General features: G+C 37.0%; 5 protein-coding genes, 4 long non-coding RNA genes and 3 pseudogenes across 24 annotated transcripts; 5 read left to right on the forward strand and 7 right to left on the reverse strand.

Moving 5' to 3' along the window:
• Positions 1–4,033: 4,033 nt before the first annotated feature.
• Positions 4,034–29,582, reverse strand: LOC149500677 (uncharacterized). 6 transcript variants are annotated; one of them, XR_016324811.1, is made up of 3 exons: positions 27,924–29,385; positions 7,797–13,804; positions 4,034–4,703 (listed from the first exon to the last, which is right to left on the reverse strand). It is a non-coding gene; the product is annotated as an uncharacterized LOC149500677 (long non-coding RNA). The 6 variants fall into 6 exon arrangements; XR_016324808.1 differs by having other exon boundaries at positions 4,034–7,387; XR_016324807.1 differs by lacking the exon at positions 4,034–4,703 and having other exon boundaries at positions 10,574–13,804; positions 27,924–27,998; positions 28,580–29,405.
• A 2,735-nt stretch (positions 29,583–32,317) lies between these two features.
• LOC149500678 (uncharacterized) lies at positions 32,318–36,279 on the reverse strand (annotated as a pseudogene). The gene has a single exon (XR_016324799.1). The product of XR_016324799.1 is annotated as an uncharacterized LOC149500678 (transcript).
• Positions 36,280–45,050: 8,771 nt separating this feature from the next.
• On the forward strand, positions 45,051–50,104 carry LOC149500679 (uncharacterized). The gene is made up of 2 exons (XR_016324820.1): positions 45,051–45,177; positions 45,796–50,104. It is a non-coding gene; the product is annotated as an uncharacterized LOC149500679 (long non-coding RNA).
• A 3,447-nt stretch (positions 50,105–53,551) lies between these two features.
• LOC149500680 (uncharacterized) lies at positions 53,552–54,638 on the forward strand (annotated as a pseudogene).
• Positions 54,639–59,994: 5,356 nt separating this feature from the next.
• LOC149500681 (uncharacterized) lies at positions 59,995–61,386 on the reverse strand (annotated as a pseudogene).
• Positions 61,387–67,682: 6,296 nt separating this feature from the next.
• Positions 67,683–77,290, forward strand: LOC114251469 (uncharacterized). 3 transcript variants are annotated; one of them, XR_016324804.1, is made up of 4 exons: positions 67,683–67,886; positions 75,166–75,351; positions 76,281–76,527; positions 76,632–77,290. It is a non-coding gene; the product is annotated as an uncharacterized LOC114251469 (long non-coding RNA). The 3 variants fall into 3 exon arrangements; XR_016324805.1 differs by lacking the exon at positions 75,166–75,351; XR_016324806.1 differs by lacking the exon at positions 75,166–75,351 and having other exon boundaries at positions 67,683–67,877.
• Positions 69,480–74,840, forward strand: LOC149500682 (uncharacterized). Of its 2 annotated transcripts, XM_089735923.1 has the most exons (3): positions 73,159–73,858; positions 74,028–74,326; positions 74,664–74,840. In XM_089735923.1, exons 1-3 carry the CDS (start codon positions 73,830–73,832, stop codon positions 74,717–74,719), a joined length of 384 nt encoding a protein of 127 aa, XP_089592049.1. In that variant the 5' UTR covers positions 73,159–73,829; the 3' UTR covers positions 74,720–74,840. The 2 variants fall into 2 exon arrangements, 1 of the variants encoding a protein (XP_089592049.1); XR_016324798.1 differs by lacking the exons at positions 73,159–73,858; positions 74,028–74,326 and adding an exon at positions 69,480–73,144.
• Positions 76,959–78,610, reverse strand: LOC149500683 (uncharacterized). The gene is made up of 2 exons (XM_089735746.1): positions 78,548–78,610; positions 76,959–77,930 (listed from the first exon to the last, which is right to left on the reverse strand). Exons 1-2 carry the CDS (start codon positions 78,608–78,610, stop codon positions 76,959–76,961), a joined length of 1,035 nt encoding a protein of 344 aa, XP_089591872.1.
• A 570-nt stretch (positions 78,611–79,180) lies between these two features.
• LOC149500684 (uncharacterized) lies at positions 79,181–83,692 on the forward strand. 7 transcript variants are annotated; one of them, XR_016324816.1, is made up of 4 exons: positions 79,181–79,965; positions 80,354–81,777; positions 82,347–82,525; positions 83,036–83,692. It is a non-coding gene; the product is annotated as an uncharacterized LOC149500684 (long non-coding RNA). The 7 variants fall into 7 exon arrangements; XR_016324814.1 differs by having other exon boundaries at positions 79,181–79,868; XR_016324818.1 differs by having other exon boundaries at positions 79,181–79,535.
• An 8,139-nt stretch (positions 83,693–91,831) lies between these two features.
• LOC149500685 (uncharacterized) lies at positions 91,832–93,510 on the reverse strand. Its single transcript, XM_089735928.1, has one exon. It carries the CDS (start codon positions 93,508–93,510, stop codon positions 92,842–92,844), a length of 669 nt encoding a protein of 222 aa, XP_089592054.1. The 3' UTR covers positions 91,832–92,841.
• Positions 93,511–97,259: 3,749 nt separating this feature from the next.
• LOC149500686 (uncharacterized) lies at positions 97,260–99,146 on the reverse strand. The gene has a single exon (XM_089735922.1). The coding sequence runs from the start codon at positions 99,144–99,146 to the stop codon at positions 97,278–97,280; it is 1,869 nt and encodes a 622-aa protein (XP_089592048.1). The 3' UTR covers positions 97,260–97,277.
• A 1,737-nt stretch (positions 99,147–100,883) lies between these two features.
• LOC149500687 (uncharacterized) lies at positions 100,884–102,813 on the reverse strand. Its single transcript, XM_089735747.1, has 2 exons — positions 102,552–102,813; positions 100,884–101,595 (listed from the first exon to the last, which is right to left on the reverse strand). The coding sequence occupies exons 1-2, from the start codon at positions 102,811–102,813 to the stop codon at positions 100,955–100,957; spliced, it is 903 nt and encodes a 300-aa protein (XP_089591873.1). The 3' UTR covers positions 100,884–100,954.
• Positions 102,814–120,875: the final 18,062 nt, after the last annotated feature.

Genomic DNA, 120,875 nt, shown 5'->3' on the forward strand with positions numbered 1-120,875 from the left:
AGTTAAAAATGTCCTAGGTTGTATAGGAATTGAAATTCAATTATGAGTATGAAGGCGTATAACGCATTAATTCTCATTATTGTTCTTTACAACCATTCAGCGTAACAGCACCTGTAATATACTACCTCAAAATAATTATAAATATTTCCTGAAGTTTAGGGTGTAAAGCACATTATTCTATTATTCCAGACTCAAAACGCATCAAGCTGATTTTGGGGTTCATTGAGTTCATAATCATTGTATTCAGTTTTTCATTCTTTATCGACTAGTAAGTATAATAAATACACAAAGTTTCGAAATTCGAACAAAAATGCTGTATACATTCCATGTATTTTATCGCTAAACCAAAATAAAACAGAAAATCGGGCTATATCGGCTGCGCAAGTCAAAAACCACCTAGGTTGTTATACACATTAAGACATAATAATGTAACACATTAATTCTCAAAATGTTATTGTCCCTAACATCATTCATTCAACATAATCAACAACTATACCATACTACCTCAAAACAAATTATGTAAATGCATAAAGTATTTTCTGATTTTAGGGTGTAAAGCACATTGTATTTGACAACTGTTCTTCACGCTCTGAATAATAAAATAATTAAACATAATTTTTTGTTAGCCTCATTTGTTCTTTACTTCCTCAAACTAAAGTTTACTTGCTCTTGTACTATCTAATACAACATTTTTAGCCCTTATTTTCATGTAGTTATGGAATATATTTAAAAAAAATTACAAATGTTTACTCAACACTATCACAAGGACAAATAAGATATTGCTTTCTCTTTCAACATAGCGATTAATCGGCCCCTCTTCTTAATGTTCCGTTTAATCAAAAAAAAAAAATTATTGCAACTTTGTCAAAGCTCAGTCTGCTTTGAACATTCGTTCAAACAAATTGTATTGTTTTATCGTCGTCCGGCTTTAGTTGTAAACAAAACTGCTAAGCTGTGACATTAATCTAAGTTTTGCGGAAATATTAATTATAGTTTTGTCAGGATGCCCAATTGTGATAAAAACAAAAACATGAATGCCCTGGATGCTTTACGAAGACGTCGCGAAGCACTTGAAGCAATAGTTAAATATCACAAACAATCATTTTAAAAGGTGAGTGATTGATTTATGTTAATTAAACGTTTAGTATTCAATCGTATTATTATTATTGTCTGTCTTTGTTTTTAGTAATAAAAAACTACTAATTTCGATTTAATTTCTTCGAATTCGCGTTCGAATCAATAATAATGTAATGAGTATCAGTTGTACGAGTAAGTATCCAGTGTGTTTAAGCGTTTAAGACTGTGGTTTGCGATCTTACTATAGTAAATAATCTTACGTTATTGTCCTTTACCATTTAATATTTTTAGTTTGGTCATACAGTTTCAAGTAATAGTTTTCATAATTATCATTCAGGTTAGATAATATTTAACCTCCGACCGAAGATGATTCTTATAGTATGCACTTACCTCTTCAGCAGTCACCGATGTCTCCTGTAATTGCATATGACACCGTAATGATGCCTTTAACTCTTGAAACTTACAGAAAAAACTTTAATAGTTCGGATATTAATACTTGCCTCAATCAAAATGAAATTCAAAATGAAACTAAAGGCAGAAAACGGCGTAAAACTGAAGTAAAATCTTATATGGATTTCCTGTCAAATGAGGACAAGTCAGACTCTTCAGGAAGCTCCAACAATTGGTCTAGAAAAGAATTAGAAAGTAGTAGTGAAGAAGAAATGAATGTAAGGGAGGTAAAAGTTAAGAAAGTTAAGAAAAACTTTCATGTACAAATTAAAATCAAAGAAAACCCAGAAAATAAACGTAATATCATCAAGGAATTAAAGGTAGAGGGAAAGTGCATAAAGGGCAATGCAGCAGAGGATGTTATGATATACCAGAAGAGAGACGTCGTTCGTTATTTGCACACTTCTGGAGGTTAGATTCTCAACGGAGGCGCGATTGATTAGTACGATGTTGTCACACAGTTCCAATAAAAAGAAGGAAGAAAACCGATAGCTCTTCCTTGCGAAGAAAGGCATCTTATGAATATTACTTTAACGATAACGAAGATCATTAAAAAGTTTGTCAAAAGTTTTTGTTAGATACCTTAAATATTACTCAAAAATACTTGACTTATACAATGTCACGTGCTATCGAGAATACGGCTCAAATAAATAAGTGCAAACCTAATGCTCCTTTAACAGAGTTGAAGTTGTGCAAACTATAGTTTTTACACAAGCCAATGAAGAAGCTATTACTACAATAAAGAAAATTAAGGGCAGATCAAGAAAAGAAAGCAAAAACAAACAGGAAACTGGAAACAGCTATATTACAGAAAAGGGTACAGTAGTCGCTCAGAAAAAAGTAAAGATTTAGGAATATGGAGGTTAAAATGTGCTGAAAGAATCATAGTGGCTGAAAGAAAACAGAGTTTTGAAGATTATTGGCAATTAGGGCAGAGAGATAGAAGAGCAGCGTTTAAATCAGTAACGACACTGCCAAAAAAATCTCAAACAACTGGTTGCAGAGAAAAGAAATGGGATTGCTAGTGTGTGTATAAACTCTTGATTTCTAATGAAGAGGAACCGATTTGCAAAGAGTGTTTTTGCAGACTTCTTGGTAAAACTAAAGGATTTGTAAATGTGATAGTCGAAAAAAAACTAGGGGCATCATAAACAGTTATCAGAGAGGTTGTAAGTCGCCAAAAAATAAAAAAAATCCCCGAAGGAAATAACGTCTGTCCGAAAACACATTTCCAGTTTTCGGAGCTACGCAAGTAACTATTGCAGGAAATTCACTGGCAAGAAATACCTTGCTACCGATTTATCGATTGCAAAAATGTATCGGAGAATATAAAAAATCTACGTTAAATCCTGTTACTTTGAAACTATATGCCAAAGGCTTCCATGACCTAAATCTCTCGTTTAAACAACACTCAAAAGACACCTGCAATACATGCGATGCCTTCAATGCCAAAATTAAAATAGCAGACGCCGATAGGAAATAACCATTTCACCTCAGCAGCTCAAACATGCCGCTTTTGCTGTGAGACAACAGTGAACAAAACGCGATTTCTCAATCTTCAGTGCCACGAATTGACATTGTTCAGCCATAATTTTCAAACATTCGAATTTTACTGTGCTCTGTGTCTTTCACATGCATATAAAAAAGTGAGTGATAAAAACAAACCCCTTCGAAATTCGATTTTGGAATTCGACCTCAAAGAAGCAAGTTGGCGGGAGATTTCAAAATGTAAACCCCAAAATCGAACAGGTGGGATAATTAAAATCATAAATAAAAATAAATTTTATTATTATATATATTAAAATAAATTTTATTATATTTTTATATTTTATTATTGGATTTTATTTATTAAAAGCCTAATTATTAGTATAAAATTAGTATTTAACGAATCCATTTTTATTTGGAATTTCAACAATGATACATTTGAAAAATAAACATCAGGGACGCGGTATTAAAACGCGATTTCAAAAAAATAGCGGGAATAAAAATTTCGCTGATGCTGATAGCGTATCGTATTAAATTATATTAATATATAAAATAATCTGAAAAGATGAGCGAAACTAGCGATGATGACTGTACTTTAACACCAGAAGAGTTAAAACAACACAAATTAACGCAGAATTAAGTTTCCTTCCTGAGAAGTCTCGCGAAAAATATAAGAAAGAACAGCAAACGTCACATACGTTTACTGAATGATACACTTTTAAACTTGCATAAAGTTTTTCAAAACGAAACAGGCATGAAAATCTCATAACAAACATTTCGAAGATACCGTCTTAGATTTTGGATTCTGTTTCCTAAATAACATGTCTCTGTGCATTATATGAAAATAGCGATAGTTAGACATAGGTCGATCAGTTTATAAAGCAAAAATTGCGCGTATATCTTATGAATCAGCTTCTGATGTGTCTAAAGTAATGTGTTGTAATAAATAAGCTGAATCGACATAGAGCGAAGATGCAAAGATTGCCAAAACAAGAAAATCGCATTTAATTTTTTTAATAGAGACGATTTTATTACTTATGAAGTTATGATAGATGGGTTATTAAAAACGTTAGTATAATTGTAAAAGAAAAAATAATGTAAAAAATGCATTAAAGAACATTAACAACATTTGACAGGGACAGAATGACGATTAAAATAAGTTTAGCGATAAATCGGTTTAGTGATTGGTCGGCCTTAAGGTACCGTTACACATGCTCATTTCAAGCATGAAAGCATGCTTCTATTGAGCAGTTCCTACTTAGTAGCATGTATGTCGGAATGTTGCTCAAAATGACCATACTCATTACGAATTTGCTTAAAAATCAACAGGCGTGCGATTTTTGTGCACGCTACCTGCGACGCGGTCGGTCGTGGGGTCGTCGCGTCCCCTTGCGGGGGCGCGGAGCGGGCCTCTGCGTAACCCCTCTGCCCGGACTGGATCTCCCTACCTATTGAGGCAGGGGTGATGCACTGCGGAATGGTGTGTAGCAGGCTCGAGGTGTGTGATGGGACGACTTCTTTCTTCTCTTCCCTCTTCTCTCCATCATTTCTTCTTTCTTCTCTTCTTCTTTCTTCTCTTCTTCGTTCTTCGGGGGCGGCTGCTACTCTCCTCCAAATATTTTTTTTGCTTGATGTTAGTATGCTGAATGGAAAATGCAGAATAGACTCGGGATATGCTCAGGACTCTCTGCCTGAAGATTTAAATATTCCAGAAAATTAATATCAATATTTAACAAACATCGGAAACACTACAACAGCAACTGGTAAAGAAATAAAATTTAACATTCCCGACGTAGCTATACCAGGAATGTCAGATGACGAAGTCGGAATACCGTCAGACACGTTTGGAATTGTAGATGCCCAGACACATAACGCTTACGAGTGCTACATATGTCCAATAGTCACGATGAACAGAGTACTTGACTCACGGGCTGGTGGAGAAGGCCCTCGCGTCCCACCACTTCCAGCGGCTATGGTACCAGCCGGATCAACAACAACACCTAACCTACTTGGATATGGACCTGCGACGCGGGTGGAAGGGGGCGTGCTTTAAGCGCGCCTAAACGGGTTTGCTTATTGAGCATGCTAGTATCGATCGGAAACGCGACCCACTGAGAATATCCGGCGAGAAAATCAGTGGGCTGTGTCTAGGAGTTAATTTACTCGTCGAGCCCTTCGTCGCGAGCGACGGGTTCGGTGAGGACGGTGACTGGGGATGGCTGCTACTGCCGATGGAACCATATTGCCCCCTTATGTAGTCTATAAATCTCCACACAACTACGACACATGGAGGCAGAATGGGCCAGTGGGCTGTCGGTATAATTGTACTAGCTCTGGCTGGTTTAACACAATGACATTTGATGATTGGGTAAGGACAATCATGTTTCCGTATTTTAAAGACAAAACTGGTTCGAAGATCTTGATATGAGACAACCTTTCTTTTATTATTAATATTTATCTATTGATTTAATTCGTGAATGCAAGAAACATGATATCCGTTTTATTTTTTATTCTTACCGGCTAACTCTACCTACTTGACCCAGCCATTATGTCAGGCCAGATGTAGCGGTATTCAGACCGTTGAAATGCGCGTGGAGGAACATTTTGCATAACTGGAAAAGACAGACGGCAGAACGCAAGCCACTATTCCAAAAAGTATATTTCCATCATTGTTAAAAATATTGATGAACCGAATAGAACTCAATATGTCCGATACCATGCCAGTGCCATTGCCGCCAGTATTTAAAAAATGTGGGATTAGTTCCATAGATAGAAATAAAGTAGGTTGCCAGCTCATATTAAAGCGACAGAAAACGACCTTAGGAATGCAATTGATGTGATAGTACTATCAATGTTGAAAGAAATGAGGTATGGTTATGCAACTACTCGACAATCAAATAAAAAGAAAAAAAATTGAGGTAGTGCCTGGAAGGAGCGAAGAAAATAAGATAGAAGAAACCAGCCAACATGAATGTGATATGGAACAGGCTGGTGCAAATGAAAGTAATACTGAACAAATACCGACTACATCGACTTCAAAAGCCTTAAATATAGCAAGACTAAAGAGAAAAAAAGACTGATAAAATATCATTGATAAAAAATACTAAATATACCAAGAAATCTGATTCTCAAGAAATAAGTAATGGCTTAGCAAACACTCGACAATCGAAACAGAAGAAGCAAGATGAGACCGTATCTGGCAAGAGTATAGAAATTATGACAGAGGAATTTAAAAAACATGATTTAGCACGGAAGGCAAGTAAAAATTAAAATAGCAGTGAAGAAATCCTATATAATTATTGTGGTGCATCGACTTTAGAATCTGCAGACATAGTTAGAATGAAAAGAGGAAAAAAGACAAATAATGTAACTTTGATTAAGAAAACAAAGTACAACAAGAAATGTTGATAGTGAAGAACGCAAATAAAGAAGAATGGCATTTTTAACTGAATGTTTTAAAAGGTTACTTAGACTAAGATATAAACGAAACTTAATTATTTTATTTGCTCAGTTTTCATATGGTGTTATGACAGTACAGCTTACGTGGCAAGGCCACGACAAAATTTACTTACCTTGCTAGCTTATCCTTTGTTACAATGGGTACATAATAAAATAACTAAATAATTGGGTTTGTCGTATATATATATATACGACAAACAATAAAATAATAATATTATTAATGTATTTTGTTGTACGCTGTTATCACACGATTGACCTAATTCATCTTAAGTTTTGATCTTGGCTTTGCCCACGGACTTGATTCGCTGTCCCCATACGACTTGTGCCATTTGTGCATTCTCACGGACGATCAGTGGTATTTATCTGACAAATAGTGCTTTTTTCTAACGGACTCCGATTGTGCCTTGGTGCTTGAATATTGTGCGCTTTTATCATGGATAGCAGTCACATATTGTGCGTGAATTGCAATACATATCTGCATAAATACTCTTTCCCGATATCGGATTTTGGATCAAAACACGAGAGTGTGTACCATGGTCTGCAACTGGATTGGTCCACAAATCGTAAGTCCTAAAAACGCTATTGCCCGTTTGTCTCTAAACGATGTGGAATTTATTAATCTAACGTGTTATGTATACCTTGGAACACGGTTTATTTGTTATATACATGGTAAATTGTAATATAATGCGTTAAAACTTAATATTACTTTCAGATAACTGATGACGATTATGTTTGCGAAGCATGTTGGGAACTTTCGACAACTACAGTAAACCAGAATCTTCAGCAAAATACTGGTAATGAACCATGAGCTGGAACTAGTCAGCGTGGTCATAGCAATGTTTCTATTTTCTGTGGCTGTTTCCTTGTGCGAAGGCAAAGTGACAAAATATTAAGAGAAAATCCCACTGAACTGCAACTACAAAAGATAGAAATAATTAAGCGCCTTAAGAAACCAGGTGGTAAAATAAGATTTAAACCACACATCTTGGTTTAAATCTTATTTTATATTATTAGTTCCATAGATATTGGACTAAAAGACCTTTATTTAATATTAATGTTAATATCAATTAATCTTTGTACAATTAATCTGATTGTAAGATTTAACATATATTATTTGATCAATTTAACCTGTATTATTTTCATCCTAGATAAATGTTACACCATTATATGCTAAAATCATAAGCATATCTTATACTACTTCCAAGTATACCATGTCTGTTGGTTGCGAACCAAAACGGAGGTTCTGCGTATGAATCATGCTGATGAATTAAGAGTGGAATGAGCCATTCAACATGGAGATGATAATGCCTCACATACTAACCCACCTAATGAGCCTACTGTTGCAGTTGCATATTTCTATGCCTAAAGCAGGTATATCTTTGGACGACCACCAATCCCATGGAGATCCACATGAACAAGTTATTGTCAGGCCATCAGGCACTCCAAATATAGTCTGGATCTATGGTATTACCAGAATACAGCGGCCAATATTGGTGTAGAATAGGGATCGCAGCGCATAAAATAAAACTTCCACTGTTCCAAAATCTTCTGTAATAATAATAATAATTTAAAAATTAATTTACACTTTTGTTACGCCTTGCTCATTTTTTAACCGTTTTCGCCATCTTCTTTTTCTCTGTCATTCTGTCTGTTATTCTCTTTTTCCCTTTCTTTCCGTTTCCTTTCACTCACATCTTAATGCTCCGTTCCACTCTTTTTATACGTTCCGTTCTTATCAATCCCACATTGGTAATCATTGCCTCTTTCCTGACTGCAGTAACATTGGTAGTTTACATAGTGTCTGAGACAAATTAAGATCTTTAATATTAAGTAACCATAAATATTACGTCCTAACACGGGTACGAGTCTGTGGCATTGATTTATTTAGAAATTAATGGAATATTCTGTATGAATCAGAGAAAAGCATTAACATGTTTAATGTTGAGCATGTTCAACATATATTTTCATTTGTAAATGCATTCAAACCTACACTAAACTTTGAAAATTTACAAGTAATGGATGACCAAATATTTGAATATTGAGTGGGCTATCTAAACAAAAGTTTTATTTAATATTAGAGGAAGTACCAAGGATTTTAAAAATGAAAAGGGGGAGTCTAGGTCTTGTGACTTTGCTTCTAAAACTGCAAACAACAATCTGGCAAATATGATAGAAGCAGAAAATATAAATCGGAGATCAGCCAACTTCCAGAGTCTCACAGCTCACCGCAACAATGTGCTATTATTTTCTCGACTTGTATATAGAGATCTCATATTAATTCGTCAAGCTTACTCCTATTATGGGGATCACATACGTTTCCATGGGGGGTACAGAATTGAATTCTATAGCGACTCTATTGATACCTCTGAATATAACTTAAGGGGAACTGGAGACAACTGGAGAGAACTGGAGGAAAATAATAATTCAAGCAGATCGAGTATCGTCGAATACTGTTGCAATTGTTTAGTTGGTCGGCGTACTGTAGGTTGTTGCACACACGTCATGACGATCATGTGGTACCTTGGATGGACCAGGCATGATACACGTATCTGCACCAGCATATTTTCTCGATGAGATAGTCGTTATAGTCGATAGACCTAGATGATGAGGAATGTAGGAATGTTATGTATTTAAAATTCTTTTTTGTATTATACTATAAGTACCTATATATGTATAGAAGATTGCCTTTGGTTAAAACAGTTCATATTGTTAATACCTACTTAACCTTTTGACCACCAGAGCAAAAATCATCGGCGTGCCCTCCTCGCCAAGCCCCAAATTCTATAAAAATATAATATCGTGAAATAATCTATTAAATCATTATTTAATTCATCAAATAAACAATGCTTGAAAATAATCTTTGAACACATCCTCTATTGTGTTGCTCTATAGAGATGCAAAAATGGCACGCAACTCAAATGAAAAAAAAAAATATTGTGAAGAAGATGAAATAATCTATTAAATCATTATTTAATTATTTATGTATTTTTTTTCAATTTTTTATAGTGGGTACCTACAAAAATCAGTGACAGCTATAGATAACCTCAAATTATAAAGTAAAAACGTTAATATATTTTTTTTGTGACTTTCTATTACAAAAAATATTTCTGATTAAGCTTATGCTATGTTATCCCTATCGTTTTAGCATTTTTTTTATTTTAAGACGCCTCAAATGGATATGTCTGGTGTAACGTTCTATAGAAAGATGCCATTGTTCTTTACGAGATAATGTAGTATTAAAAAAAAGCTTTTGCTAAATTACAATCACCATTAAAAACTTTCGTTGATGTTGACACTAACGGAGCTGGTGGTAGAAATGTTAGAAAATTGTAGCAAAAAACGAAGGAAAAAGAACAGACATTTTAAATATACCAGTAGTTTATGAACATTTTTTTTACAGTAAATGAAAACGTAGAGGTTTACATTTACATTTACGTATACACTTAATTGGTGACAATATAACAATACAGTGTTGACAAACCCGTGAAAAATTATTATCGTATCAGGGCCGTAAAGTTAGAGTACTTTCAATAAAATTTTTGTACATTTAAAAATTAGATTTGTCTTCTGAAAGCTTTAATTTAAAGGAGAATCACTGAAATAATTTTATTTAAACGATATTCCGGCAATTATTAATCTTTTTTTTTAAATGAAGTTTTTCAGTCAAATATCTTATACATACTTGAGAGCTCACTTAGTAATTGGTAAGGCGGCAAATTTGAATCAAACATTTCGATAAGATCTTAATAAAGAATAACGATTTCAACGAGTTTATTTTTGTTATTAAGCATTCAATGATATTTATTTATTCCTAAAATTATATACATAATACTTATATTACTGTTCAACATTTAATAACATTCATTTTATATTAAAATAACTAATCAAATATATTATTACTATTTAAAACATTCAATACCTACTTTATATTTGTGTCTTGTATTATATTGCGTTATAATAAACGTAATTATAGAATATTTCACTTTTTATAATCTGGCAATCTGACATTATCAATATTTTCAGAATGAGAATTGTCAGATTCCGATTCATCAATTAAATATAGAAGCATTCTCTCTAAGTCGGTGCTTCTTTAGATTTTACATTTTTCTTTTTGATACCCTTTGGATAAAGTACATTACTCGTCATTCTACTGTATTCCTCAAGCATGGCTCAAAAGATACACAATCTTTGTTGACACCTTGTCTTGCAAGAAGCAAACTGTTGACAGTTGATGTAACTAATTTATTTCTTGTCCGAGTTTTAATCAAATTTATCGCACTAAAACTCTTTCACATTCAGCATTACAATGAAGTAATGATAGTGCACCTAAAGCAAATCTCGGTAAATTATTAAAACCATAAAATATTTGATCATCTCCTTCGCGATTATTTAAATTGTGCCAAAAAACATCAATGCCGTCGGATGTATTAATGTGGGAAGTTAATTCATAGGCAGGTAACTTTCTCGATTCTCATCAATAATTTGATATTCATTTTGATTGACTAGACGTGGTAACGATTGCATTAAAGTGAGCGAAAGTGAGCACGGTACAAGATCTCTATAATTTTCACTCATTGCGTCTACTGCTTTTAAAGCAGACATTCTTTGTAATGTAGCATCGTCGAAATCAAACTTTTTTTAATTCAAGACATCCATTTAACTGTACTGACTGTACGCAGAGATCGCTCATAACTACGACAATGGGAGGTAGAAAATATAACTCACGATATTCCAAAATTTGGAAAGCATTTCAAGCTCGTGTTTACTGACACACATAAAACTTCGCCTATAACTATATTTGACAGATTTTTTACTGATATATTGATATTAATAATTAGCCAGACAAACCAATAAATACGCCAGCTAGAGAAACAGCGCTCAATGGAAACCAGTTAGGGCCAAGCCCCATTGGTGCGTTGCGTCGATGCACGCGACGTTTTACCGGATCGACGGACAAGAGACGAAGCGGGAGGGAGAGTGATGTACTGCGCTGGCGGAGCTCCGGTGCGGCGACGCTACGACGGACAGTGTTCCGCTGCTTGAGGGGTAAACTACACGTGCGTAACATTTTTGAACTTAGCATGAGTGTGAACGATATCGATATAGATTTTCTCATCTCCCTGGTACAAGGAAGCCCGATGTTATGGGATAAAGGCAGGCATTCCCGATCCTGCAGACAGAATGGAAAGCAGTCGACGTCGCCCAAAAGACGTCATTTCAGATCCTCCCGATCCACTAACGGTGCTTTTAGGTACCTCAAGGACCGGTCATCATTCTCGTCGAACCTGTCGTTTGCGACTAAGGGCTCGATGAGTAAATTAACCCATAGACACCACTGCAACAGCCCACTGAGTTTCTTGCCGGATCTTCTCAGTGGGTCACTTTTCCGATCCGGTAATAGATTCTGCGAAGCACGGTTCTACGGTCTTGCTAGGGTTCGTGGTTCGCGCCCCTTTTGCGCGGGGACCTCGTAGGAGGTTCGGCCCTCTACCCGAGAAAAAAAAAAAAAAAAAAAAAGGTTCGTGGTAAAGGATAGGCAGCGGCTTGGCTGTCCCTGGCATTGCTGACGTCTATGAGCGACGGTAACCACTCACCATCAGGTGGGACGTATGCTCGAAAATCGCCACTTATCATTTTTTAAAAGAATTTTGCCTTTGAACGAGTTTACGGAATTACAAAGGTTGACATTCCAAATCAAACTTATAAATATCATTACCAAAATGAAGTTCGGGGAACAGTCATCAAACACTACCATTAATAACTTTACTGATGATAGTCAAGAAGAATATAACTTTGATGTGCTCTCCAATTCTAATGCTTAAATAAATACTAAAAAAAACTAATATGTGTTTCTAATGCTTCCCTCAATGTAATACCAATCTTTTCGATTGGTTCTACGGGGTTCATGAAATTGGTATACTGCTTCTTTAAATATAGTTCTAAGGTTATCACCAAACACCTAAAGCGGGCCACACTCATTCTAAATTTTATTGTCATCTGGCAACAACTCTCTATATTCCTGAGCATAAAAAAAACTGACCATCACTATTTCTAATGCAAACAAGGGAGACATCAAAAATCTGTTTCTACGTTTGTTTCAGCGGTGGCGTAATAAAAGCAACAAAAGAATACGTTTGTAACGATCCATTGTGAAGGTTGAACTGAAACGTTTTGGCTGGCGACTGCGACGGCGTGCGTCGCTCTCTTGCGTTGCGATGTCGTGCGTCGACGTAACGCAGGTGTGGCTTACAACGCGTTGATCCGTTGCGACAACGCAACGCACTAATGTGAACGCAAAACTTAGTGAGCAAGATATAAGGAGCCTATTTAGGAGTTTTAATTCTGATGGAATTGAACCCTCTTCCAGATATGGAACTCTATTGGTCGACCGATACATTTTACCACAACAAAGATCGGGTAAGTTTTTTCACTCACTAGATTTGAAAAAATCACCGAAAATCTACATTTGAATGATAACCAAACCCAACCATCAAGATTCTCCTGATTATGATAAACTACACAACGTGAGACCTCTAATAATAGACTTAAACAAAATATATCAGAATGAAGCTTGCAATTCCTAAAATCCAATCAGTTGACGAATGTATGGTCAAATTTAAAGGACGCAGCTCCTTAAAACACTATATGTCCAAAAAACCCATTAAAAGGGGTTTTAAAGTCTGGGCGAGATGCGACGCAAAAACCGGCTATTTATATTATTAATAAAGTAAAGTTCTGTGAGCAACTTCTCTATGATTATCTGTGCGAATTAATATGTCGCGAGTCCTTAGTTACGCTGTCAAGGTATAATGTTAATTTAAAATTATAAAATATATAGGCTAAACTGTTTCTAATTATGCACGTCCTAACAGGTTATGGGCCCAGGAATTTATAAAGAAACGATGTAGCGATTAATAGTCTTAGTAGGCGTAATCAATTGTATAAATTGTTACCTGTTTTATTGAAGTTGAGGAACTTCGAAATGGCTGCTTCTATCAAGATTGATCAACTTACTGGCGATAATTTTGAATGGAAGATACATACGAGAGCAATTTTGAAGAAAAAATGATTTGTGGGGTTATGTAGCGGAGACGTTACCACGGCCATCTTGTTCGGATGCAAAGTACGCGGAATGATGTAAAATGGACGTTAAGGCTGAGTCGGATATATCATTGGCAGTCAGTCCAAGTGAGTTAGTTGCCTTGGATATCTTGGGAACCTCCAAAACTATCTGGGATAAATTTAAGTCTACTTATCAGTCAAGTGGGCCAGCCAGGAAAGCCTCGTTGTTGAAGAAACTTCTTTTATCTCGTATGCAGGAAAAGAAGATGACCTGTGTAGCAATGTTAAAAATTATTTGTTGCGTAATATTATTATTATTACATTTACATTATTACATTATACAAATAGATTTAAATTTTAATAAATAATTGTATGTTGAACGGACAAACGATCCGAATTTTTATATAGTGACTGCAAATACAAAATAAATGTACATCTAGACACACTTGGTACCGGTCCTCGCCAAGTCAGTCAGCTGGTCGATTTAAGGCGAGACGCTTGCGCTTTTTGAGTGACTTTGGCTTACAACAGTGATTATAAAATACTTATTAGTTTGTAATAGTATATGCAGCTCGACCAAGCTAAGTTTGCACCTCGCATCGATTACGTCACACTGCCGCTTAGGTATGGTCTGAAAAAAGGATTCGCTATGACTAAAAATGTAAACAAATGTTTGTTAGATTTTACTTTGCATTTATATAATAATATATTATACTGTAGCGTGCAACATTCGGTTGCACTCGGGCGTCATCGGTCGCGATCGGAGTTCCCGAACGCGCAGGTGTCCCGTGACGTCACACTGCGAGTTTCGCGCGCGTCGATTTAAGTTGATTGTAAAACGTATTATAATTTTAGTTTTAATTTGTGCCTTGTAGTGCCTAGCGACTTGTTTACTCTTTTTACTTTATAATAGAACATTGTACACATATTATATTTGGTTGCGCTGGTTTAAAACTGTTAGTTTTAAGTTTCGAAAATTAGCAACATTTTAATTTGATTTTGCAAATCCTGTCCCATCCCTCTCCGGCACTTTACCTACGGACGCGTGCGAGCGAGATCGTGTGGTGACATCGAGACGAAAAAAGATGGCTGAACAACCGCGCGCGCGCTTCGTGTCTTTGTTATGTTAAATACGTAAATAAGTGAAATCGTTGGTGTTTCTCATCGCGAAGTGGTACGAGTCTGCAGTAAGGACTACATAAAGGTATTGTGCATCCTTCCTTTAACGCAGAACTGCCGCTTCTTATCGTTTCTTCCCGCAGTCTGTGTCCTTTATTTGCAACGACCAAATTTCAAATATTTTTGTAGTTTGCTTATCTCGCGTCTACAATATTATTATATTGTTGAATTGGTGTATTTGACTTTTATGTGTTCGGAGCATAATATCCCGAGAATACAAATAACAAACCACAGTGGTGAACCCGACGTGATTCAGTGTACAAGTTATAAATATATTAAATCGTGCATTAACAGGTGATGACTTCAAATAGCGGCAAGATGGACAGTACGAGTGAGGTTTGTCGTGTTGGTGTAAAAGTCCCGCCATTTTGGCCTAATGAGCCCGCGTTCGTACAATTAGCAGGACAATTCGCGCTTTCAAATATCACGGTTGATGCGACAAAATTTTACCACGTCTTAGCAAATCTAGATTATAAATACGTGTGTGAAGTTAAAGACATTATAATTAATCCGCCAACTGAAAACAAATATGAGAAGATAAAAACGGAGTTGATTTCGCGGTTATCTGCGTCCCAAGAACAACGAGTGAGACAGCTTCTTACACATGAAGAGTTGGGTGACAGAAAACCGTCACAATTCCTGCGACACTTGCGAATTCTAGCTGGATCGGATGTACCCGACGAGTTCATTCGGTCACTGTGGACGAGTCGTTTACCTAGTCACGTACAAGCGATTATAGCAGCGCAAGTCGACCTTCCTCTAGACTCAGTGGCTCAAATTGTTGATAAAATTCATGAGATTACGCTTCAACCTCACAATCAAGTGGCTTCAACGTCTACGGCAGTTCCCACAACCGAAGTTTCTTCTTCTACGTTCACTATGGAACAATTGACACGCCGCATTGATGATCTCGCAAAGAAGATGGACGAGCTGTCGGCTATTTCCCATTCGCGCTCGAGAACTCGAGCACAGTCCCCGCGCTGGCGTCAACGATCCCGAAGCCCTCCAGCGTAGATACAAGGCACTGCTGGTACCATCGACGTTTTGGTAACAAATCTACGAAGTGCCGGGAGCCGTGTTCCTTCAGGGAGGGAAACGAAACAAGCAGTCAGTGAAGACGGCGACTCCTGACTGCGGTAGTGTGACAGCTGGCCGTGTTTTTGTAACCGATCGTAAGACAAAAGTGCAATATTTAGTTGACACCGGTTCAGACTTATCTGTTTACCCGTATAAGTGCGTACAAAATCGACAATGTGTGAAAACAGACTATAAACTGTATGCAGCAAACGGTTCAACCATAAACACGTTCGGTTGGATAAACATTTCTTTAGATTTTGGACGTAGACGTGCATTCTTTTGGCGTTTCGTTATAGCGGACGTCGGCAAGCCTATTATAGGCATAGATTTTTTGTCACATTATAACTTATTAGTGGATGCTAGACATCACCGTTTGATAGACAATATAACGTCGCTCAGTGCTCACGCTCAGCCTGCGTCAACCGATTTATATCAAATTAAGTCTGTTACAGGTACTTCACGCTATCGTGATTTGCTTTCTCAGTTCCCGGAAATCACTCGTCCGGCTGGGGACCTGTCTAAGCGTAAAATTAAACATAAAACGTTCCACCACATCCGTACCACTCCAGGGCCACCAGTATTCGGTCGTCCTCGTCGCATAGCACCGGATCGACTCCGAATAGCCACCCGTGAGTTCGAGGATATGGTAAGAGCAGGTATTGCAGTAAGATCAGACAGTCCATGGTCATCGTCATTACACTTAGTTCCGAAGAAAAACCATGAGTGGCGCGTGTGTGGCGACTATCGGGCATTAAATGCACGTACAATACCTGACCGATACCCGGTCCGACATATAGGTGACTTTTCACATAACCTTTTTGGATGTACCGTCTTCAGCAAAATCGATTTAATCCGAGCTTATAATCAATTACCAGTAAACCCAGCAGATATAGCGAAAACAGCTGTTACGACTCCTTTCGGATTATTTGAATTTCCGTTTATGAGCTTCGGTCTTTGCAACGCAGCTCAAACAATTCAACGCTTCATGGATGAAATCTTGAGAGACCTTAACTTTTGTTATCCTTATACCGATGATATTTTAATAGGGAGCCAGAACGAGACATTGCACCTGGAACATCTGAAGAAAGTGTTTCAACGTCTCCAGGACCACGGCGTTGTTATTAATGTTTCGAAATGCGTGTTTGGTGAGCCTCTGGTAGATTTTTTAGGCTACGCCGTATCATCTTCGGGCACCAGACCGCTTCTTCAGAAAGTGGAGGCGATCCAGAACTTCCCGCAGCCGAAAACTATTAAAGAATTACGAAGATTTCTGGGTATGGTTAATTTCTATAGACGTTTCATGCCTAAAGCTGCAAATATCCAAGCTCCGCTCCACAATGTTTTGTCCGGCCCAGCTTTAAAACCCCGTATGCCTATTACCTGGTCAGCTGAACTGCTGGAAGCCTTTATCGCTTGTAAGAAAAGTTTAGCTGAAGCGACATTGCTAGCTCATCCTAACCCATCGGCAGCTTTGATACTCTGTACGGATGCTTCTGATAATGCAATCGGTGCCGTACTACAGCAAAAGACAGATGAAGGACAGCAACCAACCGGATTCTTTAAAAAAAAATTGAATAAAGCTCAAAGAAAGTATAGCCCATTCGATAGAGAGTTGTTAGCAATCTATGAAGCAGTGAAGCACTTTAGACATATGGTGGAAGGCAGAGTTTTCACTGTGCTTACAGATCATAAGCCAATAGTCTCAGCATTCCAAAAAGCATCAGAAAACTGTTCTCCGCGGCAATTTCGCTATTTTGATTTTGTGTCACAATTTACAACCGATGTACGACATATTTCAGGAGACGATAACGTAGTGGCAGACGCGCTTTCCCGCACAGAAGCAATTACGAGTGAGCTTGATATGCATGCTTTAGCATCTTCGCAAAAAGACGACCTAGAACTTCAAAAACTGCTAGAATGTGGCTCTTCACTTGACCTACAGAAAATCAACATTTCTGGTTCGGGTGAGAGCTTATATTGTGATACTCGCAGCGCATCTCCTCGACTTTATCTGACGTCACAGTTTAGTAAACAAGCGTTCGATAATATTCACGGGTTGAGTCATCCAGGAGTAAAAGCTACTGTAAGATTGATGACACAGAAATATGTCTGGCCTAGCATTAAGAAGGACTGCAGCAACTGGGTACGCACTTGTCTCCCGTGCCAGCGCGCAAAAATCACACGGCATATACAGTCTCCGGTACATGCGTTTATTCCTCCATCTAATAGATTTAGTCACGTACATATAGATCTCGTTGGCCCTCTGCCAGCTTCACACGATTTCAAATACTGTCTTACAGTAGTGGACAGATTTACACGTTGGCCAGAGGTTATGCCGCTCTATGATATCAAAGCTGAGACAGTGGCAAGAGCTTTCGTTACGGGCTGGATATCACGTTTTGGCTGCCCAGAGAAAATTACGACGGACAGAGGTAAACAGTTCGATGCACATTTGTTTAAAGAACTTTCTAGATTGACAGGAACCCATCATATTCAGACAACAGCGTATCATCCAGCCGCAAATGGTATGGTCGAAAGATTCCATCGCCAGCTCAAATCGGCAATTATGTGCCACGAGAACGATGAATGGTATGAGGTTCTACCTTGGGTACTTCTTGGAATACGTTCGGCATGGAAGGAAGATGTTCGTTCGTGATCTGCAGAGTTGGTGTATGGAGAGCCCCTACGATTACCGGGTACATTTTTCAACACCTCGCTCACGGAAGTCGTAGACAACAATGATTTTCTTTCCCGTCTAAGAGCCTACATCCGAAAGACCAAACTAACGCCTGTGATACATCATGGTACTTCTCCAGTTTTCATAAGTAAGCAGTTATCATCTTCAAATCAAGTTTTTCTCCGCCAAGACGCTATTAGAAAACCTCTGCAGCCGCCATACACAGGACCCTATACGGTACTAGAACGTCGAGATAAATATTACAAAATAGATATCAAAGGAAAGCCTGCCACGGTGTCATTAGACAGATTGAAGCCGGCGTACATCTTAAGCGACTCGGAATCTCACTTTGCTGATTCATTTCCAAGCATTTCACGTTCAGTGCAAAGAACGAAATCTGGACGTCAAGTACGCTTTCCCGATTTTTATCGACCGTAACGGTCACCGGGGGGGCTGATGTAGCGTGCAACATTCGGTTGCACTCGGGTGTCATCGGTCGCGATCGGAGTTCCCGAACGCGCAGGTGTCCCGTGACGTCACACTGCGAGTCGATTTAAGTTGATTGTAAAACGTATTATAATTTTAGTTTTAATTTGTGCCTTGTAGTGCCTAGCGACTTGTTTACTCTTTTTACTTTATAATAGAACATCGTACACATATTATATTATTATATTGTTGAATTGGTGTGTTTGACTTTTATGTGTTCGGAGCATAATATCCCGAGAATACAAATAACAAACCACAATACATAGGAACATTAGAATATAGCGATATCGGGTTTTTGTATTAAGACCACCCGGGCGTTCTTGCACTTTTTAAAGGACAATGACCACATATGTATGGAATTCCATCTTAAGTTGTTGCACAATAAATCTTTATTTATTATAGACTACGGTTTATATATTATCGAATAAAGGTATTCGCTTCCCCATAATTAACCGGGTTTTCAAGTAATTAGATCAAAACGGACATAACCTATAAATAATGTTAAGCCCACAAACAAAACATAAATCATACACTCGGGTGCAATGAAATCGCACATCTGTACATTTTTTGAAAAATATTATTTACTTCTTTTTATTAAAAAAAATTGAAGCTCATGGGTGATGGTGGTCACGACCCTCAGACATGAGGAGCACGACTCGAGGAGGAGGATTTAAAAAAATACATATATTTTTTAACATAAGGTTAAAGGATAGTTCAATACCTATTCAATGATACCACATAAGACATGATAAGTTTACCTGCCTGCTGAAACAAAACGACAACAGCAAACTCCAAAAATTGCTCCCTCAACTCACTGCAGTTTGCAAGACCAACTGTAGGTATAAAAAGGCATGTTTTGTGTAAAACGTCATCAGTTGCAAGCCAACGCTTAACCTGATAAGACCTCTAGTGACTCTAATTGCATTTGTCTGAAAAAGATGGAGTGCTGTAGCTCGACAACTGAATATCAGCCAATATTCAGTTCGTCGTGTGTACCAGCGCTATCGGGAGACTGGTGGCTTTGAAAGGCGACGAGGATCTGGTCGAGCAAGAGCTACAACACAGCGCGACAACAGATTTCTTGTAACGACAGCGTTGCGAAATCGTCGTTTGACTGCCGTTGAACTTGCACAGCAGCTTCAACAGGTGCGTGAAGTGGTAGTCAGCAGGTGGACAGTCAGAAGGAGACTTGCCGAAGGTGGTTTGACTGCGCATAGGCCAGCAAATGGCCCTAAATTGACGCCAGCTCACCGCCGGGCTCGTTTTCGATTTGCACAAGAACACGTCAACTGGACAGCCGACCAGTGGAAAGCCAGAGCCTCCATACAGAGGAGGGCCGTTCGGATTGTCGATAATCCCGGTCTCACGGATCGTTTGGAACCTCTGGGTCTGCGGAGGGACTTCGGTTCCCTCTGTATTTTGTACCGTATGTTCCATGGGGAGTGCTCTGAGGAATTGTTCGAGATGATACCGGCATCTCGTTTTTACCATCGCACCTCCCGCCACCGGAGTAGAGTTCATCCATACTACCTGGAGCCACTGCGGTCATCCACAGTGCGTTTCCAGAGGTCTTTTTTGCCACGTGCCATCCGGCTATGGAATGAGCTCCCCTCCACGGTGTTTCCCGAGCGCTATGACATGTCCTTCTTCAAACGAGGCTTGTGGAGAGTATTAAGCGGTAGGCAGCGGCTTGGCTCTGCCCCTGGCATTGCTGAAGTCCATGGGCAACGGTAACCACTCACCATCAGGTGGGCCGTATGCTCGTCTGCCTACAAGGGCAATAAAAAAAAAAAAAAAAAAAAAAAAAAAAAAAAAAAAAAAAAAAAAAAAAAAAAAAAAAAAAAAGCAGTCCTGTTCTCAGACGAGTCCAGAATGTGTCTTCATGATAATGATGGACGTAGAAGGGTCTACAGAAGGCGCTCAGAGCGATTTTCCCAATGTTGCATCACAGAACGTGTAGCATACGGCGGTGGTTCGTGTATGTTCTGGGGAGGTATCTCACTCGAACGAAAAACAGAGCTTGTCTTCATCGTTGGGGCCAATATTTGGCGACAAACAAGAGGTCTAACATCTCAACGATACATAGAGGAAGTTCTACAAGAACATGTCGTACCATTTCGCCGTTTAATTGGAAGTAACTTCCTTTTTATGCATGACAATGCAAGACCTCATACCGCTGCGATAGTGAGACAGAACTTACAAGAAGTAAATGTACCCGTGATGGATCGGAGCCCGGACCTTAATCCGATTGAACACTTGTGGGACGAATTAAAAAAAAAATTAGAGGTTAATGGTAATGGAGGTTAGAGGTAAAAGAAATAGTGCTCCAGCTAATCTCCAGGAGCTACAAAATGCGCTCAAAGAGGAATGGGACGCCATGCCACAAGACTTTATCAGAAACTTGATAGAGTCGATGAGGAATCGGTGTGAAGCTGTAATTCGGGCAAGAGGGGGCAATACTTGTTACCAATAAATGATTTTTCAGTATTTTTTGGTTTTTTTTTTCTTATTAATCCCCAAATTTTAAACGGTTTAGTTGAGTAATCATTTTGTAATAAAGATTAAATTGTTGTTGTATTTTATTTTCCTCAAGAAAGTAACCTTATCTCCACTTATATGGTATCATTGAATAGGTATTGAACTAACCTTTAACCCTATGTTAAAAAATATGTGTTTTTTTAAATTAATAGAAGTAAATAATATTTTTCAAAAAATGTACAGATGTGCGATTTCATTGCACCCGAGTGTAGTTTTCACACACCGACTTTTCCTCATTATCAGGGGCCAAGCATCAACATGATTACAGAATTACAGAAGACTCAAGAGTTCATAAACAAAACATATAAACGCTCTGGCGTAATAAAACACTTTTAGGTACATAAAAACGTATGGCCGCTTGCTGGGTCGCAGCCGCCGGCTCGTCTGACGTATATCGACAATATCCTAATAATATAGCTTGACAGTTGCGTTTGCGTGAAACGGAACACAGAAAAAATAATTAATTTAACTTAATGATAAAATCATAATTCAATACGTTGTAAACTATAATATAATAAGATAATAATATACCAAGTTATTTAACTGTACAAGATTTTGATATCATGTTTGTGATAATTGACACTAAAAACTCATGCATGAGTAATTTGTCTAAAAAGAGAGAACGAAACGTCATGTCATGACTTTAATACGGAAATGAGGCGAACAATTGTTGATTTACTATTAATCTTAAAATCATAATTCCGGTCCTGTACAAAACATTTCTGAAGTAAATTGATTGTAAAAAATGAGAAAACTATTTCGATGTTATTTTGATTCTGCAACATGTAACTTTGCTAGACGACTTTTGGTCATTCTCCTTTGTATCCCAATTGCTCAGTAATAATTTTCCTTTACGTTTCTTTTTCAGGATGATGTTTCTCCCTTCACTGTGTATCAGCTTTCCTTTCATTTTGTTGCCCACAAGAATCCTCTCGAAGTAAAAAAAATGAACGTTAAGCGTTCAGTAACAACAGTTCAACAAAAACTTAATCAAAATAGTTCATTAATATAACTAAACTTCAACAAAAAACCTAACAAGAACAGTTAAAAAATTTAAAATTCAACGGATAAGGAGACGAAAACTCGTATGACGCGTGTCGGCGACAAAGATGCTAACCGTATTGACGCGACAGGGCGATCGCGGGAAGGTGAGCGGGGATGCGGGCGGGGCGCCGCATTCCAGCGAGGTGCAAACTTAGTTTGGTCGAGTTGTACTGTCGCTTCATGTTATCGTTTCTCATATCTCCACTCTTTTCTCCTTCTTTGTGTTTGTGCTTTCTTTTGACATTAAACTGATAGTGTTTTAAACGCTGCGGGTGGTTTAATTTTACAACACTTTACCTGCGGGAATGTCACAATGAACTTCCTGTAAACTATACAAGAAGTGCAATGTTCATGTCACCACGATCACATATAATTTAAAGGAAGGGAACCCCTGTCGCTTGCTCGATTCTGATGCAACCGGCTTTCCTATTGTCAGACATGTGGTTTGTATCCCAAAATGAACGCCAAGACTACGGGGCGGGTGCTGGCTGGGGATCGAAGAACACCCACGGTTTCGATCTCACATGCACGTGACGGGAAAGACAGACGGTCTAGAAAGTTCGACTCTGTTATTGAACATCGCAGTGGAAGATCCCACGGTAAAGCAGAAGGTCTGTCTAGAAGACAGTAATCACTGCTCTAGACCGCAGACTAAGGAGGTTGTGCCCTCGCGGACGCTGAGAACGAATCTTAGTGAAGAATGGAAGGAAATATTGAAGCAAGCTCAGGAAAATGATGTGGAAATCAAACCAATCCTCGAGTGGCTTAGAAGTAGTGCATCTAAGCCGAAGTGGAGTGATGTTGCAGCTTGGTTGTCCAAGAAAGAGTCTTGTGTCGAATATGGAAAAACGCCCGGGGAGACCAATGTCATTTGCAAATGATAGTCCCAAAGTCGAAGGTACCAGATATCCTATCTTACAGCTGTACAACACAGGATTCTCGGGTGGGCATTTGGGGGTAAAAAGGACACTTTTGAAATTCCGAGAGCGTTTTTACTGGATCCATTGCCGAGATGATGTTGAGGACTGGTGTCGTAAATGTACCAGTTGTGCTGCAGCTAAAGGTACACACGTAGCAACGGTGTGCTGAAATTGTACAACGTAGGAGCGCCATGGGAAAGAATTGCATTAGATGTCGCCGGTCCGTTCCCGGAAAGCGACAGTGGAAACAAGTACTTTATGTGGTGGTGGATTATTTCACCAAGTGGACCGAAGTCTTTGCCATTCCTAATCAAGAAGCCTCAACGATCGCCGATAAATTAGTACACGAAGTATTCTGTCGCTTTGGAGTACCCCTAGAAATACACACAGTGACCAGGGAAGGAATTTCGAGTCCCAGGTATTTCAAGAGACTTGCAAAGTCTTGGGTATCCACAAAACCAGAACCACATCTTATTACCCGCAATCCGATGGAATGGTGGAACGGTTTGACCAAACATTGGAGAGATATCTGGCGAAAGTCGTAGAGAATAAGCAAAGGGAATTCTCCTAAGTTACAGGCAAAATGGGACGGACCGTATAGGATTGTGACTAAAATTAATGACGTCACATATCGAATTCAAAAAGGTCTGCGAGGTGGGGCCTAAAGTTCTATTGGCGAAATATCACGGGCCTAACGATGCTCGGGACGAGCATGTCTAAGAAGGGGGCATTGTTACGCCGGTAAGAGTAACGTCATCTATCGCCGAATAGTCGAACGAATATCGAAGGATCTAGCAGCACCTAGAACGCTCGAGAAGTACAACACCATCTATTGTCAGATAGCGGAAACACACAATACTCGACTTTTGTGGAATGTTCTTGACGATTCTAGGATTTTCTTCTCTACTATAAAAGCGTTGCAGAGATGGCATGCAGTCAGTTAGTAATCGGAACTACTTGAAGCGAAACAGCGAACGGATTACCTGAAGCGAATTGTGAATTTTAAAGTGTTTGTGAAATGTTTTAAGTTTTCTAAATGTTGAACACAGTTTCTAATTTGTACTTCGGTAGAATTTTATTTATTCCGAACCCCGGCGCGTAACGGTTTTAAAGTGCGTTAGTAAAATCTGGAGTTATCGTTATAAACAACTACTGCGTTCTCGCTTTGTGCTCGCACATATTTTTTTGGTCGTTCGAGTCGGATCTTACGTGGTGTGTGATCTTATATATCATTTGAGCGAGTTATTGAGCTGAACAGTCATTAAACGATGTGTTTTAGCGAAGTGTGAGGTACGCAGTACTAGGAATTAGTGTGCACAGCAGTAGAGTCGAGGAGCAACACTCACGTAAGTAATACTTTTCCTTATATTATTCCACAACAATATAAACAAACAACACCAAAGAAGAAACAAGAATTACCTCATAGAGGATTTGTTGCTATCGCATAATTCATTTGGGAAAAATAGTACGCATTCTAGCTTGGATACTTAGGGCATTGACACCCACTTTGCGACGTCAACATTTACCGTGCCACTACTTAACATTATTAGAATTACTTAAGGCTAAATTAGCTATTATAAAATACGTGCAAAAAAAAAGACGATATTGAAAAATTGACTCGGGATGGACACGTTGGTCAACACAGTAAACTATTAAATTTAAATTGTTTCATTGACAAGGACGGCTAATTGAGAGTGGGAGGACGCTTAAGACACGCGAACATAAGCGTCGAAATGAAGCACCCAAAGGTAATTCCTAATAAAAGCCGGTTAGCTGAACTTCTGATATTAGAATCTCATTGGTTAACATTTCACGGGGATCCGAGACTAAATTTGGCGACACTCAGGATACCGAGTTGCTCAGACGAAATAAAAAACGTATTGTTGACTTATGGAGGAATCAAACTTCTATTGTTGAATCAGAGTATAACCTACTCAAACGACCACCATTTATACCATTACTGTACAAGCTATATCATAAGCATAATTTCCCAAGATCAAAATCAATTGGAGCGGCTATCTAAAGCGGGAATCGTGTACTTGACACCTGGTTGCTTATTTCTAACGTTTTAAAATTGGTGATGGTTGCTTAGACGTCGACGCTGAAGGTTATATATCACTATCAAGAGATTTTTGTAATTTAGTAGAAAATGATGGGGATCTTATTGCTCATGTTTTTCCGGAAATGAAACAAAATTTGAGTAGTGATCAGTGGTTGTGCGCAAGAGCAATATTAGCACCAACAAATGAAATAGTTAATAGAATCAACACCGACATTTTAATAGAGGTGCAAGGAGAAATGAAGGAATATTTATCAATGGATACAATTATGGATACGAAACTAAGTACTCCATATCCTGTGGAGTTTTTGAATTCACTTGAACTGTCAGGTGTACCGTCGCAAAAACTTCAATTGAAACTAAATGTACCAGTAATGCTTATGCGAAATCTAGATGCTCCTCGCGTATGCAATGGAACAAGGCTTCGGATAACAAAATTGGGGTAGAATATACTTGGTGCTACTATTTTAACAGGTGTCGGTAAGGGAGAAAGTGTTATCATACCTCGGATTCTAATTATTCCCTCTGACCTTCCGTTCAAATTCAAAAGGGTTCAGTTTCCCGTCAAGCTTAGCTTTGCTATTACTATAAACAAACCACAAGGGCAGACATTACAGGTAGCGGGAGTGCATTTAGAAAAGCCATGCTTCTCTCATGGTCAACTATGTATGTAGCCTGTTCACGTGTGTCTAATGCCCGGAATTTACATATATTTGCACCCGACGGAAAAAACTTATAATATAGTCTACAAAAATATCCTACATTAATACTCTGCATTTATATCTTATAAAATTGTTAAAGTCCAAAATTATTTATTTTTGTTGCAGAGAAATGTATTATACCTTTTTTTTTTCCTACCTAAGCTGGTAGCCTAGAGAGGCTATTCCAGCGTAACCGTTAACTAGTAGGTGAGCTCACGGGGCTCAAACTTGACGACGATGCTAACACGAACCCTAGCAAGAGCCGTGCTTCGCAGAATCTACCACCGGATCGGAAACGCGACCCACTGAGAAGATCCGGCAAGAAACTCAGTGGGCTGTGTCTGAGAGTTATATTTTACCGTTTGTTGTTGCATTTCAATAAAGTATTTTGTAAGTTTTAAACGTAATTGTATGTTGTAATTTTAAAAATTGATTTTCCCAGCTAAGCAATAAAATAGAGTTATCATATTGGTTCATTTCTAAGGTTAACGATCTTTTATACTTATTTAACAGCTTCAATGCGAGTGAAGCCGCGGGCAAAAGCTAGTTATTATTATAAATTTAAAAATATCATTTTATGCAAAATTTCCATAAGATAGTTTAGTGGGTTTTGAAAGTATACCCCTCATATCAATAATTTGATTGATTCTTTCCCAAAGCTATTGGCGGATGATTTTAACGCTCATCATACGATGTGGAGTTGCACTTCTTGTGATGGTCGTGGTACAACACTACATAATATTATTGAAGATAATGATCTATGTATACTCAATGATAGAAAGGCCAACACTGTGGGTTCCCACAAATGGCGTGTCAATGCGTTAGATCTCACAATTGTTTCACCATCGCTATCACTCTGTTGCAACTGGTCTGATCACAATGATCCAAGGGGCAGCTATCACTTGCCAACTGTCAATAGCATCTTGTTCAGCAAGTTAAGGTAATTTTTCAAAACCAAGTTACTAAATATTGACTGGTTCAAGATAAACAAATTGTTGACTCCAGAATTTTACATTACACTTTTAATTTTTCTGATCCCATTCTATCATACACAAATTATTGGAAAATGTCAATGATGCTAACATGAAACAAAAAAACACAACCTTATCACTCAAAACAAATCACAAAAAAAAGCTTTTTTTTATTGCTTAGGTGGGTGGATGAGCTCACAGCCCACCTGGTGTTAAGTGGTTACTGGAGCCCAGAGACATCCGCAACGTAAATGCGCCACCCACCTTGAGAATAAGTTCTAAGGTCTCAAGTATAGATACAAAGGCTGCCCCACCCTTTAAACCGAAACGCGTTACTGCTTCACGGCAGTAATAGGCAGAGTGGTGGTACTCATCCGCGCTGACTCACAAGAGGTCCTACCACTAGTAATTACGCAAATTATAATTTTGCAGGTTTCATTTTTATTACACTATGTTATTCCTTCACTGTGGAAGTCAATCGTGAACATTTGTTGAGTATGTATTTCATTAGAAAAATTGGTACCCGCCTGAGATTCATACACCAGTGCATCACTCAACACAAGTGCATTGGACGTCTTATCCGTTAGGCCACAACTTCAAAAGGTTATGTCTACCTTGGTAGAATCAGACCTCTACTACTGTAGAAAAGTGTCGCAAGGCTTATTTGCAATGCAAATCAGATCCTTCTATGGAAAACTATATTTTATTTAAAAAACAACAAGTACTTAAAAATCTTACACTTAATAAAGAAAGAGAAGCTTCTTGGACAGATTTTTGTGAGTTACTCAATAGACAAACATCTTTATCGATCATCTGGAAAACAATAATAAAAGTTAACAAACTTATCACAACAGTAATGTTAAAAGCTACTAACATTAGTTGGATACAAGATTTTTTAAAATAAATTTACTTCAAACCCCCAGTCACAGGTCAATTTCAATATTAATGTATCAAATACACATAATGAATTTGTTACTAAAACATTTACTTTACTTGAACTTCACAGTGCTTTCAACTCTAAGCTTTTGGTTTTGATAATCTATATATATAAAAATGAATTGCTGTTTGTTAGTCTCGCTAAAACTCGAAAACGACTTGACCGATTTTGCTAATTTTGGTCCTGAATTACTTGTAGAAGTCCAGAGAAAGTTTAAAAGGTAGATAAATATGAAAATACTCAGAATTAAATGAAAATAACAATTTTGTTTTTTCTTTGATGTGTTCCCCGTCGGACAGATTCCTTTTGTTTATTTTAAGTTTATTTTATACAAAACTTTAGGTCTTTTATTTATCGATTGAGGCAATACGAAGTCTGCCGGGTCAGCTAGTATTTCATAAAAAATGCTGAAGAATCTCTTAGTTGACATTAAAAATATTTCTCATATTAAACCTACTTTGGAATGCATCTCTGGTCCCGGAGTGGAAAACTGATTGTCTTGTACCAATATTAAAACCAGGTAAAGATAGCACAAATCACAATATCTATACCTCTGACATCTTGGTTTGGTAAACTTTTTGAGAAAATGTTAAAACAATCATTAGAGTTTTAAATAGAATCAAATAAATAATTACTTTCAAATCAATGTGGCTTCCGTAGAGGTTTTTCTGCCGCTGAAAGTATGAATAATCAATACTTAGACATTCATCGTTCACTTGCATATAACAAATTCCTGGTTTGTGTTTTTCTTGATTTTGTAGGAGCAATTAATAAGCATGGCGATCATCAATATGCAAGTAGAATGTAACATCCCACCATTACATCTAAGATTCAAATATATAAAGTTTAAATTTATTCTTAAGCTCTTCTCTATTTCACATCATGCACTACTGCGAAAAATTCAGCATTCCCAAACAATTGCTATTTCCATTAATTTTTCAAAATACCCTTTCATTCTTCTTCACTTCTCGAATTTTAAGGCGTTCGTTGAGCAACATAACATTTATAAAGCAGTTGATATATGGGCTTGTTATGAAGATATATTTGAGAGTAACTTCTTGGTCAACACCTTACGGAATGGCCTGATTTTCACTGTATGTATACTGCGCCTCAAAATCAGATCAAGGAGTATAGAACTTTAGACGGATTTGCTTATTCAAAATATCACTGTTGAATTCACATGGACTCCAGCACATCGCGCCTTGTGGATTGTGTTGTGGAGTTGGTGGGAAAAATCATATTTTATCATATATTAAGGGTATAATCTATGGGAAAAATATTAAGTGTATAACCTATGGTGGTGTGCACTGTGCACAGGGCAATAGGGATGTGCGATACGATAAAAAATTAATGAAGATCGATTTAATTGAATATGATCAAGCGATTTTTTGAATCGATTCACTTCAATACGATATATTTACATTACGATATATTTACATTACATTTGAATCGATTCACAAGTTAAGGGAATCGAATCCTTTAGATCGCAGGTATTATAAAAACACTGTTATGAAGAAAGATAGGTTATAAACGAATGCCGACACTATAATTATTCACATTATTAGTTTGCAATGCTTATGATAGTATATAGCGGAGCAAGTCCAAAGGCAAAAATAATGAAACTTAATGCAGGTAGTTCTAAAAACTCCTCGTTGATTTTATTTTGCTTTGGTCGTTGTGCCGTACGTATGATCGTGTTTTAATAATTGTGCCTATTGTGATTTTTGTCGATGACTCCACCTATTAAATCCAGTGTGTGTTCCAATTTCGTAGACTCATATTGGAGGACAATGCAAAATATATCATTGTATCGTTAAAACAAAAGGTAGCACCACAAACCTTTCTAACCATACGAAAAGACATCATCCTTTGTTTTCGCAAAGTAATGAAATGAAAAATCAAGATGAAAATGCATTGGATATTTTGGATACGGTACTACATTAACGGATCATGTATATTATTGCAAATGTAAGTAACTTATGTTTTATTATAGAAAAAGCCTAACTTGATGTCTTTATCATCGTCCTATAGATTGAAAAAAAATTGTATGTAAGTTTGATTTCTTTTGGCTATAATGTCATTGTTTTTAGATTCACTGGCAAGAATAAAACTTATATAAATAAATCTAATATATAAAATTCTCGTGTCACGGTGTGCGTGATTGAACTCCTCCGAAACGGCTCGACCGATTTTCGTGAATCTTAACGTTCATATCGGCCAAGGTGAAGAATCAGACATCTATTTTTCATCCTCCTAAATCTTAACTCCCAAACTTTTTTTTTTTTGACAAAATTATTTGTTTTTTCTTATTTTATTTTATCATTATGTCATATTTAGTTCCTGTCACAATCTGTTCTTTTCTGCATTTTACTTTTACAAAATAATGTCGATGTTTCACATCTGCCAGGCGTCCCGTGACGGCTCACATTTCTTTTTATTAAAAACTTAATTTTTTTTTAACACCGGTACATCGCTCGATACGACTGCACCGGACGTCTTATCCTTTAGGCCACGACGACTTAAAAAACATGTTTTTTTGGTTATATTTGTGTATCAGTCGTAGCTTTCCAGCCATGTTTTTTTGGTTTTATTTGTGTATCAATTGTATGTTCAGTAGGTCTAAGAATCGGATACTATCTATTTTTCATACCCCTAAGTGATAAGGGTTGTCCACCCCAAACATTTGTTTTTTATTTTTATTTTTTGGATAATTATTTTTTTTGGTTATAATGAGGTATTATGTGGTTGAATGAGGTTTTTTTTTACACTAGAATTTCCCTAGAAATCTTATTTAAGGCAACACAACGTTTGCCGGGTCAGCTAGTAGTAATATAAAATTTATGTACAATACGATCAGATCCAAGAATCGATTCAGAGCCCTACGATCCATTACGCTCCAAAAAATCGATTCAAAAAGAAAACCGTGCATCCCTATTGGGCAATGAAAAAACTGATAATTTTGCAAAATCAAAATCAAAAATCAAAACAAAAAGTAAATGGTACGCAGAAATAGTTAATGAAATTGGTATTAAACCTTGATACGCTAGAAGCAAATCTTTCCATAAAAGGAAATTCTACACACAGATTTGTAGACTGAGATTTGGTCATTACAAATTTAACGCTGGTCTATACCGAATGAAAAAAAACTTCAGCACCAAATTGCAATGAATGCTCCCTAAATGAAGAACAAACTTTACATTTTTTTTTCACATGTCCGGCTTTTAATATTCATCGCATCCATCGATCAACTGCAAGAGGTTTATAAGGATAGCATCCCGCCATCTCTTCAAGAATTGCTTAAGTGCCCTGCAAGTTTTAGACCAGTAGGTATATTAATTTTTTTTTTATTATTGCTTATATCTATGGACGAGCTCACAGTCCACCTGGTGTTAAGCGGTTACTAGAACCCATAGACATCTACAACGTAAATGCACCACACACCTTGAGATATAGTTCTAAGGTCTCAGTATAGTTACAACGGCTGCTTCACCCTTCAAACCGAAACGCATTACTGCTTCACGGCAGAAATAGGCGGGGCGGTGGTACCTACCCGTGCGGACTCACAAGAGGTCCTACCACCAGTAATTACGCAAATTATAATTTTGCGGGTTTGATTTTTATTACACGATGTTATTCCTTCACCGTGGAAGTCAATCGTGAACAATTGTTAAATACGTATTTCACGATTGCGACAACTGAAACTATAGAGAAAAAAAATCTGACTAGACATTTACACGGATAAATGAATAATACTAAAGAATTGGCTTTTTTGCCTTGAAATATAAAACTACATTTGAAAATGTAAAACTTAAGAATTAACTGTATGTATGGCTTAGTTCAATTGCCTTTCTCTTCTACTACTAATAAACCATTTATTTTTATTATAAAATTAGCCGGATACAAGTCCATCGGCCGTCTACATATGATACAATAATAAAGTTAATATTTACGAAGTGTCATACAGTATACAAAATTATTAAATTCCCGGTTTTTTTCAGGTTTTTCATGTTATTTTTTCAGGTCAAACTTTTCGTACATTCGCTGTAATAAAGTCATATAAGCTCGGGAAAAGTCTTGCATTGCTCAAAAGTTCTTGAACGCGGCGGGTTAAGTCCTCTGACACTGACACATAAGTGTCTGACACTGACGACTGACAGTGACATTCGTAAGTCATCATCTTCAAGGGCTGTTCTTGTTTTCGTTATTTCTAGTTTTTCTTCCAGTTTTTCTTTTATTTCGGTTACTAAGGTCACTCTTTGTGTGGAAAAGTTGAAGCATTTCAATACTATGTGCGTCAGGTCTGCATTTTCATCATTACAGAATTGGCAGTGGCTGCTATAATTTGTTATTTTCATTCGGTGCAAATGTCAGGCAGGTGTCAGGCAATGACCAAATCTCATTCTGTTTAAAATTGTTATGAATTTTCTTTCCTTAAATAATTTGATATTGCAATACCATGGCTCTCATGGAATCTTCTTTTGAATTTCCTTATACCATTTGCCTTTATTCTCTGAACAAAATTGCGAGTAACTCTCCCATAGCTGTCTTTTTTCTACTTTAAGTAAAGTTACATAATAGTCCGTTAATGGGACCTTCAACACTTGCGAGTGGTCCTCGTCATGTTCAGCATTTGCCGCCCTATCTACTGTCTCATTCCCACAAATACCGCTATGAGGTGGAACTTAGTTAAATGTTGCAGTTTTACCACTATCAAAATAATTTTTCTTATTAAATATATTAGATAATTGAGCTTATAACTTAACTTATAATTATCTAAAGAGAGAAGAACACTCATGGAATCTGAAATAATAAGTACATTCTTTTTCACCTTTTCCATATCACATATGTACAATAAACATTGATACTCATTTAATAGAGGTATCTGTTTATTATTATAAAGAACTTTAACTGATGTGATGTCATTCCCTAAAACCATAACTGAACTCTTTTCACTGTTAATGTTAAGTTTTAAATTTAAGGAATAAAATAGATTTAGTTGTTGTAGTGCTAAGTTTATATTTGTTTCAGCTGATTTTATATTTCTGTTTATACTATATAATAATATCAGGACATCATCAGCAAACTGTAGGATTGAAGTATTATGAGGAATAAAATTAATAATTTGTGAAGTATATAAATTAAATAATAGTGGTGACATGCAAGCTCCTTGCATTAGGCCTTGCCATGTTTTTTTGGTCCATGTAATTAATAGTTATATTTGACATATAGAGTTCGATCAGATGAAAAATTAAAAATCCATTTCAACAACTTTCCAGGTAAACCAAGATCATGTAAAATTTTAATCAGCTGTATAAAATCAACATTGTCGTAGGCTCATTGGACATCCAAAAAGACACACACTGCAGTGGATTTAGATAGCTGGCAACTCTTCATATCATTAAGGAATGTTATCAAACTTTCAGCTGTACTCCTACCTTTACGGAAACCAAATTGACAAGGGGGTAATAGTTTATTTGTCTCTACAAAAAAATCTAATCTTACTTTGATCATGTGTTCTAGTAATTTACCAATGCATGATCTTAAGAAATTGGCCTATAAGACTTATAATCATCTGGTGGTTTATCAGGTTTTAAAATAGGTACTACACACTGAGTTTTCCATGATTCAGGTATTTGTTGACTAAGCCAGAGAGAATTGAGAATATCAAGTAATTTGTTTTTCACTGAAATATGCAATTTCTGTAACATGATATATGGGATGTCATCTAAACCAGGCGCTGTGGATTTTTTTATGTCAGAGCTATATCTAGTTCATGAAACATAAATGGTTTCAATAAAAATTACTGTTTAAGTTATTATTGTTGTTAAAATACATCTGAATATTATCTAGTTCGGGTATGTCAGCCTGGGATAGTTTATTAATAAAATCATTTATCCATTCGTCATTTCGATATACGTTTCCATTATTTACATAATAATATATTCTTTTAAATTTTCTGATATAATTCCAAAATTTAGTCAATGGAGTGTGTCTATTAAATGAATGACAGAGATTTTTCCAGCCATTCAATTTTGCCTGTTTGATAATTATTTTTTATGTGCATCAGCTTTTTTGTATTCAATATACTTTTCTAAGGACATGCAGTTTCTATATTTTAATAAAGCTTCTCTAGATTTCCTTACAGATATAGCGCAGTCATCACTCCACCATGCAGCATGGATATAATTTTTATGTACAAGAATACAATTAACTTTAAGATTGTTTAAAATTGAACAAAATTCTTTATAACTTTTTAGAGGATCATGACAAGTAGTTGTTTAATAGTTATCAAACATTATTTTAGATGTTTCCATATATACATCCCAATTTGTTCTTTTGAATAAAAACTTTTGTGAGCTATCCTTAATTTGATACTTTTTAGGGGAGGTAATCAGATCAATAAATGTTGGATAATGGTAGCTACCATGAGGGTCATCACTGACTTTCCACTCAGATAGTGGAGCGAGGACTGGGCTGAAACAAGTGACATCTATGGCTGAAGAATTGAAGCCTGGTCTCTGTATAGTAGTGGCTGATCCTGTATTCAAGATGCATAAATCCAATTCATCAAAAATATCTATTAATTCTCTACCTCTTGTATTTGTAGTGCTACAGCCCAAAGCAATATGGTGGGCATTAAAATCGCCAGAAACTATACATGGCTTTGGTATTTTACTAATAATATTTTTTAATTTATTCAGTCTAATCGAATTAGGACTATTATTGTTTTTAGGTGGACAATATACACCCAGAATGGACACTGGTCCTGAAACTGTCGACACTACAATAGCGACACTTTGAATATCCTGATAAAATGCTGTTTTGATAGTTTTGTATTGAAGGGTATTTTTTCTTATCAATATACCTACATCACCATGCTCGTTTTGTGCATTTTTTTCAATGTAATTGTACCCGGTTATATTAACAGAAGGACTAGATTTTTAAAGCCAAGTTTCATTGAGTAGACACAAATCTATGGAATTATCTTTTAGTTTTCAGTAACCATTTTTTATTGTTTACGCTTTGAATGTTAAATTGCATGAATTTAAGTGGATCTATTAGAGATTTAAATTTGTTTAAGTATATCCTTAATGTGTGTCATATTTTTTGCAGAATTTGAATTGGCTATCATTACTATAGTTTTAACAATTATTTCTAGGAACTGATTATCATTTAATAAATTTTCATAACATACATTATTAGGTGAGTTTAATTTAGTAGGTTGTTTTTTAACAGAATTAGGATTATCTATTAAGGCCTGTGATTTAATTTGATTCTTTTGTGTTGAATGGTCTGGTCTGTTCTGAAGTCTTTGCAAAGGTGGAAATTCTTTAGATACAACTGTAGCATATTGTTTTGCTAAATAAACATTTTTATGTTTTTCATAAAGGGCTTGTTTCACTGGACAAAACCTTGAGATGATCGCCTTGGCAATTACAACATTTCAGAATTTCAGTTCAACAATCCTTGTATGAATGATTGCCTGAACATTTAGAACAGACCAGTGAAACACTGCATCAAAGGTGGTATCTACATATTGGAATACCTCATATCTCCAATTATCTAAATATATAAAATCTGGAAGAACGGTACTCGAGAAGGTCACACTTATTATGGACATTGGGACTATATTTCCGCCTACTTTTTTTGTGAAACGTCTAACAGCAATGATTTCTGAATCTGATATTAATTTGTCAAAGAGTTCAGTGTTACTCGTTTTTGTAGGAATGAATCATAGCTCCCCTACACGCTCCACTGAAGATGCTGGAATGTAAGCTTTCATGTTGTTTTCTTTAAGGCAACTAAATCATTGGCAGCCACTGCCTGTTTAAATATAAGCTTTATTTTATTAGCATTAATGCGCCTGTTCTATTTGATGCCCTTCACCGACTTGAAATTTTTTGATAAAAGCAAAGGATTTTTCTTACCAATTTTATCTTCTCTGCTGATACCTTCGATGTAGACAGGAAACTCGTCGTTAAGAGAGTTATCAGGATAACTACGACGGTACCCGGGTTTGAGAAAAGGTTTATATCTGCAGTCCGAATGTGATTGTCCGTCTTCCCCTTGATATCTGCGTTTTTTCGCCTCGTTTCTTTTTCCCTCATCATCGTCGTCACTTTCTGATGACATTTTATAATTTTTTAATATTTACAATATTTTACAACTATTAAATATTAAATTTTTGTAAAAAAAAATCCAATTTGCCGCCTTCCTATTTCGCGCCAAAAAAGGAAGTCGACTACTATAGTATTGTCAGCAGCAGGGCTGTCAGATGTAAAATTAAGATAATAGTATACCATCAATAAAAAAGTAGTACATTTCGTAGTTTTGAATAAAAACAATAGTACACATCAAAAATATTTTTTATTATACATAATTACATATGCTTTTTATACAATACATTGATTGACATTTTAGCCATCATTTCTTTATTTGATTTAAAATTAGCACCATTACCTGCTTCATTTAAAACATGTTGTTTGGCCAGCAAGGTACCATTGATACTTTCATTGGATAAACTACTTCTAATTTTAGTGAAAATTGGGATATCGACTTATACTCTTCAAAATGTCTATTAACATCGTCCCAAAACTTATCAGGGCTTGTTGTCAAATTAATCTTTTTATTTATTATATTTGGCAGATTTCGCCATTCATTATCAATTTTTTGCATCTCATTAACTTATAAATTAAATAATTTACAGATGCACTAATACATTTATTTTTAAGAGCTTGCAAGGCGCTCATTGAATCAGATAGAATTAAAATTTTGTCCCCTGCAGAGTAATTTACTCGAATGTGCTCTAAAGCATATATAATACCTAGTACTTCAGCCGAAAAAACAGAGAAAAAATTGCTACATTTATAAACGGATCCTATGTTCATGGAAGAATCAAAAAATGCAAAACTAGTTCTATCTTTAGTTTTAGAGCCATCTGTATACACTTTAACAAAATCAGTCTTATCTTCAAGGAACTTCAGAAAATCATTTTTAGATTTAAACTTGATCAGATCAACAGCCACATCTCTCAACATGTCATGAAAGTTATATTCGAAACAAGGCAATAGGGTAGACCAAAATACCACATCCTGAAATTCAAAATTCAAGTACGTTATGGCACTGGATATGGATGAAGAATTAGGAAGCGGAATTAAATTATAATTTGGAATATTTGCATACTTCAAATACCTGTAAGTTACTTGATTATCACGGCTAATAAGCTTAAGGCAATAATTATCTATTATAAAACTTCTTCGTATGAATAGAGGAACAATACCAGCCTCAACTTCCAAGGAATTAATTGGAGACGACATCATAGCACCAGTAATTATTCGTAATGCTCTATTTTGCACAATATCTAATTTCCTAAGAATAGAAAAATTCGCGTCCGAAAAGAACATACTGCCATAATCGAAATGGCTTCGGATTGTTGCAATGTAAATAGTTTTTAAAACTTTGGGATCAGCTCCCCATTTTACTCCAGTTAGCGATTTTAATATATTCAAACCTAATTCAGCTCTTTTACAAATAACATCAATATGAGTTTTCCACGAAAGATCAAAATCTAGAGAAAGACCAACATATTTTACGAAAGATTGAGCAGGAATAATATCATAATTGTATAAAACTTTAGGGTAATGCAATCCATTTTGGGAAAATAAAATTGCAGAACTTTTGGAAATATTGACCTCAAGCTTTAGGGAATTAGTAAGTAAATCGTAAATATTACGCAAACAACTATTCATAACCGATTCACCACTTATAATATAATTACAGTTTACATAGAGAACAAGATCGTCAGCAAAAAATAAATGTTTAACAGAATTTGGAATTTTCTTTATGAAACGTACTAAACTAAGTATGAATATGAGAGGTGATAAAACGCAACCTTGAGGAGTACCTTTAGTAGAAATTTTAGGACCAAATAAACTAGATTTAATTTTCAAAAACATAGAGCGCTTGTTCAGAAAATTGTACAGCCAGAACAGAACATGTCCTGGAAAGCCTGAAGAATGTAGACTTTCAATAAGGTAGGAATGATCTATAATATCAAAAGCCCCTTTAATATCTAAAAATACCGCTAATGTAAATTGATTATTATGTAAGTATTTTTAATATCGCCAATCAAACAGCTTAAGTTATCTATCGTACTTTTACCTTTACGAAATCCGTATTGAGTACTTGGTATTAAGTTGTTCTTTTCAGTAAACCACTCTAACCTGTTTTTTAACATAGTTTCGAAATTTTTCGAAAAACAAGAAGTTAAAGAAATGGGTCTGTGAGAATTGATACAGTTGGGATCCTTGTAAAGCTTTAAAATCGGTACTACATGTTGAGTTTTCCAAATCGGAGGAATACAGTTGTTTTGCCAAAGATCATTAAATATTTGCCATAAAATTTCCTTGGCATACTGGGGAAGATTTTTGATTACTTTATAAGGGATGAAATCAGGACCAGGGGAGGTTTCCTTTTTATTTTCTAACGCAGTCGCAAATTCGCCCATAGAGAATGGGTCTACCATCCATTGAGCCTCCGGTTTTCCGTGGCTGTTAAAAAAATCTTGTAACTTAGATTCAGAAATTTCATTCTCAGAACCAGTTATCGGGGTGAATGAAGTTAGCCCCTCAAAAAAATTTTTCTTTCCTATTTTCTACTTATTTTCTATTAATTCGTTTGTTCATCATTTGTTCATGATTGTTCACTATCAATAATTGTTTGTTCCTCATTTATTTATTTAAAAATAATTATTAAAAATATACCTACAAGTTAGCCCCTCAGTTGCAATTTTTAATATTTTTTCGTCCTTAATGACTCGGACATATTCATTTTCGATTGTTCTTATATAAAATACGTTTGTTCTCTTTCGAAATAACTCATTTTTTGTTTAATTAACTATTTGTATTAGTATGCAAAATATGTGTACTGCGCATGTGTCAACTATAATGCCTAAACCTTCTATGCGGTTTTAATTGTGAAAAAAAAAACAATTATAAATCCTGAAGGATCAATTAATTGGTACATATACAGTTTAATTAAAAATAAATAAAAATAAAAAATGAAATAATGTGCATTCGCGTAAAGTTAGACCAAATGCATTTTTTCCATACTCCTATTATACCTATCGTTATAAAGGTATAAAAAAAAGATAGGTTAAGAGTTCACATAGGTAATATAAACAAATAAGTAAATATGTTCATTATTTCTCTTTTAAGAGATAATGTAGGTATACATTATAATAACTTTTTTACACAGTCGAAATTATATTCATAACATTAGTAAAATAACATTTTAATATTTTTTTTATAGGTTATGTATTGAAATTGTTGGAAAATTATTTCATGTTTTAGCTGGAAAACGACATGGAGAATTATATGCAATACAAGATAATGAGCTCCATCAAATGAATTCGAATGAAACCAAACTGTTTACCATCCAAATTCGATTATCGGGCAGATAGAAAACGAAAATTCACTCATAGTGAACCTCGGCCTGCATTTGTGAAACGGCAAAGACTCACTATTATCAAGGAAATTGAAGAGACGACTAAAAATGAGATGTGTCGTATTATTATACCTTTGCCATATTGTAGTCAAGGTAGGTGTAACTGTCAATAATTAGTTACACTCACAGATCTCATAATCAAATAACAATATCAGAAAAAAGGAGAATAGTTTGTTAGTTAGTGGAAGTAGCCAGAATGGGTAAGTGGACCTCAGTTCCTATTACATAAGGTTCTAGGAAGTTTGTGATAATGAAAATTTATCACAGTGTAATATAACTTACTTACTTTAACAGCAAAGGAAAACATTGTGATGAAACCTGCACAGGTCCTAATAACATTTAGGTAAATGTTATTAGGATTTTCTTAGGTGTGTAATCCACCAACCAGCACTAGGCCAGCGTGGTGGACTAAGGCCTAAAAACCCTCTCAATGGTAGTGGAGGCCAGTGTCCAGCAAGGGGAGATTTATATGGGCTGATGATGATGACTAGGAAGTTACATACTACTACTACTACCACAGTACACATATAATCCTATATATTTACAAACTATAAGTTTGTTGGGTACCTAGAAATTGCTAACATTATTTTGTATTTCCAGATGTTCAGTCACTTGAAAATAGGTGTAGTAATGACAAAGCTATCCAAGTAGCTCCAGCACAGGAACACAAAGGCAAGGCAAGTGTGTATTGCCCCATCACCCCTTAATATATCTGAAGCAAGTACAAGTAAACAATCAGAACAGTGATGAGTCAAATGCACCAGCAACAGAAGGATCAGCTGTTGACTATGAGTTATCTCTCTATATCTCCACTCCATCAAAGACTTGTGCACTTCAGAGTATAGCTCTCAAGAAGACTACAAAAGTTGAAAAAATGAATCTGTTAACAACTTCATCTAAAGTGAAAAATAAACCACATTTATTTATTGGACTTCCACAAGAATTATATTTTTTTTTTTTTTTTTTTTTTTTTTTTTTTTTTTTTTTTTTTTTTTTTTTTTTTTTTATTGCTTAGATGTTTGGACGAGCTCACAGCCCACCTGGTGTTAAGTGGTTACTGGAGCCCATATACATCTACAACGTAAATGCGCCACACACCTTGAGATATAGTTCTAAGGTCTCAGTATAGTCACAACGGCTGCCCCACCCTTCAAACCGAAACGCATTACTGCTTCACGGCAGAAATAGGCGGGGCGGTGGTACCTACCCGTGCGGACTCACAAGAGGTCCTACCACCAGTAATTACGCAAATTATAATTTTGCGGGTTTGATTTTTACTGCACGATGTTATTCCTTCACCGTGGAAGTCAATCGTGAACATTTGTTGAGTACGTATTTCATTAGAAAAATTGGTACCCGCCAGCGAGATTCGAACACCAGTGCATCGCTCGATACGAATGCACCGGACGTCTTATCCTTTAGGCCACGACGACTTCTAAATTCATATTTCATAATAGGCTTGATTGAGAAACATACAAATGTTTCTGAACAAAATATTATATTATGTTTGATGAGAATAATATTAAATAGAACATTCTCTCAATTGGCTGATGATTTTGATTTATCTGTAAGTCAAGCAAGCAATATATTTTTCAACAAACTCCCAGAAATTGCAAATGTAATATCACCCCTTGTTAAAAAAAAACAATACAATAAATATATATGCAGGAAGGATAATTGATGTCAACTTTGTGGAAAATAGAAAGTTTTTAAGACAGTTTGCCACCTCTTACAAGACGCTGTAATTAAATAAGTAATCCTTAGTAGGAATTTTTGTAAGTATTTTCACTTTTCATTCAAAAACTACTGAACAGATTTTAATAAAACTTCTATGCTGGTCTTCTATGGCTAGCAACCATCGATGCTAGCAACTCATTATTATTTTGATTCTGTTTATCACAAATGTGCCAACTATGGGCTTATATATTATATGAAAAGGAATAAGATTAATGTTATGTAACCTTTGTACCTGTAAGTTAAGAATATTTTTTAAATAAAACATATTTAAATTGAAATATTATTTTTATTAAATCACATTCACTTTGTGCACATTAATATTTTGTACTCCCTAAAAGGAAAATAGGTATATAGATTTTTTTAAGAATTTAACATTACATTTTTGTGTTAGATTAGAAAAATGTTATTCTTCCAAAAAGAAACTACATTATCTTACAACTGTGCAACATACTCGGGATCAAAATCAATACTAATTATAGTGACCTGATTATTTTTTTCAAATTTGCTGCTTGCTACGCAAAGGTAGCAAGTTTTACTTTTAGCACAATACATAATAATATGCATTTGAACTTGTGCATAATATCTTTCACATCATTATTTATTTACTGAATTATTTAAGAATGATAGGCATATAATATTTTAAGCTAACTTTGTTTATAATTTTTAATCTATGATTTAAAAATAAGTTATCTTTAATATTTTTTATTTTGTGATTTATGGGGTGGTTACAGTCATTATTATAAAATTAGAAATTTTGAGGAAATACAAATGTTTAATACAAATTATTTTGATAATCGAAATAAATTCATATCAATCCAAATTCATATTTGAACTATGAAAATTGTATGGTATGTAAACAGTAATATATTTATAATGATTATTTATTCCATGCAGTGTCGGTTAGAGAAGCTGTGTAAAGGTTTACCCCCTGCACCATCCCCACTCCGCGGAATTCCATGGTTATGAAGATATCCACGGTTAATGTTTTGAGGTTAGAATTACTATTTAGTGTAGTCACTATTTATTCAACATGGTTTAAAATTTCAATTATGGTCCATTATTTTTGAGTTGTGGAGGGAAGGGTGTAAGGGCTTACCACTGCACCATCACCATGCCGCAGATCCCCATGGTTATGAAGATATCCATGGTTATTTTTTTAGATTAAAACTGTATTATTTAGTTAAACTCCAAGGGAGCTTAAGTTTGAATCCGCCTTATCTCCGGCGCTGCGGGAAGAGCAGCCCTTCCGCCCTTGCGTGCCGAAGCATGGTCACTCGTGCTCCGCTCCGCAGCTTCGGCTTGATGGTTGCCTACGGCGACCAGCCTCAGCCGCTCCGCCTCCCACTGTTTTCGTGCTCCGCCACAGCGGGCGAGAACTGCTCTCCCTCCGCGCCTCCGGTTTTTTATATACACTCTAAGGGTAGGGCAGACAAGAGCAGGTGGAAAGTGGGCTGATTCGGTTTTCGATATTTTTCCAATATTTTTGCAATTTTATTTCCAAATCACGAGCAATTTTACTGTTTTATATTTCAATCTTATTTAAAAAGTTAGTTTGTTACAGAGACAGATAAAAAGACGCTATAAAATATAATTGCTTATTACAGAAACAGTTACAATGCACATTAATTACAACAAAACTATGTAAATATATTATAATAATAAAATATATTTCGGTAAAAACATGACATAAAATTTAACAAAATAAAATAGACGCTTAGCGTGAATGGAACGTGAAACGTCAAATGTGACATCTACCTTGACAATTTTTCTATTATTTACGGAAACTTTAAAAAATCATATCTCGTAAGCCGTGAGTCTCCGCAACTTGAAATTTTGCAAACAGCTTTTTATTTATGAATACTATCCACAACTAATATTGTGAACTTCCAAATCGACGGACCCAAAAGGAAAGTTTAGCCTTAATTTCAATAAATATTAATTAATCTTCTAAAAATTTATTATTCTAATGTATAGAACACTGCGTGCACTTCAACTTCGGCATGTTCAGGTACAGATTCCGGTTTTATTGACAGATCGTTGTATACCTGCCAATTACCTCCTAATCGTCTGCAATAAGCCAAGTAATGACCCGTGATAAACGCCACAACGCCTGATATTCTGAAAATGTATAAATTTTTGATGTTATTTACAACAATATGCATAAAATACGAATATTAACAAGTGTAATAAATATACCTATAACGTAAATTAGTTTTAGATTCCTCACTACTTTCCAGTTGCAAATTTAAATAAATTGGAAGCTCACTTAGTTTACACTTTCTTTTATAGTCGGATTTTTTATTAGACGAAGTAAACTGACGTTTACTGTGTTGTCAGTTTTTGATGAAATAAAAATAGTGTTGTGACAAAGTGAACGATTGAAAAAACTCCTGAATTAATGAAATTGCCTCGATTGTCTAGTGAATAGTTAGTGTGCCGAACTGCCGATATCGGGCACGGGGTTCGAATTTTAGCCGTGCTTTGTACATACCAACGAGTTTTCGACGAAACATTATGTTCCTATGGTATCTACCTGTACTGAATACCGAGTGTTTTAAACATTAAGAAAAACATTGCGAGGAAGCTTGTAAGACTGTCCTATTTCCAATGCATCATATAGTTGAAACTATAGATGTATAAAATATAACAATTATAGGTACATAGGTAATGAAAATAAAAAAAACTGATTGTAGTTACATACTACTAGTAACATATTATTATATTGGATCACTTTAATACAATTTTATTGTAAAATATAAATAATATTCTTTTATAGTTTGAAATTAATGAGTAACTCTTCACACTCATTGTTCATTTATGTGATTGAACGAGAACTGAACGCATCACTATTACTTTAAATATAGCAACATTATTTCACAAAGTGACATTAGCTACTGTCAGCTGGCTTCGTCTAATTAAAAATCCGACTATAGGTCGACACTTTTCGTCCCGTATATCTAATTCTATAAAAAGATATTTTTGAGGAACAGTGACACGAGTTGCAATTGCTTTAAAGCAAAATGGACAACGAACTTTGAAAATTTTATGATAAAATTGTAAAGCTTTTTCAAGAGCTCTGAATCCATGTCTTGTTATGATTCTGTGGTTAGCACTTAAAGTTGGAATATTTTGTGTGTAAATTTGACACAAACTATTTGAGCATGAAGTTGTTTCGATAACACTTGGTGCAGATTCATGCAATTTGTTCCAAAGCTGGATGACGTTATCATGGCAATTTATGTAGGGAGCAACCTTAAATTTGAAACTATCTTCTTCCAATTTTTTTGTGTCATAAATATTATGTAAAATAGCCATTCGTTGTTCGTATATTTTCCGTGTTGCTCCGGTCTCTATAAAACTTTTTATGAATTTAAATATTGAAAGGTCAGAGTTATTGATGAAGTGCCGATAATGAGTATTGTCGATTGCTGCTGTGAAGATGATTTGAACTATTGAGTCAAAGGGGCAAGTATTTAATGCTGTCTGTTTAATTCCTTTAAATTGAACTGGACCGGTTTTATTACCATTGCGAAGTAAAAAATCTTTTCTTTTTTTGATAACTTTAGATTTTTCATCATCTACTAAATTATTTAATAGAGCAAATTCTGGACATTGTTGGAAGTAATGACCGTTTTTTTTCTTCACCATTTTTTGTTTCATCATGTTTTCTAATGCCAAAGATAAAGGTTCACTATCTTGTTTTACTGTCAAAAGTTCATGAATATTTTTTTTCTCCTTATCGAGATATATTGTTGATGAGGATAAATTTGAAATACTATCATCTAGAGAATCAGTAGAAGTAACAATTTGAAGGTCAGTATTTAATAATCCAACATCAATAGTTTCGTGATTTTCTACACTAGTGATACTAATATCGAGGCAATAATTTTCGTCTTCATCAAAATTTTGGTTGTAACTAGAATCATTTTGATTATTTTTATGTATAGATGATAGTTCTTCATCAGAACTGTTGATTTCTTTATTAATAACGCTAGTGTTTATATTTGAATCCTCATGTTTTACTTCAATACTTATAGAGCTATAATTATGATCATCACCAATGTTGAATGTAGTTACAGAGTAATTTTGATCAATATTCTTCTCTGCTAGATTTGTTTCTTTCACCAAGTCAATAGGATTCTCCGACACGGTAGCTGAATCATTATGTTCAAGCTGATCCGACACATTTCCATAATCCGTTGCCCAATCATAATCTGTCGCAGTTTCATTTTTACCTAATCCTTTCCAGTTTTCATACTCATTCTCTTCTTTTGGTTTCTTTTGATACTCGTTGGAAGAATTATCGACTATAAATTTGGTTAGTTTCGATCGGAATATATTAACTCCACCTAAAATGTCATTAATATGTAATTTTAAAAACTTGTTTACCGTCGTAGGTAATTTTACTTTTTTCCTCAAATTCATTTTCAGGTCTTTGAAGTCTGTTTCAATGTAACAAGAAGTCGGCCGTGACATAGTCTTAGGTGTGCATACATTTGTCCAAAGTGGAAAATCTTTCATCTTATCGACGAGATCGGCATACAGGCCTGGGACATAATGAGTGTTAAGCTTTTTACCAGTAAAAATTGTAGTATTAACTTTTTTACAAAGATTTTCAATCCACGTTACAAGAGCTACTGACCACCCTTTTTCATCAAATTCTTCAAAAATTACAGTTTTATCAGGATCAACTTCAACAGAATCGATAACAGCAAGATCAAGATTCCGTCTTGCCACTAATTCTTCTAAATATTTTCTAGCTTCACCTGGAGTTATCATCCGGTCACCCATAGCAATGATTGTATCTTCAAACTCTGAGCTACACACTATTAATATCATCATAAAAATTTCCTCCAATTTAGATAGTTCTTCACAATCAATCATCAATGCCACACAGTATAGAAAAAAAGATTTCACGATTTTATGCAGGGCAGTTTGAAAACATTTCCAACTGCTGACTGCATGAAGAAAGTGTGCTGTATCCAATCTAATGAAAGTACGTGGTTGTAAATTAGCACGGGTAGTTACACTTTCAAACATAAAATTAATATAATCTTTTAAAGATTTACCATTAAATGCAATAGACATTGCATTTAAAAGAGCTCGAGATCCATCAGAGACTGCTTGCTGTGGTAAATTAACTTTTTCTGTCCATTCAGAAAGCCAAAAGGCAATAAACCTTGCACTATGCTTTTCTGATAGCATTTGATATACCGGAATCGTAGTATGGTCAAAATTAATAACAATTTGATACAGGAATATATGACCAGTTTTTTTATCTCGAGAATCTGACAGTTTTTTAACTAATCCACCTGTTGCATCAATAACTATTGATGAGTGTTGTTTGTGAATTCGCAAATATTCTGCGTAAGTGTGAAATTGTGTTGGAGTTGCGTAGAAGACAAAAAATGGTGTATCACTAATCCATGAAATAGAATTAACATACGATGGATCCTGATTCATCTTGCGTATAGCTAATATTACATCTCTTCGATCATCAGAATGAATTCCAAGTTCTTCATCTTTCGCTTCTTTTTTAGCTTGGTGAAGTGTGCTTAAGTTGTATAAAAAAGGTGATCCAGTATCTCCAGGTTTTAAAATTGTTTTAGCTTCTTCCTTCCTCCAACCTAGAATACCAGAATGTAGTAATTTTTGCTGAACTTCTTTACGTTTTTTACCATTAAGAGGACGTTTCACATCAGCATGCTTAGAATAACGTGTGTCCCTACACCTCATGGTAATAACAACAGGCCCGTCATCTAAAGGACGATCTTTAATAATTCCACAAACAGAATTAAGACAAGAGCGATCTATACATCGTCCATTCATGACTGCATAATTATTACTTCCATTAATTTTACCACGTTTAAATACAAAAGCACATTTGAGACGGTATTGTTCCCAAAAAGCGAATGAAACAATATTTGTCCACACACCAGGTTCAAAACCGTAGTACTTGCGACCTTTATAAATAAATGGTTTGTCATGTTTCATTAGATTCCATTGCTCTCGTGTAATTGTAACGTGGAAATCTTCACACTCATCATCGTTGTCACTCACAGTAGATTCAATTTTTTTTTCATTATTATTATTACTGTCATTGTCATTTAAATCATTTGTAGTATGATGATCAGAACTGGCAGATGAAACATTAAAATTACAGGAAATATTTTCATTATTCTGAATAAAAATTCCACATTTTTCTCGAGCAAGTGTTAAAATTTTTCTTCTATTTTGTCGTACATTAATCCTTACAGTTGGGACTTTCCACAATCCTTTTAATTCATCAGATATATCTTGCCATACTCTCGAGCTATGTTCTGGCAATTTGTCAGTATTAAAGTATGTTATATACTTTATTAACGCATTAACTGCCAAATCAACAGGTACCACTGATTTTGCTGGCATTATATTAATATATATCACACAATATTCTGAAAACTAAAAAAATATATTAGCATCTAAACAATACATATTGTTAAGTGTAAAGTAATTGTAATTGAAAAGTGGTTACAATTACTAACATAACAAACTACATGCATTAAATTTAGTTTTTTTTTTTTTTTAGTTAAGTATTGACAATAAAGTAATTATTTTTAATTTTATCTAATATAACTTTATCGATAAAGGCAATGAAATTATTTCTTTGTTGTCAGGTATTATAGACTGAACGACGAAAACTTCTAATCGTTTGTCATTTGTTTATTAATATATGCAACGACATAAAGCAAAAAAAAATTATGTACGAACACAGCCATGTATATATTTTTTAAATATAGCCTTTTATTTATTTATTTATATAGGTAGATATATGAGTAGAATTGAAAAAAGTGCAATATCTAAGTTTCTGATTTATAAATTTATCTCCAAATAAAAACTTATATTGAATACTTATCAAAAAAAAATTATATTCATGTAGGTATTAAAAGTTAACTTCAAAATTAACGTTGCAATTCGATTGCGACTCATGATAAATTAACATCATTTTACTTTAAAATGATACTAGATGGTTAGTTAATGTCATTTGGACATAAAAATATTTAGAATATATTCATTGTTCGAAATAATGTTGCTTTAGTCGAAATTAAGAACTAAAGCAATGAAAATCTTACCATTCAAATCAATATGTACATACGGGCGCAAACTCCACTATTGGCAATAATTAACATAATAATAAGTTTATAGTTTAGTTTATTCTGTGTTATTAATTATTTATTATTAGCAAGATGAAACTGTTACTTATTCTACCATATTTAATATACCTTTAACGGACACTGTTTTGATGTGAAAATGTTCAAAATATGTTTATTGTTTATTTTATTGTTTAAAAACACAAATGTCTGTATAAATAATTAAATATGAATAAAGCATAAATATTAATAATAATTTATATTATAATTAACAGTAATAATTTAATTAAATATGTATTGTAATTGATAAGCAAATGATGTTGGCGTTGGCGCCATCTATTATTAGGCTGGATAATAACAATGTTAGTTAATTAAGTTAAAAGTAAAATATATTAATATCTGTCATGTAAAAGTCACTAAAATATGTATTGTGAATATTATGCTATATTTTGTGAATTGTTTCGCAGTAATTACATTATTTACTTAAAAAAGTACGTCTTAGTTTTTACACAATTAGCCATTTTTGATGATTATAGCAATTACAACTTCTTTTATACAAACAAATGTAATTGTGCCTGAACGTGCCGCAGTTGAAGTACACGCAGTGTTCTATACATTAGAATAATAAATTTTTAGAAGAAGATTAATTAATATTTATTGCAATTAATATTAATTAATAATAATAAATTGATTGAAAAATTTGTTTCTTAATAAATTTAGTTGGAGCTGAATGTTGCTTGGAGCTTAATATTTTCGAATAACATAAACGCGTGACTTTAAGCATAAACATATTTTTTAGGTAAATACTTTATTTAGCTTTGCTGGATTTATCCAAGATTACGACATATCAAAATTTCATACAGGAAAGACAGAGATAGATAGATAGCTGATTAGAAACCCCCTGGAGAATTGAGCTTCGAAGAAAAGTTTATTCTTATTCTTTATTAAACTATTCTAGTTTGCACAGCTTCTCTAACCGACACTGCATGGAATAAATAATCATTATAAATATATTACTGTTTACATACCATACAATTTTCATAGTTCAAATATGAATTTGGATTGATATGAATTTATTTCGATTATCAAAATAATTTGTATTAAACATTTGTATTTCCTCAAAATTTCTAATTTTATAATAATGACTGTAACCACCCCATAAATCACAAAATAAAAAATATTAAAGATAACTTATTTTTAAATCATAGATTAAAAATTATAAACAAAGTTAGCTTAAAATATTATATGCCTATCATTCTTAAATAATTCAGTAAATAAATAATGATGTGAAAGATATTATGCACAAGTTCAAATGCATATTATTATGTATTGTGCTAAAAGTAAAACTTGCTACCTTTGCGTAGCAAGCAGCAAATTTGAAAAAAATAATCAGGTCACTATAATTAGTATTGATTTTGATCCCGAGTATGTTGCACAGTTGTAAGATAATGTAGTTTCTTTTTGGAAGAATAACATTTTTCTAATCTAACACAAAAATGTAATGTTAAATTCTTAAAAAAATCTATATACCTATTTTCCTTTTAGGGAGTACAAAATATTAATGTGCACAAAGTGAATGTGATTTAATAAAAATAATATTTCAATTTAAATATGTTTTATTTAAAAAATATTCTTAACTTACAGGTACAAAGGTTACATAACATTAATCTTATTCCTTTTCATATAATATATAAGCCCATAGTTGGCACATTTGTGATAAACAGAATCAAAATAATAATGAGTTGCTAGCATCGATGGTTGCTAGCCATAGAAGACCAGCATAGAAGTTTTATTAAAATCTGTTCAGTAGTTTTTGAATGAAAAGTGAAAATACTTACAAAAATTCCTACTAAGGATTACTTATTTAATTACAGCGTCTTGTAAGAGGTGGCAAACTGTCTAAAAACTTTCTATTTTCCACAAAGTTGACATCAATTATCCTTCCTGCATATATATTTATTGTATTGTTTTTTTTTAACAAGGGGTGATATTACATTTGCAATTTCTGGGAGTTTGTTGAAAAATATATTGCTTGCTTGACTTACAGATAAATCAAAATCATCAGCCAATTGAGAGAATGTTCTATTTAATATTATTCTCATCAAACATAATATAATATTTTGTTCAGAAACATTTGTATGTTTCTCAATCAAGCCTATTATGAAATATGAATTTAGAAGTCGTCGTGGCCTAAAGGATAAGACGTCCGGTGCATTCGTATCGAGCGATGCACTGGTGTTCGAATCTCGCTGGCGGGTACCAATTTTTCTAATGAAATACGTACTCAACAAATGTTCACGATTGACTTCCACGGTGAAGGAATAACATCGTGCAGTAAAAATCAAACCCGCAAAATTATAATTTGCGTAATTACTGGTGGTAGGACCTCTTGTGAGTCCGCACGGGTAGGTACCACCGCCCCGCCTATTTCTGCCGTGAAGCAGTAATGCGTTTCGGTTTGAAGGGTGGGGCAGCCGTTGTGACTATACTGAGACCTTAGAACTATATCTCAAGGTGTGTGGCGCATTTACGTTGTAGATGTATATGGGCTCCAGTAACCACTTAACACCAGGTGGGCTGTGAGCTCGTCCAAACATCTAAGCAATAAAAAAAAAAAAAAAAAAAAAAAAAAAAAAAATATAATTCTTGTGGAAGTCCAATAAATAAATGTGGTTTATTTTTCACTTTAGATGAAGTTGTTAACAGATTCATTTTTTCAACTTTTGTAGTCTTCTTGAGAGCTATACTCTGAAGTGCACAAGTCTTTGATGGAGTGGAGATATAGAGAGATAACTCATAGTCAACAGCTGATCCTTCTGTTGCTGGTGCATTTGACTCATCACTGTTCTGATTGTTTACTTGTACTTGCTTCAGATATATTAAGGGGTGATGGGGCAATACACACTTGCCTTGCCTTTGAGTTCCTGTGCTGGAGCTACTTGGATAGCTTTGTCATTACTACACCTATTTTCAAGTGACTGAACATCTGGAAATACAAAATAATGTTAGCAATTTCTAGGTACCCAACAAACTTATAGTTTGTAAATATATAGGATTATATGTGTACTGTGGTAGTAGTAGTAGTATGTAACTTCCTAGTCATCATCATCAGCCCATATAAATCTCCCCTTGCTGGACACTGGCCTCCACTACCATTGAGAGGGTTTTTAGGCCTTAGTCCACCACGCTGGCCTAGTGCTGGTTGGTGGATTACACACCTAAGAAAATCCTAATAACATTTACCTAAATGTTATTAGGACCTGTGCAGGTTTCATCACAATGTTTTCCTTTGCTGTTAAAGTAAGTAAGTTATATTACACTGTGATAAATTTTCATTATCACAAACTTCCTAGAACCTTATGTAATAGGAACTGAGGTCCACTTACCCATTCTGGCTACTTCCACTAACTAACAAACTATTCTCCTTTTTTCTGATATTGTTATTTGATTATGAGATCTGTGAGTGTAACTAATTATTGACAGTTACACCTACCTTGACTACAATATGGCAAAGGTATAATAATACGACACATCTCATTTTTAGTCGTCTCTTCAATTTCCTTGATAATAGTGAGTCTTTGCCGTTTCACAAATGCAGGCCGAGGTTCACTATGAGTGAATTTTCGTTTTCTATCTGCCCGATAATCGAATTTGGATGGTAAACAGTTTGGTTTCATTCGAATTCATTTGATGGAGCTCATTATCTTGTATTGCATATAATTCTCCATGTCGTTTTCCAGCTAAAACATGAAATAATTTTCCAACAATTTCAATACATAACCTATAAAAAAAATATTAAAATGTTATTTTACTAATGTTATGAATATAATTTCGACTGTGTAAAAAAGTTATTATAATGTATACCTACATTATCTCTTAAAAGAGAAATAATGAACATATTTACTTATTTGTTTATATTACCTATGTGAACTCTTAACCTATCTTTTTTTATACCTTTATAACGATAGGTATAATAGGAGTATGGAAAAAATGCATTTGGTCTAACTTTACGCGAATGCACATTATTTCATTTTTTATTTTTATTTATTTTTAATTAAACTGTATATGTACCAATTAATTGATCCTTCAGGATTTATAATTGTTTTTTTTTCACAATTAAAACCGCATAGAAGGTTTAGGCATTATAGTTGACACATGCGCAGTACACATATTTTGCATACTAATACAAATAGTTAATTAAACAAAAAATGAGTTATTTCGAAAGAGAACAAACGTATTTTATATAAGAACAATCGAAAATGAATATGTCCGAGTCATTAAGGACGAAAAAATATTAAAAATTGCAACTGAGGGGCTAACTTGTAGGTATATTTTTAATAATTATTTTAAATAAATAAATGAGGAACAAACAATTATTGATAGTGAACAATCATGAACAAATGATGAACAAACGAATTAATAGAAAATAAGTAGAAAATAGGAAAGAAAAATTTTTTTGAGGGGCTAACTTCATTCACCCCAGTTATCGAGTCCAAAAACAAAGATGCATTAGCGGGATTTTGAAAAAAACTCGAAGACGAAGAAATATGATTGAGTTTAGCGTGTTTAAATCTACGAATGTGATCCCAAATAATTTTACTCGAAGTCATTCGATTGAATGATGAGCAAAGATTCATCCAGCTTGAACGTTTTATTTCATATAAAGTTCTTTTCTTCAAAGCGTCCAGCTTTTGAAAATAATAAAGTTTTCCATATTTGGATAATGCTTGTACGATAATAAAGCAACTTTGGCTTGTAAAACTACGCGGTCACAATCAGCATTCCACCAAGGAACAGCTTTGGAACAATTCCGTTTTTTGTGCGAGTAACACTTTTTGTCAAAAGTCATTAATATGTCATGTAAAATACTCAAAAACATATTATAATTTTGATAGATGGTTGGATATTGGCTGCAATACGTGGTTGAGTGATCGAAGCAAGTGTTTTGGTTATTTATATAATTCTCGGGTGTTTTATTGGGTTCCATTCCTTGTTGATTAACTAATTATTAGCTTTGTGTTTATATAAGTGTGTTGTCTTATTTGTAAGTATTATAATATAGTAGTTTAGTGTAAATAGTGTAATTATGAACGGCGTCGACCCCCCGATCCCGGGGGAGGTTATATCCTTGACCCATCTAACTCTCCAATCCCAATGGACACGGAGTCACTACATCCTTCAAGAAAAAGACAAACTCCCCCAAATTCTGATTATTCTTTACCTCAAAAAAAAAATACAGTCGCGCAAGTTATCGGATCTGTTCAGTCTGTATACACTCTACCAGAGTTTGAGGGCAACAGAAAACGGTATTTGGATCAGGATGTTGCTCCTTTTTTAATCCACGTAAGTAAAGATTGTGAGATTTCGTCTAGTTCTTCGCTTCGCCCAATTAAGTTCGGTCACTTTTTACATCACAACAATATCAAGGACGTTGCTAAAGATGGTGTTAAACGTATCGGCCGAAACCGAGTCTCAGTCCAATTTAAAACTGCTGTTGCCGCAAATTCCTTCCTAGATCACCCAGGTCTTGCCGCAGCCAAATACAATGCCGTTATACCTTCTTATAATGTGACTCGCATGGGTATTGTAAGAGGCGTTCCCGTAGAGTGGACCTTAGAAGAATTAGTTTCTTCCATTGAAGTTCCTGATGGTTTTGGACGTGTCATCAGAGCCCGACGACTCAATAAAAAATCAATTGAAAACAACACTCCTATTTGGACTCCTACTCCGACAGTTGTCCTTACATTTATTGGCCAAAAGCTTCCTGATAGGGTTTACTGCTTTTTCAATTCCCTCCCAGTTCAGACATATATTTAACCAACTATTCAATGTAATAATTGCTGCAGATTTGGACATGTTGCTACGCAATGCCGGTCAAATGCGCGTTGTTTTATCTGTGCGAAATCTCACTCTGGCATTGAATGTAATAGTTTATCTCCGATACCTACCTGTTTGTTTTGCTCTGGTAACCATAAAGCCATAGATACATCTTGCCCTGAATATTCTAGACAGAAATCTATCAAACTGGTGATGTCACAAGAGAACATTTCATACAACGAAGCAGCAATCAGGTTCCCACAAGTTAGAAGATCTTTTGCAGACATTTCTCGTACGCCTCCCCCCCTTTTTCCCACTCAATCTTCCCAAACCCTTTTTTTTTTTTTTTTTTTTTTTTTTTTTTTTTTTTTTTTTTTTTTTTTTTTTCGGGCCGGGGGCCGAACCTCCTACGAGGTCCCCGCGCCTAGGGGCGCGCGGGGTATGTGAGACTCAACGATCTGCAACGATCTCGTACCGTCGCACTTACTGTACACAAAAATCCCCTCCAGCTCCGGCATCCAGTCCAGGTTATGATAGGCAAGCTCATCAAGCAATCGTTATTACTCCCCCTTCTAGTCTCCCTAATGGGAGTGCCTATCCTTCAGATGATGTATCTCCCAATGACAATCTCCTGGAACTCTTACTGTCTACAATTTTGAATATATTTTCCCGTTTTGGGGACTTTGAACTACCGAACAATGTCATGTCTAAACTTACTGAGCTTAATAAAATTATTAAAAATGCCCAAATTCCTACAATGGAATTGTCACAGCATTCGTCACAAGAAGAATGATATCATCACTCTTATTAACAAATACAAACCTTCTATCTTTGCTGTCCAGGAGACATGGCTTAAGCCTGGATCCAACTTTAGGATCCCGGGTTTCTCATGTCTCCGGGACGATAGATCAGATGGTTATGCTGGCTCTGCTATTTTAGTATCCAGAAATGTGATATTTAAACAACTCTCCCTTCCTTCCCACAGTAATAGCATTTTTGCTGTTGCTGTTAGAGCTAATAATATTTCTTTCCTCTCCATCTACATCCCTGAACCTAACTTAGCTATTCTCTTTGAATTAAAAACTATTATTACAAGTCTCCTCCACCTATCCTTATTCTTGGTGATTTTAATATTCACCATACATCTTGGGGTTGTTATTACTGTGATTCTATTTCTTTTCCTTTTCTTGATCTCTGTGATGAACTAGATTTGTGTTTACTGAATGACGGGTCCCCTACTCGCAGAGTTCCTCCATCTCAGAATCCAAAGACTGCTGTGGACCTTTCCTTAACTTCTCCTTCCTTGGCTTCTAGCCTCTCCTGGTCTGTCCTTTCTTCCACTCACGGTAGTGATCACTTTACTATCATTCTGTCAATTCCTGATTCCCTTCATTCTATTCCTACTGCTTCCCTTCCACCTCTCTTAAATTTAATATTCACAGAGCTGATTGGTCTCAATTCAGATCTCATTTAGATCAAGAGATAATGAATATTCCTTTGATTAACCCTGTCAATGTCCTTTCTTCTTACCTAATTTTCAGAACGCTCTTCTTTCTTCTGCTGCTAATTCTATACCTCTCAAAAACACTGTTAGATGTAAAATCCCTTCTCCTCCGTGGTGGGATTCGGAGTGCACTCAAGCTTGCCAGAGCAGATCAGAGGCAGAGAATGCTTATTCGGTTGCGATGAGCTCGGAAAATTTCATCTCTTACCAGAGAATTGCTGCCAAGACTATAAGGCTTTTATCAGAAAAGAAAAGATTTGGTTGGTTGCGTTTTTGCGAGGAGCTTTCTCCTATTACTCCCCCTTCTAAAGTCTGGAAGAATATGAGACGATATCGCTGCTCTGTTCCTGCTCTTGTCATCTCATCTAACGATCCTTCTGACTGGATTGAACATTTTTCTTGTAGGTTAGCTCCTCCCTCTGTACCTTGCTTGGAAGAAACCTTTCCCTCCGCTTTTTCCTCTAATTCTACTGATGATTTTGAGTCTCCTTTTTCTGGGAGGAACTTTCAGCTGCCTTGGAGGGTTTAAGTGATTCATCCCCAGGAATTGACGGGATTCCATACTCTTTTATTTCCAAAAGCAGTAACTCTGTAAAACGGGTATTCCTTTCCATTCTTAATAATATCTTTTTATCTGGAACTCCACCTGACGAATGGAGGACTCAGATTATCATCCCTATTTTAAAACCTGGAAAGCCCAGCTCTGACCCTTCTAGCTATCGGCCAATCGCTTTGTCCTGTACAATGGCTAAGATATTGGAACATTTAATCAAGAATCGTTTGGAATGGATTGTGGAAAATAGAAACATATTAGCTAAATCTCAGTTTGGATTCCGAAAAGGTTTTAGTACTATGGATAGTTTAAGCATATTTCTAACAGACGTTCGTATTTCCTTCTCTAAAAATGAGTCTTTAGTAGGTGTTTTTCTGGACATATCATCTGCGTATGACAATGTTCTTCTTCCAGTGCTCAGGCAGAAAATGCTCCAGCTGAGTATTCCTGTGAAGATTGTAAACATAATTTTTAATCTCCTGTCTCCTAGATTCGTATATATTCGTGCTCCAAATTATTCTTCCTCTCCCAGACAGCTGTGGAAGGGGCTCCCCCAAGGGTCAGTCCTCAGCCCGTTACTTTACAGTATTTATACGTACGATTTAGAGCTTTCGGTTAATTCCTTTTGTCAAGTTCTACAATATGCTGATGATCTCGCACTCTATGTTTCTTCTAAGAATATTGATGAGGCCTCTTCTCGCCTAAATTCAGGTATAGGCTATCTCCAAGACTGGCTCTCAGACCACGGTCTGTCCCTATCTATTCCTAAAGCAAAGTGTTGTTTTCTCTCGGTCCAGATCTTGTCCTAACGTTTCAATATCTTATGATCAACATAATTTTTCGGTTGTAGACAATGTGAAATTTCTTGGTGTTGTATTAGATTCTAGATTAACTGGTGTCCATCATATTAATCATATTGTTAAAAAATGTGAAAAAATATTAACATTTTGCGTTCCTTATCTGGTGTCTGGTGGGGCTGTCACCCCTATACTCAAAAACTTATGTATAACGCCTTAGTACGTAGTCACTTAGACTATGGCACTTTCCTTCTGGAACCTTGTAACAAATCTGCTATGATTCCCTTGACAAACTTCAATCTAAATGTCTGAGATTAATCTGTGGAGCTATGAAATCGTCACCTATTAATGCTCTTCAGGTAGAATGCGGCGATGCTCCCTTATTCCTTAGAAGACAATACTATCTGACCGGTTCCTTTCTAAAGTCATTCAATCCCCTTATCATCCTCTTATCTCTAAACTTCATATCCTTTCTGATTTATCTCTTCTAATAAATATTGGTACCACAAGGATTATCCCTGCCCTTTTCAATAGTTTTGTCAGCTATCTCCGCCTTCCTTGTCCTGTATTTCAGTATCAAAAATTTCCTCTTTTCGACATCTCTTTTAAGGCTCTTATCTTCCAGCCTCAAGTTCTTTTAGATCTCGGCATAGAAAAAAAATGTAATTCTGCAATTCCCAGTTAAATAGATACATTGCCAAGCATTGGCCCGATTGGCTCATCATTTACACTGATGCTTCTAAGTTGTCAGACCAGGGTTGTGTTGGCTCCGCTGTCTGGATTCCAATACAATATGATTCTCAATTTAAATGCCCCCCTCAGCTTCAGTCTTCTCTGGTGAGTCCATAGCTATTCTGGAAGCACTATCATTCATTGAGTCCCTAAACTAAATAAATCTGTTATTCTTACTGATTCTAAGAGTTGTTTACGGCTATCGTTGCTAACCAATTTAAATCTAAATCTAAATTTCCTTACATACTTAAAATTAAAAATTTACTTTTCAGCTGCCATTCTAAAAACATTGAAGTTGTCCTTGCTTGGTTGCCTGGCCACAGTGGCATTTTAGGTAATGAAACTGCAGATCTTGTGCCAAAGATGCCACAACAATGGCTGTATGGATCATTACAGAATTTATTCTAATGATTTAATCCCATAGCTAACAACGATTGCTTTCTTCTTGGAATCTGCTGGCAAAAGACTAGTTTTATAAGGTAAACACTACGCTGATATTCAAGGCTTTATTCCTCCCCGACCTTGGTTCTGCAACTTCAAAGATTTACATAAACGCGTTACAAGTACGATCTGTAGATTAAGGCTAGGCCATACGTGTACCCCCGTCCACCTGGCTAAACTTCATATCAGGGATAGTTCTATTTGCGAATGTGGTCTTGACGAAGGCTCTCCAAATCACATGTTTTCAGTTGTCCTCGTCTATCTTCCCCCTCTATGATCTCCTTCCTCCTGATATTCCTCGCCCCATTGATCTCAAATCTCTTCTTTCCCTTGTCAACTCTCCTTTCGTTTATATTCTTAGTTCATTCATTAACCAAAATAACATTAAGCTGTAGTTTGTCTGTCTTTATCGAACTAACCCCTGTATATATATTGTGTGCGTCTTATTGTTTTAGGTAAATCAACAGAGATCCTGTCATCAAACATTCTTAGCTACTCACTTAATTCTTAGTGAATATCTGTGACCTTGCTCGTTCACGAAGCCCGCTATAGAAAGCAGAGTATTATATACACTTGACATTGGCGAATCTAAAAGGAAACGCCATAAACCTAAGAGATAGATAGATATTATAATTTTCAAGAGGTTATCAGCGAGCTAAAACTTGAAAACTCACTTTCACATAACTTATTAAATTTTGACCAGTCAATTTATTAAAATTTATGTTAGCTAAAGAGATATTATCTAGTGTATCAACTTGATTTATGAAGAGGTGGTCGGGCCAAAGGAAGGATGGGAAGAAGAAAAGCATCGTTAAAGACTTCAATAAGTAGTGGGAAATGATTACTACTGAGCAAATCATCAAGGACAGAAACTGTGCAACTAGAGCTAAGAGCAGGGGAAGCGAATACTAGATCCAATACATTTCCTGTTTGACCAAATGGAGCAAAGGTTGTGATTGTGTCATCATTTAAACAAACTAACTCAGAACTTCCACATAATCATGAAGGGCTTACCTCTTCTATCATTGGACTCTTGAACTCCAGGAAGCATGATGTGCATTGAAGTCACCATTATTAAATAATTATTTTGAAACAATTTAGAACATGAATCTTTCAATAAATTAATAGTGAACTTACCATTTGGTAGTGGAGGAATGTAACACATAGAATGTCAAAGAAAAATTATTAATGTAAACTGTAATTAAAATATTTTGAAAATGATATTGAGAAATTGTCTATTATTTTAAATTTATACTTAGAGCGTAATGTAATAGCAACCCCACCATGTGGGTGGTTGGAATCTCTTCACATTAAAATCCAGGTAATTTGATGATTTTATGTGAAGTTAACCAGGTTTCATTGAATAAATCATATCAACACACTTGTCAAGTTACTGAGGAAATCTTTAAGTTGATCAAATTTAGGAAATAACTTCTAGAGTTCCAATGAATGATATTAAACTGACCAACAGAATTATGCATATAAGATTGAGTAGAAATAACCATAATTTATGATGTAAAATTTGTTACTAGCATTTCTTTAATTAATTGAGTAGATATAGGTCCAGAAGGGGATTTAGAATCCTTTTTTTTTAACAATTCTATTAAAGTTTTTGTAATGGTTCTGATGACAATTTCTGAATGATAATGTCTGAAATTAAAGCCCTACCTTGAGGGTCTTCGCAGATATAGGTATGTCAGAAGAGGTCACAGGGTTTCTAATAACAGGATTCTTTAGTATGGCTGCGTATGATGTTTGCTGCCGATAATCTTATTTTTACTTCAGCAACCTTGGCTGCCTTTACTGAGCAAGAGTAAGAACTGCAGAATGTGGCCCACTGCAGTTGGAGCACTTGAAGATGTTGGGAGTGCTGCACTCCCTATAAAAATGATTGCCTGAACAAATAGAGCAAACTTGAGTGGCTTTACAGGCACCACTTCCATGTCCGAATTTGTAGCATTTGAAGCACTGTAATACAGGTTTAATATAATCCGAAACAGGCATCCAAATATGCTCGTATGTGACATGATCAGGATGGCTAAACGCCAAAAAAGTAACCAGCACAGTTTGCAGCGGCTTGTCACTTCCATTTTCTTGTTTTTTGAAAAATCTTTTTACTCCGAGTATTGTGCATGAAGCTTTTAAATTTACTAAAAGAGATTCTCATCTAATTCCACAGGAGCTCGAATAATTCCTTGACTCTCAATTAGGTCTATGCTCTCAATGCTATCGTAAGGTATTTTTGCTGTCTAATCGTTTAACTCCATATAGCTTACATCTAATAAAAAAGCGTTGGCATCCCGAGCACAGCCAAAGTAAACTTTAGCAAAAAAGTTCCAGCAGCTTTGACATACTGTACCCCTTGAACATTTTTAAAGTTTTGTTTATTCTTAACAGGTCCATTGGGACTTTGTTATTTAGTTGCGAGAGGCTTGACTGGAAGAAGCACTGGGTATTCTTTTTTGTAAGGTTTTCATAAAGAGCATGGTGGTCTTTTAAAAAGACCGCGCTTATGAAAGTCATTTTTATTTTGCGGCTTTCGTCGTATTCAGATGAGGTCAATCTTCTTTTTCCCATTATTTGGGAGCGGACACAGGGGCGGAGCTGAAGCCCTCACCCCCGTCGTCATCGTCCATTATTACGGAACACACTTATGGAATATAATTTTAAACTCTAACACAGTGAAACATACCCATACCCGACCCAGTAGACCGAATGGTAAACCGTCGACGTCGCCCAAAGCACGTCATTACGGATCCTCCTGATCCATTAACGGTGCTCTTAGGCACCACAAGCACCGGTCACCGTCCTCGTCGAACCCGTCGCTTGCGACGAAGGGCTCGACGAGCGAACTAACCCATAGACACAGCCCACTGAGTTTCTCGCCGGATCTTCTCAGTGGGTCGCGTTTCCGATCCGGTGGTAGATTCTGCGAAGCACTGCTCTTGCTAGGGTCAGTGTTAGCAACTCTCCGGTTGAGCCCCGCGAGCTCACCTACAAACGTTAGGGTGAAGCTGAAATAGCCTCTCAAGGCTATCAGCATAGGTAGGAAAAAAAAAAAAAAAAAAAAAAAAAAAAACAGTGAAAAAATTAAGAAACAATGTCGTAAAAAAGGGCTAAAACCAAATAAATTAAAATTAACTTGAAAAAAGCGCCTATTTATTTTGACGTTCCCGCCCTTTTTTTTTTCACTTAAGCATTTATGTAGACCATAGATTAAACTCTTAGATGTTTACGAAGCGAGTTCGTTCGTTCTCTAACTGTATGTTAATAACTATAAACTGTTACCTACTGTAAATGTTTCTAAATATAGTATAAACTAGAATTTTATACATTTAAATAAAAGACAGCTAGGTTTTAAAATGTAGTATGTTAGCCGTACGACTTTCGTATTGCGATTGTACAAGGATTTTTTTTTGTAAAAGTCGTACAAATACTATTTAAATGGTACATCTAACAGCGCTTTTTTTTTTTTTTTTTATTTATAAAATTAGCCGGATACAAGTCCATTGGCCGTCTACATATTATAATACAATAATAAAGTTAATATTTACGAAATGTCATACAGTATACAAAATTATTAAATTCCCGGTTGAGGAATCTATGATTGTGTCAGCCTGTCAGCACTTATCAATAATTTTACAATTTATTCAAGAGTTCATAACTTCGTTCGAGTATAGTACCGTAGATTGGTTGAGGAGGGTGTTTGATGGTTAGCACATGCGAACGATTTTTCCTTTTAATTTTTAATTGTTTTATTTTTGGTTATATTTTTGCTGCCTATATCTATCTGTGTTTGTTCTTCTTGTTGTAATTGTCAAATTTTGTGTGAAGCCATAAGGTAAGTTTTTCATTTATTTAATCTCGCATAGTCAATGCGGGCCGATCATGGAGGTTGACGATCGACCCCCTGGCCGTCCCCCAGATCCTAGTTTAACCTGGAACGATGAGGGACAACATCCTCAGGTGATTTTACATACTCACCAGTCCTTACTGTACCATTAACTAGTTTCGAGTCGATTGAAGCACATCATCGTAAGCGAGCTCTCGAACCAACAATGATAATGATCTTGCTTTGTCTACTTCCAAACAACAACGACCGTTAGCACCTAATAAGTATAGCCGCGAACGCTATTCTGCGAGGGATGTGGCTCCATTTTTGGTCCATGTTACTCGTATAGAATCTGACCCGAAATCGGGAACTACCCTCCACCCCATTAAGTTTGGACAGATGATGATCAAACTTAATATTAAAAATGTTTTCCTGATGGAGTCAAAAAAAATAGGTCGGAATAGGATTGCTGTCCAGTTTAAATCTCCAGAGGATGCAAACTCATTTTTGGCCAACAAAGAATTGTTAGAAAATGGATACTCCTCATTAATCCCGACTTATAATATCACTAGGATGGGTATTATTAAGGGTGTGCCTAATGACTGGTCAGAAGAAGAGATAGCTTTAAATATTAAGACACCATCTGGTTGTGGCGGAATACTGAAGGTGAGACGCATTAATCACAAAGTTATTACTGATGGGGTACCAGAATGGAAACCTACTTCCTCTGTGGTTCTTACATTTGATGGTCAGACCCTCCCAAAACGTGTCTTTTGCTGCTTCAATTCCCTCCCTGTAGATATATATTATTTCCCTACTGTACAATGCTTTGGATGCTGTAAATTCGGTCATACAAAAACTCAATGTCGCTCAAAGCCCCGCTGTTTCCGCTGTGGTGATGAACACTTTGGTGAGAACTGCACTAAAGAGGACCCAACTTGCTTTTATTGCTCTGGACCTCACTGTGCTAATAGCAAGCAATGCCCTGAATACCAGAGACAAAAAAATATTAAAGTTGCTATGGCCCAGAACAACATCTCATATGCAGAAGCATCCAAAACATTCCCTACTGTGTCAAAGTCCTTTGCTGATGTTTCAGCATCAGTCCCTCCCACAACTCATATTATTCCTTCAGCCCCCTCGTCCTTACGTTTCCATCCTCAGACTTCCTCTTCCTCCTACAGAAAAACGATCCTCCAGAAGCCTAAAAGTCATGCCCCTCACGTCCCGGGCTATGATCAAAGAACCCATAGAGCTATTACTAATTCCTACTCTTTTTCTCCCTCTACTAATGGCTGCGCTCTCAGTAAAATTCTTCTCCTTCTGAAGATATTCCCTCTAGTGAAATCTTCTCTCTAATTAAACTACTAGCTTCTCTTTTAACTAAAATTAACCTACCTGACCACGTTGCCAATGACATAATTGACACTATTTTTTCCCACCATAATGGATCTAAATCTCTTGCAGTGGAATGCCAGGAGCGCCCTCCCAAAAAAACATGACTTTCTCCATTTAATCAATTTATATAATCCCGCAATCTTTGCAATTTCTGAGACGTGGCTCTTGCCACATCTCCCATTTCACATCCCAGGTTATAGCACCTACCGTGATGATCGTGATGACGGGTATGGTGGTGCTGCTATACTGGTCAACAATGTCTTCCCTTCTTCTTCTCTTTCTCTTCCTCCTCATGGAGCCGAGATTAATGCCATTGGTGTTAACATCATTGGTATTAATTTTATCTCCATTTATTTCCCTCCTTCTGTCCCTATATGTATTCCTTTCCTAAGAAATTTATGTATTTTATTGAACCCAATTATTCTTATGGGAGATTTTAATTGTCATCACTTCTTGTGGGGATCTGACCATTGTGACGCTTCAGGTACATATTTGGCAGAGCTAATAGATGAAATAGGGTTATACGTCCTTAACGATGGATCAGCCACTAGACTCCCTAGACCGGGTCAAAGCAGAAGTTGTGTGGACCTAACACTGTGTTCATCCACTCTAGTAAATTCCCTAGACTGGAAACGTCTTAATTTAACATACGGTAGTGATCATTACCCTATTTGTTCTACCTTTTCCAATAGGTCTCTCCCCAGCAAAAATAGAACTCCCTTATTGCAGTATCGCATTACTGACGCCAGGTGGGACATTTACCAACAGAATCTAGATAAAAGAATCCTTTCCTTTCCCCAAATCTCTTTTGACAATTTGGATGCTTGTTTGAGTTTGTATTCAGATTCCATTTCAGCTGCTGCAGATCTGAGTATTCCCTTGAAAAATTCATCTTTGGGAAAATTATCTTCTCCTCCCTGGTGGGACAGAGAATGCACAGACCTTATTAAATCCCGGAAGGAAGCTGAATTTAATTACATCAAGAATATGACCCTCTCCAACCTTCGGGAATTTAACAGAATAGTGGCTAAATCCAAGCGCACATTCAAGAAAAAAAAGTATGAGAGTTGGAAAAAATTTTGTTCCTCTCTTTCACCTTCATCCCCGTCTTCCCTAGTCTGGCAAAATTATAAAAAATTTAGACGCGGATGCTTCCCTCAAAATTCTCCCAATATCTCACGGAGCATCGCCCTACAATTCATTAACAGATTGGCTCCTGCCTATGCTCCTCTTGTTGATGAATGTCCCTCATTGGCAATTAATATGCTCGCTGTTGATCCTTTAGACGAACCTTTCTCCATAAATGAGCTAAATTCTGTACTTAAATATGTCCAGGACTCATCTCCTGGCTTAGATGGCTTTCCCTACTCGTTTTACAAAATGTCTGGTCAACATAGTCGTCAGTTCCTTCTAAATTTAATAAATACATGTTTTAATTTTGGTTATATCCCTGACGCTTGGAAATCTCAATTAATCATCCCTATTCTGAAGCCAGGCAAATCTCCTGATAATCCTGATCACTACCGTCCTATTGCACTCTCCCCTGTAATTGGTAAGATCCTTGAACATTTAATTAAAAATAGGTTGGAGTGGTATGTGGAAAGTAAGGGAATGATAGCAGACTCTCAGTTTGGATTCCGAAAGGGGTTCAGTACCTTAGATAGCATCGGCACCTTTATTTCTGATACGCGAATTGCCTTCAGTGAAAACCGGTCGGTTGTGGCCTGTTTCCTAGACATTTCATCTGCATACGACAATGTTCTTCTTTCCGTGCTCAGAAGTAAATTACGTGAGCTGAGTGTTCCGGTAAAGATACAACGTTGCATATGTAATTTTCTGGCAGGCCGTACTGTTAGCGTACACATCCCTGGTGATCTTGTCCACACATCCAGGCTGCTCTGGAGGGGTCTCCCCCAGGGTTCGGTGTTGAGTCCCTTGCTGTACAACATTTATACATCTGATTTGCATAGGTCACTCAACATCGGATGCCATATTTTACAATATGCAGATGACCTGTGCATATATACAGCTGTCCCATCCATAGTTGACGCTGGCATATCCATGCAAATATCCCTCAATTCTCTGAATCATTGGCTTTCTGCTCATGGACTCCAATTGTCAGCCTCTAAGAGCTCTGTTGTGGTTTTCTCTCGTAAACGAGTTATACCAGATGTACATCTAGAAATTGAAGGATCTCCCATCAAGGTCGAAGATAATGTGAAATTTCTCGGCGTCGTCTTGGACTCTAGACTATCCGGTATCGCACATTTTAATTACACAATTAGTAAATGTGAGAGAAATATTAATATGTTGCGGGCTCTTGCGGGTGTTTGGTGGGGTGCCCATCCTATCACATTAAAACTCATTTATAATGCTACAATAAGAAGTTTATTGGATTATGGCTCTTTCTTATTAGACCCTTGCAACAAAACAGCATTAGCAAAATTGGATGCCATTCAATCAAAGTCTCTCCGCATTATATTGGGTTGTATGAAGTCCAGCCCAAGCAATGCCCTGCAGGTGGAGAGTGCCGACCCACCTCTTATCCTTCGCAGGCAGTATCTTGCAGATAGGTTTATAATTAAAGCATACTTCCATAAAAACCATATGATACTGCCAAAACTCATTCACCTAGATAGATTATATGGGAACGTAGATTACTGGAAGTATAAGGATCCCCCACTTATTTTGAATTCTTTTAGGAAGATCCGTATGATTGAGGAAAGAACTCATGTCCAGCAGTGTAATAGATTCCCCATGTATGACTCTCCAATTGAAGTTTTAAGCTTCATACCAAATCATATTGCGTCCATTGACTTGGACAAGGAAACTGTTGAGGCCAATACACAATTCTTGTCCATAGTTGAGTCCAGGTGGCGAGATTATCACAGGTTTTTTACTGATGCTTCGAAACTTTCATCTCATAGTGGGACGGGTGTCTCAGTTTATTACCAAAATTCCAACATTTTCCTTCAATTCCGGTGCCCTCCGGAAACATCTGTGTTTTCTGGGGAATGCATTGGTATTTTAGAAGCCTGTCAGTTTGTTTTTTCCCATAGCACTATTACAAGGGCAGTTATTTTTTCAGACTCTAGAAGTGCCCTGGACGCTATCGTCAAAAACCCTTTCAGGGATAAACTCCACAGTTCAATAATCTCTGAAATTAAAAATTGTTTGTTTTCATGCTCGAAAAAGCAGATCGACATTATCTTGGTATGGATTCCTGGCCACTCTGGCATCAGAGGTAATGAGATTGCTGATTCATTGGCCAAAGCTGCAATCTCCAGCAGCCTAGCCGACCTAAAACATCACTCTGTCCAAACTTATGATTTACTCCATCTTGCTAAGTCTAATTTAAGTAAGTCATGGCAAGCCTACTGGACAGAGTCCAGTAAGACGAAGGGAGGCTTATATGCTTCAATCCAACCCACCGTTCCTACAAAACCATGGTTTTTTAAATTCAAAAAGATTTCCAAACCAGTTATATCTGTGCTCTGTAGAGTTCGTTTAGGTCATTGCTGTTCTCCGGTATTTCTACATAAAATTAGAATACGTGACAATTCGTTGTGTGAATGTGGTTTGGACGACGGCAGTATAGATCACATTTTCCTCAATTGTCGCTTGAACAACTCACTCATATGGGACCAAGTTATTAGCGAACTGAAAATTCAACGGCCGGTAAATGTCCGTCACCTCCTCTCACTATTCCCAGACTCCCGTATTATAAATGCTTTTATTAAGTTTATAACTACTAACTCTATAAAATTATAATTATATGTAGTGCATTATTCTCTGTACATAATCTTTATTATAATATGTAAGTTTATAGTAACATTAAATTTGTGTTAGTCCCAGGCAACATTATTATTTCCAAAATGGGATACTTTTCATAATAAAAAGTGTATTTAAATAGCTCGACAATGTTCCATGTGTAGCCATAACACGACACTGGCAGAAATTGCTGAAAGTAGCAGCAGATTGCCATTATATAAAAAAAAAAAAAAAAAAAATCCCGGTTTTTTGTCAGGTTTTCATGTTATTTTTCAGGTCAGATTTTTTCTACAGTCGCTGTAATAAATTTATATAAGCTCGGGAAAAGTCTTTCATTGCTCAAAAGTTCTTGAACGCGGCGGGTTAAGTCCTCTGACACTGACACATAAGTGTCTGACACTGAGAGTGACATTCGTAAGTCATCATCTTCAAGGGCTGTTTTTGTTTTCGTTAATTCAAAATTTTCTTCCAGTTTTTCTGTTATTTCTGTTACTAGGGTCCGTCTTTGTGTGGAAAAGTTGGAGCATTTCAATATTATGTGCGTCAGGTCTGCATTTTCATCATTACAGAATTGGCAGTGGCTGCTATTTGTTATTTTCATTCGGTGCAAATGGGCAGGTGTCAGGCAATGCCCAAATCTCATTCTGTTTATGATTGTTATGAATTTTCTTTCCTTAAATAATTTGATATTGCAATACCACGGCTTGCATGGGATCTTCTTTTGAATTTCCTTATACCATATGCCTTTATTCTCTGAACATAATTGCCAGTAACTCTCCCATAGCTGTCTTTTCTCTACTTTAAGTAAAGTTACATAGTCCGTGAATGGGACCTTCAATACTTGCGAGTGGTCCTCGTCATGTTCAGCATTTGCCGCCCTATCTACTGTCTCATTCCCACAAATACCGCTATGAGATGGAACCCATTTAAATGTTACAGTTTTACCACTATCAAATATAATTTTTCTTATTAAATATATTAGATAATTGAGCTTATAACTTAACTTATAATTATCTAAAGAGAGAAGAACACTCATGGAATCTGAAATAATAAGTACATTCTTTTTCTCCTTTTCCATATCACATACGTACAATATACATTGATAAATAGCATATGTCTCTGCTGTAAAAATAGTACAATGATTATCTAATTTAAAACATTTAGTTAATTTCTTTTGCGGGTCATAATAAGCTGACTTAGTATTATTACCACTTTTGGATCCATCAGTATACAATACATAAAAATCATCTTTTTTAGATAGAAACTCATAAAATTCAAATTTACTGCCAACATGGCTAACATCTATTTCCATTTTAGCAAATAAAGAATCATATGAAACCACATATAAAGGCCATAGATCATTTTTGTAAATATTCTTTGTTTTCTTAAAAACTAAATTAAAAACACCTAACAGTTCTGGAAATTGTCCTGTAACCACATTATTTACAGTTATAAGTACATTGGATTGCTGAGAAATAGACAGAGTGTCAGGCAGTTTATTTAAGATAATAGGGCTATTGCATGCTAGTAACTTGGTAGAGAATTTTTCAGCAAATAGTATTCTTCTAATAGGTAGGGGCTCAATACAAGTCTCTACTTCCATTGAAATAATGGGAGTAGTGCGCATGGCACCACTTATTATGCGTAATGCCATGTTTTGAATTACGTCTATTTTTTTAAGAAAGGTTGGTCTAGCGTTCATATAAACTATGCCACTGTAGTCAAAATGGCTACGTATTAAGCTCTTATAGATTGTTGATAAAATATTAGGGTCAGATCCCCAGAATGTACCTGCCAAAGATCTCATAATATTAATACCTTTCATGGCATTGTGACATATATAATCTATGTGGCTTTTAAATGTTAATTTATTATCAAAAATAACCCCTAAAAATTTTTTCTCATTTACTAGAGGTATCTGTTTATTATTATAAAGAACTTTAACTGATGTGATGTCATTTCCTAAAACCATAACTGAACTCTTTTCACATTTGCTGGAAATTTTGGTGGTTGAGTGATCGAAGCAAGTGTTTTGGTTATTTATATAATTCTCGGGTGTTTTATTGGGTTCCATTCCTTGTTGATTAACTAATTATTAGTTTTGTGTTTATATAAGTGTGTTGTCTTATTTGTAAGTATTATAATATAGTAGTTTAGTGTAAATAGTGTAATTATGAACGGCGTCGACCCCCCCGATCCCGGGGGAGGTTATATCCTTGACACATCTAACTCTCCAATCCCAATGGACACGGAGTCACTACATCCTTCAAGAAAAAGACAAACTCCCCCAAATTCTGATTATTCTTTACCTCAAAAAAAAAATACAGTCGCGCAAGTTATCGGATCTGTTCAGTCTGTATACACTCTACCAGAGTTTGAGGGCAACAGAAAACGGTATTTGGATCAGGATGTTGCTCCTTTTTTAATCCACGTAAGTAAAGATTGTGAGATTTCGTCTAGTTCTTCGCTTCGCCCAATTAAGTTCGGTCACTTTTTACATCACAACAATATCAAGGACGTTGCTAAAGATGGTGTTAAACGTATCGGCCGAAACCGAGTCTCAGTCCAATTTAAAACTGCTGTTGCCGCAAATTCCTTCCTAGATCACCCAGGTCTTGCCGCAGCCAAATACAATGCCGTTATACCTTCTTATAATGTGACTCGCATGGGTATTGTAAGAGGCGTTCCCGTAGAGTGGACCTTAGAAGAATTAGTTTCTTCCATTGAAGTTCCAGATGGTTTTGGACGTGTCATCAGAGCCCGACGACTCAATAAAAAATCAATTGAAAACAACACTCCTATTTGGACTCCTACTCCGACAGTTGTCCTTACATTTATTGGCCAAAAGCTTCCTGATAGGGTTTACTGCTTTTTCAATTCCCTCCCAGTTCAGACATATATTTTACCAACTATTCAATGTAATAATTGCTGCAGATTTGGACATGTTGCTACGCAATGCCGGTCAAATGCGCGTTGTTTTATCTGTGCGAAATCTCACTCTGGCATTGAATGTAATAGTTTATCTCCGATACCTACCTGTTTGTTTTGCTCTGGTAACCATAAAGCCATAGATACATCTTGCCCTGAATATTCTAGACAGAAATCTATCAAACTGGTGATGTCACAAGAGAACATTTCATACAACGAAGCAGCAATCAGGTTCCCACAAGTTAGAAGATCTTTTGCAGACATTTCTCGTACGCCTCCCCCCCTTTTTCCCACTCAATCTTCCCAAACCCTAACCCAACCTTCTCCACACACCCAAGCCATATCCAATTCAGTCTCGTACCGTCGCACTTACTGTACACAAAAATCCCCTCCAGCTCCGGCATCCAGTCCAGGTTATGATAGGCAAGCTCATCAAGCAATCGTTATTACTCCCCCTTCTAGTCTCCCTAATGGGAGTGCCTATCCTTCAGATGATGTATCTCCCAATGACAATCTCCTGGAACTCTTACTGTCTACAATTTTGAATATATTTTCCCGTTTTGGGGACTTTGAACTACCGAACAATGTCATGTCTAAACTTACTGAGCTTAATAAAATTATTAAAAATGCCCAAATTCCTACAATGGAATTGTCACAGCATTCGTCACAAGAAGAATGATATCATCACTCTTATTAACAAATACAAACCTTCTATCTTTGCTGTCCAGGAGACATGGCTTAAGCCTGGATCCAACTTTAGGATCCCGGGTTTCTCATGTCTCCGGGACGATAGATCAGATGGTTATGCTGGCTCTGCTATTTTAGTATCCAGAAATGTGATATTTAAACAACTCTCCCTTCCTTCCCACAGTAATAGCATTTTTGCTGTTGCTGTTAGAGCTAATAATATTTCTTTCCTCTCCATCTACATCCCTGAACCTAACTTAGCTATTCTCTTTGAATTAAAAACTATTATTACAAGTCTTCCTCCACCTATCCTTATTCTTGGTGATTTTAATATTCACCATACATCTTGGGGTTGTTATTACTGTGATTCTATTTCTTTTCCTTTTCTTGATCTCTGTGATGAACTAGATTTGTGTTTACTGAATGACGGGTCCCCTACTCGCAGAGTTCCTCCATCTCAGAATCCAAAGACTGCTGTGGACCTTTCCTTAACTTCTCCTTCCTTGGCTTCTAGCCTCTCCTGGTCTGTCCTTTCTTCCACTCACGGTAGTGATCACTTTACTATCATTCTGTCAATTCCTGATTCCCTTCATTCTATTCCTACTGCTTCCCTTCCACCTCTCTTAAAATTTAATATTCACAGAGCTGATTGGTCTCAATTCAGATCTCATTTAGATCAAGAGATAATGAATATTCCTTTGATTAACCCTGTCAATGTCCTTTCTTCTTACCTAATTTTCAGAAACGCTCTTCTTTCTTCTGCTGCTAATTCTATACCTCTCAAAAACACTGTTAGATGTAAAATCCCTTCTCCTCCGTGGTGGGATTCGGAGTGCACTCAAGCTTGCCAGAGCAGATCAGAGGCAGAGAATGCTTATTCGGTTGCGATGAGCTCGGAAAATTTCATCTCTTACCAGAGAATTGCTGCCAAGACTATAAGGCTTTTATCAGAAAAGAAAAGATTTGGTTGGTTGCGTTTTTGCGAGGAGCTTTCTCCTATTACTCCCCCTTCTAAAGTCTGGAAGAATATGAGACGATATCGCTGCTCTGTTCCTGCTCTTGTCATCTCATCTAACGATCCTTCTGACTGGATTGAACATTTTTCTTGTAGGTTAGCTCCTCCCTCTGTACCTTGCTTGGAAGAAACCTTTCCCTCCGCTTTTTCCTCTAATTCTACTGATGATTTTGAGTCTCCTTTTTCTTGGGAGGAACTTTCAGCTGCCTTGGAGGGTTTAAGTGATTCATCCCCAGGAATTGACGGGATTCCATACTCTTTTATTTCCAAAAGCAGTAACTCTGTAAAACGGGTATTCCTTTCCATTCTTAATAATATCTTTTTATCTGGAACTCCACCTGACGAATGGAGGACTCAGATTATCATCCCTATTTTAAAACCTGGAAAGCCCAGCTCTGACCCTTCTAGCTATCGGCCAATCGCTTTGTCCTGTACAATGGCTAAGATATTGGAACATTTAATCAAGAATCGTTTGGAATGGATTGTGGAAAATAGAAACATATTAGCTAAATCTCAGTTTGGATTCCGAAAAGGTTTTAGTACTATGGATAGTTTAAGCATATTTCTAACAGACGTTCGTATTTCCTTCTCTAAAAATGAGTCTTTAGTAGGTGTTTTTCTGGACATATCATCTGCGTATGACAATGTTCTTCTTCCAGTGCTCAGGCAGAAAATGCTCCAGCTGAGTATTCCTGTGAAGATTGTAAACATAATTTTTAATCTCCTGTCTCATAGATTCGTATATATTCGTGCTCCAAATTATTCTTCCTCTCCCAGACAGCTGTGGAAGGGGCTCCCCCAAGGGTCAGTCCTCAGCCCGTTACTTTACAGTATTTATACGTACGATTTAGAGCTTTCGGTTAATTCCTTTTGTCAAGTTCTACAATATGCTGATGATCTCGCACTCTATGTTTCTTCTAAGAATATTGATGAGGCCTCTTCTCGCCTAAATTCAGGTATAGGCTATCTCCAAGACTGGCTCTCAGACCACGGTCTGTCCCTATCTATTCCTAAAAGCAAAGTGGTTGTTTTCTCTCGGTCCAGATCTTGTCCTAACGTTTCAATATCTTATGATCAACATAATTTTTCGGTTGTAGACAATGTGAAATTTCTTGGTGTTGTATTAGATTCTAGATTAACTGGTGTCCATCATATTAATCATATTGTTAAAAAATGTGAAAAAAATATTAACATTTTGCGTTCCTTATCTGGTGTCTGGTGGGGCTGTCACCCCTATACTCAAAAACTTATGTATAACGCCTTAGTACGTAGTCACTTAGACTATGGCACTTTCCTTCTGGAACCTTGTAACAAATCTGCTATGAGTTCCCTTGACAAACTTCAATCTAAATGTCTGAGATTAATCTGTGGAGCTATGAAATCGTCACCTATTAATGCTCTTCAGGTAGAATGCGGCGATGCTCCCTTATTCCTTAGAAGACAATACTTATCTGACCGGTTCCTTTCTAAAGTCATTCAATCCCCTTATCATCCTCTTATCTCTAAACTTCATATCCTTTCTGATTTTATCTCTTCTAATAAATATTGGTACCACAAGGATTATCCCTGCCTTTTCAATAGTTTTGTCAGCTATCTCCGCCTTCCTTGTCCTGTATTTCAGTATCAAAAATTTCCTCTTTTCGACATCTCTTTTAAGGCTCTTATCTTTCAGCCTCAAGTTCTTTTAGATCTCGGCATAGAAAAAAAATGTAATTCTGCAAATTCCCAGTTAAATAGATACATTGCCAAGCATTGGCCCGATTGGCTCATCATTTACACTGATGCTTCTAAGTTGTCAGACCAGGGTTGTGTTGGCTCCGCTGTCTGGATTCCCAAATACAATATGATTCTCAATTTTAAATGCCCCCCTCAAGCTTCAGTCTTCTCTGGTGAGTCCATAGCTATTCTGGAAGCACTATCATTCATTGAGTCCCATAAACTAAATAAATCTGTTATTCTTACTGATTCTAAGAGTTGTTTACAGGCTATCGTTGCTAACCAATTTAAATCTAAATCTAAATTTCCTTACATACTTAAAATTAAAAATTTACTTTTCAGCTGCCATTCTAAAAACATTGAAGTTGTCCTTGCTTGGTTGCCTGGCCACAGTGGCATTTTAGGTAATGAAACTGCAGATCTTTGTGCCAAAGATGCCACAACAACTGGCTGTATGGATCATTACAGAATTTATTCTAATGATTTAATCCCAATAGCTAAACAACGATTGCTTTCTTCTTGGAATTCTTGCTGGCAAAAGACTAGTTTTTATAAAGGTAAACACTACGCTGATATTCAAGGCTTTATTCCTCCCCGACCTTGGTTCTGCAACTTCAAAGATTTACATAAACGCGTTACAAGTACGATCTGTAGATTAAGGCTAGGCCATACGTGTACCCCCGTCCACCTGGCTAAACTTCATATCAGGGATAGTTCTATTTGCGAATGTGGTCTTGACGAAGGCTCTCCAAATCACATGTTTTTCAGTTGTCCTCGTCTATCTTCCTCCCTCTATGATCTCCTTCCTCCTGATATTCCTCGCCCCATTGATCTCAAATCTCTTCTTTCCCTTGTCAACTCTCCTTTCGTTTATATTCTTAGTTCATTCATTAACCAAAATAACATTAAGCTGTAGTTTGTCTGTCTTTTATCGAACTAACCCCTGTATATATATTGTGTGCGTCTTATTTGTTTTAGGTAAATCAACAGAGATCCTGTCATCAAACATTCTTAGCTACTCACTTAATTCTTAGTGAATATCTGTGACCTTGCTCGTTCACGAAGCCCGCTATAGAAAGCAGAGTATTATATACACTTGACATTGGCGAAATCTAAAAGGAAACGCCATAAACCTAAGAGATAGATAGATAACTCTTTTCACTGTTAATTTTAAGTTTTAAATTTAAGGAATAAAATAGATTTAATTGTTGTAGTGCTAAGTTTATATTTGTTTCAGCTGAATTTATATTTCTGTTTATAGTATATATCAGGACATCATCAGCAAACTGTAGAATTGAAGTATTATGAGGAATAAAATTAATAATTTGTGAAGTATATAAATTAAATAATAGTGGTGACATGCAAGCTCCTTGCATTAGGCCTTTCCATGTTTTTTTTGGTCCATGTAATTGATTGTTATATTTGACATATAGAGTTCGATCAGATGAAAAATTAAAAATCCATTTTAACAACTTTCCAGGTAAACCAAGATCATGTAAAATTTTAATCAGCTGTATAAGATCAACATTGTCGTAGGCTCCTTGGACATCCAAAAAGACACACACTGCAGTGGATTTAGATAGCTGGCAACTCTTCATATCATTTAGGAATGTTATCAAACTTTCAGCTGTACTCCTACCTTTACGGAAACCAAACTGACAAGGGGGTAATAGTTTATTTGTCTCTACAAAAAAATCTAATCTTACTTTGATCATGTGTTCTAGTAATTTACCAATGCATGATGTTAGAGAAATTGGCCTATAAGACTTATAATCATCTGGTGGTTTATCAGGTTTCAAAATAGGTACTACACACTGAGTTTTCCATGATTCAGGTATTTGTTGACTAAGCCAGAGAGAATTGAGAATATCAAGTAATTTGTTTTTCACTGAAATATGCAATTTCTGTAACATGATATATGGGATGTCATCTAAACCAGGCGCTGTGGATTTTCTTGATGTCAGAGCTATATCTAGTTCATGTAACATAAATGGTTTCAATAAAAAATTATTGTTTAGGTTATTATTGTTGTCAAAATACAGCTGAATATGTCTAGTTCGGGTATGTCAGTCTGGGATAGTTTATTAATAAAATCATTTATCCATTCGTCATTTCGATATACGTTTCTATTTACATATATTCTTTTAAATTTTCTGATATCGTTCCAAATTTTAGTCAATGGAGTGTGTCTATTAAATGAATGACAGAGATTTTTCCAGCCATTCAATTTTGCCTGTTTGATAATTATTTTTTTATGTGCATCAGCTTTTTTGTATTCAATATAGTTTTCTAAGGACATGCAGTTTCTATATTTTAATAAAGCTTCTCTAGATTTCCTTACAGATATAGCGCAGTCCTCACTCCACCATGGTGCAGGGGCATTTGAGACACGAATATTATTTTTATGAACAGGAATACAATTAACTTTAAGATTGTTTAAAATTGAACAAAATTCTTTATAACTTTTTAGAGGATCATGACAAGTAGTTGTTAAAAAGCTATCAAACATTACTTTAGATGTTTCCATATATACATCCCAATTTGTTCTTTTGAATAAATACTTTTGTGAGCTATCCTTAATTTGATACTTTTTAGGGGAGGTAATCAGATCAATAAATGTTGGATAATGGTAGCTACCATGAGGGTCATCCCCGACTTTCCACTCACATAGTGGAGCGAGGACTGGGCTGACACAAGTAACATCTATGGCTGAAGAATTGAAGCCTGATCTCTGTATAGTAGTGGCTGATCCTGTATTCAAGATGCATAAATCCAATTCATCAAAAATATCTATTAATTCTTTACCTCTTGAATTCGTAGTGCTACAGCCAAAAGCAATATGGTGAGCGTTAAAATCGCCAGAAACTATACATGGCTTCGGTATTTTACTAATAATATTTTTTAATTTATTCAGTCTAATCGAATTACGACTATTATTGTTTTTAGGTGGACAATATACACAAAGAATGGACACTGGTCCTGATACTGTCGACACTACAATAGCGATACTTTGAATATCCTGATAAAATGCTGTTTTGATAGTTTTGTATTGAAGAGTATTTCTTATCAATATACCTACACCGCCATGCTCGTTTTGTGCATTTTTTCCAATGTAATTGTATCCGGTTATATTAACAGAAGGACTAGATTTTTTAAGCCAAGTTTCATTGAGTAGACACAAATCTATGGAATTATCTTTAAGTATAGTTTTAAGTAACCATTTTTTATTGTTTATGCTTTGAATGTTAAATTGCATTAATTTAAGTGGATCCATTAGAGGGTTAAATTTTGTTTAAGTATATCTTTAATGTGTGTCATAGTTTTTGCAGAATTTGAATTGGCTATCATTACTATAGTTTTAACAAGTATTTCTAGGAACTGATTATCATTTAATAAATTTTCATAAGATACATTATTAGTTGAGTTTAATTTAGTAGGTTGTTTTTTAACAGAATTAGGATTATCTATTAAGGCCTGTGATTTAATTTGATTCTTTTGTATTGAATGATCTGGTCTGTTCTGAAGTCTTTGCAAAGGTGGAAATTCTTTAGATACAACTGTAGCATATTGTTTTGCTAAATAAACATTTTTATGTTTTTCATAAAGGGCTTGTTTCACTGGACAAAATCTTGAGATAGCTAAATGATCGCCTTGGCAATTACAACATTTCAGAATTTCACTTGAACAATCTTTGTATGAATGATTGCCTGAACATTTAGAACAGACCTGTTCATTCCGACACACTTTGGCACTATGTCTAAATTTAAGGCATCTGAAACACTGCATCAAAGGTGGTACATATTGGAATACCTTATATCTCCAATTATCTAAATATACAAAATCTGGAAGAACAGTACTCGAAAAGGTCACACTTATTATGGACATTGGGACTATATTTCCGCCTACTTTTTTTGTGAAACGTCTAACAGCAATGATTTCTGAATCTGATATTAATTTGTCGAAGAGTTCAGTGTTACTCGTTTCTGTAGGAATGAATCTTATCTTCCCCACACGCTCCACTGAAGATGCCGGAATGTAAGCTTTCATGTTATTTTCTTTAAGGCAATTATGGTTTATAAAATCATTGGCAGCCACTGCCTGTTTAAATATAAGCATTATTTTATTAGCATTAATGCGCCTGTTCTCTTTGATGCCCTTCACCTTAAAAATTTTTGATAAAAGTAAAGGATTTTTGTTACCAATTTTATCTTCTCTACTGATACGCATCGTTTTCATCAACACTGGCTGGAAGAGAACTATTTTAAATCATGGTTAAGAATAAGTCAAAAGGGAAAAGATTACGCTTACTCTAAGTTTTGTTTAACACATCTTTCGATTGGAGGTGGTGGAAAAATGATCTTGTGCGACACATGAATATTGCTAAATACCTTAACTCGGTTCCCAGTTCCTCTACCATTAAAAAGCCAGTTACTGTTTATCAAAAAGGTAATATTGCTGACGATGTAAAGAAAGGTGAAATTTTCCTTTCGTCGTTTGTTGCTGAGCACAACCTTTTTTTGAATGTCATGGAAAACCTCCCCCAACTGAAAAAAACAATCTGTAAGGATTCTACCATCGCAAAAGAATTTCCTTGTGGCCGTACAAAAACAACAGCTATTATAACATCTGTGACCGGAGATACGGAAAAAGAAAACTTAATCGCAGACCTGAAAACCAGCAAATTCTCATAAATTATTGATGAAAGTACGGATAGATAATGCGTCAAACTTTCTTGTATTGTCGTGCAATATTATTAAACAAGAGAATAAAAGATGCGTTTTTTACACTGATACCCATTCAAGGTGTCACTGGTGAAAAATTATATGAACATCTTGTAAAAACATTTGCAGAGAATGGAATACCTTATAAAGATAATGTGGTGGGATTTGCCGCAGATAGGGGTAAATGCAATGATGGGTCAGCATAATTCTGTTACAAGCTTGTTGCAAGTGTCTTCAAGATATACCCAATTTGTGTATTGTAGTTCTATTGACGTTCAATAAGTATGTACTTTCATTTATGTTGAATAATTTTTTTGATTTGATTTGATTTGATTAAAAAATGCGTTTGCTTAAGATCAGCCGATTCTATTTTACAAATGCTGAATAATTCATATAGCAAAATTTATATGCAGGTTTTTGAATTTCCTCTGAATTTTTTCACAAAATTAAATCAAACCAATGTAGTCCGAAAAGCCGCAAACACAATAATTACATGAGAATTTTTGCGAAACCTATAAATCTTTTCTTAATTGCTACATAGACAGTTCATACTTGCTACGAACTGAAATCCAGAACCTCCAAATTGATAATATTATACTAGACTTTAGACACTACAAACCCATTTTTTTTTTTTTTTTTTTCTTCTTTTTGGACCCAACACCAAGTGTTATTTGCCACTTTCAAAATAAAGGTTAGGAAGCAAAAAGCAAATCAGAAAATATAAGTTATATAAGGTTTAGGCAGGAAAATTGGATTAGGATTAATATAATTAGGAAGAATAAATAATATATATAATTATAATTTTAGTTTAAAACTGTTGAGGAATAAGATAATAATTTTATAAATAACTGGGTCTACTGTATGTAATAAATAAGGTACAGATATAGGGAAAGGAATACTAAGTGATGATAAAGAACTATATAGTAGTGAATGATCAAAAAGGGGACATGAAAGAATAATGTGATTTAAATCGCCAATGTCCGCACCGCATTCACACTTATTGCTATCCAGCACTCCGATCGTCGCTAGATGTGCCGGACTACATGTGTGGCCTAATCTCATCCGTATCAAACTGGAAGTCTCATGGCGTTTAAAATTATATTTGTAGAACCATGGTTTGGAAGGAATGGTTGGTTGTACCTTTCGGTAATATTTCGCTTTATCGCCATTATACCACTGTGCACTCCAAGCATTATTCAAATATGTTTTAGGGAGGCTAACTAAATCATGACTATAATTTTTGAAACAATAAATATCACCACAATTGATAGCCTCGTTTGCAATTCCATCAACTATTTCATTTCCTTTAATTCCGCAATGGCTAGGTATCCATACAAATGATACTGTAAGATTTTGATCCATACATCTCATTAACAATTTTCTGCAGTCTAAGAGAATAGGGTAAATAGGTTGAGATTTAAAAGGAAATTTTGCAAGAGCCTGTAAAGCACTCTTTGAATCGGTTAGTATTAATGTTTTCTTTAGTTTAAATATCAAAATGTATTCTATGGCCTTGTATATTCCAAAACATTCACCAGTGAACACTGATGTTTCAGATGGTAATTTTATCTTTTCAACTATTTTTGATTGCGAATGATAGACTCCTACACCAACACAACCTTGAGGGTGTTTAGAAGCATCTGTATATATATGGTTATAGTCATTCCAATCTTGGTCTATTACGAAATTAAAGTTAGTATTTGGTTGCGGTTGGTACTTAGAAACACCCATGTCAAGATGAATATCCGGCTTTAAAATCAATGCCTTATAGTTTACACAAAATAGAGGGAAAATATGAGAGTGATGAGTTGGAGTTTGAATAGACAAATATTTTCTATAGCTAATTATTAAACATGGTAACTGTTTATGTTTCCAAAATGAAGAGGATTCTATGAGCTCATTTAGAGTTTTAAGTTTGGTAATAATGTGATTATTTTGGATTTGTAGGGATTTGAAAACGAATTTATCAGATAAATATTGACGTCTCAAATGAAGAGGAGGATCAACACATTCTACCTGTAATGCTGTAACAGGACTAGATTTCATGGCTCCAGTGATAATTCGGAGTGCTTTAGACTGTATAGAGTCTAGTTTTTTGAAAGCATTCACATCCCCTGGTTGAAGTAAAAAAGTACCATAATCTAAAACTGATCTTACTATGGCATTATATAAAAGTTTTAAATTGAATGGGTGGGCACCCCACCATACACCGGCAAGAGAACGCAAGATATTCATATTACTCAAACACTTGTTTGTAATGTAATTACAATGTTGAATTCCATTCAATTTTGAATCTAAAATTAAACCTAAAAATTTAACATGACTATTTACAGAAATTAATTCATTCTCATACAATATATTAATTGGAGGAAGAGAACGTTTTCTAGAGAATACAACAATAGAACTCTTGGAGGCAGAAAGGGAAAGTCCATTATTATCTAACCAAGATTTAAGAGTTAGAAATGAATTCCTAAGGGATAAGCCAGCCTTATGTATGTCTTTATTGCAAGTGTACATAAGGAGGTCATCAGCATATTGAAGAATTCTTACTTGATTTCCAAGGGTCTCTTCCAAATCACAAGTGTATATATTGTATAAAATTGGACTTAACACAGATCCTTGAGGGAGACCTCTCCATAAAGTTCTAGATTGTTGTGAATCTGAGGAGGTAGAGTTTAAAATGATAGTTCGATTTGACATTATAGTAATAATCAAGTTAGCTAGTCTAACAGGAACCCTTATTTTCTGTAATTTGTAAAGGAGTGTAGGAATATGTACATTATCATATGCAGCGGAAATATCCAGAAATCCAGCTACAATAGATTCAGTGTTTGAGAAAGCTACCATAATATCCACTATAAAGATAGCAAGATTGTCCATTGTGCTTTTACCCCTTCTAAATCCGTTTTGACTGTCACTGAGTAAACTGTTACTTTCCACAAACCATTCTAATCTAATTTTAATTAAATGTTCTAAAATTTTCAACATTACAGATGAGAGAGCTATGGGTCTGTATGACAATACATCTGATGAAGATTTACCCGGTTTGAGAATGGGTAAAATAATTTGTTTTTTCCATGACTCTGGGATAACACATGTAATGAACATAGAATTTATAAGGTTGAGGTAATATTTGAGACTAGAATCACTCAAATGGGCAAAGAAAGAATAAGGAATCTTATCATCACCTGGAGCAGAGTCCTTAAGATTCGAGATTACCCCCTTCAGTTCATTAAATGAAAAAGGTAAATCAAAATCTGAAACTGGATCTGAACATGAGAAAGGAAGGACAGACGGAATAAGAACTAAACATTCTTCTGGAACATAAGGGGGAGCTAATTTATCAAGAAACTTGTCAGCCAGATCATAAGGCAAGTCTTTGACTGTATTTTCTTTATATGCAGATCTAAATCTTCTTATTTGGTTCCATACTTCAGAAGGTGAGATATTAGGACAAATCGAAGCACAAAATTTTTTAAAACCTTCTCGTTTCTTTTTTAATAAAAGATTCCGAGTACTATTGATGCTTTCTGTTAGAATATCAAAATTTTCTGTAATAGTTTCTTCTAGATATAATAATTCGGCTGCTTTTCTCTCCTTTACCGCCTGAGTGCACTCCCGGTCCCACCAAGGAGGAGAAGGAATAAAAATACCAGAAGGGCTTTTAGAAGGGAAAACTTCATCAGCTGTTTCTATAAAAGCAGAAGCTAAAATTTTTGCTTGTGCATCGGAATCTAAGTTATTAATATTTTCACAGTTGGCAAGTTTAATATCCAAACGTGATTGAAACATTTTCCAATCCTCATCTGTTACTTGAGATAGATTGTACTTTATTGTAGACTTATGTTTAGAATGATCCTTAATTACTATGTTATTGTTTGAAAATGAAATAATAATAGGATAGTGGTCACTTCCATAACTTAGTTTTAATGTTTCCCAGGACAAAGACGGCACCAGAGATGGGGAGGAAATAGATATATCAGGAGCACTAACAATTTGATCAGGGCCAGTTCTACGAGTTGGACTTCCGGAATTTAAGATACACAAATTCTGTTCATTAACAAAATCAAGAATTATATCTCCAAATTCATTAGATATTGAGCTTCCCCATGTTTGATGGTGAGCATTAAAATCACCCATTATTATGATTGGTCTAGGAAGATTTAAAATAATATTTATAAACTCTTTGTAAATTTCTACAGAAGGGTGGGGAATATATACACTAACTATACATATATTATTTACAATGACCGCAATAATGGATAAACCAAAACTATGATCAGGTATATCTACAAGTTTAAAGCTAAGAACACTATTTACAAGAAGAGCAACACCACTGTACCCGTCAATACGATCTTCACGGATACAGGTATATCCTTTGATTTTGAAAGGATATATACTTTTCAACCATGTTTCCTGTAAAGAAACTATGATTGGAGAGTGTTTATTTATTAAGTGAATGAGATCAGACTTTTTACTTAGAATACTTCGACAGTTCCACTGAATCATCTTTTTTATTTGTGGAGCCATTGTATATTTTGTTTAAAATTTGTTTTATGATATCAGCTGCGTTGGACGGTGTAGCGTTATTAGGAGCAAGTAAATTAATAAGAGCAATAATTATTTCAGCCACAGGAGATTCGGAATTTTCATTAAATTTTAAAGCAGAGCCATTAGAAGGAGATGGAGCATCGTAATCTCTTGTAAGATTTCTATGGGCCCTTTGATCAAAACCTTTATCACCTTTAAAGGGAGATCGAGGTTTCATAAAAACTGTTTTTTTATATGACGATGGACTTTTACTGGCAATTACTGGGCTGGGGGCAATAGATTCATGAAACGTTGAATGATTCTTACGATCCGATGGAATTGAAGAAAGAACATCAGCATACGATTTATACACTGGAGGATGAAGTTTACATGCTTCCAAGTATGACACACAACTGTTCGCCATTGTCTGCTTTATGGCCCTTTGTCTTTCAAATTCTGGACATTTCTTATTTATAGCAAAGTGTAAGCCGTTACAAAGACAACAGGAAATATGTTCCTCCTCTACATTACAAGAATCTCCTGTATGATCTTGACCACATTTAAAACAACGCGGTTTCGATCTACACTGAGCTCTAACATGACCGAATCTACAGCAATTAAAACATTGAACTGTAGGATAAATGTACAAATCGACTGGTAATGATGTAAAACACATATATACTCTTTTAGGTAAAACCTGTCCATCAAATGTTATTACCACGGATTCTGTGTCAATAAAAGTTTTGTTATCATTTACTGTGATTTTTCTTCTTAATCTCCTAATTTTTAGGATTTTTCCGCAACCTAACGGAACACTGATGTTATTAATTATTTCTTCTTCAGACCATTCTGTAGGAATATTTCTAACGATACCCATGCGAGTTACTTGAAAGGTAGGAATGAATGCTCTATATTTATTCTTCTCTAAAATATCTAAATCCATGAAATTGTTAGCCGCATTAAAATTTTCAAATGTTAGTGATAGCCTGTTTCTACCAATTCTCTTAAGACTGCCATTAACAATATTTTTAATAGAATAATTTTTCAAAAATTTGCCAAAAGAAATTGGGTGCAAAATGGTATTGTCATTAGATGCCTGTATTTGTTTTTGAATATGAATGACGTAAGGGGCAGCATCCGAGTCACAATATTTATGTCTTCCTATAAATCTAGGAGTGGCATCATTACTTTCCATTTGAGTCGGATGATTAGGAAATATATTAGTAGACACTGGATCATGAACAGAGCTATTAATCTTTAAGCCTTTATTAGGACCACTTTCCTCACATTGGCACTGGCAGTCGGTGTTGCCTTTCGAGTCACACTTGCTCCTTTTCCTATTGCAGTGTCTACAAATTCTGCGAGATGCACGTTTGCGATTTACAGATGTTTGATGTCCGGAGTAATCGGTATCTACAGTAGAATCGTCATGCTCGACAACAACATTATGCGCCACTGCGGGCACTGACGATAAGTCACATTCGTCATTTACTTGTAAAATATTAAAACTATTAGAAGCAAGAGTCCCCCCGGGATCTCCCGGGGGGTCCATTTTCCGAAACAAGGTCAAAAAGACTTACCCGGCGACGAAATTAAATACACTAAATAAAGAAAAATTAAGTATATATAAAAATATGTACAAACTTATCCTAATCCAACTATACGATAATTTAAAAATTTTTAAAATAAAAAACACGACCGCCAAATTTTATGCTTCCCGCGCTTTTTCCTTTTAATTTTTAACTTTATCTATCTAGCTCCATAGATAATAGCAATCTCTCTACAAACCCATTGAGGAACTACATCTTGGTGTGAATGTTGCCATATCATTGTCCGATTCCAGTTTGATTCCAAGTGATATTCTTTATAGAAGGAGCTAAACAAATCAAATGCCGTTACGATTTTGTTAATAAAATCACAAAAATTTGAACTTTAGGTATGGCGTTTAGCTATGACTGGATCTTAATCCAATCATAGCTAAACGCCGCAGTATATCGTCATTGATTTACATTGCCGAGGCGTTTCCCAATATAATCGGACAAAATATACAAGAATTAGATACCGAATGGCGTCATTTAAGAATGAACGATAGCTTTTTGGAATCAAGTGAAGAAGATCCTGAATTGTTTTGGTATGAAGTCAACTGTGTAGAAGACAGTGATGGAAATTTGTTATATCTGACTCTTAACGAACTGGTTTCTGCATTATTATGTCTGCGTCACTCCAGTGCTGCGGTTGAAATTATATTTTCTGCAATAAACTTGATTAACATTTAAACAAGAAACTGATATGAATTTAAATAGTCCGGTCAATTTAGACATTCGAAGTTACAGAATGATGATTACAGAAGATGAAGATGTTGCTAAAGTTCAACGACGTTGTTCTGCAGCTTTGATATTTCTCGTGCAATCATCATAGCCATCAAATACGACAGTAACTCTGGAACCAAAATGTCTACGTACATATTGAACGTATTTATCTAAGATAACGTTGAATGATTCTTCGCTATCCCACACAACGCGGTGTAGTAAGTATCCTCCGTCAATGATGTATGTCGCATTAGTGTTGTTAATATCAATATTTACTTTTTCAAGACAATCGAAAATGGTAGATTTTTGTGTATAAAATAATACAACTCTAGATGTATATACGTGGCGTACTCATGCATATTATGACGATAACAACTTTTATAACTTTTTGAATCGTTATATCTCAGAAACGGTGGCTTGTAAGAAAAAAAGTATTGATACATTTTTTATAGATAATTTTATGATCTACAATTTTTGTCTGAGGTACTTTTATGATAAAACTTACCGTTTTGCTGAAAATCGCGAAAAACTCATTTTTTTGACCTTTGACCTTGAATAAAAATTTTCCTTACAGGGGAATGATGGGGAACTTCTAGACATTGTTTATAATTATGTTTTGAACAATTTCACAGAAATTCAGCTTGTTGGGACTTTATGTAACTTCACTCTCATTTTTTGGTTTAAATTGACCGGACTAAAAGTTCTTGGTAGCACAGAGTCCAATCTTTAAATCGCAGAGTGCAGGCAGCCACGAAATAATACACTAACACACTTTTACGAATTAGTATTAGTTACGTCGATGTTTTAGAATTTATTATCGAAATCACAGTTTACTTATTTTATTTTACTTCACTAAGTGTCCGATATTTTTCACTTATTCCTATGACAGCTCTTGTCACTGCTTTTATGTATATGTTTTCTTTTCATAAGGAGTTTCTATACTATCAACTTTAATACTTTCCCTAAACATTTACATAGCACACAATCCTAGCGCCTGGCGTAGAACTGCATATGACGTACGAGGTAGTGGTTTGGTAAGGATGTCTGCGACTTGATCCTTTGTTCCGATCCTTACAACGTTGCAGATACCCTCAGTTACCAATTCTCTGACGTAGAAATGTCTGAGCCGGATATGCTTCGTTCTCTTGTGAAACTCGGGGTTGTGAGCAAGACGAACAGCAGCTTCATTGTCCACATGCAGAACCGATACGTCCGCAATTGTAGTCAATGCCTGGAATAGTCTAGCAAGCCACATTAGTTCTCTGCCGGCTTCACTGGCTGCCACAATTTCGGCTTCTGTAGTGGAGATAGCGACCGATGTTTGTCGCTGACTGATCCATGAAACTGCGCCTCCAGAATAGCGACAGATCACTCCCATCGTGGAACGTCCGGTTTCTGGATCACCTCCGTGGTCGGCGTCGCTAAATCCTTCTAGGATTTCAGGTTTGAGACCAGCTTTATATGAGATCCCATGCGAAAAGGTACCTTTGATGTAGCGCAAGATACGTTTTACCTTGAGCCAATCTGTCTTTACAGGTTTCTCCAACTTTCTTGAGACAACTCCGATGGCATAAGCAATGTCAGGGCGAGTACCAACCATTAAGTATGCCAGAGCACCGACAGCTTCTCTATATGGGAAACAGGAAGCTTCCGTTTCTTCTTTCCCTTCTTGAATAGTCTCTCTCTCAATCGGTGTGGAAACGGGATTACAGTCACTAATTTGAAAGCGGTCTAATACCTTTTTCGCGTATGCCTCTTGGTTGATGAAGATGGAGCCATCCTTTCCTCGATGGATTTGAAGACCAAGATAATATGTCGCTGGTTTCGTCGTTATGCGCAGTCTCTTCTTCAAATCTTCTAAGAAGGCGTTAGCCGTGTCTTCATCAGTGGCAGCTACTAATCCGTCATCGACGTACAACGTGATCATTAGTTTCTTCCCGTTAACTTCTCTTGAATATAAGCAGCAATCAGCTTCGGACTGTTCATATCCAATAGAATCTCTTGAAAGCATGAGTTCCAGCACCTTGGTGCTCGTTTAAGTCCATACAGCTACGGTTAAGCTTGAAAACGGTAGACGTTCCTTCCGTGAGGTTGCACCCTTCTGGCGGTTGAACGTATATTTCTTCCTCGAGCTTTCCGTTCAGAAAGGTTGTGCAGACGTCGAATGGGATTAGATGTAAGTTTTCATGCGCACTGAGTAGTGCTCGTACAGTAGTCATGCCTGCCACAGGACTGAAGGTCTGGTCATAGTCTACTCCTTTCCTTTGTCTGTACCCTTTTACGACAAGTCGAGCTTTGTATTTGTCGATCGTGACATCTGGATTTCGTTTGATCCGTAAAACCCATTTGCAGGGAAGTGCTTTTCGTCCTTTTGGCAATGCACACGGCGTCCAAACGTCTTCGAAGGATTTCAATTCGCTATCCATTGCCCTTTGCCATTCTTCGCGATCGTCCCTTTTCATAGCGTCTGCGAAATTATTTGGGAATGTTTCAGTGATACAGACGTAATCTCTTAGTCTCTCAGGACGTGGAATCAGTGAGCGATCTCTAAGATTATAGCCGGTTGGCGGTGGTTCAGCGTCATAAAATTCTTCTGGAACTGTCATTTCGTCTTCATGGTCATGGTTTTCGTAGAGGACTTGATCCGATTCTTCTCCCTCGAGAACATGATCATGCTCGTTGGAGATTGTTTCGGTAGTTGTATCTTCCTCGTAAACGTGTGTTTGCTCTGGAATTGTAACTTCTCTTTCTAAGTTCGTATTTGTCTCTACTAAAGACTAAAAGTTCTTGGTAGCACAGAGTCCAATCTTTAAATCGCAGAGTGCAGACAGCTACGAAATAATACACTAACACACTTTTACGAATTAGTATTAGGTACGTCGATGTTTTAGAATTTATTATCGGAATCACAGTTTTCTTATTTTATTTTACTTCACTAAGTGACCGATATTTTTCACTTATTCCTATGACAGCTCTTGTCACTGCTTTTATGTATATGTTTTCTTTTCATAAGGAGTTTCTATACTATCAACTCTAATAGAAACCATTTAGGTACTGAAACGATGGAGGGACTAATTTTAAAAAATACTCAATAATATGTTATAAGTTTAATATCAGTAACAATTTGATTTCCAAAATGAATAAAATATGTACAAAAAGTATGTAATAAATATATTTTATATATGTAACTTATTGTTCCCATACATATTTTCTACAGATTTTTTGACCTTTTGATTCAGATTTATCGAATTGGAATGTGGCAACACTGATTCGATTCTAACCATAGACTTAGCACTAGAAAGTGATCCTTTTAGATTTAATATGAACCTATAGTGAGGGGTAGATCTCAGGGGTATTTAAAACTATGGGTTAGTCACCAATATCGAACTTCGAATTTTAATCTTCCTTTAACACAAACAATTTTCAATTTTATACAATAAATACATTTAGACGCGGGCGCACGCTATTCACACTCAAAACGGAAGCGCCCGGAACATAGATTATACACTGTTAAAAAGATCGACATAGATGCTAACTATGTATAGCGAGCGGGCATACGGCGGCGAGAGTGACGTACCGGTCGGTTTGCTACAAACCATATTATTTATAGAATAAAAGAACAAATATAAATAAATATAAATATAAATATTTTACTAACAATCACGCCACGTTAACTAGTCCCGTGCTAAGTTCGTAAAGAACTTGTGTACCAGATAATGGAAATAAATATAATATTTTTATTATACACATACATATATTTAATATACACCCATAACCCTGGAAAGACATTTATATTTATCACACAAATATCTTCCCTTGGCGGGATTCGAACCCGCGACCCCCTTGTGTAGTGACCATGTCACTTACCACTACACCAGACGGCCGTTTGAAAGAAATATTGGCAAATTTAAATGAAAGAGGAAAGAATGTCCAATTTAAATGGGTACCTGCTCATTGTGGTATTTTTGGCAATGAAGCTGTAGACTGTGCAGTGCAAGGTGTATGTGACGAAGACCACACTAATGTAACAAAAGTACCGTTTACTGACTTCCAGCAGAAAATATCGGAAAATGTTAAAACGCTGTGGTATGAACACTGGAGGTCTATAAGTCAAGAAAAATGGAAATGGTATACAAAGATACAGAATACCCCGCCACATGTACCTTGGTATAACAAATTTAAAGAAGCTAATTCCAGACAATTCATTACCACCATTAATAGATTAAGATTCGGTCATTGTAGAATTCCTGCTCATTTGTTTAAAATACGTTTAGCAACGGACAAATACTGTCAATTTTGTGTCAATGAGATCGCTGATCTGAAACATATTGTTATGAAATGTCATAAATATAGTATAAATAGATTAATTTTAGTGTCTGAGCTGGACGATGCTTGTAAGGGTGATTCGCCTTTACAAACAGGCGTAAGGATGGACTTAGAAGTAATTTTATCAAACCCGTTGTATTTTAAGCCAATTTATAGATATATTGTTAACACGATAGGAAATGTTTAAAAACAAACGAGTAATGTTAATACTTCAATTTGATGCTGTTTTGTTTAATAACTACTTGTAAATTTTTACGTACTCCATGCGTGAAAATTAATTTAAGATAGGCTATAAGGTCTTGTAACCATTGGCCGTAAATAAATTTAAAAAGAATAATCTAACCATAGATTAAACACTTAATAATTGAGAATTCTAACCACCAATTAAACACAATATGTACATTAAATTTGAGCAAACCATTGTTTGGAAGCTGTTATACACAACGGTGATAATATATTTATTTATTATTTAATTATTCGACTTTAACGTACCTACTATTACGTTGATAAAAGTAAAGTTGTGTTTTGGAAAAATGAAAAAGTGTTTTTTGTGTAGTAAGTGTAGTGCATTTTGTTAATATACCTTTTATGTGTTTTTCTATGTTAATGTTTCGGCGCAAAAAATATATAAATACCATGATACTATATTAACTGTGGAATCTACTGATGATTTTGGATAGCACTGAATGTTTGAAGAAAATAACTGTTTTAAAAATAATATATACTTGTAAAACGATGACCGTAAGCTAATTTTTTCATTAAACTCCAAAATAATTAAGAATATACCTAGTTATTACGTCTAAAAATGTGACAACCAAATAGTATGTACCTATTTCTGACGTGTTGCCTTGTTCAGGCAGGTAGAATTTATCAGGTAGAAAGGTTCTCAAACAAACAATGAAATCATTCTGCTCACTTGAATATGGAGAATTCTTCATTCAATTAACTTCCTATTGTAGGAATAATTATTTAATAAAACGAACATTGAATTTGTTATTTTTATATCATACTTAGAAAAATAATGATATTTTTTCAATATTTCAAGTATAAATTATTATTTATGAGTAAGAACAAATAAGACAAGTAACAAGATTTAAATTATAAATTAATTAATGAATAGTAAAAAAATGTATGCTCTAATAATAAAAGTAAATTATGTAATAATTAGTAATGTCACTGCTTTTTTATAGGCTGATGTAAAACGTTTGGTTGTAATGCAGTATTTGTTATTCTTTACAGATTCAAAGAATGGCAACCTTCAAATGTCGATGAACAAATTTAATAAGTTCCGATGTTGTAAGTCAATTTTCTTTTATACTCTGCCACATAGGTAACACACCAAGTAAATATGGGATGGGCTTCATTATATAGAAGACACTTAAAACTAATATAGAGAGTTTTATTGGATTAACAGAACATGTGGCAACAATAAGCCTCCAAGGGCTTATGCAATCCATTATACAAGTATACGCACTGACTAAAAAAGCGAGCGAGGAAGACATAGAGGAATTCTGCTACACCCTCGACAAGGTGATGGAAACAGCATGTAAATGTATTATAATAATGGGCAACTTTAATGCAAAGGTTGGTGCCCCCAAAGAAAATAAATAGCTAAGAGTGCAGCAGTATGGTCATGACAAAAGAAACGATAGAGGTCAGAGACTTGGAGACTATGCACTTGAACATAACCTAACCATCATCAATATGTGCTTCAAGAAAAAGCATAATCGAAGATGGACTTGGCGATCCCCAAATGAACAACACAAAAACGAGACCGATTATATACCATCTAACCAACGACAATATTTTCAAAATTTTGAAGTCGTGCATATTAACGTCACTACCGAGCTTACTTCCTTTAATACAATCGTTACCACGTCTAGTCAATCAAAATGAATATCAAATTATTGATGACGAATGGGGAATTTACCTGGCTATGAATTACCTTCCCACATTAGTACATCCGACGACATAAATGTTTTTTGGCACAATTTAGATAATAGTGCAGAAGATGATCAAATATTTTATTGCTTCGATAAATAATAGTACTAGATTGCGTTTGCAAACACGAAAACATCTTCATAAAGTTCATTCAGTTTTTCAAAAAGCTTAATAATGTTAACGACTTCAGTTTATTATAAACCTTAATGCTTAAACATAAAATTTAAGTACCATTGCAAAATATATTTATTTGGGTCCTTTCATCAGAGAAAGGAGATTATGGAATAAATTTAAAATGACACTTGAAAATAAAAACTCATGAGTACAAAAATATTTATTCTATAATGATACATAAAGACAAATTTATAAGGTTAAAACATTTTGTTTAAAATTTCGTACTTATTGTATTGTGGAACTAGATGTAGTTCTTGGTATTACATTTCAATGCTTAGAACACAGTAAGTTTTGAAAGACGTAGTGTTGCAGAATATATTTGTTTTAGGTTTGTTTTGTATGGTCGCAACTATTTTTGACCGACACAAAAAAGTAGTAGATAATATTTTACATTGTCACTATTACAACAAATAAAATTGTATAAAGTAAAAAAGAATGAAAGGAAACAAGAAACATTTTTCCACGTATTCTTTATACAGAAGTAATTAAAACAGTAATGTAGGTTTAATTACCTTTAAACAGATTCAGCTTGTTATAAAGTTGTCTATTAGAAGTCATTTTTATATGAACGGTTTCTTTTTTACAAATATAATGTATTCTTACATCAATGAATTTTTCTATAATCACTTTAATTAGGCTTATTTTATAGCTGTGTTCGTTTCCCCCAGAAAAGAGATCCTTTTCAACATATGCACTTAAAATATTTAAACATACATATAAAAATTTTATCATAGAGGAGAGGTGGTATACTTGATCCCTGTTTTGGTTTTCTTTTAGTAATTCGAACCATTTTCATAAATCTGACTTTTTTTTAAATCACACATGTATTTCCGTTCAATACTACTGATTTAGCACCAATACAGACCTTCTTATTTATTAAAAAAAACGACAAAAAGGGTTTTTTTAAAGTCCGACACAAGGATCAAGTAACCCTCCCTATGGGGATACTTGATCCCGGTGAGTGGGTTGTATGATCCCGGAGGATCAATCATCTCACCCGTCAAAGTTTCAGCCATAGGCCTACCTAAATATGGAAATTAAATAAACTCAGGTTTACTATTAATAAGTTGTAATTAACGATTCGAAAGATGAGTAGGTACAAAATGAAAACAACATAAAAAAATTGAAAACACAGACAAAAAATAAATGGGAAAATTATTCGAGAAGTGGCACGGAATAAATGTCACGTGTTTTTGAAAATTTCGTCGGCTCCGGCAAGTGTCCCAAAATGTCACCCCACACATAAAATATTTCGTCTTCCCTTGCTGGCCACTTCCAAAGCCTTCCAATTTTTTCCATTGCTTTTATTGTAGCTCCGTTTTCATGTATTTTTGTAATTTTTCCTGGGTATGACAAACCATTGTAAATTGCAACTACAAATTCCCCTACTTCTTTTCTGATGGGCTCAAAAGCTCTATGACCCTCGCCATCACTGCATAACTCTTCTTCCCACCCTGACGATGATGGAAGTGGAGGACATTCATCAGAATCAGATGAGGTGTTATCGTCAATTTTTTTTAGTGAAAAGATTTGTCTCACTGTTTTCTTGGTAGGCCTATTTTCTTTAATCTTCCTTTTCATTTCTATCTCCGCTATCTTCGCCAACTTTTTATTTGATTGTTCTTCGATGACTGCTTTTTCCGGAGTATCGGTTAGGATGCGAGTACGTCCTCGCTTTCTCCCGCGCGACGACTGCGAGCGTGGACCTGCCTTGGGGTAGGGCATGATGTCCTTGTGGAAGAGCAACCCGGTCGGCGGTGTATCGCGTTCCGACCCGGCAGGCTGGTTCTGGCCCAGCGGGGTATCCCGGAACACCAGCGGCATCGCCCGGGCGGCCTGAAGGGCCGCCGTACCGCGGAGACTGACGTCGTTGGTTGTCGACTATCGCCTCGACGACCCGTCGGTCGGGCGTCCTCGGGGTGGCGCCGCGTGTCTGGTTGTAGTGTTGACCGCGGGAACCCCCCTACTCTGACCGGGTTTTGACCCCGGACGGAGATCGGACGCCGGGTGTAAGAGTGCAGGGGAGTCGTTTAGTGGGTGGGCCCTAAATTCCTTGGGCCCGCGGTCTGCTCTCAACACCTGCAGATCGTAGAGTCTCACATACCCCGCGCGCCCCCTAGGCGCGGGGACCTCGTAGGAGGTTCGGCCCTCGGCCCGGAAAAAAAAAAAAAAAAAGGGCATGATGTCCTGTGGTGAAAAGTGCATCGGCACTGATCCTCCAAGTAAGGATGGGGAAGCGCGTTCACTCACACTGCTGCTTTGTACGGGCTCCTCAAGTGGAGAAGGGAGAGGGCAGTCCGACGCTATCACACTTCTCTGTGTTGGTTCTTCAAGTTGAGAAGGGGGAGGGCGGTCCTTAACTAAACTGGTCATGAACTCACTCTTCGTGAAAATGTCGTGAAAAATTATATTGGTAGGCACCATAGCCCTTGGGAAAGCTTCCCCTAACAGTTCCGAAACGTCGTAGATTGTGATTGTTCTCCCGGGGTGTCTCAGCATAAAATTTGATGCTGCCTGAGAATAAAAGGTTTTTAAGGGGCCAAAAACAGTCCTGTCTAATGGCTGCAGCTTGTGGGATGTGTGTGGTGGAATTGTGAGAAGAACGATTTCGTTGTCTTTTGCGTAGTTGAGGGCGTCGACAGAACAATGACTCTCGTGATTCATTTAATGGTCTTAATATTTGATATGCTTGGTCATTTTCATTGGCCTGTGAAATTGTCAATTTTACAAACATATCTTCTAATTTTTTACCAAACTCGTCAATACTTTGCGAACCCTGTCGAGTTTTTTCATTATTTCTATCTGTAAAGCGGTTGCTGATTGCTTCGTTAAAAGATGTTTTTTCATATCAGCGATAAGTTCCGCACATGATTTATATATTTTAGTACCGAGACGTAGCTTCGCGCTCTCAGACAAACGAGTTTTTAATATAAAGTTAATTAATAACTGTTCATGTTCCTTTGTTATACTCTGACTATAAAATTCAAAAGAATCTATCAACTTTTTGGTAACTTCCTCATCTCCTGTCATCACAGGTAGAAGAGAAGATGCTGTTTTCAGGTCAAACTCAGCCATGGTGTTCAAGTTCCTATTTTTAATAATAAAGTCTAATATTTTTTGATAAAGTTCTTCTATGTTATTACAAACAAATAAAAGCTGTTCTGCTTGTTCTAATTTAAAATGTCCTTTTTCAATACTATCATCTAAATTTTTACGTAAAATAATATATCGCTTATACAATATCTCTGTTTCACCTAATTTTTGTTCTAACAAACTCTTTGTGCTTTTTTCTTTCCTCAACTTCACCAATTTAACTTTAATATTATCCAATTCATTATATATGTCCCTTATCTCCATTTATTTGTATTTTATAAATTACTATCGAAACGGTTACAACCACATGACCTTAAATATTATTCTAACAATTATACCTAATAAAACACCGAAAAAAAAAATTAATAATTACTACAAAATAAAAAAGAGTTACTATATTTGACTTGGCCTTTGCACTTTCACTTAAAACTTTTACCGCACTGACATACTAATGTTGCCGCTCCTCGCCAGCTCCTAGACATGCAAGGTCTCCTTCGGGCCTCATCCTCGTCCGTCTCGTCTTCCTCCAGAACGTCTGAACACCCCTCTGGCTATCTCCTGCCGTATCCATTTAATATGGCATTTCTTATATATTTTATAGCATGCAGCTATTTGTTTATGCTGCGATTTCCCCAAATCTTCTCCAATCGCTTCACGGCTGATTTTGACATCTGGGCCCTCCTGACCACCTCCCTGTCACAATCACACATTAATGTAGGTACTTCTAAAGTCGGTGGCTCAAGTACTTGTATTATGGTAAAAGGAGATTGGGCAAAAATATGTGAACGTTGGTCTACCTATCCAACACTAACGCCCTCTGTGGAAATGGGTAGCTAATAAGTCCATAATCAAATTATGGTTAGCGGGTCGAAATGAATTTGAGTTTCGCGCAAATAAAAAAGAAAATGCTTTAAATATAGGCCTTATTTTTATGTTATGTTACGTTATCATTAGTTTTAATTAGTAGTTACGTCAAGAATTATATTGTTTAGGTTAGTAGCAGGCGGTACGAAACCGTCCTGATGTCTAGCCCAACATAAATACCACAATATTGATATTACATGTGCACAAGTTCCAACAGTACGACATCGAGTTAAACACATGCAGTAATAATATCTAAATGCATCTCTTCCTTCTTCTATATTTCTGTTAATTGATATATAGGTATAATACTGTTTGGCTCCGGTATGGCGGGACTGTATACTGGCCTTCAAAAGAGAAACATTATTATCTACTTGTATGCCAAACTCATCCAAATCATTTAGGTCATACTCTGTATACTTCAATTAGGTATAGACCGTTATTTAAATGTTCAGCACAGTATGATGCAGCTATCTTGATATGGTATGTTCCTAAGGCGATAAGAATCAGGTGTTCTTCTTCCAAATTGGGAAAATCTGCAAATTCTGGAAGGTTAGCCGCCATAGACCCTTGTCTGTTTATGTTTTTGTGTATAACATGTTCTACCAGATTATTTTCTGAGTTGATTATTTCTTCAATTATTGTTAATATTTGGTCGGCATAGGCATTATCTGTAATTGGCAGATGGAATACATTAAGTAGTGCAGCACCAATGCGAAAGTTCTCAAACATATGATGTACAGACCTATTAAAATTATCGGTTCGCAAAAGCTTAAACTCCGTTTTGAACCTTCCGTTCACAATTTCCACTACCCATCTTGTAAATGTTATAAGGCGTGATTTGTTTGCTTGATCTGTGGAAAGCTACGAACTATTTCTTTCTTTACTGTGTGGCATATGTGCCTCATAGCCGCATGCTTCTACATCTGGTAGAACGTTCCTGAAGCCACGATCCAATATAGACATATCATTCGTGGAGAAAAACCAATGGAATTGACTGTCATCGTCATTCATAATTATGGTGGCATTACCCAAATTGCGTCAACATTTTAAAAGTATTAAGCCCTCCAAAATTTATCGAAATATCACGAGGAACAAAAAACTTTTGAGATTTACATAACCCTAAGTAAGTACTAAGTACTGAGTACTACTTTCGGCTGTCGTGTGGTCAGTCTGACGAAGGTCCTATGCAAAATAAATTATATACGAAACGAACTGTTATAGCGGGATTCGCTACGTAGATTTTAAAAAATGAAATACGAAGTTATGGAGGTCCGACGACAGTCACGCGCAATGATTTAGGAGGATAGGAGAAGACTTGACCGCTCGGGTCGAGAGATTGAATCAGACTTGACCGCTCGGGTCGAAAGATTGTACAAGACTGTCCGTTTACGGGGCGGACGGAACAGGAGAGCTCGGGAATGCTGATCGTGCAGCTTGGTTAGGGCTGTCAGCCAAATAGTGTTCATACTAGGGTTATAACACCTCCCCCCATGGGAAAATAAACTTAGGGGCTTGATCCTCTAAGTTTATTGATTTGGAAATGATGCAGTGGATCTGGAAGAGGGTTTAGTAGATTTGGTAGGGGATGCCATTATTATAGGGGTTGATGAAGAGAAGGCGAGGATGCCGTGGTTCTAGAGGTTACGGCGAGTCTTGGGTGACGGAGTATTTAGTGCTCCTGTATTAGGACCGGGTTGTTCTGGATTGTTTACGATGATCATTGGGATCTCTGTGCGATCGTGAGCGTCGTTGGGCTTATTTATTTTATAATAGCGATACAATTTGTATAAAGATACAATGGTTAGGATTAGAATTAGAAATAATACGAAGGAGGAATAATGTGCGCCATATTTTGTAAAATGATTAGGGTGTTCGATTATTTTATCTAGTTCTGGAATTAAGTTTGAATTGTTTTCTAATAGATGATTAAGTAAGTTAAGGTCAAGTTGGTTTAGCTTAATGCGGGGCACGTTATTCTCGGCTTCTTTGAATTTAGCGAAGTTACAACATGAATCATTTAATATGTTAAAATCTAACTTAATAGTAGGATGACTTATATTAAGGACATTAGAATTGGGAAATAGTCGGGTATCTTTGCAGAAACCTTTACATGTTATCGGGATAGTTACGATTCCCGTGCCTGATATAATATAGTCTCTTATCTCTAGGTTCTTACAATCGATTGACAGTTTACTTGGTTTGGATTGAACAAATATCCATTTATTGTTATTGAGTGGTTCCCATACATCTATGATTCCGTGGATAAATTTAGTTTTACATAGAGTTGGTAAGGTGGTAATGGCTTTAGAAACTAATTCGCTTTCACAGGATGGGTTGGCGTTTGTAGAGAGAATTTTTACAATGTTGCAAATGTAGTATACATAATTGATTGATTTACATTGGCTTAGGGATCTTAAATTACTATATCGGGTTTTGTCCTTACTTATAACTAGGTACTTTTCATTCGGAATTACGGTGCTGAAGGAGTTTATGTTTGTAGCGTTATGAGGTACAGGTAATGGGATACAGAGGTATACATTGAATTCTTGAGGTTCTACCAACGGAATTTGTAAAACGAACATGATCTTATCATTAAAGAAATAACTTATAACATTAGAAATTTTCATTAAAGTATGTATGTGTTTTAAATCGAGACTCGTGGCTAATTCTAAGTCGCTAGGTAAGTGTCGGTGATTCTCGACAAGTTCTTGGTGTAATTGATACGGCGTTAGAATAGATGGGTGTATAATGTTTAATTTACTAAAAAGAATGGAATTTGTAATATCTTCCAATTGGAAGGACAAACATAAGAGGGCAGTTTCTAGATTGCTAAATACGATATTGAATTGGGAACTGATTAATATATTACTAGATGTTCGCGATAAGTTTCTCAATTGAGTGGAAAGCTTTTCGATAGCCACGTTGAGTTTTTCTTCATTTTCTTTTATGACATTGAAAGTTGCATTGAACGTTTGTATAGTTGATTTGGTTACAAGAATTTGTTCCTTAGTTAATGAAGCTAGCCTCTTTTGTTCGTTTTGGATATCATTTATGGCGTTTTCATATTTCAAAGTATCATCTTCGTTCAGGGTACCGAAAATTGATTTCATTGCTATGCCGATGCCGCTTATCCAAGCGCGCTTTGTTCTATTATTCATTAGATGTGATATAGAAGGATATTCTTTCAAAAGGTCTAAGTAACGAGTTTGTAAGGGGTGGATCATACTTTGGCATTCTGAATTGTCAGTTTGTCTGATTTGCCTGCAGAGGGTTTTTACTGTTTCAAGTGTTTGAAATACGTTTTCGACATGGGGTTTAATTCGGGATATGTCTACAGGAATTAGTACATTTAAGTGGCCATTTGCTAGTTTTGTTTTTCCGACGTGATGGAAATATATACCTGGACTGGAAGAGATCTGAGTAACGATTTGCGGAGTTGTGTAACTTGATGCTTGTAACAATGTTGCGCAGGCGACGAATATTGTAGCTCGAAGTCTCAGCATTCCGGTGATAAGGCGATTGAGGCTCGGCTCGGGTTGACAGGAAACGGCCTGGTTGATGCTTGATTTTTTCGGAATGTGATGATGATGAGGAATTCTTCTTTCGGGGTACGATGCTTTTTTCTTTCAGGATACAGTGGTGTTTTCTTGTTTCAGGATACAGTGGTTGATTCTTCCGTCAGGACACAGTGGGTTTTTTCTTTCAGGATACAGTGATTAGTCTTCTTTCAGGATACAGTGGTTTTTCTTCTTTGATTCAGTGGATATAGTATGTGGATACAGTGGTTGAGTCTTTTTTCAGGATACAGTGGTTGAGTCTTCTTTCAGGATACGGTGGTTGAGTCTTCTTTCAGGATACAGTGGTTGAGTCTTCTTGGATTCAGTGGATGTGGTATGGCGCGGACTGGTTCTGGACAGACTTAGTGATTTCTTTCTTGTTTTCTTCAGGATACGGCGATGAGCTTTTCAAGTAGACGGAGACGATCCGAGGACCCGGGTTTTTGGATCCCTTAACGCTGCCACCAAAATGTTATAGCGGGATTCGCTACGTAGATTTTAAAAAATGAAATACGAAGTTATGGAGGTCCGACGACAGTCACGCGCACTGATTTAGGAGGATAGGAGAAGACCGCTCGGGTCGAGAGATTGAATCAGACTTGACCGCTCGGGTCGAAAGATTGTACAAGACTGTCCGTTTACGGGGCGGACGGAACAGGAGAGCTCGGGAATGCTGATCGTGCAGCTTGGTTAGGGCTGTCAGCCAAATAGTGTTCATACTAGGGTTATAACAGAACGTCCTTTTTAATGGCGGTTATAATTCGTTAAAATTACGAAAAACTGAGAACTCAGGAACATATCGGGCTACGATTCTTCTACACATAGATGATTAGATCAACCGCCATTTTGACTGTCATTAGTCACTAGCAAGTTAAAGTACTCTGTGTAGTGTGTAGTCACTACGACCAAAAGCAATAGGGTGAAATGTAACATTATCATTAGGAGTTTGCTGTATTCTTTATATATGAACAACATGGTGCTGCAGCACTGGCCTGATATGTTAATCGAACTATAGAGTCTGTTTTTTTATACTGATTCGGCCGGTTTACACTTTGCGAAGTGTGAAGTGATAAGTGTTAAGCGTTAACTTAACGCGATAAGTCTCAAGTGTTAAATAGTCTTTTTAATCTCCGTTTACACAGTGTTTAGGAAGAAGCTCAAAGTAGTGGTACTGTCCGTTGTGCATAGTGTCTCTAGAAATGGAAGATGAACAGCGCTTAATATTGAGACAAATAATTAAAGAAATTGTATCTGTTGTGGTATCTGATATAGAAAATGAACTCAATTTTGAAATCAATAGGCCTAAGAGATTATGGCAAAGAAAATGGATTACCAGACGTTCTCAGTATGGAGCCAGCAATAAACTTTTGGAAGAAATTGCTAAGGAAGATCCTGCTGAATTTTACAGATCAATGCGAATGACAGAAACGCAATTTGAAGAGTTGCTGACGCACGTTGAGCCCGCCATAAAAAAAACAGATACTTTTGTGAGGAGTGCACTCACGCCAAAAATAAAACTTCAGATAGTGTTGTATTTTCTTGCCACTGGTTGTAGTCTGCGTACTTTGTCACATTTATTCAGAGTATCTAAACCAGCAATAAGTTTAATGATACCGATAGTCTGCGATGCTGTATACAGCGCCTTAAAAGATTATATAAAGGTTAGTAAAACACATTAACAAATATTTTATATCGGTTTTATTTTTAGAAATAAAATTGCAAACATAAAATTGTATTGGAATGTTGTAAATTCCTTATGCAGATTCCCAAGCTTGGGTTAATACATCATTTCTATCAACAACAGAAGTAAATGCATTTTCAGAATTTGACTGATTTGTCACAACAGTTGTATTTGTATTTTCAAGATTTCCATAACTCAATGTGGCATTTTTATTGTATGTATCATCGTTGCTCGAATAATAAGAATTTCTAGAAATGGTTGAAGTTGAAGGAGACGACATAAAATGTGGTTGTGTACTGTTTTCTACCATTTCATAAATTAAATTGGATGTTTGAGACTGACGGCGGATATGTTTCAAGCGCAAACCAGAAAGATAATTTTGAATATACTGTTGTGCTTCAATTGCTGACTCCATTGGTAAATTTTCCAATTGAACTGCAAGCATTCGTCCAAATAAGTCGAATTCATTCTCTGATACAACAGAGCTGTTGACACTGTTGGCTACATTTTGGGCCTTTGTCAGTAAGTTATCATAGTCTCGTAGCATCGTCCTTTTCCGAGCATTTTTCCCTTTGAATGACTGGCCCGAGTCATTGCTTGAGGTTCCAATTCCAGAAGTATTTTCAACAGCCTTTTCGCCTTCAGTGTCTCTTGTCTCAACTTTATCTTCATTGATTTTATCTTGAGACTCTAGGTTCTGTAAATACATAACATGGCATTAATAAATATATTTATTATTTGTTACAGATTCCTAGAAGTACAGAAGAATGGAAAAGTATTGAAGAAGGATTCAGTCAAAAATGGAACTTTCCTGGTTGCTGTGGTGCATTAGACGGTAAACACGTCGTACTGAATGCACCAGATGATTCTGGAAGTTATTATTACAATTACAAGAACCAGCACAGCATCGTTCTTATGGCATTAGTAGACCATGATTATTGTTTTATTTATTTTGACATTGGATGCAATGGATGATGGAAGAGTTTTCCGAAACTGCAGCTTGAGCCACGCTCTAGAGAATAATTTTCTACCACCAAACCGTGTGATTGTTGCAGATAATGCTTTCCCATTGAAAACGTACCTTATGAAACCATACGGAGGAAATAATTTATCTCTTAAGCAAAAAGTGTTCAACTACAGATTATCACGGGCCAGACGGATAGTTGAAAACGCCTTCGGAATATTAGTGTGTAAATTTAGAATATTTTTGAAACCCCTCCCATATGCTCCCGCTAAAGCTGATAAAATAGTTAGAACGTGTGTTGCTTTGCACAATTGGCTTAGAAAAACCCAAGGTACTATTCAAAGTGTAACAGTTGATACAGAAAACATCGAAACGGGGAACATCACACCTGGTTCCTGGAGAGAGTTTCTAGCAGCAGGTATAGTAAACATTGAAAGAAGTTTGCAAAATAGATCATCACAACAAGCTCACAATGTACGACATCGCTATGCAGATTATTTTGTTGGTGAAGGCTCAGTACCCTGGCAGGCAAGAATGGTACATTAATAGCAATCGGTTTCAGTACAATTTCCTACCTAGTAAGTTAGCATATAAGATACTATAAATAAATGTATTCTAAATAATTTTGTGTTTTCTTTCATTCTCTCGCTATCGGTCGGCCCCTGCCTATTGAAATTACTATAAATTCTAAGCTTTCTTTGCCTACCCGTAGTGCGGTGAAAAAAAAAACATAGTACCCATGGAATACTCACCATATTACTCGATGTCTCTCTGCATTCTCCAACATTTACTGCCTTTAGGGCATCATCCATCACTTTGTACCATTTGATATTTGGCACATATATATCATCAAGCCCTGCACCCGATTTAATAGAATCTTTTACTTTTTTGTGTTCTTGGGAGAAGGTCGATTTCAAGCTTCGTATTTTATTGTACGCTTCTTTGGGACCGAAGTCGGGAATTTCCATCGCTTCACTCAGTTTCAATAGGGCCGCATCTCTCAACTGTTTGATTTTAAATTCTGCGCACTTTACATTGTATAGACATTCATACTTTATGTATTCTTGTACGAATTTTAAAGTATGTTGTTCCGTCCACTTCATTTTCGCTTTGAACTTGACACTGCGCACTTAACACACACGTGTTTACACACTGATTAGTACAGGCGAACTGCGAGAGAGGGGAGTGGAACAGTACAAGGGTGGAGGTCACTTAACAGCAAAAATAGACCTTGATTCTATTTACTCGCACTAATCAATAAGCACTAATCGCACTTAACACTTAACACTAATCACTTCACGCTTCCGTTCACACCTTGATTACTAACTAAACACCTGCACTAATCACCTGCAGTGTTAACTTAACAAAGTGTAAACCGGTCGTAAGGAAGAATTAAGTTGCGAGTCAGTGAACAGGGGAACAATACTAATTTGGGTGTTGGTATTATTATTAGATAAAGGAATGCAACCACATTCATTTTGTTTTATTTCCTTGCCCTCATGTCGTTCCCGATTTCGTCTCTTTTTGTTACTAATGAGAGCAATGTTTTATTAATGAGAGCAATGTTTATTCACAGTGGCTCTACGTTTCCGAGCACTACTGCTAGACTTCATGGATCCATCAGTTTCCATGCCAGCCAGCAATTTCCTCATTGGAAATTGTTATATTATAACCAACCCCAGGGACTTCTCCCAAAAAGTGTAAATACGACTAAAAAAGAAAAGATAAGTCTTAATAAATTTTAATAATAAAAAAATCGGGTCTGTCACTGACTCTAATACACGCTCGACATCTTCTAATAAAGGCTCTACTAAGATAAAGTGCATAGCGTCGTTCATTTATTTTTGAAACGGCCTCTTGAACACGGCTGCGTAATTCCTCCAAATTTGAAATTGTTTTCAAATACACTTCTTCCTTTAAACAGCCCCAGTAAAAAAGTCCAGTGGGTTTAAATCCGGGGATCGAGGAGGCCACAATGGGACCTAAACGACCAATCCATTTATTTGGATACGTAGCATTTAAAGAAGTACGGACGTTTGTACCTTAATGTGCAGGGCAGCCACCTTATGGGATTCCCTTACCTCGTCAGGCACTTCTTCCATTAAGTTCGGGAGATCATTTTGCAAAAAATTTAAATAACTATGAGTAGATAAATTTCCCGGCAGTACGAAAGGACCAATAATTATCCCGTTTAATATACCAGTCCAATAATTTACTTTGAACTGGTATTGCGACCTCTCTTCTAGCATTAAATTTGGATTCGAGAGTTGCCAGTAAAGTATCCGTCGTTTTTTAAAGTAGATTCTTCGCTCCATATAGGCGCTCCACATTCACACGAGACATTCACGCGAGAATCTCCGGAGATTCTCAGCGAGAACTGTAGCGAGAACTTATTTAGGTACACACTCTCACAAAGTTCTCAAATAGTTCTCACTACAGTTCTCGCGCTCGATGATGATGGGCGCAGAAGTAACCGCTGCGACAAGTTTATTGTTATGCGCATTCGCATATTATAATTATGCGTATGGTAAAGAGGAAAAAGTTATTAAAAAGAAGATGGTGGATGACAAGTATTCATCGTAATAGAACAAGGTAAGTAATTTTTGAACGACTATGTAGGTTGTTATTTTATAATTTTTATGTCTCATGATTATTTAAAAAAAAACCTTGATCACGTTGATGATTTATTAATGCATAAACCAAAAATGATCAACACATTATAATAATCATGCTAATGAAATAACTTTCTCTGTTTACAGCCTAACTATGGATCAGGAGTTGCATGAATTAGTGGCCGAACCATTAAAAGAATTTAAAAAGTTTACTCGAATGTCTTCTGTGGATTTTGAATATTTATTGAATAAAGTGTCAACACAGATTTCTAAGCAAAATACTCAATTAAGGGAAGCCATTCCAGCTCGAACACGTCTTGCAGTAACATTACGATACTTGGCCACAGGAGCAGAAGATGACTACCAAAGTCTCTATTTTTTATTTAAAATATCCCCGTAAGTGATTTTGCAGATAATACCAGAAGTTTGTCAAGCCCTAAATGAAGCGTTAAAGGAACATATAAAGGTATGTGTGAATGGCTGTTGCCACCTGTAAAAAAATACAATATGACATTTTATGATTTTTTATTAAAAAAAAACACTTATTAAGTATTACAACAATTTTTAAATGATACAAGTTAAATTTTACCAACGGATGCGGAGTTACTTACGACCGAATTAAAAAATTCTTTAAACACATTAAGTCATGCACTCAGCATTTCATGCGAGAAGCTCTTATAACTTTAGTAATAAAACGACAGTTTAATCTCAGCCCTCATTTGAGGTACTCGTTGCTTTCGTGTCATTCTATTTTTCTAACAATTACTGAACTCCCGAACCCCGCATAACATTGGTGGCAGCGTGAAAGGCATCAAAAAACCTGGTCCTCGGTTCGTCTCCGTACCTGAAGTCATCACAGTGATTCCGGGAAGGTGAGTCTTGAAACAAGAAAAAGAAGAAAATAACCACTGTATCCTGGGAAGAATAGAAGAGAAAATTGATAAGACACTTCAAATTCCACCGTCTCCTGTGAAAAACCACTCTTCAAATTCCACTGTCTCCTGCGAAAAACGACTCTTAAAAACTCCACCGCCTCCTGTGAAAAAGCAACACATCAGATTCCACCGTCTCCTGTAAAAAACGACTCTTCAAATCACACCGTCTCCTGTGAAAAACAACTCATCAAATTCCACTGTCTCCTGTGAAAAACGACTCTTCAAATTCCACTGTTTCGTGTTCAAGACAACTCTTGAAATTCCACTACTTCCTGTGAAAAAAAAACCACACATCAAATTCCACTGCTTCCCGTGAGAAGAAAATAAGGCGCAAATTTTATCACATATTCAAACTCATCACGTGAAGAAGGAAGTCCTACTCAACCAAATCATCATCACCCCGTCTCCCGGTTCTTCGTGCTCCAACTTCGAGATGCTCCTTGTACTGTAAGTCCTAAGACAAGGAACTTGATAATTAACTGACTTAATTGTATGATCACTAATTCGTTTTATAAATTTATTAATAATTAATTATCCTGCGATTTAAATTAAATATCATATTACAAATATTCAAACCACGCGTCTAACATTCAATGCAATCTGCAATTTCTTAGAAGCGATAAGGACCGCCCGCAAGCGAGTCATTGCGCACCTTTTAGATAATTTTAGTAGCCGTAAGTTTTAACCTTCTAATAATCTCATCACTATAAGTTATACATCGTGCTTTTTCAATTTCAAATTTTATGTAGAATATTATTATAATTATTTTTTCTCTTTTTTTCTTCCTGTTTGTTTGTTTTACTCATTTTAAGTCACATAAATATAAATAAATATTTGAATAATATACATAAATCATACATTGAATGACGAAACAGAGAGAGGTTAAAGAAGAAGAATATGTTACAATGTCGGAAATTGCTCTAAACGTCCTTATCAAATTCATGGGTACTTTCGGTGGTTCACGAGATAAACTAACACCGTTCTTAAATAATTGTCGCAACGCCATAAATCTAGCATCCGCTTCTCAAGCAGAGGTTCTCTTAAAATATATACTCAGCTGCCTAGAGGGCAAAGCGGATACGGCATGTGCCGTCAAAGAATTTACTAAATGGTCACAGTTAGAAGTATTCTTAAAAACTCAATTTGGAGACGTTAAACATTATGCATACTTATGATCAGACCTTCAAGAATGCAAACAAGGCCGAAACGAATCCATAAGCCAATATTCATTAAGTGTTGAATCTTGTCTCGCTAAATTATTAACGGAGATAAATATTTTAATACCGACCAAGAAAAAGGACGAGTTAGCCGGACGGCTGGGTGCTATGCAAGACCTAGCTCTGAACGTTTTCATAATAGGATTACAACCCCCATTAGCTACAGTAGTCAGATGTAGGGACCCTAGCACTATAAATGAAGCGATTAATTTTGCAACGGCGGAAGAAAAATTTATAGGGATGACAGTTAAGACAGTTTGGCCCGTCTACTAGCACACATGCTGAGCGTAGACCAACAAATAATCAACCTTTTACGAGGCCTCAGTTTCAACCTCAGTCCAATTTCAGAACAAACACCGCTGTCTGCAGATACAGCAAAAATGTAGGCCATACCATAGAAAACTGCCGCAAGCGACAATTCTACAACGATAGACGAATGCAATATACTCCGAATCCTAATTATTCACAGGGAACTCCTCGATATCCGAATCGCGTTCATTTTGTAAACAACAACAATGCCGGTTATAGTAACCCCAATCAAACAACACCCACAAAAGAACATTTTAATGAGTAACGGGCCCACGGCGGTGTCTCGTGAGCCCCAAAGGCCTAAACTCGATCCACCCTTATACAAAAGACACCAACACATTCACTGTTTCCGCTGTTTCTACTAAATCCACCGAATTTACTAAATCTGCTAATTCTACTAAATTAACTAAATCTACTAAATCCATTGAATCCACTGAATCCACTGAATCTATTAAACCTACCAAACCTACTAAATCAACTAAATTTACTAAATCTTATAAACCTATCAAATCCACTGAATCAAATGTTTCCATTACACCTGTTGCTTCATCAACTCAAGCCACGACTACTATTCCCGTTGTTCCTACCGTATCTCCTATACATCCTAGTTGCTCAGAGTCAAAAATTTACGAAATAAAATCCAATCAATCAAAACGTTATTTACCACACATAAAAATTGCAACTAAACTTAATAATCATGACCTTGCCTTCTTAATCGATACTGGCTCCTGTGTTAGTCTTATAAAAGCAAAATCAATTAAAACATTGCCCACTCTCCAAAATGAAATCATCTACCTTAAAGGCATAAATACAAGTAACGCAACAGTACCGATCATGGGTCACTTTATGCTTCCACTGTTCAAAGACCATGAGTCGGAAATATCATATAAATTTCATGTGTTTAAAGAAATCGATCTTAATTACGATGGTATAATTGGCACAGACCTCCTTAATGATCTAGACGCCGTTATAAACTATAATTCAGACACATTACGTATAAGACACTTTACAGTTAAATTAAAATACAATCACCCAATTTATAAAATACCCCCTCGAACTGAAACAATCATTGAATGCGCTATATCAAATCCCGATGTCAATGAAGGTCTCATTCTAGATCAGAATTCAATAGAATCCCTTGTAGTAGGGAATTGCATCGTTAAAGTAAAACCAAATTCAAGAGTTAACATTTCAGTCGTGAACACCTCTGATTCTCCAGTACATATAGATCCTAAATTGAAATTCGAAATCACACCCTTGAATAAAATCAAACATATAGATCCTAAATTAAAAGTCGAAATCACACCCTTGAATAAAATCAATATGCATGAGATCATACACACAGCATATTCTAATGATCATGGTAACACTCTGAATCGGACCGAAGAAGTACTGAATCTTTTACGAGTCTCTCATCTGAATGCTGAAGAAACAGATGCATTATATGAGCTCTGTTCTACCTATTCCGACATTTTTCATCTTCCCAATGATAAACTGACTAACACTGATGCCTTACAACATGAGATTACTACATCTTCTTCAGTGCCAATTCATACAAAATTATATAGATTCCCTGAAGTGCACAAACAAGAAGTCCAATCCCAAATTTCTAAAATGTTGGATGAAGGGATCATCAAACCTTCTACATCTCCGTGGTCCTCTCCAATCTGAATAGTCCCCAAGAAAATCGATGCATCTGGTCAACGCAAATGGCGAGTGGTGATCGACTACCGTAAGCTCAATGACATCACTATATAGGTGACGTCTATCCAGTCCCTAATATTTCCGAATTATTGGATCAACTAGGTAAATCTAAGTATTTCAGTACATTAGACCTTGCTTCCGATTTCCACCAAATTAGGATGTTTCTTCAAGATGCTTCTAAAACCGCTTTCTCAGTTCCTCAAGGTCATTTCGAGTTCACGCGCATGCCCTTTGGACTGAAAAACGCCTCAGCTACTTTTCAGAGACTCATTAACTCTGCCCTCTCAGGCCTACAAGCCATACAATGTTTTGTCTATTTAGACGATATAGTCGTCTATTCATTTGATCTAGGAAAACATATCCTCAACCTTTCTAATATTTTTGACAGACTGCGTACCTTTAACTTAAAACTTCAACCTGACAAATGTGAATTTCTCCGTAAAGAAGTCTCTTATCTTGGTCACATAATCACCGATGATGATGGGGTAAAACCAAATCCTGAAAAAATCAAAGCTGTGCAGCAATTTCCTATTCCCAAATCTCCTAAGGATATAAAATCCTTCTTTGGACTCGTATCATATTGCAGAAAATTTATCCCAGATATATTTAAAATTGCTAAACCCCTTACTAATTGCTAAACTCCTAAAAATAATGTCCCGTTCCTTTGGCAAAACGAACAGCAACTCGCCTTCATAACAGCTCCACTACTAGCTTATCCTGACTTTAGCAAACCATTTATACTTACTTGTGACGCATCCGATTATGCAATCTCCGCCTTTTTTATCCCAGGGCGAAATAGGGAAGAATCTCCCCATTGCCTATTATGCATCACGCACCCTAAATAAATCAAAATTAAATTACTCCGTCACCGAAAAGGAATGCTTGGCCATCATATTTGGAACAAAAACTTTCAGACCATATTTATATGGCCAAAAATTTACCATAGTTACTGATAACGGGCCCTTAAAATGGCTGTTTAATTGTAAAGAGCCCGGTTCCAAATTAGTAAGATGGAGATTAAAACTCGAAAAATTTGACTACGAAGTCGTATATAAAAAGGGCAAAATAAATAGTAATGCTGACACTTTGTCGCGTTATCCAGTAAATCCAGTTATCCAAGATGATCCTCAACCTTCTCCATCAGGTTTATCTAATGACAACCCTCTTCAAGACGAAATCCTTAATTCGGACAAAGATGACGATTTAATTAACTTGGGCGATTTGGGGATTAGTCCTCTCAATGAACCAAATATAGATTTCACTCCACTGTACCCACCGACTCCAACTCCAATAAATCCTCCTACTTCTCTTGACTCTCTCCCTTCGCTAGATCCTGTTCCAGCTCTGAAACCTTCTCCGCCATTAAATACTCCATCCGAAACAGCAAGACATATTGATGAGGTACCTTCCAACTCTAGTGAAGATTACTCGGATTTTCTAAAATCTTTCACTAATCAAAATGAGACCTATAATACACAAATAAAATAACATAACGAAAGTCTTCTTAAAAGCAAAGCAAAAACCATTCTTGTTCCCGTGTCTATTGATTATGATGAATCGAATAACATATAGCGCTTCCCGCGTACTATCATGCATTGTTTTGATGTGAAATAGTGACTTGTGTTGTTTATTAGGAATATTCAACATAATGTTCATGTAGGACGAAAATATGCGGTATTTATTGTCATAACGATTAGTCAAGATTTCTCAACTCACCAGGTAATTATCAGAACTAATTTGCAAATGTTGGATAAGTCTCTTAGCTTCTCCTCGCACCTTACTTTTTAAATGTTGCATTTTTGGGCTTTTGACATGGATGGATTTTAAGAATCGCTTCGTTGAACAAATTTCGAAACGATACCCACTTCTCGTAGTTTACACTAAATACCGGAGTGTCAAGCTGAGGAGTGGTGTTATCTCTATGGGTGACAGACCACATACCTGTGTTGATTGCTTTCTTTAAGTTATAAAATTGTTTTTCATATCTGTCAAACATCATACTGTATGTTTCATTATCTCCACACAACTCGGTCTCAGTTTCCCAATGCAAAGAATCTATTGCTAACCATCTTGACTGCAAAGTCCTTAATGCATCTTTAAATTCCCATTTTTCCGTAATAGCTTCCACGTCGATGTTTGATATGGTTCGCAAAAACGCCTTAAAATTCGCGTATTGGCACCTCAATAAATCGTCTATTTTACTATTTGTACCAGTGGTCTTCACTTGCGGTCTAGGACTACTAGATTCTGCTTCTACGCTGATATTCTCGGGTCTCGGCTCATCATCGGAAGTTTTTGATTGTTCGTTCGTTACCTGGTTGCCTGCTCTAGCTAACAACTTCTGATGTTGTTGGTTGATTAGGGATTTCACTTCTTCGTACGCCTTCATTGCTTTTTCGAACTCCTGTTGTACAAAGTAGGGGTGAGTTTGACTTACCTCGATGCGAATACGATCATAATTAAATTGATACTCCTTCCATTATTCGTTCAGAGTAGCCAATCGTCTCCTGAAGTAATCTAATGTTTTTCTATCGGCGCTATCTTTCTTAATGTTAATGGCAAGTTTTACAATGTTTTCATGAATCAATGTTTGGATGTCCACAATGTCTTCCATAATGTTGCTTGTTTAAATTGTTGTGAAATAATATACGGAAAAATATTACTTGCGTGAAGGTTGCTCCCCGACTCTACTGCTGTTGCTCACCAGTTGCTAGTACTGCGCACCTCACACTTCGCTAATACAAATCGTTAGATGACTGTTCAGTTCAATAGCTCACTCCAATGGTATATGAGATCACACACCACGTGAGATCCGGCTCGAAGGACCAAAAAAAAATGTGGGGCACAGAGCTGGGACGCAGTAGTTGTTTACCAATGATAAGTCTGGATTCTACTAATTCACTTTAATACACAATCACTTACAAATTAACTACAAATATTCTATGTTCTACAAATGTTAATGTTAATGTTGTAATTAATAATTGTTTACGGTCACGAGGACCGCGAGTTGCTCTTAAAATGTCGGTACAAGGACGTTTGTATAGTAAAGTGTTTCAGCCTCTTCGGCGTCAAACTGTTCGGGGAACCGAACTGCTTGAACGACTGAACCTTCACCATGATCGACTGAACCTTCACCATGATCGATGGAGCTCAAGATGTTAAAGCCCTTCTTCGAATCCATAGCAGCTATAATCTGCCTGAAAACGGTCCTCTCTTGATGGGTTGGAATGCGATTGTTCCAAAAGGCGACGGATTCGGGGGTCGCCCTGAAGCCAGGCTGCTGTATTACAGCGTCCCCTTCGCGGACAGGGATTTGGACTTCCTCCCAATAAACATTGGGTAAATCATCGATTGCTCTAGCGGCAACAACGTGGGCGTTGTCCGCGGCCACGGGCGCTGAAAGAGCGTTTAAGACTTCTCGTATGTGGTCGGGTGCATAGGTGACACAGCCAGAAACCACAGCCGGCACAAGACGAGGTAGAAATGGGACCACCATTAGTCTATCAATGGAGAAGTTTCCAATTGCTTCGAGATATATGGCGATAGGATAGGGCAAAAGCTTTGCCAACGATGACATAATCCTCAACTCCATCTTAGTGTATAGAAACGCGAACTCCATAGTGATGTTTGGGGCGGCGGTACACTTCATCTGCGCAAAGGCAACCTTTGCCTCGGCTAGCATAAGAGTAATCTTAAGAAAAATCCCGTAGTTTGCCTCAGTTGCTAAGACGCCAAAAGGTCGCGTTCCAATCGAGGTCATCCTCAGCCATAACGCTCGAATAATACGAGGTAGGGCTCTGAACGAAATCGGAATTGCGGCTGGCGCGGTGCTTGAGCGCAATCGAATGGTGGAAACTTGCGTCGGATCCCGAACATGCAGGCGCTTTAGAAGAGTAGCGGTCAGTTGTGCTTGAAACTCCTGATTCTTTTTGGTACGAAACTTTTCATACTTCTTGTTCTTCGCTCCTTTTCCTGGCTTAGACTGCGATGCATCTTGATCGACACTTGAGTCACCGGTAATTATGGGGGTTTGATCTGCCATAATATGGGATGTGAGTAATGACACCTGTGGTAGTGATACGACAGGCTAGGTGATATAGGCAAACCAGGTGCGTCCAACGGGTATGCGTTTAGTTTCCCCTAAAATCGCACGGTCACGAGGACCGGAGCCAACTTCCGCGTAACCGGGTTGCTGTACGACTGTTGTTACTGTTCAATTGCAACTTTAAATAAACGTGCAGTGTGGCGTTATTGCGTACGAAGATGTTCGGCCGTATTACACCGAACAGATGGCTCAACTGAACTTTTTTGGAATTGACGTTTATTACCGTTTTCTGCCATTCTGAACTACAAAGTATCAAAATGAAAAGAAATAGTAAAAAAATATATTTTGCATGGCAATTAGGGACATGAAGCCTGATAGGCTAAGTCTGATTTTTCGAAGAGTGTTACTCACGCGCTATACGACCGACAACACGTCTTCCTCCTTCCGTGGTCTGCTTACTACTATAACAAAGGCTACTGAGAGTCGCGGCGAGTGGGGGGGAGAGGTGAATTCTAAGAATTCGCAAAAAGCGCGACGCTTGTGAGACTCCATGTCACTGTTTAAAGGTTTCTTTCGAACATGTAAAAAGTTGATTTCTATCTTGTTTGCATTTCTTCTTTCAGTCAATCTATATCTAAATTTCAATATCTAAATTCATTTGGCTCTGTATTTCTCTCGATGTATTAGACTACACGAACTATTGCACGACTTTTTGCTTCAACATCCAGCACCACAGCATTTTTCAAATGACTAGTTTGCTCATGTTCACTGTCTTTACTAATGCAGTTTTTGACTGCAAAATTTAACACGTTCCCTGCGCCATCATTATCAAAGAACTTTCAGCTGGTACTTTGGAGACCTAAAAGATCTCGAAACTTACCCACTCTTTGGTGCGTTTGAGACCTAAGCAGTCTCCTAAAGATACAGTTTTGAAAATAATTTATATCTTCCAAAAAAACAATGACATATACTTTGAAGTTTTTGTGGATGAAAGATAGCCTATTGCTTTATATTTTGCTAGGTTCGCACGCAGTTATGACATTTGAATAAACTACAAATACCAAAAAAAAATTTGATATCGATTGTATCTCGTACCGCAACTGAAGATAGTTCAATATGTGTAGTAAGTAGTGATGGGAATTAAATAATATCTCAGTTGTCGATTGAAATAGTTTTATTAATTATGCAAAGTGTTTTTCATTAAAACATGGTAAGCACATTGATTGCTTGCATTGCGCGCATATGGTAACAATTCGTTTAGTTGTTTTAGAAGCGTCAGTGCTGTTTAATGTGCGTCGTAATTTTTCGTAACAACCCACACAACGTCGCCACGTTGGAAAATATGATCAGTACATCTTCCTTCGGGGAATTCTGTAATAAAATGCTTGAATTCAGCTTTAAATAGGAAGCAAATATGTATATTTGTCCTACTCATACTTAAAGAACTTTACACGTTAGATCCTCCCGCAAGGAGTGAAACAACACGATTATATTCAACGCACAACACAAAAGTCCTGCAAGAGATCTGATAGATCTCGTAATGCAACGAACGTGTTAATGTGTGTGCAACACAGTTATGATTTCTTTTGTTTGTAAGTAGTGTTTGTAACGAGTATGTTCTTCGAGGTCAAAACCTCCCGTAGTTTCTACGCCAGCAAATCTGCTTTCTCGTTCTGGTCGGCGCCGTCTACGACCAACACCTTCGCTCCCGTCACCGCTGAGCGCATCCGAGCGGTTGGGATTCCCAGGTCTGCCGGATCGATTTTGGCCGTGGCCTCGGCGAGGACCAACCGGTAAGTGATTCCGCGCTCGACGGCCTCCGGCTGCAGCTTAATTATAAACGCCTGCAGCTTAATTATAACCGCCTGCGAGCGCGGTGGCCGGAGGCGTTTCTTCTCCTTCGAGGGGGGTAGAGTAGGAACGATGCTGGTCGCCGTTGCCGTCCTCGGTTTGGCGCCTCTTCGGGCCATCGTGGTCGTTCTCGTTGGGCCTTCACGTACGCCTCCTTTGCGGCGGCGAGGCCAACGTACTATCCCGGTTGTGGGCGGTCTGTCTACCCCTTTTTGACGGGGTCTTGGAGGCGTCTCTTCCGGCTGAGCACGCCGTGTCATCACCGGAGCTGCTCTCTGAGCATTCCGTGCTGGAGCCCTTCAACCTCTTCCTCCGGCTTCTTGTGACTGATGAGCGGCCCGAGCTGGCCGTAGCCATGCTGTCATCCGACAGAGCGTTCACCTGCTCCTTGTCCTTCACGGACCCTCCTCGACTCTGTTTGTTTTCTCCGTCCTTCGCGGACACTACCTCCGTCCTTCACGGACCTTGCTTCTTTTTCTACGTCATTCGCGGACACCCTACCTCCGTCCTTCTCGGACCCCTTCCAACAGTTATTGCCGATTGCTCGACCGCACGGAGGGATTCTCCCCCCTAAATCATCTTGATAACTGTACATATTAATTTTTTATTTTCCTGTTTTTATTAGCCAGGGTTACAGTCCCCTGGGACGCCCTCGCGACTGGTCTCCTGCCAGCCATGCATCTCATCGCCGGGCACCTGAGCTTAAGATTGGGGTATTTTTTAAAGAGGTTTACGACCTCGAGGCCCCGTGCCTCGCGGCAGCGGCCCCCGCCCCCCCCCCCCCGCGGTGAGGATTACGGGTTGGCCGGCGGTCCGCCGAGTGCAACGAGCAACACGACATACTACCGCCCGACACTCGAGTGAGCAGCAATCCACGAAGCCACGCCGGTATACCGGTACCCCCCTCTCGAGGGCGTTCCCCTGTAGCTGTGCAGCCGGGGACATGGCGACCAGCGGCCAGAAGATGCGTAAGCAACGCCGGCTCGCTTTCTCGACGATGAAAGGCAGACCAAGAGCGGCCCGCCACCTCCGGTGGGTCACGCCGAAAATAGTTCGGACGTGGCCCCAAAACAAAAGAGAAAGTAAAACAAATAAAACAAAACAAGGCAAAACAAAACAACATAAAGGGGAAGAAGAAAAGGAGAACGAAGAGCCCCAGGCTTCCCCAGAAGAAACACCCTTCAGCCAGTGAAGGGCGTGGAGAGCCCGGAACCACCCTCTGCTGGTTTTGGTCTGCGTCGCTCAATCTCCCCCGCCGTGACACGACGAGAGAGAAGGAGCGATACCCCTGGGAGTGTGACTGCTCCCAGAGGCCCGTAATCCACCACCTACGGACGCGCCCGGTGGAAGTCCAGCAAAACTCCACCACAGACGGAGCCCCCCGCCACGCAGAGTGCGCGCCGGGTCGCTCGCCCAGGTCCCGGGATCATGAGCAGAACCTGGCCAGCGAGCTACAAGACTCATTAGTCTCAAATCAGCATCACATACAGCTTGGATGTTATAGGGGAAGTAATCTTTCCTATTCCTAAATTCTTCTCCAACTAAGCGGCCTGTAATATGTCTAAAACGAAAATGATTTAAACTTATTTAATGAAAATTAACATCAGTTAAATAGGATGCTAGTTTTACTTAGAACTTACTTGGAGATTGTATGCGAATATGTGTGCAATCAATTGTTCCAAGAACCCGGAGAAATCCAGCAATTCTGTAAAATTTCTCCACTCCTCCTTGTTGCATATGTATGTGGGATGCAGGCTTCAGACAAATAAAAGTTTCGCGTTTACTTTCACGTGTTATTAAAATACTATTCATTACAATGATAATCGTTAATCGTTTCGTGTTCTTCATGCCTCGTTCGTCGTCGTTCATCTGTCATCTCACACGTCATCCTCTTCCTTTCTCTATATATCGCTGCGTTCACAGACATCGGCTTGCATCCAACATATCATCCGTTCAAGAAAACATCATTCCCACATGTATATATAATCTAGTAATATATAATATATATCCCATATCATACAATCTAGCAATGCATATTGATATGTCTCTCACAATTCTGCCTGCTGTCGATTTCGACATAACAACAAAGCCGGCTATGGAGATGAGCACGGTACCCAGTGTATAGAATCGTAACGTCAATAAGAGTTGATGTATTGGAGAAACTCCATGATTCTTGAAAGTTTATAACGAAAGCTTATTGCCGTGTAGATTCAGGTACATACATAAATTTTGTGTATTATTGAGAAGATATATACTAACCTTGATGAAGTCACGCGGATAAAATGTATCATTTCATTTAATAGCTGATTGACTGCAGGTTTAGGTAACCTAAACCTAAAGGCTAACTCGGCATCATCGAGACTCGGCATTTTTTTATTTTTTTATTGCTTAGATGGGTGGACGAGCTCACAGCCCACCTGGTGTTAAGTGGTTACTGGAGCCCATAGACATCTACAACGTAAATGCGCCACCCAAGATATAAGTTCTATGGTCTCAGTATAGTTACAACGGCTACCCACCTTTCAAACCGAAACGCATTACTGCTTCACGGCAGGAATACGCAGGGTGGTGGTACCTTCGGCTACGACTGGGTCCTGCGGGGCGCCCTATGGGGTTCGCTCCCCGGGCTAAGTGTCGTCTGCTATGCTGACGACACGCTGGTCGTAGCCCCGGGGAGGGACTACCGGGAGTCTGCCCGTCTGGCTTGCGCAGGTGTGGCAAACGTCGTCGCAAGGATCCGACGGTTGGGGCTCGAGGTGGCGCTCGAAAAAACCCAGGCCCTCTTATTTCACGGGCTGGGGCGGGCGCCGCCTGCGGATGCCCACCTCGTGATCGGAGGCGTTCGCATCGGGGTCGGGGTGACCGGTCTCAGGTACCTCGGCCTCGAACTGGATGGTCGTTGGAGCTTCCGCGCTCACTTTAAGAAATTGGGCCCTCGGCTGATGGCGACGGCCGGCTCTTTAAGCCGGCTCCTTCCAAACGTCGGGGGTCCCGATGAGGCGGCGCGCCGCCTCTACATGGGGGTGGTGCGGTCGATGGCACTATACGGTGCTCCGGTATGGTGCCAGGCCCTGACCCGCAAAAACGTCGCCGCGCTGCGACGTCCGCAGCGCGCGATCGCGGTCAGGGCCATCCGAGGATACCGCACCGTCTCCTTCGAGGCGGCGTGCTTGCTCGCCGGGGCGCCACCCTGGGACCTGGAGGCGGAGGCGCTCGCTGCCGATTACAGGTGGCGTAGCGACCTCTGCTCTAGGGGGGAAGGGCGCCCCGGCGAAGGTGTAGTTCGAGCGCGGAGGCTCCAATCTCGGCGGTCCGTGCTGGAGGCGTGGTCTCGCCGCTTGGCGGACCCGTCGGCCGGCATCCGTACCGTCGAGGCGGTCCGCCCGGTTCTCGTGGACTGGGTGGGCCGTGACCGCGGATGCCTCACCTTCCGGCTAACGCAGATGTTGACCGGCCATGGGTGTTTTAGCCGGTACCTCTTCAAGATAGCCGGAAGGGAACCGACGGCGCAGTGCCACTACTGCGCGGACCGCGACGAGGAAGACACAGCGGAACATACACTGGCGCGTTGCTCTGGATTCTGGATCTGGACGAGCAACGCGCCGCCCTCGTCGCGGTCATAGGAGAGGACCTCTCGCTGCCGCACGTCGTGGCTACGATGCTCGGCAGCGACGCGTCCTGGAAGGCGATGCTCGACTTCTGCGAGTCCACCATCTCGCAGAAGGAGACGGCGGAGCGAGAGAGGGAGAGCTCTTCCCTTTCCGCACCGATCCGTCGCCGTCGAGCCGGGGGCCGGAGGCGGGAATACGCCCGTACGTCCCGGCCCCTGTAGGTAGCTGCCTCCCCCCGGTGAAGGTCAAGGGGCGACTTGAGGGAGTGAGGCCGCGCAGCGCGCTACCAGCACTCTAGCGCGCTGCCGTGGAGTGAATAGAGCGACCGGTCGACGGTGTATCGCGTCCCGACCCGGCAGGCTGGTTTTGGTCCAGCGGGGTATTCCGGGACACCAGCGGCACCGTCTGGGCGGCCCGACGGGCTGCCGTACCGAGACGGCCGACGTTTCAGAGCCTTCTATTCGCCTCGAAGGCTCCGTCGGCTGGGCGTCCTTGGGGTGAGCCGCGCCGTCTGGTTGTAGTGTTGACCGCGGTAGCCCCCCTACCTCATCCGGGTTCTAACCTCGGAGGGGATCGGACGTCGGGTGTAAGAGTGCAGGGGAGTCGTTTAGTGGGTGGGCCCTAAAATCCTTGGGCCCGCGGTCTGCTCACAACACCATGCAGATCGTTGAGTCTCACATACCCCGTGCGCCCCTTTTGCGCGGGGACCTCGTAGGAGGTTCGGCCCTCTACCAGAAAAAAAAAGTGGTACCTACCCGCGCGGACTCACAAGAGGTCCTACCACTAGTAAGGCCATGTAATTGATCCTTCTAATTTTTCGAGAAGCACGTCGTCCCCGAAAGCCGTCATCGTGAGGATAAATATCGTCACTATGGCTATCAGTAGTACTATTATCCAAATCCGATAGGTAATTGGCCTAAAACCTCTAGATCACGGTCACTATTACTTGTAACTAATGAAAATGCCATTTTTCTTAGTTTTAAATTTAAAAAACCACAATATATAAATACTCAAAAATTGTAATTAATCCTAATTTCAGCAATTCCTTGGATTGCTAAAACAGATTGTTCGCCCAATCGAAACAAACGTTAAAATGGAAAAGATCGGTTATTAACACACCCAAACTGTCATTTACGTAAAGACATGTTGCAAGATAGCAATCTCGATCTGTGGATTGATTATAAATTATTGGTACAGCTTTAACGAAAAAAGGATTGCGTTTCCTATCTTAGATAGCTAAAAAACGGATTGCGATAGCTTATGAATTTCGGGCGCTAGTGAATTAATGTTAACCCAACTCCACTAAATAGTTGTTCGCTGGTAACACTGGTTGGTGGTGGTGTTTAATATCTGCATGCTAATTTTGAGAGAATTTTAAATTCACAACGGTTAACTTTCCACCAATTAAGTGGGTTTTCTTCAAAATTTTGTCTTTTTTTGTTACTATAAATAATTAATTCTTTGCGGAGAAGAGCATCGGATCTACTGTTGTCCGGTTCTCTTAAACCTTAATCTTCGCTCGATGAATCTAACATCATGGCAAGATCGCTTTTTAAGCAAGTCTTCTTACCTGTACTGGACGTTCCTGGTTCAGGATCGAGAGAATCTCCCATTCTCATTCTTTTTGTTTTTTTCGCCAGCGACATAGGAGGATCAGTGACGACAGGGTCATTTACCATCTTTATTATTTCATCTTTTTTTTTTTCGGTGACTAGTTTAGTAAGTTTATGCTTATAACGAGGATCCATCTATGTGGATGTGTGCAATGCCAGTCTCATCCCTCTTTTCATGTTAGAGCCTTCATCTCGTATCATGCAATGCACTTTTTCATTTGAAGTATTCCATTTAACAAGCACTGTGTTAAATTTTTCTGCAATGATATCACCAGTATGAAAGTCTCGCATTTCAACACAATTGACGTTCTTTCAAAGTTTTTTGATACTCCATGGCAAGTTAGGCTAAGCAAAGAAACACCTGAGCTGGGATGTGTCCAAATATCTGTAGTGAACGACGTGTAATCATATTCTTCAATTAGTTCTTTAACTTTTCCAGCAAATTTTATATATAGCATGCACACGAAATCAGTAAATAAAATTTCGTCCTCTAAAATTATATTTGTATGAGACGACGAAATCCAAGTTCCTCCACCAAGTTTATAACGTGTTTGTGTCTAAGGGTGTCCCTGGTATGCCGATGTTACATGAGGCCCAGTCGCGTCACTCCCCAAAAGGTGGTCTATGGGTCGAGAGACACGGGGCCGAGTCGCACCACTTCTAGACACGTCACCACCGGTAGACAACCGGTGAACAGGAGACTTTGTGAGGAGGATCTCAGGGCGCCACCACTTACCGCTCTGGGAGACTCACGCCAATAAATGAAACAATTACAATCTATTACACTTGAGTTTATTCACTGCAAATTAATACAGCTTTAATGGTTATAATTGTTTACACAGATTAAGTTAGTGGTAAGGTATCCTTGTTAAACGTGTGTCGGTAGGTATACCGAACACACAAGAAAGTATTCTATGAAAGTGAGATTTAAAATAACAATACTATAAACAAAGACGGTATCACCAGTTTGGTTCACAAATGGACGATGAACGTTCACTGGATTGCTTCTCCGCAACTGGGGTTGCTGGATCCGAGCCAGGTTGTGTATGCAGGTCTGTTTCTTGTTCTACGGTAGTCTAGCACTTTCTTGGATCGCCTAGCCAGAGCACCTCGCTTCCGGCAGCGTCCACGCA

Source organism: Bombyx mandarina, chromosome 20, assembly GCF_030267445.1.
Source record: "Bombyx mandarina strain Sakado chromosome 20, ASM3026744v2".
NCBI classification, from domain to species: Eukaryota; Metazoa; Arthropoda; class Insecta; order Lepidoptera; family Bombycidae; genus Bombyx; species Bombyx mandarina.

What these genes read in the sequence shown, in the direction of transcription:
- LOC149500682 (XM_089735923.1), top strand. Translation starts at nt 73,830, where the DNA reads ATGCCCCCCTCAAGCTTCAGTCTTCTCTG. An exon ending in TCAAGCTTCAGTCTTCTCTG is followed by an intron (nt 73,859 to 74,027) that starts GTGAGTCCATAG and finishes TTTACTTTTCAG; the next exon opens with CTGCCATTCTAAAAACATTG. An exon ending in TTTACATAAACGCGTTACAA is followed by an intron (nt 74,327 to 74,663) that starts GTACGATCTGTA and finishes TATTTGTTTTAG; the next exon opens with GTAAATCAACAGAGATCCTG.
- LOC149500683 (XM_089735746.1), bottom strand. Translation starts at nt 78,610, where the DNA reads ATGCTGACCCATCATTGCATTTACCCCTATCTGCGGCAAATCCCACCA. An exon ending in CACCACATTATCTTTATAAG is followed by an intron (nt 77,931 to 78,547) that starts GTATTCCATTCT and finishes GTTCTCTTCCAG; the next exon opens with CCAGTGTTGATGAAAACGAT.
- LOC149500685 (XM_089735928.1), bottom strand. Translation starts at nt 93,510, where the DNA reads ATGCCGCTGGTGTTCCGGGATACCCCGCTGGGCCAGAACCAGCCTGCC.
- LOC149500686 (XM_089735922.1), bottom strand. Translation starts at nt 99,146, where the DNA reads ATGCTGAGACTTCGAGCTACAATATTCGTCGCCTGCGCAACATTGTTA.
- LOC149500687 (XM_089735747.1), bottom strand. Translation starts at nt 102,813, where the DNA reads ATGGAAATTCCCGACTTCGGTCCCAAAGAAGCGTACAATAAAATACGA. An exon ending in TTTTTTTCACCGCACTACGG is followed by an intron (nt 101,596 to 102,551) that starts GTAGGCAAAGAA and finishes TTTATTAATGCC; the next exon opens with ATGTTATGTATTTACAGAAC.